Consider the following 136,983-nt stretch of genomic DNA (forward strand, 5'->3'; position numbering starts at 1 on the left):
TATACCTTGGTTTATATTTACACAATTAAAGTACTGATATTGGGTTAATATTGATACTTTAGTTCATTTTACAGAACGAAAATCAAAATCCTGGGTTCATATTGATACCTTCATTTATTTCTCACAATTAAAATACCGATCTTGGTTACGTAATTCATATTGGTACTGTTGTTTGTTTTACACAATGTAAATACTGATATTGGGTTAATCCAAGTACCTTACTTCATATTACAGAATTAATGTGATGATCTTGGGTGCATATTGGTATGTTTTTTTCATTTTACACAAATTACCATACCCTGTTTCGCATTGATACCTTATTTCATGTTACATAATGAAAGCACCGATCCTGCGTTGTATTGATACCTTCGTTCATTTCAAACAAAGTTCCAATGCTCAGTTCATATTGATAACTTCGTTAATTTTACGCAATTAAAAGTAGATCTTGGGTTTCTATTTATACCTTAGTTCATGTTACACAATGGAAGTACCGATCCTGGGTTCATATGGGTACCTTCGTTTATTTTCCACTATAAAAGTACCGATCTTGGGTTCAGATTGAAACCTTCATTCATTTACGTGATTAGAGAACCAAATTTGGGTTCATACTTATTAGTACCTTCGTTTATTTTACACAACTAGCAACGGTACCCGCCCTAGGGGCGGGGCTTCAATTGGGAGGCCCAAATGAAAAGGCAAAATATCAGAAATTGAAGGTTTTTTATTTTAAACGATTCATATAAACATCCGTTGAATCATATCACACGCAAATCAAAATCTAAACAGTATCTTTAGAATTTCAATAAAAGCCACATCACTGTTCATATCAGTAAATATTATTCCATCGTGTTTCAAATCGTGATCGATACACTATGATCGTGATGATCCTGATCGTGAATCGTGATCGATAATCGTGTTCACAATCGCTATGTCGTATGTACTCCCGAAACTTGTACCAAATTCCCGATACGTGTAACTGTACCAAATCAACAGTTAAAAGGATTTTGAGCCGATAGGTGTTACGGCCTTGGCAAGATCGAAGGAGACAGCGATCTGTTAGCGATCGATGGAGACATGTTGCTTTCCCGGGTGCCGCACAAACGCCTGCACCGATCGCGCAGCACCCGGGAAAGCAACATCGTCACAATGAGAACAATGAACGTCATGCGAATGCGAATGTTATGCGGGAGTCCAAACCTGAGAATACTTGAGACTAAAGCTGAAATTGGGAAAACTAAATAGCCTATTTTACTCCTAGAGATTTTTTTTTTTTTTTTGTATACAAGATCGAGGCTCGTGAAAGAGCGAACATTAATCACACAGAAAGACAAACAGACACATAAAACAAATAACATCGGGAGCAGTAGACAAGATGGGGAGAGAGGGGGAAGGACACAAACACAACATTTGAGAGCAGGGACCGAGAGACATGGAGACATCGAGAGATCTGTGGGAGGGAGAGGGCTTTGGGGGGGAGGCATGTGAAGGGGGGGGGGGGGGAATGGGAGAGGTATAAACATATGGACACTGCCAGCATTTCCAGGAAAGAAGTTGGAATTTCAAACAAGGTGGATCTGGGGTGAATAAGTGGGGGTAGAAAAGATCAAGGTTATGGATGGGGGAAGATAAGAGATGGTGGTGAACAGCTGTTTTAAAGACCTGGAGGGAGGAGAGGGATTGAAGGGAGTGTGGGAATTTGTTCCACAGGCGGGAGAAAAGAGGAATGAAAGAGTGAAGGTGAGCAGAGAGCCGAGATTTCGGCAGTTTAAACATCAGAGGGTTGCTGGCAGATCTTGTGCGACCTGTAGGAATATTTGGGGGACAGAGCACAGAGAGAGCTGGGGGAGCAAGGCCGGAGAGGAGTCGGTAGAAGACAGAAAGACCACCTACCTGCCTGCGGTGAGTGAGTGAAAGGCCCTCAGAGATAGCTTCATCGCGGGAGATTCCAATGATTTTGAAAGCTTTGGATTCAACAGCGTGAAGCCAAGCCAGGTGTGAGGCAGGAGCACCAGCCCATAGGGCAGAACAGTATTCCATTGAGCTGCGGATGAAAGCCTTGTATGTGGTGAGGAGCTCGGGTGTGCCGAGGAAGGACTTCGCACGACGGAGGATGCCCAGTCGGCGACTGGCTTTGGAGGCCAGCTTGGAAATGTGGTTTTCCCAAGAAAGATCATGGCAGATAGTGAGACCCAAAAGCTTGAGCGACAGAACTTCTTGGAGAGGATTGTTGAGAAAGTAGATGGGAGGGTTGCCCAGTCGATCTTTTCGGAGAGACATAGTAAGAGAGTGAGATTTGTCAGGATTGAAAGACATGTTCCACTTGTTTGACCAGTCTGTGATTTTGTCCAGGTCTTCAGAGAGTGGGGAGGCTGCAGATTGCCGATCTGAGGGAAGAGGCTTGGAGCGGCAGAGAGTGGAGTCATCAGCAAAGAGATAGAGAGGATTTTCCAGAGAGTCGGAGAGATCATTGATAAAGACCAGAAAAAGCACAGGGCCCAGCACACTTCCTTGGGGAACTCCAGCCAGAACAGGAAGGGGAGATGAGAGAAATCCATTCAGGGCCACACGTTGACTACGACCAGAGAGGAACCCAGGCAGCAGATCCCAGGATTATCCACCCAAAATATCTTTGCGATCGGTTCAGCAGTTTTTACGGTACATTCGAACAGACAGACAGACATTTGGTGAATTATAGTAAGATGTAAATACTGATCTTGGGTCACATAAGAACCGCACTTCATATTACAGAATGTACTGATCTTAGGTTAATATTGGTGCCTTAGTTCATTTTACACAATTAAAGTACCATATCTGGGTTCATCTTGATACCTTAGATCATTTTACATGAAGTACCGATCCTGTGTTCATATTGATACCGTCGTTCATTTTGCACAAAGTACCATTCCTGCGTTCATATAGACACCTTAGTTCATTTTCCATTATTAAAGTACCTATCCTGGGTTCATATTGATACCTTCATTCATTTTACACAATTAAAGTACCTATCCTGGGTTCATATTGATACCTTTGTTTATTTAACACAATGTAAATTCTGATCTTGGGTTCATACCAGCAGCTTACTTCATATGACAGAATTAATGTAATGATCTTGGGTACATATTGGTATCTTAGGTCATTTTACACAAAGTACATTCCTGCGTTCATATTGACACCTTAGTTCATTTTCCAAAATGAAAGTACCGACCCAGGGGTTCATATTGATACCTTGGTTTAATTTTTTACACAATTAAATACCGATCCTCAGGTCATCTTGATACCGTCGTTCATTCTACACAATTGAAGTGCCGATCTTGGTTTCATACTTCATATTTCTACCTTTGTTTGTTTAACACAATGTAAACACTCATCTTGGGTTCAGGTAAGTACCTTAGTTCATATTACTGAATGAATGTGATGATCTTGGTATCTTAGTTCATTTTATACAAAGCACCATTCCTGCATTCATATTGACACGTTAGTTCATTTTCCATTGTTAAAGTACCTATCCTGGGTTCATATTCATACCTTCGTTTATTTTACACTGTAAATACAGATCTTGGGTTCATACAAGTACCAAATTTCATATTACAGAATTAATGTAATTATCTTGGGTACATGTTGGTATCTTATTTCATTTTACACAAAGTACCATACCTGGGTTCATATTGATACCGTCGTTCATTTTGCACAATTAAAGTACCATACCTCGGTTCATCTTGGTACCTTAGTTCATTTTACATGAAGTACCGATCCTGTGTTCATATTGGTACCGTAGTTCATATTGCACAATTAAAGTACCATACCTGGGTTCATCTTGATACTTTTGTTCATTTTACAGGAAGTACCGATCCTGTGTTCATATTGATACCGAAGTTCTTTTTGCACAATTAAAGTACCATACCTGGGTTCATCTCGATACCTTCGTTCGTTTTACATGAAGTACCGATCCTGTGTTCATATTGATACCATCGTTCATTTTGCACAAAGTACCATACCTTGGTTCATATTGATACCTTAGCTCATGTTACACAATTAAAGTGCCGATCTTGGTTTCATACTTCATATTTCCACCTTTGTTTGTTTTACACAATGTAAATACTCATCTTGGACTCATATAAGTACCTCAGTTCATATTACAGAATTAATGTAATGATCTTGGTATCTTCGTTCATTTTGCACAAAGTACCATTCCTGCGTTCAGACACCTTAGTTCATTTTCCATTATTAAAGTACCTATCCTGGGTTCATATTGATACCTTCATTAATTTTACACTGTAAATACTGATCTTGGGTACATATAAGTACCATATTTCATATTACAGAATTAATGTAATTATCTTGGGTACATATTGGAATCTTAGTTCATTTTACACAAAGTACCATTCCTGCGTTCATATTGACACCTTTGTTAATTTTCCATTATAAAAGTACCGATCCAGGAGTTCATATTGATACCTTCGTTTATTTTACACAATGTCAATTCTGATCTTGTGTTCATACAAGTACCTTATTTCATATTACAGAATTAATGTAATTATCTTGGGTACATATTGGTATCTTAGTTCATTTTACACAAAGTACCATACTTTTGTTCATATTGATGCTGCAGTTAATTTTACACAATCAAAGTACCATGCCTTGGTTCATATTGATACCTTCATTCATTTTACACAATTAAAGTACCTATCCTGGGTTCATATTGATACCTTTGTTTATTTAGCACAATGCAAATTCTGATCTTGGGTTCATACCAGCAGCTTCCTTCATATTACAGAATTAATGTAATGATCTTGGGTACATATTGGTATCTTAGGTCATTTTACACAAAGTACATTCCTGCGTTCATATTGACGCCTTAGTTCATTTTCCAAAATGAAAGTACTGACCCAGGGGTTCATATTGATACCTTGGTTTATTTTTTTTACACAATTAAATACCGATCCTCAGGTCATATTAATACCTTCGTTCATTTGACACAATTAAAGTACCTATCCTGGGTTCATATTTCTACCTTTGTTTGTTTAACACAATGTAAACACTCATCTTGGGTTCACGCAAGTACTTTAGTTCATATTACAGAATTAATGTGATGATCTTGGTATCTTAGTTCATTTTATACAAAGTACCATTCCTGCATTCATATTGACACCTTAGTTCATTTTCCATTGTTAAAGTACCTATCCTGGGTTCATATTCATACCTTCGTTTATTTTACACTGTAAATACTGATCTTGGGTTCATACAAGTACCAAATTTCATATTACAGAATTAATGTAATTATCTTGGGTCCATGTTGGTATCGTATTTCATTTTACACAAAGTACCATACCTAGGTTCATATTGATACCGTCGTTCATTTTGCACAATTAAAGTACCATACCTCGGTTCATCTTGATACCTTAGTTCATTTTACATGAAGTACCGATCCTGTGTTAATATTGATACCGTCGTTCATTTTGCACAATTAAAGTACCATACCTGGGTTCATCTTGATACCTTAGTTCATTTTACATGAAGTACCGATCCTGTGTTAATATTGATACCGTCGTTCATTTTGCACAATTAAAGTACCATACCTCGGTTCATCTTGATACCTTAGTTCATTTTACATGAAGTACCGATCCTGTGTTAATATTGATACCGTCGTTCATTTTGCACAATTAAAGTACCATACCTCGGTTCATCTTGATACCTCAGTTCATTTTACATGAAGTACCGATCCTGTGTTCATAATGATACTGTAGTTCATTTTGCACAATTAAAGTACCATACCTGGGTTCATCTTGATACTTTCGTTCGTTTTAAATGAAGTACCGATCCTGTGTTCATATTGATACTGTCGTTCATTTTGCACAATGAAAGTGCCGATCTTGGTTTCATACTTCATATTGCTACCTTTGTTTGTTTTGCACAATGTAAATACTCACCTTGGGTTCATATACGTACCTTATTTCATCTTACAGAATTAATGTAATGATCTTGGGGTCATATTGGTACCTTCGTTTATTTTACACAATGTAAATGCTGATCTTGGGTTCATCTATGTATGTTACTTTATCTTACAGAATTAAAGTAATGACCTTGGTATCTTAGTTCATTTTACACAAAGTACCATTCCTGCGTTCATCTTGATACCAAAGTTTATTTTTTACACAATTAAATACCGATCCTCGGGTCATATTGCCACCTTCGTTTATTTTACACAATGTAAATACTGACATGGGGTTCATCTTGATCCCTTCGTTTATTTTACACAATGTAAATACCGATATTGGGTTCATATAAGTACCTTACTTCATATGACAGATTTAATGGAATGATATTGGGTGCATTTTGGTATCGTAGTTTATTTTACACAATGTAAATACTGATATTGGGTTCATATAAGTACCTTACTTCATATGACAGATTTAATGGAATGATATTGGGTGCATTTTGGTATCTTAGTTTATTTTACACAAAATACCATTCCTGCTTTCATATTGACACCTTATTTCATTTTCCATCATGAAAGTACCGACCCAGGGGTTTATATTGATACCTTGGTTTATTTTTTTACACAATTAAATACCGATCCTCCCTTCATATTGATACCTTCGTTCATTTTACACGATTGAAGTAAGATACACCTTGGTTCATATTGATACCTTCATTCATTTTACACAATTAAAGTACCTATCCTGGATTCATAGTGATACCTTTGTTTATTTTACACAATGTGAATACTGAGCTTGGGTTCACATAAGTACCTTACTTCATATTGCAGAATTAATGTAATGATCTTGGGTACATATTGGCATCTTAGTTTATTTTACACAATTAAAGTAACTATCCTGTGTTCATATTGATACCTTCGTTTGTTTTGCACAATGTAAATTCTGATCTTGGGTTCATACAAGTACCTTACTTAATATTACAGAATTAATGAAATGATCTTGGGTACATATTGGCATCTTAGTACATTTTACACAATGTACCATTTCTGCGTTCATATTGACACCTTAGTTCATTTTCCGTAATGAAAGTACCGACACAGGGGTTCATTATTGACACCTTATTTTATTTTTTACACAATTAAATACCGATCCTCGGTTCATATTAATACCTTCGTTCATTTTCCACAATCAAAGTACCATACCTTGGTTCATATTGATACCTTAGTTTGTTTGTTTTTAAACAATTAAATACCGATCCTCAGTTCATATTAATACCTTCGTTCATTTCACACAATTAAAGTGCCTGTCCTGGGTTCATATTGCTACCTTAGCTCATTTTACACAAAGTACCTATCCTGGGTTCATATTGCTACCTTAGTTTATTTTTTACACAATTAAACACCAATCCTTGGGTCATATTGATACCTATGTTCATTTCACACAATCAAAGTGCCAATCTTGGGTTCATACTTTATATTGTTACCTTTGTTTGTTTTACACAATGTAAATACTCATCTTGGGTTCATATGAGTACCTTACTTCATATGACAGAATTAATGTAATGATCTTGGGTACATGTTGGTATCTTAGTTCATTTTACACAAAGTACCATACCTGGGTTCATCGTGATACCTTAATTCATTTTACATGAAGTACAAATCCTGTGTTCATATTGATACCGTAGTTCATTTCACACAAAGAAAGTTCCAATCCTCGGTTCATATTGCTACCTTAGCTCATTTTACACAAAGTACCTATCCTGGGTTCATATTGCTACCTTAGTTTATTTTATTTTATTTTTTTTATTTTTTTTGTATACAAGATCGAGGCTCGTGAAAGAGCGAACATTAATCACACAGAAAGACAAACCGACACATAAAACATATAACATCGGGAGCGGTAGACAAGATGGGGAGAGAGGGGGAAGGACACAAACACAACATTTGAGAGCAGGGACCGAGAGACATGGAGACATCGAGAGATCTGAGAGAGGGCGAGGGCTTTGGGGGGGGGGGGCATGGGAAGGGGGCGGTGGGAGAGGTATAAAACATATGGACACTGCCAGGACTTCCAGGAAAGAAGTTGGAATTTCAAACAAGGTGGATCTGGGGTGAATTAGCGGGGGTAGAAAAGATCAAGGTTTTGGATGGGGGAAGATAAGAGATGGTGGTGAACAGCTGTTTTAAAGACCTGGAGGGAGGAGTGGGATTGAAGGGAGTGAGGGAGTTTGTTCCAGAGGCGGGAGAAAAGAGGAATGAAAGAGTGAAGGTGAGCAGAGAGCCGAGATTTCGGCAGTTTAACCATCAGAGGGTTGCTGGCAGATCTTGTGCGACCTGTAGGAATATTTGGGGGACAGAGCACAGAGAGAGCTGGGGGTGCAAGGCCGGAGAGGAGTCGGTAGAAGACAGAAAGACCACCTACCTGCCTGCGGTGAGTGAGTGAAAGGCCCTCAGAGATAGCTTCATCGCGGGAGATTCCAATAATTCTGAAAGCTTTGGTTTCAACAGCGTGAAGCCGAGCTAGGTGTGAGGCAGGAGCACCGGCCCATAGGGGAGAACAGTATTCCATTGAGCTGCGGATGAAAGCCTTGTATGTGGTGAGGAGCTCAGGTGTGCCGAGGAAGGACTTCGCACGACGGAGGATGCCCAGTCGGCGACTGGCTTTGGAGGCCAGCTTGGAAATGTGGTTTTCCCAAGAAAGATCATGGCAGATAGTGAGACCCAAAATCTTGAGCGACAGAACTTCTTGGAGAGGATTGTTGAGAAAGTAGATGGGAGGGTTGTCCAGTCGATCTTTTCGGAGAGACATAGTAAGATTTGTCAGGATTTTACACAATTAAACACCAATCCTTGGGTCATATTGATACCTATGTTCATTTCACACAATCAAAGTGCCAATCTTGGGTTCATACTTTATATTGTTACCTTTGTTTGTTTTACACAATGTAAATACTCATCTTGGGTTCATATGAGTACCTTACTTCATTTGACAGAATTAATGTAATGATCTTGGGTACATGTTGGTATCTTAGTTCATTTTACACAAAGTACCATACCTGGCTTCATCGTGATACCTTAATTCATTTTACATGAAGTACAAATCCTGTGTTCATATTGATACCGTAGTTCATTTCACACAAAGAAAGTTCCAATCTTCGGTTCATATTGATATCTTTGTTCATATTTACAAAATGAAAGTGGCGATCCTGGTTTCATATTGACACCTTAGTTCATTTTACACGATGAAAGTACGGATAATACGTCCATATTGATACCTGTGTTTATTGCGAACAATTAAAGTACCATACCTCTGTTCATTTTACACAATTAAAGTACCGATCCTGTGTTCATAAAATTTTATTCGTTCATTTTCACGATTAAAGTACCGATCTTGGGTTCATTCTTCATATTGGTACCATCATTTTTTTATTTTACACAATCAAAGGAACATACCTCACTTCATGTTGATACCTTGGCTCATTTTGCACAATTTAAGTACCGATCCTGGTTTCATATTAATACCTTAGTTTATATTTACACAATTAAACCACTGATATTGGGTTCATATGCAGTCACGTGAAAAAGTAAGTACACCCCATGTAAACTTTTGACTTTTTCAACATACAGCTATTTGATCTTCATTTCAACAATGTTGATAAATAAAGGTGAAATAATATAACAAATATCATGAAACATTTACATTTTGTAGTCCATTGTATAATTTAAATAAACATAAATGCAAATTTCGCATGTGGAAAAAGTAAGTACACCCCATGAAGTGTTTTTTTAAAAATCTTAACATATGTGGACATATCAATATTTGATCTTCATTTAAACAGTATCTAGAGATAAAGGTGATCTAATTGAACAAAAAACAATGAAAAATTGACTTTGCAATAATTTATTCAACAAAAAATTAAGAGAGATGCCATTTCCTTCTGTGGAAAAAGTAAGTACACCCTTGGCTCCAATAGGTGGTATTGCCCCATTTGGCAGAAACAACCTCAAGTAGGCGTTTCTTATGACTGTCTACCAGTCTCTGACATCAACTGGGAGAAATTTTTGCCCACTCCTCCATGCAGAATTCTTTCAGCTGTGCGATGTTTGAGGGGTTTCTTGCATGCACAGCCCGTTTCAAATCCCCCCACAACATCTCGATGGGATTTAGATCCGGGCTTTGACTTGGCCATTCCAGAACCCTCCATTTCTTTCTTTTCAGCCATTCCTTGGTGGATTCACTGGTATGTTTAGGGTCATTGTCATGTTGCAAGGTCCACCTTCAGTTGAGCTTCAACTTTCCGACAGATGGCCTCACATTATCCTCAGGCACCCTCTGGTGCAATGAAGAATTCATAGTGGATTCTATGATGGTGAGCTGCCCAGGCCCTGATGCAGCAAAGCTGCCCCAAACCATAATATTTCCACAACCATGCTTTACAGTTGGTATCAGGTTCTTGTGGTCAAATGCTGTCTTTGGTTTTCGCCAAACATGTCTTCTGGTGCTGTGACCAAATAGCTCCACCTTTGACTCATCTGTCCAGAGCACATTGTTCTAGAAGTGCTGGTCTTTGCCTCAGTGTTCATTGGCAAACTTTAGTCTTGCCCTGATGTTCTTTCTGGACAGCAAAGGTTTCCTCCTGGCACACCTCCCATGTAGATAAAATTTGTGCAGCCTCTTTCTAATGGTAGACTCGTGCACTTTGCCATCAACAGTGGCAAGAGCTACCTGTTGGTCCTGTGATCACATTCTGGGATTCTTAGAGACTTCTTTCAGCATCTTGCGGTCTGCTCTCGGGCTGAACTTGCTGGGGCGGCCTGGCCTGAACAAGTTGGCAGTTGTTTGGAATCTTCTCCACTTGTAGATGATCTTCCGGACAGTCAAATGATCGATTTCAAATTGTTTGGAGATCTTTTTAAATCCCTGCCCAGACTCGTCGGCATCTATAACCTTCTTTCTGAAGGCCTCAGAGAACTCTTTTGATCTCGGCATGGTGATGCCGCACACTTCAACAACAAAGAGCAAACCAAAGTAAATGTCTGAGGTTTAAATAAGACAGGTTCCTCCAAGATCCTCTCTGATGATGTTCTCATCATTTGCACCCGATTCTAATTTTAGGTATTTGAAGTAGTGATAAATGTAGGGGGTGTACTTACTTTTTCATGTGACTCAGTCCCTTAGTTCATTTTACACGAAGAAAATCAGAATCCTGGGTTCATATTGATACCTTTGTTGATTTCTCACAATTAAAGTACCGATGTTGGTTTCATTATCACAGCCACCAAAGGTGTATGGAGGTTATGTTTTCACCCCTGTCTGTTTGTATGTTTGTTTGTTTGTGAACAAAATATCTCAAAAGGTTGTGGACGGATTCGGACAAAATTTGGCAGAGATGTAGCGTATATGACGAGGACGAAATGATTAGATTTTGGTTAAGATCCGGATTCGGATCCGGCTGGTTGAATTTTAAAGTGATTCTTCACCATTGGGAGATACTGCCAAATACGATACAGAACAGGATATCTCAAAAATTTTGTGGACGGATTTGGACGAAACTTGTTGGAGAGGTTGTGTGTCTGACAAGGAAGAATGGATTCAATTTTGGTGAAGATTCGGATCCGGCTAGTGAAAAATTTAAAGTGATTCTTCGAAATTTGTGGACGGATTTGGACGAAATTGGTATCTGACCGGTTGGGTGTGTTACAAGGACAACGAGATTCGATTTTGGTGAAGATCTGAATGTCGATTCGGATATAAGAATTGTTTAATTTTTTTGATGATTCTTCACCATTGGGAGATGGGGCCAAAAACGATATATTGCAAGTTATCTCAAAACGTTATGGATGGATTTGGACGAAACTTGGTGGACAGGTTTTGTGTGTGCGACACGGAGAATAGATTAGATTTTGGTGAATATCTGAATATTGATTTGGATATGATAATTATTTAATTTTTTAAGCGATTCTTCCCCATTGAGTGATGTGGCCAACCAGGCGGAGATATGCTCTCTTCTGAGTGACGTTCTCGGACTTCATATTGCTACCTTCATTTATTTTACACTATTAAAGTACCGATCCCTGGTTTAATACTTCATATTGGTTTAGTCGTTTGTTTTACACAATGTAAATACTGATCTTGGGTTCATATAAGTACCTTAGTTCATTTTACATAATCAAAGGAGCATACCTCGCTTTATGTTGATTCCTTAGTTCAGATTACACAATCAAAGTACCGATCCTAGGTTCATATTGGTACCTTCGTTGATTTTACACCATAAAAGTACCGATCTTGGGTTCAGATGGAAACCTGAGTTCATTTACACAATTAAATGACTGATCTTGCGGTCATGTTGATAATTTTGTTCAATTCACACACTTAAAGTACCATACCTCAGTTCATATTACACAATCAAACTGCCAATACTAGGTTCATATTCATACATTCGTTAATTTACACAATTAAAGCAAAAATCTCAGGTTCACATTTCAACCTTAGTTCATTTCACACAAAGAAAGTTCCAATCCTCGGTTAGTTTCGATACCTTTGTTCATTCTACACAATTAAAGTACCAATCCTGGTTTCATATTTATACCTTAGTTCATTTTACACAAAGTACCATACCTCGGTTCATATTGATACACTTACTTCCTTTTCACAATGAAAGAGCCAATCTTGGGTTCATATTTATACATTAGTTCATTTTACACAATTAAAGTGACGATATTGGAGCCATATCGGTATCCTTGTTTATTTTAAACAATTAAAGTAACGATATTGGAGCCATATCTGTATCCTTGTTTATTTTACACAATTAAAGTGACGATATTGGAGCCATATCGGTATCCTTGTTTATTTTAAACAATTAAAGTGACGATATTGGAGCCATATCGGTATCCTTGTTTATTTTACACAATTAAAGTGACGATATTGGAGCCATATCGGTATCCTTGTTTATTTTAAACAATTAAAGTGACGATATTGGAGCCATATCGGTATCCTTGTTTATTTTAAACAATTAAAGTGACGATATTGGAGCCATATCTGTATCCTTGTTTATTTTACACAATTAAAGTGACGATATTGGAGCCATATCGGTATCCTTGTTTATTTTAAACTATTAAAGTGACGATATTGGAGCCATATCGGTATCCTTGTTTATTTTACACAATTAAAGTGATGATATTGGAGCCATATCGGTATCCTTGTTTATTTTAAACAATTAAAGTGACGATATTGGAGCCATATCGGTATCCTTGTTTATTTTAAACAATTAAAGTGACGATATTGGAGCCATATCGGTATCCTTGTTTATTTTAAACAATTAAAGTGACGATATTGGAGCCATATCGGTATCCTTGTTTATTTTAAACAATTAAAGTGACGATATTGGAGCCATATCTGTATCCTTGTTTATTTTACACAATTAAAGTGACGATATTGGAGCCATATCGGTATCCTTGTTTATTTTAAACAATTAAAGTGACGATATTGGAGCCATATCGGTATCCTTGTTTATTTTAAACAATTAAAGTGACGATATTGGAGCCATATCGGTATCCTTGTTTATTTTACACAATGAAAATACTCTGATCTTGGGTTCATATTAGTACCCTCGCTCATTTTACACATTTAAAGTACCTTCCTGGCTTGATATTGATAACCGAATTCATTTCACACAATTGTAGTTGTGATCCTTGGTTCCTTATGATACCTCTGTTCATTTTGCACAATTAAAGTTCCGATTCTGGGATCATATTGATACGTTAGTTCATTTTACACCGTTAAAGCAACGATCTTGGTTTCATACTTCATGTTGGTACCTTCGTTTGTTTTACACAATGTAAATACTGCTCTTGGGTTCATGGAGGTACCTTAGTTCATATGACAGAATTAATGTACTGATCTTGGGTTGATATTTAGAACCTTAGTTCATTTTACGCAATCAAAGTACCACACCTCAGTTCATATTGATACCTTAGTTCATTTTACACAATTATTAAAGCAACGATCTTGGTTTCATACTTCATGTTGGTACGTTCGTTTGTTTTACACAATGTAAATACTGCTCTTGGGTTCATGGAGGTACCTTAGTTCATATGACAGAATTAATGTACTGATCTTGGGTTGATATTTAGAACCTTATTTAATTTTACGCAATCAAAGTACCATACCTCAGTTCATATTGATACCTTAGTTCATTTTACACAATTAAAGTATCATCCCTCAGCTCATATTGGTTCCCTTGTTCACATCACATAATTAAACTTACTATCGTGACTCGGCGCATTTCGCACGCCTCACCACACGTCGTTTCAGAGGGATAGGCGTCGTTGACCATTTCTGTGTCTTTTGGGTCTTCATGGTGTTTTGCATCTTTGGGGTCTCCTGGTTCTTCGGTGTCTTTAGGGGCTTTTGAGTCTTAAGGGTCTTTTGTTTCCTTTGGGTCTTTAATGGTCTTGGTCTTTTTGGGTCTTTGGGATATTTCAAGGTATTTTGGGTCTAACGGGCCTTTCAGGGTCGTTGGGGTCTTCAGGGTGTTTTGGGTCTTGGGTCTTCAGGATCTTCAGTGTCTTTGGTGTCGTTTGGGTCTTCGGGATGTTAAGGGTCTTGTTGTTCCTCTGGGTATTTAAGTGTCTTTTGGGTATTCAGGATGTTTTGGGTCTTCAGGGTCTTTTTCACCTTGGGGTGTTTTGGGTCTTTGGTCGTCTTCAGGGTCTTGGGGGAATTAAAGGGTCGTCAAAGGTCTGATGGGTCTCAGCAGTCGAAACGTAAATAAGATTTCACGGACTGTGTTTTGGGTATTAATTGTATTTGAGGAAGAAGAATACGTTCGGGTCGCATATAAACACACAGACAAACCGACATAACCAGGTGCATTTGCTCTAATATAATAAGATGATCTTGGGGTCATATTGACACCTTTGTTCATTTTACTCCATTAAAGTACCGATGCTGGGTTCACACTTCATATTGGTACCATCATTTTTTTACACAATGCAAATACTGATCTTGGGTTCATATAAGTACCTTAGTTCATTTTGCACACTCAAAGGAACATACCTCGCTTCATGTTGATACCTTAGTGCATTTTACACAATTTAAGTACCGATCCTGGGTTCATATTGGTACTTTCGTTTACTTTACACCATAAAAGTACCAATTTTGGGTTCAGATTGAAACCTTCGTTCATTTACGTGATTATAGTACCGAACTTGGGTTCATACTTATAAGTACCTTCGTTTATTTTACATAATATAAATACTGATCTTGGATTCACATAAGTACCCCACTTCATATTACAGAATTAATATAATGATCTTGGGTACATATTGGTATCTGAGTTCATTTTACACAAAGTATCATACCTCGGTTCATATTGATACCTTAACTCATTTTCCATCATGAACGTACCGACCCAGGGGTTCATATTGATACCTTCGTATATTTTACATAATATAAATACTGATCTTGGGTTTACATAAGTACCTCACTTCATATTACAGAATTAATGTAATGATCTAGGGTACATATTGGTATCTTAGTTCATTTTACACAAAGTATCATACCTCGGTTCATATTGATACCTTAACTCATTTTCCATCATGAACGTACCGACCCAGGGGTTCATATTGATACCTTCGTATATTTTACATAATATAAATACTGATCTTGGGTTTACATAAGTACCTCACTTCATATTACAGAATTAATGTAATGATCTTGGGTACATATTGGTATCTTAGTTCATTTTACACAAAGTATCATACCTCGGTTCATATTGATACCTTAGCTCATTTTACACAATTAAAGTACCTATCTTGGGCTCATATTGCTGCCTTCGTTTATTTTACACAATTAAAGTGCAGATCTTGGTTTCATACTTCATATTACTACATTTGTTTGTTTTACACAATGAAAATACTGATATTGGGTTCCTTCAAGTACCTTAGTTCATGTTACAGAATGTGCTGATCTTGGGTTAAGATTGGTATCTAAGTTCATTTTACACAATTAAAGTACCGATCTTGGGATCATATTGCTGCCTTCGTTTATTTTACACAATTAAAGTACCGATCTTGGGATCATATTGCTGCCTTCGTTTATTTTACACAATTAAAGTACCGATCTTGGGATCATATTGCTGCCTTCGTTTATTTTACACAATTAAAGTACCGATCATGGTTTCATACTTCATATTGCTACATTTGTTTGTTTTACACAATGCAATTACTGAGCTTGGGTTCATATAAGTACCTTAGTTCATGTTACAGAATGTGCTGATCTTGGGTTGATATTGGTATCCAAGTTCATTTTACACAATTAAAGTACCGATCATAGGTTCAAATTCATACAATAGTTGATTTTACACAATTAAAGCACCAATCTTATGATCACATTTGTACCTTAGTTCATTTCACACAAATAAACTTCCAATCCTCGGTTCATATTGATATCTTTGTTCATATTTACATCATGGAAGTAGCGATCCTGTGTTCATAATGACACCTTAGTTAATTTTAGACGATGAAAGTACGGATCCGACATCCATATTGATACCTTTGTTTATTTTAAATAATTAAAGTACCATACCTTTGTTCATTTTGATACCTTAGTTCATTTAACATGAAGAAAGTTCCAATCCTCGGTTCATATTGATACATTTGTTAATTTTACATCATTAAAGTACCGATCATGGGTTCGTATTGATACGTTAGTTCATTTTACACAATTAAAGTACCGATCTTGGGTTTAAATTGATACCTTAGTTCATTTTACACAATGAAAGTACCGTTGATGTGCTAATAATAATTTCTTCATTCATTTTACATGATTGAAGTACCGATCTTGGGTTCATTCTTCATATTGGTACCATCATCTTTTTTTACACAATGTAAATACTGATCTTTGGTTCATGCAAGTACCTTAGTTCATTTTACACAATTCATTTAACATACCTCGCTTTATGTTGATACCTTATTTCATTTTACAAAATTTAAGTACCGATCCTGGGTTCATATTGATACCTTAGTTTATATATATGCAATTAAAGTACTGATCTTGGGTTAATATTGATACCTCAGTTCATTTTACACAACGAAAATGAATATCCTGGGTTCAAATTGACACTTTCATTTATTTCTCACAATTAAAGTACCAATCTTGGTTTCTTATTTCAGATTGGTACCATCGTTTAACACAATGTAAATACTGATCTTGGGTTCATAAAAGTAACTCAGTTCATATTACGGAATTAATGTAATTATCTTGGGTTCATATTGATGCCTTAGCTAATTTTACACAATAAAAGTACCGATCTTGGGTTCATACTATATATTGGCACCTTTGTTTATTTTACACAATAGAAATCCTGATATTGGGTTAATCCAAGTACCTTACTTCATATTACAGAATTAATGTAATGATCTTGGGTGCATATTGGTACGTTTTTTCATTTTACACAAATTACCAACGCTCGTTTCACATTGATACCTTAGTTCATTTTACATAATGAATGCACTGATCCTGGGTTCTATTGATACCTTCGTTCATTTCAAACAAAGTTCCAATCCTTAGTTCATATTGATAACTTCGTTAATTTTACACAATTAAAAGTACAGATCTTGGGTTTCTATTTATACCTTAGTTCATTTCATACAATGAAAGAACCGATCCTGGGTTCATGTCAATACCTGAGTTTACAATTACACAATTAAAGTACGGATCGTTTGTTCATATTGGTACCTTAGTTCATATCATACAATCAAAGTTCTGTACGTTGGTTCATATTGATACCTTATTTCATTTTACACAATCAATTTACCATACCTCGGTTCATATTGATGCCTTATTTCATTTTACACAAAGTACCATATCTTGGTTCATATTGATACCTTCGTTCATTTTCCATAATGAATACCAATCCAGGGGTTCATATTGAAATCTTAGTTTTTGTTTTTTTTGCACAATTAATGTACCTATCTTGGGTTCATATTGATACCTTCGTTCATTTGACAATGTAAATACTGATCTTGGGTTCATAAAAGTATCTTACTTCATATTACAGAATTTATGTAATGATGTTGGGTATATATTGGAATCTTAGTTCATTTTACACAAAGTACCATACCGGGGATCATCTTGATACCTTAATTCATTTATAATGAAGTACCGATCCTGTGTGCATATTGATACCATAGTTCATTTTACAAAACGAAGTACCATACCTTGGTTCATATTGATACCTCAGCTCATTTTACACCATTAAAGGACCTATCTTGGGTTCATATTGCCACCATCGTTTATTTTTCACAATGTAAATACTGATCTTGTATTCATATAAGTACCTTACTTCATGTTACAGAATTAATGTAATGATCTTGGTATCATAGTTCATTTTATACAAAGTACCATTCCTGCATTCATATTGACACCTTAGTTCATTTTCCATCATGAAAGTACCGACCCAGGAGTTCGTATTGCTACCTTAATCTATTTTTTTTCACACAAATAAACACAAATCCTTGGTTCATATTGATACCTTCGTTCATTTTACACAATGTAAATTCTGATCACGGGTTCATACAAGTACGTTACTTCATATTACAGAATTAATGAAATGATCTTGGGTACATATTGGTATCTTAGTTCATTTTACACAAAGTACCACTCCTGCGTTCATATTGACACCTTTGTTCATTTTCCATTATGAAAGTACCGATCCAGGGGTTCATATTGATACCTTAGTGTATTTTTTACAAAAGCAAATAACGATCCTCGGTTCATATTGATACCCCAGTTCATTTTACACAATTAAAGGACCTATCCTGGGTTCATATTGCCACCTTTGTATATTTTACACAATTAAAGTACCGATCTTGGCTTCATACTTCATATTGATACCTTTGTTTATTTTACTCCTGTGAATACTGATCTTGGGTTCCCACAAGTACCTTATTTCATATTACAGAATTAATGTAATGATCTTGGGGACATGTTGGTATTTTAGTTCATTTTACACAAAGTACCATACCTGGGTTCATATTGATACCTTCGTTCATTTTACATGATGTACCGATTCTGTGTTCATATTGATACCGCAGTTCATTTTACACAATTCAAGGACCTATCTTGGGTTCGTATTGCCACCTTCGTTTATTTTACACAATGTAAATACTGATCTTGGCTTCATAAAAGGACCTCACTTCATATCACAGAATTAATGTAATTATCTTGGGTACATATTGGTATCTACGTTCATTTTACACAAAGTACCATTCCTACGTTCATATTGACACCTTATTTCACTTTCCATAATGAAAGTATCGATCCTCGTTTCGTATTGCTACCTTCGTTCATTTTACACAATGTAAATTCTGATCTTGGGTTCATACCAGTACCTTACTTCATATTACAGAATTAATGTAATGTAATTATCTTGGGTACATATTGGTATTTTAGTTCATTTTACACAAAGTACCATTCCTGCATTCATATTGACACCTTGGTTCATTTTCCAAAATGAAAATACCGACCCAGGGGTTCATTTGGATACCTTGGTTTATTTTTTTTACACAATTCAATACCGATCCTCAGTTCATGTTGATACCTTCGTTCATTTTATACAATCCAAGTACCATGCCTTGGTTCATATTGACACCTTCGTTCATTTTACACAATTAAAGGACCTATCTTGGGTTCGTATTGCTACCTTAATTTATTTTTTACCCAATTAAACACAAATCCTTGGTTCATATTGATACCTGAGTTCATTTTATACAATTAAAGTACCGATCCTGGGTTCATATTGATACCTGAGTTCATTTTATACAATTAAAGTACCGATCTCGGGGTTCATATTGATTTCTTCGTTCATTTTACACAATTAAGTACCGATCCTCGGTTCTTATTAATACCTGAGTTCATTTTGTACAATTAAAGTACCGATCTAGGGGTTCATATTGATACCTTATTTCATTTTACACAATTAAGGAACCGATCCTGGGTTCATATTGACACCTTCGTATATTTTACACCATGTAAATACTCATCTTGGGTTCAAACAAGTACATTACTTCATATTACAGAATTAATGTAATGATCTTGGTATCTTAGTTCATTTTATACAAAGTACCATTCCTGCATTCATATTGACAACTTAGTTCATTTTCCATTATGAAAGTACCGACCCAGGGGTTCATATTGATACATTAGTTTATTTTTTTCCACAATTAAACACCGATCCTCAGTTCATATCGATACCTTCGTTCTTTTTACACAATCAAAGTACCATACCTGGGTTCATATTGATAACTTCGTTCATTTTACACAATTAGAGGACCTATCTTGGGTTCGTATTGCTATCTTAGTTTATTTTTTTACACAATTAAACACAAATCCTTGGTTCATATTGATACATTAGTTTATTTTTTTACACAATTAAACACAAATCCTTGGTTCATATTGATACATTAGTTAATTTTTTTACACAATTAAACACAAATCCTTGGTTCATATTGATACATTCGTTTATTTTTTTACACAATTAAACACCGATCCTCAGTTCATATTGATACTTTCGTTCATTTTACACAATCAAAGTACCATGCCTTGGTTCATATTGATACCTTCGTTCATTTTACACAAAGTACCATGCCTTGGTTCATATTGATACCTTCGTTCATTTTACACAATTAGAGGACCTATCTTGGGTTCGTATTGCCACCTTCGTTCATTTTACAGAATGTAAATACTGATCTTGGGTTCATAGAAGTACGTCATTTCATATTACAGAATTAATGTAATGATCTTGGGTACATGTTGGTATCTTCGTTCATTTTACACAAAGTACCATACCTGGGTTCATATCGATACCTTAATTCATTTTACATGAAGTACCTATCCTGTGTTCATATTGATACCTTAATTCATTTTACATGAAGTACCTATCTTGGTTCATTTTACACAAAGTACCATACCTGGGTTCATATTGATACATTAATTCATTTTACATGAAGTACCTATCCCGTGTTCATATTGATACCTTCGTTCATTTTACACAATTAAAGTACCATTCCTGGGTTCATATAGACACCTTCGTTCATTTTCCAAAATGAAAGTACCGACCCAGGAGTTCATTTTGATACCTTGGTTTATTTTTTTACACAATTAAATAACGATCCTCAGGTCATGTTGATACCTTCGTTCATTTTGCACAATTAAAGTGCCAATCTTGGTTTCATACTTCATATTTCTACCTTTGTTTGTTTTACACAATGTAAACACTCATCTTGGGTTCATATAAGTATCTTGGATCATATTACAGAATTAATGTAATGATCTTGGGTACATGTTGGTATCTTGGTTCATTTTACACAAAGTACCATACCTGGGTTGATATTGATACCGTAATTCATTTTACATGAAGTACCTATCCTGTGTTCATATTGATACCTTAATTCATTTTACATGAAGTACCCATCCTGTGTTCATATTGATACCTTAATTCATTTTACATGATGTACCTATCCTGTGTTCATATTGATACCTTAATTCATTTTACATGAAGTACCCATCCTGTGTTCATATTGATACATTAATTCATTTTACATGAAGTACCCATCCTGTGTTCATATTGATACCTTAATTCATTTTACATGAAGTACCTATCCTGTGTTCATATTGATACCTTAATTCATTTTACATGAAGTACCTATCCTGTGTTCATCTTGATACCTTAATTCATTTTACATGAAGTACCTATCTTGGTTCATTTTACACAAAGTACCATACCTGGGTTCATATTGATACCTTAATTCATTTTACATGAAGTACCTATCCTGTGTTCATATGGATACCTTCGTTCATTTTACACAATTAAAGTACCATTCCTGGGTTCATATGGACACCTTCGTTCATTTTACACAATTAAAGTACTTATCCTGGGTTCATATTGATACATTCGTTCATTTCACACTGTAAATACTGATCTTCGGTTCATACAAGTACCTTACTTCATATTACAGAATTAATGTAATGATCTTGGGTACATGTTGGTATCTTAGTTCATTTTACACAAAGTACCATACCTGGGTTCATCTTGATATCTTAGTTCATTTTACATAAAGTACCATACCTCGGTTCATATTGATACCTTAGTTCATTTCACATGAAGTACTGATCCTGTGTTCATATTGATACTGTAGTTCATTTTAAACAAATAAATTACCATACCTTTGTTCACATTGATACCTTAGTTCATTTTACACAAAGTACCATATCTTGGTTCATATTGATACCTTAGTTCATTTTACACAAAGTACCATATCTTGGTTCATATTGATACCTTAGTTCATTTTCTATAATGAAAGTACCAATCCAGGGGTTCATATTGAAACCTTAGTTTATTTTTTTTTACACAATTCATGTACCTATCTTGGGTTCATATTGATACCTCAGTTCATTTTCCATAATGAAAGTACCAATCCAGGGGTTCATATTGAAACCTTAGTTTATTTTTTTTTACACAATTAATGTACCTATCTTGGGTTCATATTGATACCTAAGTTCATTTTCCATAATGAAAGTACCAATCCAGGGGTTCATATTGAAACGTTTGTTTTTTGTTTTTTTTACACAATTAATGTACCTATCTTGGGTTCATATTGATACCTTCGTTCATTTGACAATGTAAATACTGATCTTGGGTTCATAAAAGTATCTTACTTCATATTACAGAATTTATGTAATGATCTTGGGTATATATTGGTATCTTAGTTCATTTTACACAAAGTACCATACCGGGGATCATCTTGATACCTTAATTCATTTATAATGAAGTACCGATCCTGTGTGCATATTGATATCATAGTTCATTTTACAAAACGAAGTACCATACCTTGGTTCATATTGATACCTCAGCTCATTTTACACCATTAAAGGACCTATCTTGGGTTCATATTGCCACCATCGTTTATTTTACACAATGTAAATACTGATCTTGTATTCATATAAGTACCTTACTTCATGTTGCAGAATTAATGTAATGATCTTGGTATCTTAGTTCATTTTATACAAAGTACCATTCCTGCATTCAGATTGAAACCTTCGTTCATTTACGTGATTATAGTACCAAACTTAGGTTCATACTTATAAGTACCTTCGTTTATTTTACATAATATAAATACTGATCTTGGGTTCACATAAGTACCCCACTTCATATTACAGAATTAATATAATGATCTTGGGTACATGTTGGTATCTTATTTCATTTTACACAAAGTACCATACGTGGGTTCATCTTGATACCTCAGCTCATTTTACACAATTGAAGTACCGATCTTGGGTTCATTCTTCATATTGGTACCATCATCTTTTTTTACACAATGTAAATACTGATCTTTGGTTCATGCAAGTACCTTAGTTCATTTTACACAATTCATTTAACATACCTCGCTTCATGTTGATACCTTATTTCATTTTACAAAATTTAAGTACCGATCCTGGGTTCATATTGATACCTTAGTTTATATATATGCAATTAAAGTACTGATCTTGGGTTAATATTGATACCTCAGTTCATTTTACACAACGAAAATGAATATCCTGGGTTCAAATTGACACTTTCATTTATTTCTCACAATTAAAGTACCAATCTTGGTTTCTTATTTCAGATTGGTACCATCGTTTAACACAATGTAAATACTGATCTTGGGTTCATAAAAGTAACTCAGTTCATATTACGGAATTAATGTAATTATCTTGGGTTCATATTGATGCCTTAGCTAATTTTACACAATAAAAGTACCGATCTTGGGTTCATACTATATATTGGCACCTTTGTTTATTTTACACAATAGAAATCCTGATATTGGGTTAATCCAAGTACCTTACTTCATATTACAGAATTAATGTAATGATCTTGGGTGCATATTGGTACGTTTTTTCATTTTACACAAATTACCAACGCTCGTTTCACATTGATACCTTAGTTCATTTTACATAATGAATGCACTGATCCTGGGTTCTATTGATACCTTCGTTAATTTTACACAATTAAAAGTACAGATCTTGGGTTTCTATTTATACCTTAGTTCATTTCATACAATGAAAGAACCGATCCTGGGTTCATGTCAATACCTGAGTTTACAATTACACAATTAAAGTACGGATCGTTTGTTCATATTGGTACCTTAGTTCATATCATACAACCAAAGTTCTGTACGTTGGTTCATATTGATACCTTATTTCATTTTACACAATCAATTTACCATACCTCGGTTCATATTGATGCCTTATTTCATTTTACACAAAGTACCATATCTTGGTTCATATTGATACCTTCGTTCATTTTCCATAATGAAAGTACCAATCCAGGGGTTCATATTGAAATCTTAGTTTTTGTTTTTTTTGCACAATTAATGTACCTATCTTGGGTTCATATTGATACCTTCGTTCATTTGACAATGTAAATACTGATCTTGGGTTCATAAAAGTATCTTACTTCATATTACAGAATTTATGTAATGATGTTGGGTATATATTGGAATCTTAGTTCATTTTACACAAAGTACCATACCGGGGATCATCTTGATACCTTAATTCATTTATAATGAAGTACCGATCCTGTGTGCATATTGATACCATAGTTCATTTTACAAAACGAAGTACCATACCTTGGTTCATATTGATACCTCAGCTCATTTTACACCATTAAAGGACCTATCTTGGGTTCATATTGCCACCATCGTTTATTTTTCACAATGTAAATACTGATCTTGTATTCATATAAGTACCTTACTTCATGTTACAGAATTAATGTAATGATCTTGGTATCATAGTTCATTTTATACAAAGTACCATTCCTGCATTCATATTGACACCTTAGTTCATTTTCCATCATGAAAGTACCGACCCAGGAGTTCGTATTGCTACCTTAATCTATTTTTTTTCACACAAATAAACACAAATCCTTGGTTCATATTGATACCTTCGTTCATTTTACACAATGTAAATTCTGATCACGGGTTCATACAAGTACGTTACTTCATATTACAGAATTAATGAAATGATCTTGGGTACATATTGGTATCTTAGTTCATTTTACACAAAGTACCACTCCTGCGTTCATATTGACACCTTTGTTCATTTTCCATTATGAAAGTACCGATCCAGGGGTTCATATTGATACCTTAGTGTATTTTTTACAAAAGCAAATAACGATCCTCGGTTCATATTGATACCCCAGTTCATTTTACACAATTAAAGGACCTATCCTGGGTTCATATTGCCACCTTTGTATATTTTACACAATTAAAGTACCGATCTTGGCTTCATACTTCATATTGATACCTTTGTTTATTTTACTCCTGTGAATACTGATCTTGGGTTCCCACAAGTACCTTATTTCATATTACAGAATTAATGTAATGATCTTGGGGACATGTTGGTATTTTAGTTCATTTTACACAAAGTACCATACCTGGGTTCATATTGATACCTTCGTTCATTTTACATGATGTACCGATTCTGTGTTCATATTGATACCGCAGTTCATTTTACACAATTCAAGGACCTATCTTGGGTTCGTATTGCCACCTTCGTTTATTTTACACAATGTAAATACTGATCTTGGCTTCATAAAAGGACCTCACTTCATATCACAGAATTAATGTAATTATCTTGGGTACATATTGGTATCTACGTTCATTTTACACAAAGTACCATTCCTACGTTCATATTGACACCTTATTTCACTTTCCATAATGAAAGTATCGATCCTCGTTTCGTATTGCTACCTTCGTTCATTTTACACAATGTAAATTCTGATCTTGGGTTCATACCAGTACCTTACTTCATATTACAGAATTAATGTAATGTAATTATCTTGGGTACATATTGGTATTTTAGTTCATTTTACACAAAGTACCATTCCTGCATTCATATTGACACCTTAGTTCATTTTCCAAAATGAAAATACCGACCCAGGGGTTCATTTGGATACCTTGGTTTATTTTTTTTACACAATTCAATACCGATCCTCAGTTCATGTTGATACCTTCGTTCATTTTATACAATCCAAGTACCATGCCTTGGTTCATATTGACACCTTCGTTCATTTTACACAATTAAAGGACCTATCTTGGGTTCGTATTGCTACCTTAATTTATTTTTTACCCAATTAAACACAAATCCTTGGTTCATATTGATACCTGAGTTCATTTTATACAATTAAAGTACCGATCTAGGGGTTCATATTGATTTCTTCGTTCATTTTACACAATTAAGTACCGATCCTCGGTTCTTATTAATACCTGAGTTCATTTTGTACAATTAAAGTACCGATCTAGGGGTTCATATTGATACCTTATTTCATTTTACACAATTAAGGAACCGATCCTGGGTTCATATTGACACCTTCGTATATTTTACACCATGTAAATACTCATCTTGGGTTCAAACAAGTACATTACTTCATATTACAGAATTAATGTAATGATCTTGGTATCTTAGTTCATTTTATACAAAGTACCATTCCTGCATTCATATTGACAACTTAGTTCATTTTCCATTATGAAAGTACCGACCCAGGGGTTCATATTGATACCTTAGTTCATTTTCCATTATGAAAGTACCGACCCAGGGGTTCATATTGATACATTAGTTTATTTTTTTCCACAATTAAACACCGATCCTCAGTTCATATCGATACCTTCGTTCTTTTTACACAATCAAAGTACCATACCTGGGTTCATATTGATAACTTCGTTCATTTTACACAATTAGAGGACCTATCTTGGGTTCGTATTGCTATCTTAGTTTATTTTTTTACACAATTAAACACAAATCCTTGGTTCATATTGATACATTAGTTTATTTTTTTACACAATTAAACACAAATCCTTGGTTCATATTGATACATTAGTTAATTTTTTTACACAATTAAACACAAATCCTTGGTTCATATTGATACATTAGTTTATTTTTTTACACAATTAAACACCGATCCTCAGTTCATATTGATACCTTCGTTCATTTTACACAATCAAAGTACCATGCCTTGGTTCATATTGATACCTTCGTTCATTTTACACAAAGTACCATGCCTTGGTTCATATTGATACCTTCGTTCATTTTACACAATTAGAGGACCTATCTTGGGTTCGTATTGCCACCTTCGTTCATTTTACAGAATGTAAATACTGATCTTGGGTTCATAGAAGTACGTCATTTCATATTACAGAATTAATGTAATGATCTTGGGTACATGTTGGTATCTTCGTTCATTTTACACAAAGTACCATACCTGGGTTCATATCGATACCTTAATTCATTTTACATGAAGTACCTATCCTGTGTTCATATTGATACCTTAATTCATTTTACATGAAGTACCTATCTTGGTTCATTTTACACAAAGTACCATACCTGGGTTCATATTGATACATTAATTCATTTTACATGAAGTACCTATCCCGTGTTCATATTGATACCTTCGTTCATTTTACACAATTAAAGTACCATTCCTGGGTTCATATAGACACCTTCGTTCATTTTCCAAAATGAAAGTACCGACCCAGGAGTTCATTTTGATACCTTGGTTTATTTTTTTACACAATTAAATAACGATCCTCAGTTCATGTTGATACCTTCGTTCATTTTGAACAATTAAAGTGCCAATCTTGGTTTCATACTTCATATTTCTACCTTTGTTTGTTTTACACAATGTAAACACTCATCTTGGGTTCATATAAGTATCTTGGATCATATTACAGAATTAATGTAATGATCTTGGGTACATGTTGGTATCTTGGTTCATTTTACACAAAGTACCATACCTGGGTTGATATTGATACCTTAATTCATTTTACATGAAGTACCTATCCTGTGTTCATATTGATACCTTAATTCATTTTACATGAAGTACCTATCCTGTGTTCATATTGATACCTTAATTCATTTTACATGAAGTACCCATCCTGTGTTCATATTGATACCTTAATTCATTTTACATGATGTACCTATCCTGTGTTCATATTGATACCTTAATTCATTTTACATGAAGTACCCATCCTGTGTTCATATTGATACATTAATTCATTTTACATGAAGTACCCATCCTGTGTTCATATTGATACCTTAATTCATTTTACATGAAGTACCTATCCTGTGTTCATATTGATACCTTAATTCATTTTACATGAAGTACCTATCCTGTGTTCATCTTGATACCTTAATTCATTTTACATGAAGTACCTATCTTGGTTCATTTTACACAAAGTACCATACCTGGGTTCATATTGATACCTTAATTCATATTACATGAAGTACCTATCCTGTGTTCATATTGATACCTTAATTCATTTTACATGAAGTACCTATCCTGTGTTCATCTTGATACCTTAATTCATTTTACATGAAGTACCTATCTTGGTTCATTTTACACAAAGTACCATACCTGGGTTCATATTGATACCTTAATTCATATTACATGAAGTACCATTCCTGGGTTCATATGGACACCTTCGTTCATTTTACACAATTAAAGTACTTATCCTGGGTTCATATTGATACATTCGTTCATTTCACACTGTAAATACTGATCTTCGGTTCATACAAGTACCTTACTTCATATTACAGAATTAATGTAATGATCTTGGGTACATGTTGGTATCTTAGTTCATTTTACACAAAGTACCATACCTGGGTTCATCTTGATATCTTAGTTCATTTTACATAAAGTACCATACCTCGGTTCATATTGATACCTTAGTTCATTTCACATGAAGTACTGATCCTGTGTTCATATTGATACTGTAGTTCATTTTAAACAAATAAATTACCATACCTTTGTTCACATTGATACCTTAGTTCATTTTACACAAAGTACCATATCTTGGTTCATATTGATACCTTAGTTCATTTTACACAAAGTACCATATCTTGGTTCATATTGATACCTTAGTTCATTTTCTATAATGAAAGTACCAATCCAGGGGTTCATATTGAAACCTTAGTTTATTTTTTTTTACACAATTCATGTACCTATCTTGGGTTCATATTGATACCTCAGTTCATTTTCCATAATGAAAGTACCAATCCAGGGGTTCATATTGAAACCTTAGTTTATTTTTTTTTACACAATTAATGTACCTATCTTGGGTTCATATTGATACCTAAGTTCATTTTCCATAATGAAAGTACCAATCCAGGGGTTCATATTGAAACGTTTGTTTTTTGTTTTTTTTACACAATTAATGTACCTATCTTGGGTTCATATTGATACCTTCGTTCATTTGACAATGTAAATACTGATCTTGGGTTCATAAAAGTATCTTACTTCATATTACAGAATTTATGTAATGATCTTGGGTATATATTGGTATCTTAGTTCATTTTACACAAAGTACCATACCGGGGATCATCTTGATACCTTAATTCATTTATAATGAAGTACCGATCCTGTGTGCATATTGATATCATAGTTCATTTTACAAAACGAAGTACCATACCTTGGTTCATATTGATACCTCAGCTCATTTTACACCATTAAAGGACCTATCTTGGGTTCATATTGCCACCATCGTTTATTTTACACAATGTAAATACTGATCTTGTATTCATATAAGTACCTTACTTCATGTTGCAGAATTAATGTAATGATCTTGGTATCTTAGTTCATTTTATACAAAGTACCATTCCTGCATTCAGATTGAAACCTTCGTTCATTTACGTGATTATAGTACCAAACTTAGGTTCATACTTATAAGTACCTTCGTTTATTTTACATAATATAAATACTGATCTTGGGTTCACATAAGTACCCCACTTCATATTACAGAATTAATATAATGATCTTGGGTACATGTTGGTATCTTATTTCATTTTACACAAAGTACCATACGTGGGTTCATCTTGATACCTCAGCTCATTTTACACAATTGAAGTACCGATCTTGGGTTCATTCTTCATATTGGTACCATCATCTTTTTTTACACAATGTAAATACTGATCTTTGGTTCATGCAAGTACCTTAGTTCATTTTACACAATTCATTTAACATACCTCGCTTCATGTTGATACCTTATTTCATTTTACAAAATTTAAGTACCGATCCTGGGTTCATATTGATACCTTAGTTTATATATATGCAATTAAAGTACTGATCTTGGGTTAATATTGATACCTCAGTTCATTTTACACAACGAAAATGAATATCCTGGGTTCAAATTGACACTTTCATTTATTTCTCACAATTAAAGTACCAATCTTGGTTTCTTATTTCAGATTGGTACCATCGTTTAACACAATGTAAATACTGATCTTGGGTTCATAAAAGTAACTCAGTTCATATTACGGAATTAATGTAATTATCTTGGGTTCATATTGATGCCTTAGCTAATTTTACACAATAAAAGTACCGATCTTGGGTTCATACTATATATTGGCACCTTTGTTTATTTTACACAATAGAAATCCTGATATTGGGTTAATCCAAGTACCTTACTTCATATTACAGAATTAATGTAATGATCTTGGGTGCATATTGGTACGTTTTTTCATTTTACACAAATTACCAACGCTCGTTTCACATTGATACCTTAGTTCATTTTACATAATGAATGCACTGATCCTGGGTTCTATTGATACCTTCGTTAATTTTACACAATTAAAAGTACAGATCTTGGGTTTCTATTTATACCTTAGTTCATTTCATACAATGAAAGAACCGATCCTGGGTTCATGTCAATACCTGAGTTTACAATTACACAATTAAAGTACGGATCGTTTGTTCATATTGGTACCTTAGTTCATATCATACAACCAAAGTTCTGTACGTTGGTTCATATTGATACCTTATTTCATTTTACACAATCAATTTACCATACCTCGGTTCATATTGATGCCTTATTTCATTTTACACAAAGTACCATATCTTGGTTCATATTGATACCTTCGTTCATTTTCCATAATGAAAGTACCAATCCAGGGGTTCATATTGAAATCTTAGTTTTTGTTTTTTTTGCACAATTAATGTACCTATCTTGGGTTCATATTGATACCTTCGTTCATTTGACAATGTAAATACTGATCTTGGGTTCATAAAAGTATCTTACTTCATATTACAGAATTTATGTAATGATGTTGGGTATATATTGGAATCTTAGTTCATTTTACACAAAGTACCATACCGGGGATCATCTTGATACCTTAATTCATTTATAATGAAGTACCGATCCTGTGTGCATATTGATACCATAGTTCATTTTACAAAACGAAGTACCATACCTTGGTTCATATTGATACCTCAGCTCATTTTACACCATTAAAGGACCTATCTTGGGTTCATATTGCCACCATCGTTTATTTTTCACAATGTAAATACTGATCTTGTATTCATATAAGTACCTTACTTCATGTTACAGAATTAATGTAATGATCTTGGTATCATAGTTCATTTTATACAAAGTACCATTCCTGCATTCATATTGACACCTTAGTTCATTTTCCATCATGAAAGTACCGACCCAGGAGTTCGTATTGCTACCTTAATCTATTTTTTTTCACACAAATAAACACAAATCCTTGGTTCATATTGATACCTTCGTTCATTTTACACAATGTAAATTCTGATCACGGGTTCATACAAGTACGTTACTTCATATTACAGAATTAATGAAATGATCTTGGGTACATATTGGTATCTTAGTTCATTTTACACAAAGTACCACTCCTGCGTTCATATTGACACCTTTGTTCATTTTCCATTATGAAAGTACCGATCCAGGGGTTCATATTGATACCTTAGTGTATTTTTTACAAAAGCAAATAACGATCCTCGGTTCATATTGATACCCCAGTTCATTTTACACAATTAAAGGACCTATCCTGGGTTCATATTGCCACCTTTGTATATTTTACACAATTAAAGTACCGATCTTGGCTTCATACTTCATATTGATACCTTTGTTTATTTTACTCCTGTGAATACTGATCTTGGGTTCCCACAAGTACCTTATTTCATATTACAGAATTAATGTAATGATCTTGGGGACATGTTGGTATTTTAGTTCATTTTACACAAAGTACCATACCTGGGTTCATATTGATACCTTCGTTCATTTTACATGATGTACCGATTCTGTGTTCATATTGATACCGCAGTTCATTTTACACAATTCAAGGACCTATCTTGGGTTCGTATTGCCACCTTCGTTTATTTTACACAATGTAAATACTGATCTTGGCTTCATAAAAGGACCTCACTTCATATCACAGAATTAATGTAATTATCTTGGGTACATATTGGTATCTACGTTCATTTTACACAAAGTACCATTCCTACGTTCATATTGACACCTTATTTCACTTTCCATAATGAAAGTATCGATCCTCGTTTCGTATTGCTACCTTCGTTCATTTTACACAATGTAAATTCTGATCTTGGGTTCATACCAGTACCTTACTTCATATTACAGAATTAATGTAATGTAATTATCTTGGGTACATATTGGTATTTTAGTTCATTTTACACAAAGTACCATTCCTGCATTCATATTGACACCTTAGTTCATTTTCCAAAATGAAAATACCGACCCAGGGGTTCATTTGGATACCTTGGTTTATTTTTTTTACACAATTCAATACCGATCCTCAGTTCATGTTGATACCTTCGTTCATTTTATACAATCCAAGTACCATGCCTTGGTTCATATTGACACCTTCGTTCATTTTACACAATTAAAGGACCTATCTTGGGTTCGTATTGCTACCTTAATTTATTTTTTACCCAATTAAACACAAATCCTTGGTTCATATTGATACCTGAGTTCATTTTATACAATTAAAGTACCGATCTAGGGGTTCATATTGATTTCTTCGTTCATTTTACACAATTAAGTACCGATCCTCGGTTCTTATTAATACCTGAGTTCATTTTGTACAATTAAAGTACCGATCTAGGGGTTCATATTGATACCTTATTTCATTTTACACAATTAAGGAACCGATCCTGGGTTCATATTGACACCTTCGTATATTTTACACCATGTAAATACTCATCTTGGGTTCAAACAAGTACATTACTTCATATTACAGAATTAATGTAATGATCTTGGTATCTTAGTTCATTTTATACAAAGTACCATTCCTGCATTCATATTGACAACTTAGTTCATTTTCCATTATGAAAGTACCGACCCAGGGGTTCATATTGATACCTTAGTTCATTTTCCATTATGAAAGTACCGACCCAGGGGTTCATATTGATACATTAGTTTATTTTTTTCCACAATTAAACACCGATCCTCAGTTCATATCGATACCTTCGTTCTTTTTACACAATCAAAGTACCATACCTGGGTTCATATTGATAACTTCGTTCATTTTACACAATTAGAGGACCTATCTTGGGTTCGTATTGCTATCTTAGTTTATTTTTTTACACAATTAAACACAAATCCTTGGTTCATATTGATACATTAGTTTATTTTTTTACACAATTAAACACAAATCCTTGGTTCATATTGATACATTAGTTAATTTTTTTACACAATTAAACACAAATCCTTGGTTCATATTGATACATTAGTTTATTTTTTTACACAATTAAACACCGATCCTCAGTTCATATTGATACCTTCGTTCATTTTACACAATCAAAGTACCATGCCTTGGTTCATATTGATACCTTCGTTCATTTTACACAAAGTACCATGCCTTGGTTCATATTGATACCTTCGTTCATTTTACACAATTAGAGGACCTATCTTGGGTTCGTATTGCCACCTTCGTTCATTTTACAGAATGTAAATACTGATCTTGGGTTCATAGAAGTACGTCATTTCATATTACAGAATTAATGTAATGATCTTGGGTACATGTTGGTATCTTCGTTCATTTTACACAAAGTACCATACCTGGGTTCATATCGATACCTTAATTCATTTTACATGAAGTACCTATCCTGTGTTCATATTGATACCTTAATTCATTTTACATGAAGTACCTATCTTGGTTCATTTTACACAAAGTACCATACCTGGGTTCATATTGATACATTAATTCATTTTACATGAAGTACCTATCCCGTGTTCATATTGATACCTTCGTTCATTTTACACAATTAAAGTACCATTCCTGGGTTCATATAGACACCTTCGTTCATTTTCCAAAATGAAAGTACCGACCCAGGAGTTCATTTTGATACCTTGGTTTATTTTTTTACACAATTAAATAACGATCCTCAGTTCATGTTGATACCTTCGTTCATTTTGAACAATTAAAGTGCCAATCTTGGTTTCATACTTCATATTTCTACCTTTGTTTGTTTTACACAATGTAAACACTCATCTTGGGTTCATATAAGTATCTTGGATCATATTACAGAATTAATGTAATGATCTTGGGTACATGTTGGTATCTTGGTTCATTTTACACAAAGTACCATACCTGGGTTGATATTGATACCTTAATTCATTTTACATGAAGTACCTATCCTGTGTTCATATTGATACCTTAATTCATTTTACATGAAGTACCTATCCTGTGTTCATATTGATACCTTAATTCATTTTACATGAAGTACCCATCCTGTGTTCATATTGATACCTTAATTCATTTTACATGATGTACCTATCCTGTGTTCATATTGATACCTTAATTCATTTTACATGAAGTACCCATCCTGTGTTCATATTGATACATTAATTCATTTTACATGAAGTACCCATCCTGTGTTCATATTGATACCTTAATTCATTTTACATGAAGTACCTATCCTGTGTTCATATTGATACCTTAATTCATTTTACATGAAGTACCTATCCTGTGTTCATCTTGATACCTTAATTCATTTTACATGAAGTACCTATCTTGGTTCATTTTACACAAAGTACCATACCTGGGTTCATATTGATACCTTAATTCATATTACATGAAGTACCTATCCTGTGTTCATATTGATACCTTAATTCATTTTACATGAAGTACCTATCCTGTGTTCATCTTGATACCTTAATTCATTTTACATGAAGTACCTATCTTGGTTCATTTTACACAAAGTACCATACCTGGGTTCATATTGATACCTTAATTCATATTACATGAAGTACCATTCCTGGGTTCATATGGACACCTTCGTTCATTTTACACAATTAAAGTACTTATCCTGGGTTCATATTGATACATTCGTTCATTTCACACTGTAAATACTGATCTTCGGTTCATACAAGTACCTTACTTCATATTACAGAATTAATGTAATGATCTTGGGTACATGTTGGTATCTTAGTTCATTTTACACAAAGTACCATACCTGGGTTCATCTTGATATCTTAGTTCATTTTACATAAAGTACCATACCTCGGTTCATATTGATACCTTAGTTCATTTCACATGAAGTACTGATCCTGTGTTCATATTGATACTGTAGTTCATTTTAAACAAATAAATTACCATACCTTTGTTCACATTGATACCTTAGTTCATTTTACACAAAGTACCATATCTTGGTTCATATTGATACCTTAGTTCATTTTACACAAAGTACCATATCTTGGTTCATATTGATACCTTAGTTCATTTTCTATAATGAAAGTACCAATCCAGGGGTTCATATTGAAACCTTAGTTTATTTTTTTTTACACAATTCATGTACCTATCTTGGGTTCATATTGATACCTCAGTTCATTTTCCATAATGAAAGTACCAATCCAGGGGTTCATATTGAAACCTTAGTTTATTTTTTTTTACACAATTAATGTACCTATCTTGGGTTCATATTGATACCTAAGTTCATTTTCCATAATGAAAGTACCAATCCAGGGGTTCATATTGAAACGTTTGTTTTTTGTTTTTTTTACACAATTAATGTACCTATCTTGGGTTCATATTGATACCTTCGTTCATTTGACAATGTAAATACTGATCTTGGGTTCATAAAAGTATCTTACTTCATATGTCAGAATTTATGTAATGATCTTGGGTATATATTGGTATCTTAGTTCATTTTACACAAAGTACCATACCGGGGATCATCTTGATACCTTAATTCATTTATAATGAAGTACCGATCCTGTGTGCATATTGATATCATAGTTCATTTTACAAAACGAAGTACCATACCTTGGTTCATATTGATACCTCAGCTCATTTTACACCATTAAAGGACCTATCTTGGGTTCATATTGCCACCATCGTTTATTTTACACAATGTAAATACTGATCTTGTATTCATATAAGTACCTTACTTCATGTTGCAGAATTAATGTAATGATCTTGGTATCTTAGTTCATTTTATACAAAGTACCATTCCTGCATTCAGATTGAAACCTTCGTTCATTTACGTGATTATAGTACCAAACTTAGGTTCATACTTATAAGTACCTTCGTTTATTTTACATAATATAAATACTGATCTTGGGTTCACATAAGTACCCCACTTCATATTACAGAATTAATATAATGATCTTGGGTACATGTTGGTATCTTATTTCATTTTACACAAAGTACCATACGTGGGTTCATCTTGATACCTTCGTTCATTTTACATGAAGTACCTATCCTGCATTGATATTGATACCATATTTCATTTTACACAAAGTACCATACCTTGGTTCATATTGATACCTCAGCTCATTTTACACAATTAAAGTGCCAATCTTGGTTTCATACTTCATATTGCTACTTTTGTTTGTTTTGCACAATGTAAATACTCACCTTGGGTTCATATACGTACCTTATTTCATCTTACAGAATTAAAGTAATGATCTTGGCATCTTAGTTCATTTTACACAAAGCACCATTCCTGCGTTCATCTTGACACCTTTGTTCATTTTCCATTATTCAAGTACCAATCCAGGGGTTCATGTTGATACGTTAGTCCATTTTACACAATTAAAGTACCTATCCTGGGTTCATATTGATACGTTAGTCCATTTTACACAATGTAAATACTGATATTCGGTTCATATAAGTACCATAGTTCATTTTACATAATCAAAGGAACATACCTCGCCTCATGTTGATTCATTAGTTCAGATTACACAATTAAAGTACGGATCGTTTGTTCATATTGGTACCTTAGTTCATATTATACAATCAAAGTTCTGTACGTTGGTTCATATTGATACCTTATTTCATTTTACACAATCAATTTACCATACCTCGGTTCATATTGATGCCTTACCTCCTTTTCACAATGAAAGTACCAATTTTGGGTTCAGATTGAAACCTAAGTTCATTTACACAATTCGTTCATATTACAGAATTAATGTAATGTTCTTGGTATCTTAGTTCATTTTATACAAAGTACCATTCCTGCATTCATATTGACAACTTAGTTAATTTTCCATTATGAAAGTACCAACCCAGGGGTTCATATTGATACATTAGTTTATTTTTTTACACAATTAAACACCGATCCTCAGTTCATATCGATACCTTCGTTCATTTTTACACAATCAAAGTACCATACCTGGGTTCATATTGATACCTTCGTTCATTTTACACAATTAGAGGACCTATCTTGGGTTCGTATTGCTACCTTAGTTTATTTTTTACACAATTAAACACAAATCCTTGGTTCATATTGATACATTAGTTTATTTTTTTACACAATTAAACACCGATCCTCAGTTCATATTGATACCTTCGTTCATTTTACACAATCAAAGTACCATGCCTTGGTTCATATTGATACCTTCGTTCATTTTACACAAAGTACCATGCCTTGGTTCATATTGATACCTTCGTTCATTTTACACAATTAGAGGACCTATCTTGGGTTCGTATTGCTACCTTCGTTCATTTTACAGAATGTAAATACTGATCTTGGGTTCATACAAGTACGTCATTTCATATTACAGAATTAATGTAATGATCTTGGGTACATGTTGGTATCTTCGTTCATTTTACACTAAGTACCATACCTGGGTTCATATCGATACCTTAATTCATTTTACATGAAGTACCTATCCTGTGTTCATATTGATACCTCAATTCATTTTACATGAAGTACCTATCTTGGTTCATTTTACACAAAGTACCATACCTGGGTTCATATTGATACATTGATTCATTTTACATGAAGTACCTATCCCGTATTCATATTGATACCTTCGTTCATTTTACACAATTAAAGTACCATTCCTGGGTTCATATAGACACCTTCGTTCATTTTACACAATTAAATACCATTCCTGGGTTCATATTGATACCTTCGTTCATTTCACACTGTAAATACTGATCTTGGGTTCATACAAGTACCATAATTCATATTACAGAATTAATGCAATGATCTTGGGTACATGTTGATATCTTAGTTCATTTTACACAAAGTACCATACCTCGATTCATATTGATACATTAGTTCATTTCACATGAAGTAATGATCCTGTGTTCATATTGATACTGTAGTTCATTTTACACAAATAAATGACCATACCTTTGTTCGTATTGATACCTTCGTTCATTTTACACAAAGTACCATACCTTGGTTCATATTGATACCTTAGTTAATTTTCCATAATCAAAGTACCAATCCAGGGGTTCATATTGATACCTTAGTTTATTTTTTACACAATTAAAGGACCTACCTTGGGTTCATATTGATACCTTAGTTTATTTTTTACACAATTAAAGGACCTACCTTTGGTTCATATTGATACCTTAGCTCATTTTCCACAATGTAAATACTGATCTTGGGTCAATCTAAGTACCTTACTTCATATTACAGAATTGATGTGATGATCTTGGGTACATATTGGTATCTCAGCTCATTTTACACAAAGTACATTCCTGCGTTCATATTGACACCTTAGTTCATTTTTCATCATGAAAGTACCGACCCAGGGGTTCAGATTGATACCTCAGTTTATTTTTTGACACAATTAAATACCGATCCTCGGCTCATATTGATACCTTCGTTTATTTTACACAATTGTACTACCTATCCTGGGTTCATATTGATACCTTCGTTTATTTTACACAATGTAAATTCTGATCTTGGGTTCATACCAGAACCTTACTTCATATTACAGAATTAATGTAATGATCTTGGGTACATGTTGGTATCTTCGTTCATTTTACACAAAGTACCATTCCTGCATTCATATTGACACCTTAGTTCATTTTCCAAAATGAAAGTACCGACCCAGGAGTTCATTTTGATACCTTAGTTCATTTAACATGAAGAAAGTTCCAATCCTCGGTTCATATTGATACATTTGTTAATTTTACATCATTAAAGTACCGATCATGGGTTCGTATTGATACGTTAGTTCATGTTACACAATTAAAGTACCGATCTTGGGTTTAAATTGATACCTTAGTTCATTTTACACAATGAAAGTACCGTTGATGTGCTAATAATAATTTCTTCATTCATTTACATGATTGAAGTACCGATCTTGGGTTCATTCTTCATATTGGTACCATCATCTTTTTTTACACAATGTAAATACTGATCTTTGGTTCATGCAAGTACCTTAGTTCATTTTACACAATTCATTTAACATACCTCGCTTTATGTTGATACCTTATTTCATTTTACACAATTTAAGTACCGATCCTGGGTTCATATTGATACCTTAGTTTATATATACGCAATTAAAGTACTGATCTTGGGTTAATATTGATACCTCAGTTCATTTTACACAACGAAAATGAATATCCTGGGTTCAAATTGACACTTTCATTTATTTCTCACAATTAAAGTACCAATCTTGGTTTCATATTTCATATTGTTACCGTCGTTTAACACAATGTAAATACTGATCTTGGGTTCATACAAGTAACTCAGTTCATATTACGGAATTAATGTAATTATCTTGGGTTCATATTGATGCCTTAGCTACTTTTACACAATTAAAGTACCGATCTTGGGTTCGTACTATATATTGGCACCTTTGTTTATTTTACACAATAGAAATACTGATATTGGGTTCATCCAAGTACCTTACTTCATATTACAGAATTAATGTAATGATCTTGGGTGCATATTGGTATGTTTTTTCATTTTACACAAATTACCAAAGCTCGTTTCACATCGATACCTTAGTTCATTTTACATAATGAATGCACTGATCCTGGGTTCTATTGATACCTTCATTCATTTCAAACAAAGTTCCAATCCTTAGTTCATATTGATAACTTCGTTAATTTTACACAATTAAAAGTACAGATCTTGGGTTTCTATTTATACCTTAGTTAATTTCATACAATGAAAGAACCGATCCTGGGTTCATGTCAATACCTGAGTTTACAATTACACAATTAAAGTACGGATCGTTTGTTCATATTGGTACCTTAGTTCATATTATACAATCAAAGTTCTGTACGTTGGTTCACATTGATACCTTATTTCATTTTACACAATCAAAGTAACATACCTCGGTTCATATTGATACCTTACTTCCTTTTCACAATGAAAGTACCAATTCTGGGTTCAGATTGAAACCTAAGTTCATTTACACAATGAAATGACTGATTTTGCGGTCATATTGATAACTTTATTCGATTCACACACTTAAAGTACCATACCTCAGTTTATATTACACAATAAAACTGCCAATACAAGGTTCATATTCATAAATTCGTTAATTTACACAATTAAAGCAAAAATCTCAGGTTCACATTTCAACCTTAGTTCATTTCATACAAAGAAAGTCCCAATCCTCGGTTCGTTTCGATACCTTTGTACATATTTACATCATGAAAGTAGCGATCCTGGGTTCATATTGATAACTTCGTTCATTTTATACAAGTACCGATCCGAAGTTCATATTGATAGCTTTGTTTGTTTTAAACAATTAAAATACCATACCTCGGTTCATGTTGATACCTTAGTTAATTTTACACAGTTAAATTACTGATCTTAGGGTCATATTGGGACCTTCGTTTATTTTGCACAATGAAAGTACCAATCCTGTGTTCATTTTACACGATTAAAGTACCGATCTTTGGTTCATTCTTCAACTTAGTACCATCGTTTATTTTACACAATGTAAATCCTGATCTTGGGTTCGTACAAGTACCTTAGTTCATTTTACACAATCAAAGGAACATATATCAGTTCATGTTGATACCTTGGTTCATTTTACACAATTCATTTAACATACCTCGCCTCATGTTGATACCCTGGTTCATTTTACACAATTTAAGTACCGATTCTGGGTTCATATTGATACCTTCGTTCATTTTCCACAATTAGAGGACCTCTCTTGGGTTCGTATTGCTACCTTAGTTTATTTGTTTTACACAAATAAACACAAATCCTTGGTTCATATTGATACATTGATACCTTCGGTTCATTTTACATGAAGTACCTATCCTGTGTTCATATTGATACCTTAATTCATTTTACATGAAGTACCCATCCTGCGTTCATATTGCCACCTTTATGTATTTTACACAATTAAAGTACCGATCTTGGTTTCGTATTGCCACCTTCGTTTATTTTACAGAATGTAAATACTGATCTTGGGTTCATACAAGTACCTCACTTCATATTACAGAATTAATGCAATGATCTTGGTAGTATAGTTCATTTTACACAAAGTACCATTCCTGCGTTCATTTCGACACCTTATTTCATTTTCCAAAACGAAAGTACCGATCCAGGGGTTCATATTGATACCTTAGTTTATTTTTTAAACAATTAAAGGACCTACCTTGGGTTCATATTGATACCTTAGTTTATTTTTTTACACAATTAAAGGACCTACCTTTGGTTCATATTGATACCTTAGCTCATTTTACACAATGTAAATACTGATCTTGGGTCAATCTAAGTACCTTACTTCATATTACAGAATTAATGTAATGATCTTGGGTACATATTGGTATCTTCGTTCATTTTACACAAAGTACCATTCCTGCATTCATATTGACACCTTAGTTCATTTTCCAAAATGAAAGTACCGACCCAGGGGTTCATTTGGATACCTTGGTTTATTTTTTTACACAATTCAATACCGATCCTCAGTTCATGTTGATACGTTCGTTCATTTTATACAATCCAAGTACCATGCCTTGGTTCATATTGACACCTTCGTTCATTTTACACAATTAAAGGACCTATCTTGGGTTCGTATTGCTACCTTCATTTATTTTTTACCCAATTAAACACAAATCCTTGGTTCATATTGATACCTAACTTCATTTTACAAAATTAAAGTACCGATCCTGGGTTCATATTGATTTCTTCGTTCATTTTACACAATTAAGTACCGATCCTCGGTTCTTATTAATACCTTAGTTCATTTTGTACAATTAAAGTACCGATCTAGGGGTTCATATTGATACCTTCGTATATTTTACACCATGTAAATACTCATCTTGGGTTCAAACAAGTACATTACTTCATATTACAGAATTAATGTAATGTTCTTGGTATCTTAGTTCATTTTATACAAAGTACCATTCCTGCATTCATATTGACAACTTAGTTAATTTTCCATTATGAAAGTACCGACCCAGGGGTTCATATTGATACATTAGTTTATTTTTTTCCACAATTAAACACCGATCCTCAGTTCATATCGATACCTTCGTTCATTTTACGCAATCAAAGTACCATACCTGGGTTCATATTGATACCTTCGTTCATTTTACACAATTAGAGGACCTATATTGGGTTCGTATTGCTACCTTAGTTTATTTTGTACATAATTAAACACAAATCCTTGGCTCATATTGATACATTAGTTTATTTTTTTACACAATTAAACACCGATCCTCAGTTCATATTGATACCTTCGTTCATTTTACACAAAGTACCATGCCTTGCTTCATATTGATACCTTCGTTCATTTTACACAATTAGAGGACCTATCTTGGGTTCGTATTGCTACCTTCGTTCATTTTACAGAATGTAAATACTGATCTTGGGTTCATAGAAGTACGTCATTTCATATTACAGAATTAATGTAATGATCTTGGGTACATGTTGGTATCTTGGTTCATTTTACACAAAGTACCATACCTGGGTTCATATCGATACCTTAATTCATTTTACATGAAGTACCTATCCTGTGTTCATATTGATACCTTAATTCATTTTACATGAAGTACCTATCTTGGTTCATTTTACACAAAGTACCATACCTGGGTTCATATTGATACATTGATTCATTTTACATGAAGTACCTATCCCGTATTCATATTGATACCTTCGTTCATTTTACACAATTAAATACCATTCCTGGGTTCATATTGATACCTTCGTTCATTTCACACTGTAAATACTGACCTTGGGTTCATACAAGTACCTTAATTCATATTACAGAATTAATGCAATGATCTTGGGTACATGTTGATATCTTAGTTCATTTTACACAAAGTACCATACCTCGGTTCATATTGATACATTAGTTCATTTCACATGAAGTAATGATCCTGTGTTCATATTGATACTGTAGTTCATTTTACACAAATAAATGACCATACCTTTGTTCGTATTGATACCTTCGTTCATTTTACACAAAGTACCATACCTTGGTTCATATTGATACCTTAGTTAATTTTCCATAATGAAAGTACCAATCCAGGGGTTCATATTGAAACCTTGGTTTCTTTTTATTTTTACACAATTAATGTACCTATCTTGGGTTCATATTGATACCTTCGTTCATTTTACACAATGTAAATACTGATCTTGGGTTCATAAAAGTATCTTACTTCATATTACAGAATTTATGTAATGATCTTGGGTATATATTGGTATCTTAGTTCATTTTACACAAAGTACCATACCGGGGTTCAGATTGATACCTTAATTCATTTTAAATGAAGTACCGATCCTGTGTACATATTGATACCGTAGTTCATTTTACAAAACGAAGTACCATACCTTGGTTCATATTGATACCTTAGCTCATTTTACACCATTAAAGGACCTATCTTGGGTTCATATTGACACCTTTGTTCATTTTCCATTATGAAAGTACCGATCCAGGGGTTCATAATGATAGCTTAATTTATTTTTTACAAAAGTAAATACCGATCCTCGGTTCGTATTGATACCTCAGTTCATGTTACACAATTAAAGGACCGATCCTGGGTTCATTTTGCCACCTTGATGTATTTTACACAATTAAAGTACCGATCTTGGTTTCATACTTCATATTGATACCTTTGTTTATTTTACTCATGTGAATACTGATCTTAGGTTCCCACAAGTACCTTATTGCATATTACAGAATTAATGCAATGATCTTGGGTACATGTTGGTATCTTAGTTAATTTTACACAAAGTACCATACCTGGGTTCATGTTGATACCTTAGTTCATTTAACATGAAGTACTGATCCTGTGTTCAGATCGATACCGCAGTTCATTTTACACAATGTAAATACTGCTCTTGGGTTAATCTAAGTAAGTTACTTCATTTTACATAATTGATGCAATGATCTTGGGTACATATTGGTATCTTAGTTCATTCTACACAAAGTACCATTCCTGCTTTCATATTGATACCTTAATTCATTGTACATAATGAAAGTGCCGACCCAGGGGTTCATTTTGATACCTTAGTTTATTTTTTCCACAATTAAATACCGATCGTCGGTTCATATTAATACCATCGTTCATTTTATACAATTAAAGTACTGATCCAGGGTTTCATATTAATACCATCGTTCATTTTATACAATTAAAGTACTGATCCAGGGTTTCATATTGATACTTTCATTCATTGTACACAATTAAAGTACTTATCCTGGGTTCATATCGATACCTTCGTTCATTTTACACAATTAAAGTACTGATCTTTGTTTCATACTTCATATTTCCACCTTTGTTTGTTTTACACAATGTAAATACTCATTTTGGGTTCATATATGTACCTTAGTTCATATTACAGAATTAATGTAATGATCTTGGTATCTTCGTTCATTTTACACAAAGTACCATTCCTGCATTCATATAGACACCTTAGTTCATTTTCCATTATTAAAGTACCTATCCTGGGTTCATATTGATACCTTCATTCATTTTACACTGTAAATACTGATCTTGGGTTCATACAAGTACCTTACTTCATATTACAGAAATAATGTAATTATCTTGGGTACATATTGGTATCTTAGTTCATTTTACACAAAGTACCATTCCTGCGTTCATATTGACACCTTTGTTCATTTTCCATTATAAAAGTACCGATCCAGGAGTTCATATTGATAACTCAGTTCATTTTACACAATTAAAGTACATATCCTGGGTTCATATTAATACCTTCATTTATTTTACACAAATGTAAATTCTGATCTTGGGTTCATACAAGTACCTTGCTTCATATTACAGAATTAATGAAATGATCTTGGTATCTTTGTTCATTTTGCACAAAGTACCATTCATGCATTCATATCGACACCTTAGTTCATTTTACCCAATTAAAGTACCGATCATGGGTTGATATTGACAATTTAGTTCATTTTACACGATTAAAGTACCGATCTTGGGTTTATTCTTCATATTGGTACCATCATTTATTTTACACAATGAAAATAATGATCTTGGGTTCATACAAGTACCTTAGTTCATTGTAAACAATGTAATTACTGATGTTGGGGTCATATTGATACCTTTGTTCATTTTACACGATTAAAGTTCCGATCTTTAGTTCGTTCTTCATAATGGTACCATCATTTATTTTACACAATGTAAATACTGATCTTGGGGTCATATTGATACCTTTGTTCATCTATCTATAATTCCAGTAATGTGTGTGTGTGTGTGTGTGTGTGTGTGTGTGTGTGTGTGTGTGTGTGTGTGTGTGTGTGTGTGTGTGTGTATGTCTGTGTGTTTGTCTGTGACCGCTGTTTCTCGACGACCACGGGTCCGATATACTTGAAACTTGCCAGGTATATTGCTGGGGACCTGAGGATGTGCCTTTTCAAGGTTTCATATTAATCGGACAAGTAGTTACCGAGCTATGTCCAAAAAACGATTCAACCAATCAGAGAGCAGCGAGCTATCACGTGTGCCTAACGTGGCGAACAGACTCTGCCTCGGACGGCACATTTGAGAGCGTATTCATTTATTTCACGTTGGCAAACTATGTTGGTGTTAAACTATGTTTTAAAACTAATTAAAACTAATTTGCGATTCATCGTAACTGCGATATGCGACCTTCCGGAGCTCCTGTGAGAGCGTGCGCCATTACGGATAGTAATTCAATTAAAAACATAAAAACATTGTCCCAATTCAGTCAGAGCGAAGGGCGTTGTTTTAAGCGAAGAGCGTTTTATTTTTCCCCTGAAATTCAGTCGCCGGACGGTGAAAGCTTTTTTTGGGGGGCAGCTACTGGCAGCCACGTACGGCCAATCACAGGACACGTTGTTGTGGCGACGTGCCGTGTTGTTTTCCCTCGCGGTTTGGAATGTTTTTCCTTTTCATTTTTTTTCCTCTTCTCTTTCTACTTTTCCTTGCGATTAAATTGCAAAAAGCCAAAATGCGTTGGCGCTAATTGAATATCTTGATTGAATTGGCGCTAATTGAATAATTGAACTTCCGGACAGTGAAGACTTCACTTCCGGCCTTACGAAAGTGCCGACTTACTGTCTCGATTGTATCTTCCCACTGTCTTATTGTTAGATCTATCTATTCTATCTATCTATAATTCCAGTAATCTCTGTGTGTGTGTCTGTGTGTGTGTCTGTATGCGACCGCTGTTTCTCGACAACCACGGGTCCGATATACTTGAAACTTGCCAGGTATATTGCTGGGGACCCGAGGATGTGCCTTTTCAAGGTTTCATATTAATCGGAGAAGTAGTTACCGAGCTATGGCGATTTCTTTACCAAACTCCGCAAGCCGTTCGCTTTGGACCAAACCATTTCATGTAAATAGAGGGGGGGGATTGTCACCGTACTCGCAAGCCGTTCGCTTTGGACCAAACCATTTCATGTAAATAGAGGGGGGGGATTGTCACCGTACTCGCAAGCCGTTCGCTTTGGACCAAACCATTTCATGTAAATAGAGGGGGGGGGGATTGTCACCGTACTCGCAAGCCGTTCGCTTTGGACCAAACCATTTCATGTAAATAGAGGGGGGGGGATTGTCACCGTACTCGCAAGCCGTCCGCTTTGGCTTTGCGAATGGACCAAACCATTTCATGTAAATAGAGGGGGTAGATATAATTTTGTACGGGCATGCCCTAGTTTCAAACAATTAAAGTACCAATCCTCAGTTCATATTGATACCTTTGTTCATTTTACATCAATAAAGTACCGATTTTGGGTTCATATTGAGACATTTTTTGCATTTCACATCATAAAAGTAACGATCCTGAATTCATATTAATACCGTCGTTAATTTTACACAATTAAAGTATCAGTCCTGGGTTCATATTGATACCTTAGCTCATTTTACACAATTCAAGGACCTATCTTGGGTTCGTATTGCCACCTTCGTTTATTTTACACAATGTAAATACTGATCTTGGGTTCACAAAAGTACCTTACTTCATATTACAGAATTAATGCAATTATCTTGGGTACATATTGGTATCTTAGTTCATTTTACACAAAGTATCATACCTCGGTTCATATTGATACCCGAGTTCATTTTACAGAACGAAAATCAAAATCCTGGATTCATATTCATACCTTAGTTTATTTCTCAAAATTAAAGTACCGATCTTCGTTTCGTCATTCATACTGGTCCTGTCGTTTGTTTTACACAATGTAAATACTGATCTTGGGTTCATACAAGTACCTTAGTTCATGTGACAGAATTAATGCACTGATCTTGGGTTCATACAAGTACCTTAGTTCATGTGACAGAATTAATGCACTGATCTTGGGTTGATATTTAGAACCTTAGTTCATTTTACACAATCAAAGCAACATACGTCGGTTCATTTTACACAATTAAAGTATCATACCTCGGTTCATATTGGTTCCTCAGTTCATAGTACGCAATTAAAGTTACTATCGTGACTTGGCGCATTCCACGCGCCTCACCACACGTCGTTTCAGAGGGATGGGCGTCTTTGACCATTTCGGTGTCTTTTGGGTTTTCATGGTGTTTTGGGTCTTTTGGATCTTCTGGTTCTTCGGTGTCTTCAGGGTCTTTTGAGTCTTACAGGTCTTTTGTTTCCTTTGGGTCTTTAATGGCCTTGCGTCTTTCTGGGTCTTCGGGGTATTTCAATGTATTTTGAGTCGAAAGGGCCTTTCAGGGTTTTTGGGGTCTTCAGGGTGTTTTGGGTCTTTGAGGTCTTTTGGGTCTTGGGTCTCCGGTGTATTTTGGATCTTCAGGATGTTTTGGGTCTTTGGGGTCTTCGGGGACATTTGGGTATTCAGGGTCTTTTTCAGCCTCGGGGTGTTTTGGGTCTTTGGGGGTGTTTTGGGTCTTTTGGGTATTGTGGGTGTTTCGGGTGTTCGGGGTCTTTTGGATCTATAAAAGGTAATATGGGTCTTCAGGGGTGTTGGTCATCTTCAGGGTCTTGGGGGACTTAAAGGGTCGTCAAAGGTCTGATGGGTGTCAGCAGTCTAAACGTAAATAAGAGTTCACAGACTGTTTTGGGTATTAATTATATTTGAGGAAGAAGAAAACGTTCTGGTCGCCTTTCAACATAGACAAACCGACATAACGACAGAACCATGTACATTTGCTCGAATATAAGAAGATGATCTTGGGGTCATATTGATACCTTTGTATATTCCACACAATTAAAGGACCATACCTTGGTTCATATTGATACATAATTTCATTTTACACAATGAAACTACCGATCCTGGGTTCATATTGACACCGTTGTTCATTTTACTCCATGAAAGTAAAGATTGGGTTCATATTGATACCTTAGTTCATTTTACACAATTTAAGTACCGATCCTGGGTTCATATGGGTACCTTCGTTTATTTTCCACTATAAAAGTACCGATCTTGGGTTCAGATTGAAACCTTCATTCATTTACCTGATTAGAGTACCAAATTTGGGTTCATACTTATTAGTACCTTCGTTTATTTGACATAACTCGCAACGGTACCCGCCCTATGGGCGGGGCTTCAATTGGGAGGCCCAAATGAAAAGGCAAAATATCAGAAATTGAAGGTTTTTTTATTTTAAACGATTCATATAAACAGCCGTTGAATCATATCACACGCAAATCATCAAAATCTAAACAGTATCTTTAGAATTTCAATAAAAGCCACATCACTGTTCATATCGGTAAATATTATGCCATCGTGTTTCAAATCGTGATCGATACACTATGATCGTGATGATCGTGATCGTGAATCGTGATCGATAATCGTGTTCACAATCGCTATGTCGTATGTACTCCCGATACGTGTACCAAATTCCCGATACGTGTAACTGTACCAAATCAACAGTTAAAAGGATTTTGAGCCGATAGGTGTTACGGCCTTGGCAAGATCGAAGGAGACAGCGATCTGTTGGCGATCGATGGAGACATGTTGCTTTCCCGGGTGCCGCACAAACGGCTGCACCGATCGCGCAGCACCCGGGAAAGCAACATCGTCACAATGAGAACAATGAACGTCATGCGAATGCGAATGTTATGCGGGAGTCCAAACCTGAGAATACTGGAGAATAAAGCTGAAATTGGGAAAACTAAATAGCCTATTTTACTCCTGGGGATTTTTTTTTTTTTTTTTTGTATACAAGATCGAGGCTCGTGAAAGAACGAACATTAATCACACAGAAAGACAAACAGACACATAAAACAAATAACATCGGGAGCGGTAGACAAGATGGGGAGAGAGGGGGAAGGACACAAACAACATTTGAGAGCAGGGACCGAGAGACATGGAGACATCGAGAGATCTGTGGGAGGGAGAGGGCTTTGGGGGGGAGGCATGTGAAGGGGGGGGGGTGGGAGAGGTATAAACATATGGACACTGCCAGGATTTCCAGGAAAGAAGTTGGAATTTCAAACAAGGTGGATCTGGGGTGAATTTGTGGGGGTAGAAAAGATCAAGGTTATGGGTGGGGGAAGATAAGAGATGGTGGTGAAGAGCTGTTTTAAAGACCTGGAGGGAGGAGTGGGATTGAAGGGAGTGTGGGAGTTTGTTCCACAGGCGGGAGAAAAGAGGAATGAAAGAGTGAAGGTGAGCAGAGAGCCGAGATTTCGGCAGTTTAACCATCAGAGGGTTGCTGGCAGATCTTGTGCGACCTGTAGGAATATTTGGGGGACAGAGCACAGAGAGAGCTGGGGGAGCAAGGCCAGAGAGGAGTCGGTAGAAGACGGAAAGACCACCTACCTGCCTGCGGTGAGTGAGTGAAAGGCCCTCAGAGATAGCTTCATCGCGGGAGATTCCAATGATTTTGAAAGCTTTGGATTCAACAGTGTGAAGCCGAGCCAGGTGTGAGGCAGGAGCACCAGCCCATAGGGGAGAACAGTATTCCATTGAGCTGCGGATGAAAGCCTTGTATGTGGTGAGGAGCTCAGGTGTGCCGAGGAAGGACTTCGCACGACGGAGGATGCCCAGTCGGCGACTGGCTTTGGAGGCCAGCTTGGAAATGTGGTTTTCCCAAGAAAGATCATGGCAGATAGTGAGACCCAAAAGCTTGAGCAACAGAACTTCTTGGAGAGGATTGTTGAGAAAGTAGATGGGAGGGTTGTCCAGTCGATCTTTTCGGAGAGACATAGTAAGAGAGTGAGATTTGTCAGGATTGAAAGACATGTTCCACTTGTTTGACCAGTCTGTGATTTTGTCCAGGTCTTCAGAGAGTGAGGAGGCTGCAGATTGCCGATCTGAGGGAAGAGGATTGGAGCGGCAGAGAGTGGAGTCATCAGCAAAGAGATAGAGAGGATTTTCCAGAGAGTCGGAGAGATCATTGATAAAGACCAGAAAAAGCACAGGGCCCAGCACACTTCCTTGGGGAACTCCAGCCAGAACAGGCAGGGGAGATGAGAGAAATCCATTCAGGGCCACAGGTTGACTACGACCAGAGAGGAACCCAGGCAGCAGATCCCAGGATTATCCACCCAAAATATCTTTGCGAACGGTTCAGCAGTTTTTACGGTACATTCGAACAGACAGACAGACATTTGGTGAATTATAGTAAGATGTAAATACTGATCTTGGGTCACATAAGAACCGCACTTCATATTACAGAATGTACTGATCTTAGGTTAATATTGGTGCCTTAGTTCATTTTACACAATTAAAGTACCATATCTGGGTTCATCTTGATACCTTAGATCATTTTACATGAAGTACCGATCCTGTGTTCATATTGATACCGTCGTTCATTTTGCACAAAGTACCATACCTTGGTTCATATGGATACCTTAGCTCATTTTACACAATTAAAGTGCCGATCTTGGTTTCATATAAGTACCTTAGCTCATATTACAGAATTAATGTAATGATCTTGGTATCTTCGTTCATTTTGCACAAAGTACCATTCCTGCGTTCTTTTCGACACCTTAGTTCATTTTCCATTGTTAAAGAACCTATCCTGGGTTCATATTCATAACTTCGTTTATTTTACACTGTAAATACTGATCTTGGGTTCATACAAGTACCAAATTTCATATTACAGAATTAATGTAATTATCTTGGGTACATGTTGGTATCTTATTTCATTTTACACAAAGTACCATTCCTGGGTTCATATTGATACCTTAGTTCATTTTACATGAAGTACCGATCCTGTGTTCATATTGATACCATCGTTCATTTTGCACAAAGTACCATACCTTGGTTCATATTGATACCTTAGCTCATGTTACACAATTAAAGAGCCGATCTTGGTTTCATACTTCATATTTCCACCTTTGTTTGTTTTACACAATGTAAATACTCATCTTGGGCTCATATAAGTACCTCAGTTCATATTACAGAATTAATGTAATGATCTTGGTATCTTCGTTCATTTTGCACAAAGTACCATTCCTGCGTTCATATAGACACCTTAGTTCATTTTCCATTATTAAAGTACCTATCCTGGGTTCATATTGATACCTTCATTCATTTTACACTGTAAATACTGATCTTGGGTACATATAAGTACCATATTTCATATTACAGAATTAATGTAATTATCTTGGGTACATATTGGAATCTTAGTTCATTTTACACAAAGTACCATTCCTGCGTTCATATTGACACCTTTGTTAATTTTCCATTATAAAAGTACTGATCCAGGGGTTCATATTGATACCTTAGTTTATTTATTACACAATTAAATACCGATCCTCGGTTCATATTGATACCTTAGTTTATTTATTACACAATTAAATACCGATCCTCGGTTCATATTGATACCTTCGTTTATTTTACACAATGTCAATTCTGATCTTGTGTTCATACAAGTACCTTATTTCATATTACAGAATTAATGTAATTATCTTGGTTACATATTAGTATCTTAGTTCATTTTACACAAAGTACCATACCTTGGTTCATATTGATGCTGCAGTTAATTTTACACAATCAAAGTACCATGCCTTGGTTCATATTGATACCTTCATTCATTTTACATGAAGTACCGATCCTGTGTTCATATTGATACCGAAGTTCTTTTTGCACAATTAAAGTACCATTGCTGGGTTCATCTTGATACCGTCGTTCATTTTGCACAAAGTACCATACCTTGGTTCATATGGATACCTTAGCTCATTTTACACAATTAAAGTGCCGATCTTGGTTTCATACTTCATATTTCCACCTTTGTTTGTTTCTCACAATGTAAATACTCATCTTGGGTTCATATAAGTACCTCAGTTCATATTACAGAATTAATGTAATGATCTTGGTATCTTCGTTCATTTTGCACAAAGTACCATTCCTGCGTTCATATAGACACCTTAGTTCATTTTCCATTATTAAAGTACCTATCCTGGGTTCACATTGATACCTTCATTAATTTTACACAGTAAATACTGATCTTGGGTACATATAAGTACCATATTTCATTTTACAGAATTAATGTAATTATCTTGGGTACATATTGGAATCTTAGTTCATTTTACACAAAGTACCATTCCTGCGTTCATATTGACACCTTTGTTAATTTTCCATTATAAAAGTACTGATCCAGGGGTTCATATTGATACCTTAGTTTATTTTTTACACAATTAAATACTGATCCTCGGTTCATATTGATACCTTCGTTTATTTTACACAATGTAAATTCTGATATTGGGTTCAAACAAGTACATTACTTCAAATTACAGAATTAATGTAATGATCTTGGTATCTTAGTTCATTTTACACGAAGTACCATTCCTGCGTTCATATTGATGCTGCAGTTAATTTTACACAATTAAAGTACCTATCCTGGGTTCATATTGATACCTTTGTTTATTTAACACAATGTAAATTCTGATCTTGGGTTCATACCAGCAGCTTCCTTCATATTACAGAATTAATGTAATGATCTTGGGTACATATTGGTATCTTAGGTCATTTTACACAAAGTACATTCCTGCGTTCATATTGACACCTTAGTTCATTTTCCAAAATGAAAGTCCCGACCCAGGGGTTCATATTGATACCTTGGTTTATTTTTTTTACACAATTAAATACCGATCCTCAGGTCATATTAATACCTTCGTTCATTTGACACAATTAAAGTACCGATTCTGGGTTCATATCGATACCTTCGTTAATTTTTTACACAATTAAATACCGATCCTCAGTTCATCTTGATACCGTCGTTCATTCTACACAATTGAAGTGCCGATCTTGGTTTCATACTTCATATTTCTACCTTTGTTTGTTTAACACAATGTAAACACTCATCTTGGGTTCACGCAAGTACCTTAGTTCATATTACAGAATTAATGTGATGATCTTGGTATCTTAGTTCATTTTATACAAAGTACCATTCCTGCATTCATATTGACACCTTAGTTCATTTTCCATTGTTAAAGTACCTATCCTGGGTTCATATTCATACCTTCGTTTATTTTACACTGTAAATACTGATCTTGGGTTCATACAAGTACCAAATTTCATATTACAGAATTAATGTAATTATCTTGGGTACATGTTGGTATCTTATTTCATTTTACACAAAGTACCATACCTAGGTTCATATTGATACCGTCGTTCATTTTGCACAATTAAAGTACCATACCTGGGTTCATCTTGATACCTCAGTTCATTTTACATGAAGTACCGATCCTGTGTTCATAATGATACTGTAGTTCATTTTGCACAATTAAAGTACCATACCTGGGTTCATCTTGATACTTTCGTTCGTTTTAAATGAAGTACCGATCCTGTGTTCATATTGATACCGTCGTTCATTTTGCACAAAGTACCATACCTTGGTTCATATTGATACCTTAGCTCATTTTACACAATGAAAGTGCCGATCTTGGTTTCATACTTCATATTGCTACCTTTGTTTGTTTTGCACAATGTAAATACTCACCTTGGGTTCATATACGTACCTTATTTCATCTTACAGAATTAATGTAATGATCTTGGGGTCATATTGGTACCTTCGTTTATTTTACACAATGTAAATGCTGATCTTGGGTTCATCTATGTATGTTACTTTATCTTACAGAATTAAAGTAATGACCTTGGTATCTTAGTTCATTTTACACAAAGTACCATTCCTGCGTTCATCTTGATACCAAAGTTTATTTTTTACACAATTAAATACCGATCCTCAGTTCATATTGCCACCTTCGTTTATTTTACACAATGTAAATACTGACATGGGGTTCATCTTGATCCCTTCGTTTATTTTACACAATGTAAATACTGATATTGGGTTCATATAAGTACCTTACTTCATATGACAGATTTAATGGAATGATATTGGGTGCATTTTGGTATCTTAGTTTATTTTACACAAAATACCATTCCTGCATTCATATTGACACCTTATTTCATTTTCCATCATTAAAGTCCCGACCCAGGGGTTCATATTGATACCTTGGTTTATTTTTTTACACAATTAAATACCGATCCTCCCTTCATATTGATACCTTCGTTCATTTTACACAATTGAAGTAAGATACACCTTGGTTCATATTGATACCTTCATTCATTTTACACAATTAAAGTACCTATCCTGGATTCATATTGATACCTTTGTTTATTTTACACAATGCAAATATTGATCTTGGGTTCATATAAGTACCTTAGTTCATTTTGCACACTCAAAGGAACATACCTCGCTTCATGTTGATACCTTCGTTCATTTTACACAATTGAAGTAAGATACACCTTGGTTCATATTGATACCTTCATTCATTTTACACAATTTAAGTACCGATCCTGGGTTCATATTGGTACTTTCGTTTATTTTACACCATAAAAGTACCAATTTTGGGTTCATATTGAAACCTTCGTTCATTTACGTGATTATAGTACCGAACTTGGGTTCACATAAGTACCCCACTTCATATTACAGAATTAATATAATGATCTTGGGTACATATTGGTATCTGAGTTCATTTTACACAAAGTATCATACCTCGGTTCATATTGATAGCTTAACTCATTTTCCATCATGAACGTACCGACCCAGGGGTTCATATTGATACCTTCGTATATTTTACATAATATAAATACTGATCTTGGGTTTACATAAGTACCTCACTTCATATTACAGAATTAATGTAATGATCTTGGGTACATATTGGTATCTTAGTTCATTTTACACAAAGTATCATACCTCGGTTCATATTGATACCTTAGCTCATTTTACACAATTAAAGTACCTATCTTGGGCTCATATTGCTGCCTTCGTTTATTTTACACAATTAAAGTGCCGATCTTGGTTTCATACTTCATATTGCTACATTTGTTTGTTTTACACAATGAAAATACTGATATTGGGTTCCTTCAAGTACCTTAGTTCATGTTACAGAATGTGCTGATCTTGGGTTAAGATTGGTATCTAAGTTCATTTTACACAATTAAAGTACCGATCTTGGGATCATATTGCTGCCTTCGTTTATTTTACACAATTAAAGTACCGATCTTGGGATCATATTGCTGCCTTCGTTTATTTTACACAATTAAAGTACCGATCTTGGGATCATATTGCTGCCTTCGTTTATTTTACACAATTAAAGTACCGATCTTGGGATCATATTGCTGCCTTCGTTTATTTTACACAATTAAAGTACCGATCATAGGTTCATATTGCTGCCTTCGTTTATTTTACACAATTAAAGTACCGATCTTGGGATCATATTGCTGCCTTCGTTTATTTTACACAATTAAAGTACCGATCTTGGGATCATATTGCTGCCTTCGTTTATTTTACACAATTAAAGTACCAATCATGGTTTCATACTTCATATTGCTACATTTGTTTGTTTTACACAATGCAATTACTGAGCTTGGGTTCATATAAGTACCTTAGTTCATGTTACAGAATGTGCTGATCTTGGGTTGATATTGGTATCGAAGTTCATTTTACACAATTAAAGTACCGATCATAGGTTCAAATTCATACAATAGTTTATTTTACACAATTAAAGTACCGATCATGGTTTCATACTTCATATTGCTACATTTGTTTGTTTTACACATTGCAATTACTGAGCTTGGGTTCATATAAGTACCTTAGTTCATGTTACAGAATGTGCTGATCTTGGGTTGATATTGGTATCCAAGTTCATTTTACACAATTAAAGTACCGATCATAGGTTCATATTCATACAATAGTTGATTTTACACAATTAAAGCACCAATCTTATGTTCACATTTGTACCTTAGTTCATTTCACACAAATAAACTTCCAATCCTCGGTTCATATTGATATCTTTGTTCATATTTACATCATGGAAGTAGCGATCCTGTGTTCATAATGACACCTTAGTTCATTTTACACGATGAAAGTACGGATCCGACATCCATATTGATACCTTTGTTTATTTTAAATAATTAAAGTACCATACCTTTGTTCATTTTGATACCTTAGTTCATTTAACATGAAGAAAGTTCCAATCCTCGGTTCATATTGATACATTTGTTAATTTTACATCATTAAAGTACCGATCATGGGTTCGTATTGATACGTTAGTTCATTTTACACAATTAAAGTACTGATCTTGGGTTTAAATTGATACCTTAGTTCATTTTACACAATGAAAGTACTGTTGATGTGCTAATAATAATTTCTTCATTCATTTTACATGATTGAAGTACCGATCTTGGGTTCATTCTTCATATTGGTACCATCATCTTTTTTTACACAATGTAAATACTGATCTTTGGTTCATGCAAATACCTTAGTTCATTTTACACCATTCATTTAACATACCTCGCTTCATGTTGATACCTTATTTCATTTTACACAATTTAAGTACCGATCCTGGGTTCATATTGATACCTTAGTTTACATATACCCAATTAAAGTACTGATCTTGGGTTAATATTGATACCTCAGTTCATTTTACACAACGAAAATGAATATCCTGGGTTCAAATTGACACTTTCATTTATTTCTCACAATTAAAGTACCAATCTTGGTTTCATATTTCATATTGTTACCGTCGTTTAACACAATGTAATTACTGATCTTGGGTTCATACAAGTAACTCAGTTCATATTACGGAATTAATGTAATTATCTTGGGTTCATATTGATGCCTTAGCTAATTTTACACAATAAAAGTACCGATCTTGGGTTCGTACTATATATTGGCACCTTTGTTTATTTTACACAATAGAAATACTGATATTGGGTTAATCCAAGTACCTTACTTCATATTACAGAATTAATGTAATGATCTTGGGTGCATATTGGTATGTTTTTTCATTTTACACAAATTACCAAAGTTCGTTTCACATTGATACCTTAGTTCATTTTACATAATGAATGCACTGATCCTGGGTTCTATTGATACCTTCATTCATTTCAAACAAAGTTCCAATCCTTAGTTCATATTGATAACTTCGTTAATTTTACACAATTAAAAGTACAGATCTTGGGTTTCTATTTATACCTTAGTTCATTTCATACAATGAAAGAACCGATCCTGGGTGCATGTCAATACCTGAGTTTACAATTACACAATTAAAGTACGGATCGTTTGTTCATATTGGTACCTTAGTTCATATTATACAATCAAAGTTCTGTACGTTGGTTCATATTGATACCTTATTTCATTTTACACAATCAAAGTAACATACCTCGGTTCATATTGATACCTTACTTCCTTTTCACAATGAAAGTACCAATTCTGGGTCAGATTGAAACCTAAGTTCATTTACACAATTAAATGACTGATTTTGCGGTCATATTGATAACTTTATTCGATTCACACACTTAAAGTACCATACCTCAGTTTATATTACACAATAAAACTGCCAATACAAGGTTCATATTCATAAATTCGTTAATTTACACAATTAAAGCAAAAATCTCAGGTTCACATTTCAACCTTAGTTCATTTCACACAAAGAAAGTCCCAATCCTCAGTTCGTTTCGATACCTTTGTACATATTTACATCATGAAAGTAGCGATCCTGGGTTCATATTGATAACTTCGTTCATTTTACACAAGTACCGATCCGAAGTTCATATTGATAGCTTTGTTTGTTTTAAACAATTAAAATACCATACCTCGGTTCATGTTGATACCTTAGTTAATTTTACATAGTTAAATTACTGATCTTAGGGTCATATTGGGACCTTCGTTTATTTTGCACAATGAAAGTACCAATCCTGTGTTCATTTTACACGATTAAAGTACCGATCTTTGGTTCATTCTTCAACTTAGTACCATCGTTTATTTTACACAATGTAAATCCTGATCTTGGGTTCATACAAGTACCTTAGTTCATTTTACACAATCAAAGGAACATATATCAGTTCATGTTGATACCTTGGTTCATTTTACACAATTCATTTAACATACCTCGCCTCATGTTGATACCTTGGTTCATTTTACACAATTTAAGTACCGATTCTGGGTTCATATTGATACCTCAGTTTATATTTACACAATTAGAGGACCTCTCTTGGGTTCGTATTGCTACCTTAGTTTATTTGTTTTACACAAAAAAACACAAATCCTTGGTTCATATTGATACATTGATACCTTCGGTTCATTTTACATGAAGTACCTATCCTGTGTTCATATTGATACCTTAATTCATTTTACATGAAGTACCCATCCTGCGTTCATATTGCCACCTTTATGTATTTTACACAATTAAAGTACCGATCTTGGTTTCGTATTGCCACCTTCGTTTATTTTACACAATGTAAATACTGATCTTGGGTTCATACAAGTACCTTACTTCATATTACAGAATTAATGCAATGATCTTGGTAGTATAGTTCATTTTACACAAAGTACCATTCCTGCGTTCATTTCGACACCTTATTTCATTTTCCAAAACGAAAGTACCGATCCAGGGGTTCATATTGATACCTTAGTTTATTTTTTACACAATTAAAGGACCTACCTTTGGTTCATATTGATACCTTAGCTCATTTTACACAATGTAAATACTGATCTTGGGTCAATCTAAGTACCTTACTTCATATTACAGAATTGATGTGATGATCTTGGGTACATATTGGTATCTCAGCTCATTTTACACAAAGTACCATTCCTGCATTCATATTGACACCTTAGTTCATTTTCCATCATGAAAGTACCGACCCAGGGGTTCAGATTGATACCTCAGTTTATTTTTTGACACAATTAAGTACCGATCCTCGGCTCATATTGATACCTTCGTTTATATTACACAATTATAGTACCTATCCTGGGTTCATATTGATACCTTCGTTTATTTTACACAATGTAAATTCTGATCTTGGGTTCATACCAGAACCTTACTTCATATTACAGAATTAATGTAATGATCTTGGGTACATATTGGTATCTTCGTTCATTTTACACAAAGTACCATTCCTGCATTCATATTGACACCTTAGTTCATTTTCCAAAATGAAAGTACTGACCCAGGAGTTCATTTTGATACCTTGGTTTATTTTTTCACACAATTAAATACCGATCCTCAGTTCATGTTGATACCTTCGTTCATTTTGCATAATTAAAGTGCCAATCTTGGTTTCATACTTCATATTTCTACCTTTGTTTGTTTTACACAATGTAAACACTCATCTTGGGTTCATATAAGTATCTTGGATCATATTACAGAATTAATGTAATGATCTTGGGTACATGTTGGTATCTTGGTTCATTTTACACAAAGTACCATACCTGGGTTGATATTGATACCTTAATTCATTTTACATGAAGTACCTATCCTGTGTTCATATTGATACCTCAATTCATTTTACATGAAGTACCTATCCTGTGTTCATATTGATACCTTAATTCATTTTACATGAAGTACCCATCCTGTGTTCATATTGATACCTTAATTCATTTTACATGAAGTACCCATCCTGTGTTCATATTGATACCTTAATTCATTTTACATGAAGTACCTATCCTGTGTTCATATTGATACCTTAATTCATTTTACATGATGTACCTATCCTGTGTTCATATTGATACCTTAATTCATTTTACATGAAGTACCTATCCTGTGTTCATATTGATACCTTAATTCATTTTACATGATGTACCCATCCTGTGTTCATATTGATACCTTAATTCATTTTACATGAAGTACCTATCCTGTGTTCATATTGATACCTTAATTCATTTCACATGAAGTACCTATCCTGTGTTCATATTGATACCTTAATTCATTTTACATGATGTACCTATCCTGTGTTCATATTGATACCTTAATTCATTTTACATGAAGTACCCATCCTGTGTTCATATTGATACCTTAATTCATTTTACATGAAGTACCCATCCTGTGTTCATATTGATACCTTAATTCATTTTACATGAAGTACCTATCCTGTGTTCATATTGATACCTTAATTCATTTTACATGAAGTACCTATCCTGTGTTCATCTTGATACCTTAATTCATTTTACATGAAGTACCTATCTTGGTTCATTTTACACAAAGTACCATACCTGGGTTCATATTGATACCTTATTTCATTTTACATGAAGTACCTATCCTGTGTTCATATGGATACCTTCGTTCATTTTACACAATTAAAGTACCATTCCTGGGTTCATATTGACACCTTCGTTCATTTTACACAATTAAAGTACTTATCCTGGGTTCATATTGATACATTCGTTCATTTCACACTGTAAATACTGATCTTCGGTTCATACAAGTACCTTACTTCATATTACAGAATTAATGTAATGATCTTGGGTACATGTTGGTATCTTAGTTCATTTTACACAAAGTACCATACCTGGGTTCATCTTGATATCTTAGTTCATTTTACATAAAGTACCATACCTCGGTTCATATTGATACCTTAGTTCATTTCACATGAAGTACTGATCCTGTGTTCATATTGATACTGTAGTTCATTTTAAACAAATAAATGACCATACCTTTGTTCACATTGATACCTTAGTTCATTTTACACAAAGTACCATATCTTGGTTCATATTGATACCTTAGTTCATTTTCTATAATGAAAGTACCAATCCAGGGGTTCATATTGAAACCTTAGTTTATTTTTTTTTACACAATTAATGTACCTATCTTGGGTTCATATTGATACCTCAGTTCATTTTCCATAATGAAAGTACCAATCCAGGGGTTCATATTGATACCTTAGTTCATTTTCTATAATGAAAGTACCAATCCAGGGGTTCATATTGAAACCTTAGTTTATTTTTTTTTACACAATTAATGTACCTATCTTAGGTTCATATTGATACCTCAGTTCATTTTCCATAATGAAAGTACCAATCCAGGGGTTCATATTGAAACCTTAGTTGTTTTGTTTTTTACACAATTAATGTACCTATCTTGGGTTCATATTGATACCTTCGTTCATTTGACAATGTAAATACTGATCTTGGGTTCATAAAAGTATCTTACTTCATATTACAGAATTTATGTAATGATCTTGGGTATATATTGGTATCGTAGTTCATTTTACACAAAGTACCATACCGGGGATCATCTTGATACCTTAATTCATTTATAATGAAGTACCGATCCTGTGTGCATATTGATACCATAGTTCATTTTACAAAACGAAGTACAATACCTTGGTTCATATTGATACCTCAGCTCATTTTACACCATTAAAGGACCTATCTTGGGTTCATATTGCCACCATCGTTTATTTTACACAATGTAAATACTGATCTTGTATTCATATAAGTACCTTACTTCATGTTGCAGAATTAATGTAATGATCTTGGTATTTTAGTTCATTTTATACAAAGTACCATTCCTGCATTCATATTGACACCTTAGTTCATTTTCCATCATGAAAGTACCGACCCAGGGGTTCGTATTGCTACCTTAATCTATTTTTTTTACACAAATAAACACAAATCCTTGGTTCATATTGACACCTTCGTTCATTTTATACAATCCAACTGCCATGCCTTGGTTCATATTGATACCTTCGTTCATTTTACACAATTAAAGTACCTATCCTGGGTTCATGTTGATACCTTCGTTCATTTTCCACAATGTAAATTCTGATCACGGGTTCATACAAGTACCTTATTTCATATTACAGAATTAATGAAATGATCTTGGGTACATATTGGTATCTTAGTTCATTTTACACAAAGTACCACTCCTGCGTTCATATTGACACCTTTGTTCATTTTCCATTATGAAAGTACCGATCCAGGGGTTCATATTGATACCTTAGTTTATTTTTTACAAAAGTAAATAACGATCCTCGGTTCATATTGATACCCCAGTTCATTTTACACAATTAAAGGACCTATCCTGGGTTCATATTGCCACCTTTGTATATTTTACACAATTAAAGTACCGATCTTGGTTTCATACTTCATATTGATACCTTTGTTTATTTTACTCCTGTGAATACTGATCGTGGGTTCCCACAAGTACCTTATTTTATATTACAGAATTAATGTAATGATCTTGGGGACATGTTGGTATTTTAGTTCATTTTACACAAAGTACCATTCCTGGGTTCATATTGATACCTTCGTTCATTTTACATGATGTACCGATTCTGTGTTCATATTGATACCGCAGTTCATTTTACACAATTGAAGGACCTATCTTGGGTTCGTATTGCCACCTTCGTTTATTTTACACAATGTAAATACTGATCTTGGGTTCACAAAAGTACCTTACTTCATATTACAGAATTAATGCAATTATCTTGGGTACATATTGGTATTTTAGTTCATTTTACACAAAGTACCACTCCTGCGTTCATATTGACACCTTATTTCACTTTCCATAATGAAAGTATCGATCCTCGGTTCGTATTGCTACCTTCGTTAATTTTACACAATGTAAATTCTGATCTTGGGTTCATACAAGTGCCTTACTTCATATTACAGAATTAATGTAATTATCTTGGGTACATATTGGTATCTTCGTTCATTTTACACAAAGTACCATTCCTGCATTCATATTGACACCTTAGTTCATTTTCCAAAATGAAAGTACCGACCCAGGGGTTCATTTGGATACCTTGGTTTATTTTTTTACACAATTCAATACCGATCCTCAGTTCATGTTGATACCTTCGTTCATTTTATACAATCCAAGTACCATACCTTGCTTCATATTGACACCTTCGTTCATTTTATACAATCCAAGTACCATGCCTTGGTTCATATTGATACCTTTGTTCATTTTACACAATTAAAGGACCTATCTTGGGTTCGTATTGCTACCTTAATTTATTTTTTACCCAATTAAACACAAATCCTTGGTTCATATTGATACCTAAGTTCATTTTACACAATTAAGGAACCGATCCTGGGTTCATATTGACACCTTCGTATATTTTACACCATGTAAATACTCATCTTGGGTTCAAACAAGTACATTACTTCATATTACAGAATTAATGTAATGATCTTGGTATCTTAGTTCATTTTATACAAAGTACCATTCCTGCATTCATATTGACAACTTAGTTAATTTTCCATTATGAAAGTACCGACCCAGGGGTTCATATTGATACATTAGTTTATTTTTTTCCACAATTAAACACCGATCCTCAGTTCATATCGATACCTTCGTTCATTTTACACAATTAGAGGACCTATCTTGGGTTCGTATTGCTACCTTAGTTTATTTTTTTACACAATTAAACACAAATCCTTGGTTCATATTGATACATTAGTTAATTTTTTTACACAATTAAACACAAATCCTTGGTTCATATTCATACATTAGTTTATTTTTTTACACAATTAAACACCGATCCTCAGTTCATATTGATACCTTCGTTCATTTTCCACAATCAAAGTACCATACCTTGGTTCATATTGATACCTTAGTTTGTTTGTTTTTAAACAATTAAATACCGATCCTCAGTTCATATTGATACCTTCGTTCATTTTACACAATCAAAGTACCATGCCTTGGTTCATATTGATACCTTCGTTCATTTTACACAAAGTACCATGCCTTGGTTCATATTGATACCTTCGTTCATTTTACACAATTAGAGGACCTATCTTGGGTTCGTATTGCCACCTTCGTTCATTTTACAGAATGTAAATACTGATCTTGGGTTCATACAAGTACGTCATTTCATATTACAGAATTAATGTAATGATCTTGGGTACATGTTGGTATCTTCGTTCATTTTACACAAAGTACCATACCTGGGTTCATATCGATACCTTAATTCATTTTACATGAAGTACCTATCCTGTGTTCATATTGATACCTTAATTCATTTTACATGAAGTACTTATCTTGGTTCATTTTACACAAAGTACCATACCTGGGTTCATATTGATACATTGATTCATTTTACATGAAGTACCTATCCCGTATTCATATTGATACCTTCGTTCATTTTACATGAAGTACTTATCCCGTGTTCATATTGATACCTTCGTTCATTTTACACAATTAAATACCATTCCTGGGTTCATATAGACACCTTCGTTCATTTCACACTGTAAATACTGATCTTGGGCTCATACAAGTACCTTAATTCATATTACAGAATTAATGCAATGATCTTGGGTACATGTTGATATCTTAGTTCATTTTACACAAAGTACCATACCTCGGTTCATATTGATACATTAGTTCATTTCACATGAAGTAATGATCCTGTGTTCATATTGATACTGTAGTTCATTTTACACAAATAAATGACCATACCTTTGTTCGTATTGATACCTTCGTTCATTTTACACAAAGTACCATACCTTGGTTCATATTGATACCTTAGTTAATTTTCCATAATGAAAGTACCAATCCAGGGGTTCATATTGAAACCTTGGTTTCTTTTTATTTTTACACAATTAATGTACCTATCTTGGGTTCATATTGATACCTTCGTTCATTTTACACAATGTAAATACTGATCTTGGGTTCATAAAAGTATCTTACTTCATATTACAGAATTTATGTAATGATCTTGGGTATATATTGGTATCTTAGTTCATTTTACACAAAGTACCATACCGGGGTTCAGATTGATACCTTAATTCATTTTAAATGAAGTACCGATCCTGTGTACATATTGATACCGTAGTTCATTTTACAAAACGAAGTACCATACCTTGGTTCATATTGATACCTTAGCTCATTTTACACCATTAAAGGACCTATCTTGGGTTCATATTGACACCTTTGTTCATTTTCCATTATGAAAGTACCGATCCAGGGGTTCATAATGATACCTTAATTTATTTTTACAAAAGTAAATACCGATCCTCGGTTCATATTGATACCTCAGTTCGTGTTACACAGTTAAAGGACCGATCCTGGGTTCATTTTGCCACCTTGATGTATTTTACACAATTAAAGTACCGATCTTGGTTTCATACTTCATATTGATACCTTTGTTTATTTTACTCATGTGAATACTGATCTTAGGTTCCCACAAGTACCTTATTGCATATTACAGAATTAATGCAATGATCTTGGGTACATGTTGGTATCTTAGTTAATTTTACACAAAGTACCATACCTGGGTTCATGTTGATACCTTAGTTCATTTTACATGAAGTACCGATCCTGTGTTCAGATCGATACCGCAGTTCATTTTACACAATGTAAATACTGCTCTTGGGTTAATCTAAGTAAGTTACTTCATTTTACATAATTGATGCAATGATCTTGGGTACATATTGGTATCTTAGTTCATTCTACACAAAGTACCATTCCTGCTTTCATATTGATACCTTAATTCATTGTACATAATGAAAGTGCCGACCCAGGGGTTCATTTTGATACCTTAGTTTATTTTTTCCACAATTAAATACCGATCTTCGGTTCATATTAATACCATCGTTCATTTTATACAATTAAAGTACTGATCCAGGGTTTCATATTGATACTTTCATTCATTGTACACAATTAAAGTACTTATCCTGGGTTCATATTGATACCTTTGTTCATTTTACACAATTAAAGTACCTTTCCTGGGTTCATATCGATACCTTCGTTCATTTTACACAATTAAAGTACTGATCTTTGTTTCATAGTTCATATTTCCACCTTTGTTTTACACAATGTAAATACTCATTTTGGGTTCATATAAGTACCTTAGTTCATATTACAGAATTAATGTAATGATCTTGGTATCTTCGTTCATTTTACACAAAGTACCATTCCTGCATTCATATAGACACCTTAGTTCATTTTCCATTATTAAAGTACCTATCCTGGGTTCATATTGATACCTTCATTCATTTTACACTGTAAATACTGATCTTGGGTTCATACAAGTACCTTACTTCATATTACAGAAATAATGTAATTATCTTGGGTACATATTGGTATCTTAGTTCATTTTACACAAAGTACCATTCCTGCGTTCATATTGACACCTTTGTTCATTTTCCATTATAAAAGTACCGATCCAGGAGTTCATATTGATACCTTCATTTATTTTACACAAATGTAAATTCTGATCTTGGGTTCATACAAGTACCTTGCTTCATATTACAGAATTAATGAAATGATCTTGGTATCTTTGTTCATTTTGCACAAAGTACCATTCATGCATTCATATCGACACCTTAGTTCATTTTACCCAATTAAAGTACCGATCATGGCTTGATATTGACAATTTAGTTCATTTTACACGATTAAAGTACCGATCTTGGGTTTATTCTTCATATTGGTACCATCATTTATTTTACACAATGAAAATAATGATCTTGGGTTCATACACGTACCTTAGTTCATTGTAAACAATGTAATTACTGATGTTGGGGTCATATTGATACCTTTGTTCATTTTACACGATTAAAGTACCGATCTTTAGTTCGTTCTTCATAATGGTACCATCATTTATTTTACACAATGTAAATACTGATCTTGGGGTCATATTGATACCTTTGTTCATTTCAAACAATTAAAGTACCAATCCTCAGTTCATATTGATACCTTTGTTCATTTTACATCAATAAAGTACCGATTTTGGGTTCATATTGAGACATTTTTTGCATTTCACATCATAAAAGTAATGATCCTGAATTCATATTAATACCTTCGTTAATTTTACACAATTAAAGTATCAGTCCTGGGTTCATATCGATACCTTAGCTCATTTTACACAATTCAAGGACCTATCTTGGGTTCGTATTGCCACCTTCGTTTATTTTACACAATATAAATACTGATCTTGGGTTCACAAAAGTACCTTACTTCATATTACAGAATTAATGCAATTATCTTGGGTACATATTGGTATCTTAGTTCATTTTACACAAAGTATCATACCTCGGTTCATATTGATACCTTAGCTCATTTTACACAATTAAAGTACCTATCCTGGGTTCATATTGCCACCATCGTTTATTTTACACAATGTAAATACTGATCTTGGGTTCATATAAGTACCTTACTTCATATTACAGAATTAATGTAATTATCTTGGGTACATATTGGTATCTTCGTTAATTTTACACAATTAATTTAACATACCTCACTTCATGTTGATACCTTGGTTCATTTTACATAATGTAAGTACTGATCCTGGGTTCATATTGATACCCGAGTTCATTTTACAGAACGAAAATCAAAATCCTGGATTCATATTCATACCTTAGTTTATTTCTCAAAATTCAAGTACCGATCTTCGTTTCGTCATTCATACTGGTCCTGTCGTTTGTTTAACACAATGTAAATACTGATATTTGGTTCATATTGATACCTTTGTTCATTTTACACAAATAAAAAACCGATCCTACGTTCATATTGAAACCTTTGTTTATTTCACACAATTAAAGGAACATACATACCTCTGTTCATGTTGATACCTTAGTTCATTGTACACAATTAAAGTACCGATCCTGGGTTCATATCGATACCTTGGTTTATATTTACACAATTAAAGTACTGATATTGGGTTAATATTGATACTTTAGTTCATTTTACAGAACGAAAATCAAAATCCTGGGTTCATATTGATACCTTCATTTATTTCTCACAATTAAAATACCGATCTTGGTTACGTAATTCATATTGGTACTGTTGTTTGTTTTACACAATGTAGATACTGATATTGGGTTAATCCAAGTACCTTACTTCATATTACAGAATTAATGTTATGATCTTGGGTGCATATTGGTATGTTTTTTTCATTTTACACAAATTACCATACCCTGTTTCGCATTGATACCTTATTTCATGTTACATAATGAAAGCACCGATCCTGCGTTATATTGACACCTTCGTTCATTTCAAACAAAGTTCCAATCCTCAGTTCATATTGATAACTTCGTTAATTTTACACAATTAAAAGTAGATCTTGGGTTTCTATTTATACCTTAGTTCATGTTATACAATGGAAGTACCAATCCTGGGTTCATATTGAAACCTGAGTTCATTTACACAATTAAATGACTGATCTTGCAGTCATGTTGATAATTTTGTTCAATTCACACACTTAAAGTACCATATGTCAGTTCATATTACACAATTAAACTGCCAATACTAGGTTCATATTCATACATTCGTTAATTTACACAATTAAAGCAAAAATCTCAGGTTCACATTTCAACCTTAATTCATTTCACACAAAGAAAGTTCCAATCCTCGGTTGGTTTTGATACCTTTGTTCATTCTACACAATTAAAGTACCAATCCTGGGATCATATTGATACGTTAGTTCATTTTACACAGTTAAAGCAACGATCTTTATTTCATACTCCATGTTGGTACCTTCGTTTGTTTTACACAATGTAAATACTGATCTTGGGTTCATACAAGTACCTTAGTTCATGTGACAGAATTAATGCACTGATCTTGGGTTGATATTTAGAACCTTAGTTCATTTTACACAATCAAAGCAACATACGTCGGTTCATTTTACACAATTAAAGTATCATACCTCGGTTCATATTGGTTCCTCAGTTCATAGTACGCAATTAAAGTTACTATCGTGACTTGGCGCATTCCACGCGCCTCACCACACGTCGTTTCAGAGGGATGGGCGTCTTTGACCATTTCGGTGTCTTTTGGGTTTTCATGGTGTTTTGGGTCTTTTGGATCTTCTGGTTCTTCGGTGTCTCCAGGGTCTTTTGAGTCTTACAGGTCTTTTGTTTCCTTTGGGTCTTTAATGGCCTTGCGTCTTTCTGGGTCTTCGGGGTATTTCAATGTATTTTGAGTCGAAAGGGCCTTTCAGGGTTTTTGGGGTCTTCAGGGTGTTTTGGGTCTTTGAGGTCTTTTGGGTCTTGGGTCTCCGGTGTATTTTGGATCTTCAGGATGTTTTGGGTCTTTGGGGTCTTCGGGGACATTTGGGTATTCAGGGTCTTTTTCAGCCTCGGGGTGTTTTGGGTCTTTGGGGGTGTTTTGGGTCTTTTGGGTATTGTGGGTGTTTCGGATCTTTAAAAGGTAATATGGGTCTTCAGGGGTGTTGGTCATCTTCAGGGTCTTGGGGGACTTAAAGGGTCATCAAAGGTCTGATGGGTGTCAGCAGTCTAAACGTAAATAAGAGTTCACAGACTGTGTTTTGGGTATTAATTATATTTGAGGAAGAAGAAAACGTTCTGGTCGCCTTTCAACATAGACAAACCGACATAACGACAGAACCATGTACATTTGCTCTAATATAAGAAGATGATCTTGGGGTCATATTGATACCTTTGTATATTCCACACAATTAAAGGACCATACCTTGGTTCATATTGATACATAATTTCATTTTACACAATGAAACTACCGATCCTGGGTTCATATTGACACCTTTGTTCATTTTACTCCATGAAAGTAAAGATTGGGTTCATATTGATACCTTAGTTCATTTTACACAATTTAAGTACCAATCCTGGGTTCATATGGGTACCTTCGTTTATTTTCCACTATAAAAGTACCGATCTTGGTTTCATACTTCATATTTCCACCTTTGTTTGTTTCACACAATGTAAATACTCATCTTGGGTTCATATAAGTACCTTAGCTCATATTACAGAATTAATGTAATGATCTTGGTATCTTCGTTCATTTTGCACAAAGTACCATTCCTGCATTCATATAGACACCTTAGTTCATTTTCCATTATTAAAGTACTGATCCAGGGGTTCATATTGATACCTTAGTTTATTTTTTACACAATTAAATACCGATCCTCGGTTCATATTGATACCTTAGTTTATTTTTTACACAATTAAATACCGATCCTCGGTTCATATTGATACCTTCGTTTATTTTACACAATGTCAATTCTGATCTTGTGTTCATACAAGTACCTTATTTCATATTACAGAATTAATGTAATTATCTTGGGTACATATTGGTATCTTAGTTCATTTTACACAAAGTACCATACCTTGGTTCATATTGATGCTGCAGTTAATTTTACACAATCAAAGTACCATGCCTTGGTTCATATTGATACCTTCATTCATTTTACACAATTAAAGTACCTATCCTGGGTTCATATTGATACCTTTGTTTATTGAACACAATGTAAATTCTGATCTTGGGTTCATACCAGCAGGTTACTTCATATTACAGAATTAATGTAATGATCTTGGGTACATATTGGTATCTGAGGTCATTTTACACAAAGTACATTCCTGCATTCATATTGACACCTTAGTTCATTTTCCATTGTTAAAGTACCTATCCTGGGTTCATATGCATACCTTCGTTTATTTTACACTGTAAATACTGATCTTGGGTTCATACAAGTACCAAATTTCATATTACAGAATTAATGTAATTATCTTGGGTACATGTTGGTATCTTATTTCATTTTACACAAAGTACCATACCTAGGTTCATATTGATACCGTCGTTCATTTTGCACAATTAAAGTACCATACCTCGGTTCATCTTGATACCTTAGTTCATTTTACATGAAGTACCGATCCTGTGTTAATATTGATACCGTCGTTCATTTTGCACAATTAAAGTACCATACCTGGGTTCATCTTGATACCTTAGTTCATTTTACATGAAGTACCGATCCTGTGTTAATATTGATACCGTCGTTCATTTTGCACAATTAAAGTACCATACCTGGGTTCATCTTGATACCTCAGTTCATTTTACATGAAGTACCGATCCTGTGTTCATAATGATACCGTCGTTCATTTTGCACAATTAAAGTACCATACCTGGGTTCATCTTGATACCTCAGTTCATTTTACATGAAGTACCGATCCTGTGTTAATATTGATACCGTCGTTCATTTTGCACAATTAAAGTACCATACCTGGGTTCATCTTGATACCTCAGTTCATTTTACATGAAGTACCGATCCTGTGTTAATATTGATACCGTCGTTCATTTTGCACAATTAAAGTACCATACCTCGGTTCATCTTGATACCTTAGTTCATTTTACATGAAGTACCGATCCTGTGTTAATATTGATACCGTCGTTCATTTTGCACAATTAAAGTACCATACCTCGGTTCATCTTGATACCTCAGTTCATTTTACATGAAGTACCGATCCTGTGTTCATAATGATACCGTCGTTCATTTTACACAATGAAAGTGCCGATCTTGGTTTCATACTTCATATTGCTACCTTTGTTTGTTTTGCACAATGTAAATACTCACCTTGGGTTCATATACGTACCTTATTTCATCTTACAGAATTAATGTAATGATCTTGGGGTCATATTGGTACCTTCGTTTATTTTACACAATGTAAATGCTGATCTTGGGTTCATATATGTATGTTACTTTATCTTACAGAATTAAAGTAATGACCTTGGTATCTTAGTTCATTTTACACAAAGTCCCATTCCTGCGTTCATCTTGATACCAAAGTTTATTTTTTACACAATTAAATACCGATCCTCGGGTCATATTGCCACCTTCGTTTATTTTACACAATGTAAATACTGAAATGGGGTTCATCTTGATCCCTTCGTTTATTTTACACAATGTAAATACTGACATGGGGTTCATCTTGATCCCTTCGTTTATTTTACACAATGTAAATACTGATATTGGGTTCATATAAGTACCTTACTTCATATGACAGATTTAATGGAATGATATTGGGTGCATTTTGGTATCGTAGTTTATTTTACACAAAATACCATTCCTGCATTCATATTGACACCTTATTTCATTTTCCATCATGAAAGTACCGACCCAGGGGTTCATATTGATACCTTGGTTTATTTTTTTACACAATTAAATACCGATCCTCCCTTCATATTGATACCTTCGTTCATTTTACACAATTGAAGTAAGATACACCTTGGTTCATATTGATACCTTCATTCATTTTACACAATTAAAGTACCTATCCTGGATTCATAGTGATACCTTTGTTTATTTTACACAATGTGAATACTGAGCTTGGGTTCACATAAGTACCTTACTTCATATTGCAGAATTAATGTAATGATCTTGGGTACATATTGGCATCTTAGTTTATTTTACACAATTAAAGTAACTATCCTGGGTTCATATTGATACCTCCGTTTGTTTTGCACAATGTAAATTCTGATCTTGGGTTCATACAAGTACCTTACTTAATATTACAGAATTAATGAAATGATCTTGGGTACATATTGGCATCTTAGTACATTTTACACAATGTACCATTTCTGCGTTCATATTGACACCTTAGTTCATTTTCCGTAATGAAAGTACCGACACAGGGGTTCATTGACACCTTATTTTATTTTTTACACAATTAAATACCGATCCTCGGTTCATATTAATACCTTCGTTCATTTTCCACAATCAAAGTACCATACCTTGGTTCATATTGATACCTTAGTTTGTTTGTTTTTAAACAATTAAATACCGATCCTCAGTTCATATTAATACCTTCGTTCATTTCACACAATTAAAGTGCCTGTCCTGGGTTCATATTGCTACCTTAGCTCATTTTACACAAAGTACCTATCCTGGGTTCATATTGCTACCTTAGTTTATTTTTTACACAATTAAACACCAATCCTTGGGTCATATTGATACCTACATTCATTTCACACAATCAAAGTGCTAATCTTGGGTTCATACTTTATATTGTTATCTTTGTTTGTTTTACACAATGTAAATACTCATCTTGGGTTCATATGAGTACCTTACTTCATATGACAGAATTAATGTAATGATCTTGGGTACGTGTTGGTATCTTAGTTCATTTTACACAAAGTACCATACCTGGGTTCATCGTGATACCTCAATTCATTTTACATGAAGTACAAATCCTGTGTTCATATTGATACCGTAGTTCATTTCACACAAAGAAAGATCAATATGAACCGAGGATTGGAAATCTTTGTTCATATTTACAAAATGAAAGTGGCGATCCTGGTTTCATATTGACACCTTAGTTCATTTTACACGATGAAAGTACGGATAATACGTCCATATTGATACCTGTGTTTATTGCGAACAATTAAAGTACCATACCTCTGTTCATTTTACACAATTAAAGTACCGATCCTGTGTTCATAAAATTTTATTCGTTCATTTTCACGATTAAAGTACCGATCTTGGGTTCATTCTTCATATTGGTACCATCATTTTTTTATTTTACACAATCAAAGGAACATACCTCACTTCATGTTGATACCTTGGCTCTTTTTGCACAATTTAAGTACCGATCCTGGTTTCATATTAATACCTTAGTTTATATTTACACAATTAAACCACTGATATTGGGTTCATATGCAGTCACGTGAAAAAGTACACCCCATGTAAACTTTTGACTTTTTCAACATACAGCTATTTGATCTTCATTTCAACAATGTTGATAAATAAAGGTGAAATAATATAACAAATATCATGAAACATTTACATTTTGTAGTCCACTGTATAATTTAAATAAACATAAATGCAAATTTCGCATGTCGAAAAAGTAAGTACACCCCATGAAATGTTTTTTTTTAAATCTTAACATATGTGGACATATCGATATTTGATCTTCATTTAAACTATCTATAGATAAAGGTGATCTAATTGAACAAAAAACAATGAAAAATTGACTTTGCAATAATTTATTCAACAAAAAATTAAGAGAGATGCCATTTCCTTCTGTGGAAAAAGTAAATACACCCTTGGCTCCAATAGGTGGTATTGCCCCATTTGGCAGAAACAACCTCAAGTAGGCGTTTCTTATAACTGTCTACCAGTCTCTGACATCGACTGGGAGAAATTTTTGCCCACTCCTCCATGCAGAATTCTTTCAGCTGTGCGATGATTGAGAGGTTTCTTGCATGCACAGTCCGTTTCAAATCCCCCCACAACATCTCGATGGGATTTAGATCCGGGCTTTGACTTGACCATTCCAGAACCCTCCATTTCTTTTTCAGCCATTCCTTGGTGGATTCACTGGTATGTTTAGGGTCATTGTCATGTTGCAAGGTCCACCCTCGGTTGAGCTTCAACTTTCCGACAGATGGCCTCACATTATCCTCAAGCACCCTCTGGTGCAATGAAGAATTCATAGTGGATTCTATGATGTTGAGCTGCCCAGGCCCTGATGCAGCAAAGCTGCCCCAAACCACAATATTTCCACCACCATGCTTTACAGTTGGTATCAGGTTCTTGTGGTCAAATGCTGTCTTTGGTTTTCGCCAAACATGTCTTCTGGTACTGTGGCCAAATAGCTCTACCTTTGAATCATCTGTCCAGAGCACATTGTTCCAGAAGTGCTGGTCTTTGCCGAGGTGTTCATTGGCAAAATTTAGTCTTGCCCTGATGTTCTTTCTGGACAGCAAAGGTTTCCTCCTGGCACACCTCCCATGTAGATCAAATTTGTGCAGCCTCTTTCTAATGGTAGACTCGTGCACTTTGACATCAACAGTGGCAAGAGCTACCTGTTGGTCCCGTGATCACATTCTGGGATTCTTAGAGACTTCTTTCAGCATCTTGCGGTCTGCTCTCGGGCTGAACTTGGTGGGGCGGCCTGGCCTGAACAAGTTGGCAGTTGTTTGGAATCTTCTCCACTTGTAGATTATCTTCGAGACAGTCAAATGATTGATTTCAAATTGTTTGGAGATCTTTTTAAATCCCTGCCCAGACTCGTCGGCATCTATAACCTTCTTTCTGAAGGCCTCAGAGAGCTCTTTTGATCTCGGCATGGTGACGCCGCACACTTCAACAACAAAGAGCAAACCAAACTAAATGTCTGAGGTTTAAATAAGACAGGTTCCTCCAAGATCCTCTCTGACGATGTTCTAATCATTTGCACCCGATTCTAATTTTAGGTATTTGAAGTAGTGATAAATGTAGGGGGTGTACTTACTTTTTCATGTGACTCAGTCCCTTAGTTCATTTTACACGAAGAAAATCAGAATCCTGGGTTCATATTGATACCTTTGTTGATTTCTCACAATTAAAGTACCGATGTTGGTTTCATTATCACAGCCACCAAAGGTGTATGGAGGTTATGTTTTCACCCCTGTCTGTTTGTATGTTTGTTTGTTTGTGAACAAAATATCTCAAAAGGTTGTGAACGGATTCGGACAAAATTTGGCAGAGATGTAGCGTATATGACGAGGACGAAATGATTAGATTTTGGTTAAGATCCGGATTCGGCTGGTATAATTTTTAAGTGATTCTTCACCATTGGGAGATACTGCCAAATACGATACAGAACAGGATATCTCAAAAATTTTGTGGACGGATTTGGACGAAACTTGTTGGAGAGGTTGTGTGTCTGACAAGGAAGAATGGATTCAATTTTGGTGAAGATTCGGATCCGGCTAGTGAAAATTTTTAAGTGATTCTTCGAAATTTGTGGACGGATTTGGACGAAATTGGTATCTGACCGGTTGGGTGTGTTACAAGGACAACGAGATTCGATTTTGGTGAAGATGTGAATGTCGATTCGGATATAAGAATTGTTTAATTTTTTTGATGATTCTTCACCATTGGGAGATGGGGCCAAAAACGATATATTGCAAGTTATCTCAAAACGTTATGGATGGATTTGGACGAAACTTGGTGGACAGGTTGTGGGTGCGACACGGAGAATAGATTAGATTTTGGTGAATATCTGAATATGGATTTGGATATGATAATTATTTAATTTTTTAAGCGATTCTTCACAATTGAGTGATGTGGCCAACCAGGCGGAGATATGCTCTCTTCTGAGTGACGTTCTCGGACTTCATATTGCTACCTTAATTTATTTTACACTATTAAAGTACCGATCCTGGTTTAATACTTCATATTGGTTTTGTCGTTTGTTTTACACAATGTAAATACTGATCTTGGGTTCATATAAGTACCTTAGTTCATTTTACATAATCAAAGGAGCATACCTCGCTTTATGTTGATTCCTTAGTTCAGATTACACAATCAAAGTACCGATCCTAGGTTCATATTGGTACCTTCGTTGATTTTACACCATAAAAGTACCGATCTTGGGTTCAGATGGAAACCTAAGTTTATTTACACAATTAAATGACTGATCTTGCGGTCATGTTGATAATTTTGTTCAATTCACACACTTAAAGTATCATACCTCAGTTCATATTACACAATCAAACTGCCAATACTAGGTTCATATTCATACATTCGTTAATTTACACAATTAAAGCAAAAATCTCAGGTTCACATTTCAACCTTAGTTCATTTCACACAAAGAAAGTTCCAATCCTCAGTTAGTTTCGATACCTTTGTTCATTCTACACAATTAAAGTACCAATCCTGGTTTCATATTTATACCTTAGTTCATTTTACACAAAGTACCATACCTCGGTTCATATTGATACACTTACTTCCTTTTCACAATGAAAGAGCCAATCTTGGGTTCATATTTATACATTAGTTCATTTTAAACAATTAAAGTGACGATATTGGAGCCATATCGGTATCCTTGTTTATTTTACACAATTAAAGTGACGATATTGGAGCCATATCGGTATCCTTGTTTATTTTACACAATGAAAATACTGATCTTGGGTTCATATTTGTACCCTCGCTCATTTTACACATTTAAAGTACCTTCCTGGCTTGATATTGATAACCGAATTCATTTCACACAATTGTAGTTGTGATCCTTGGTTCCTTATGATACCTCTGTTCATTTTGCACAATTAAAGTTCCGATTCTAGGATCATATTGATACCTTAGTTCATTTTACACAGTTAAAGCAACGATCTTGGTTTCATACTACATGTTGGTCCCTTCGTTTGTTTTGCACAATGTAAATACTGCTCTTGGGTTCATGGAGGTACCTTAGTTCATATGACAGAATTAATGTACTGATCTTGGGTTGATATTTAGAACCTTATTTAATTTTACGCAATCAAAGTACCACACCTCAGTTCATATTGATACCTTAGTTCATTTTACACAATTAAAGTATCATCCCTCAGCTCATATTGGTTCCCTTGTTCACATCACATAATTAAACTTACTATCGTGATTCGGCGCATTTCGCACGCCTCACCACACGTCGTTTTAGAGGGATAGGCGTCGTTGACCATTTCTGTGTCTTTTGGGTCTTCATGGTGTTTTGCATCTTTGGGGTCTCCTGGTTCTTCGGTGTCTTTAGGGGCTTTTGAGTCTTAAGGGTCTTTTGTTTCCTTTGGGTCTTTAATGGTCTTGGTCTTTTTGGGTCTTTGGGATATTTCAAGGTATTTTGGGTCTTACGGGCCTTTCAGGGTCGTTGGGGTCTTCAGGGTGTTTTGGGTCTTGGGTCTTCAGGATCTTCAGTGTCTTTGGTGTCGTTTGGGTCTTCGGGATGTTAAGGGTCTTGTTGTTCCTCTGGGTATTTAAGTGTCTTTTGGGTATTCAGGATGTTTTGGATCTTCAGGGACTTTTTCGCCTTGAGGTGTTTTGGGTCTTTGGTCGTCTTCAGGGTCTTGGGGGAATTAAAGGGTCGTCAAAGGTCTGATGGGTCTCAGCAGTCGAAACGTAAATAAGATTTCACGGACTGTGTTTTGGGTATTAATTGTATTTGAGGAAGAAGAATACGTTCTGGTCGCATATAAACACACAGACAAACCGACATAACCATGTGCATTTGCTCTAATATAATAAGATGATCTTGGGGTCATATTGACACCTTTGTTCATTTTACTCCATTAAAGTACCGATGCTGGGTTCACACTTCATATTGGTACCATCATTTTTTTACACAATGCAAATACTGATCTTGGGTTCATATAAGTACCTTAGTTCATTTTGCACACTCAAAGGAACATACCTCGCTTCATGTTGATACCTTAGTGCATTTTACACAATTTAAGTACCGATCCTGGGTTCATATTGGTACTTTTGTTTATTTTACACCATAAAAGTACCAATTTTGGGTTCAGATTGAAACCTTCGTTCATTTACGTGATTATAGTACCGAACTTGGGTTCATACTTATAAGTACCTTCGTTTATTTAACATAATATAAATACTGATCTTGGGTTCACATAAGTACCCCACTTCATATTACAGAATTAATATAATGATCTTGGGTACATATTGGTATCTTAGTTCATTTTACACAAAGTACCATACCTGGGTTCATGTTGATACCTTAACTCATTTTCCATCATGAACGTACCGACCCAGGGGTTCATATTGATATCTTCGTATATTTACATAATATAAATACTGATCTTGGGTTTACATAAGTACCTCACTTCATATTACAGAATTAATATAATGATCTTGGGTACATATTGGTATCTTAGTTCATTTTACACAAAGTATCATACCTCGGTTCATATTGATACCTTAGCTCATTTTACACAATTAAAGTACCTATCTTGGGCTCATATTGCTGCCTTCGTTTATTTTACACAATTAAAGTGCCGATCTTGGTTTCAGACTTCATATTGCTACATTTGTTTGTTTTACACAATGAAAATACTGATATTGGGTTCCTTCAAGTACCTTAGTTCATGTTACAGAATGTGCTGATCTTGGGTTAAGATTGGTATCCAGGTTCATTTTACACAATTAAAGTACCGATCTTGGGATCATATTGCTGCCTTCGTTTATTTTACACAATTAAAGTACCGATCTTGGGATCATATTGCTGCCTTCGTTTATTTTACACAATTAAAGTACCGATCATGGTTTCATACTTCATATTGCTACATTTGTTTGTTTTACACAATGCAATTACTGAGCTTGGGTTCATATAAGTACCTTAGTTCATGTTACAGAATGTGCTGATCTTGGGTTGATATTGGTATCCAAGTTCATTTTACACAATTAAAGTACCGATCATAGGTTCATATTCATACAATAGTTGATTTTACACAATTAAAGCACCAATCTTATGTTCACATTTGTACCTTAGTTCATTTCACACAAAGAAACTTCCAATCCTCGGTTCATATTGATATCTTTGTTCATATTTACATCATGAAAGTAGCGATCCTGTGTTCATAATGACACCTTCGTTCATTTTACATGATGAAAGTACGGATCCGACATCCATATCGATACCTTTGTTTATTTTAAATAATTAAAGTCCCATACCTTTGTTCATTTTGATACCTTAGTTCATTTAACATGAAGAAAGTTCCAATCCTCGGTTCATATTGATACATTTGTTAATTTTACATCATTAAAGTACCGATCATGGGTTCGTATTGATACGTTAGTTCATTTTACACAATTAAAGTACCGATCTTGGGTTTAAATTGATACCTTAGTTCATTTTACACAATGAAAGTACCGTTGATGTGCTAATAATATTTTCTTCATTCATTTTACATGATTGAAGTACCGATCTTGGGTTCATTCTTCATATTGGTACCATCATCTTTTTTTACACAATGTAAATACTGATCTTTGGTTCATGCAAGTACCTTAGTTCATTTTACACAATTAATTTAACATACCTCCCTTCATGTTGATACCTTATTTCATTTTACACAATTAAAGTACCGATCCTGGGTTCATATTGATACCTTAGTTTATATACACGCAATTAAAGTACTGATCTTGGGTTAATATTGATACCTCAGTTCATTTTACACAATGAAAATGAATATCCTGGGTTCAAATTGACACTTTCATTTATTTCTCACAACTAAAGTACCAATCTTGGTTTCATATTTCATATTGTTACCGTCGTTTAACACAATGTAAATACTGATCTTGGGTTCATACAAGTAACTCAGTTCATATTACGCAATTAATGTAATTATCTTGGGTTCATATTGATGCCTTAGCTACTTTTACACAATAAAAGTACCGATGTGGGGTTCATACTAATCCCCTAGTTCATGTTACACAATTAAAGTACCGATCTTGGGTTCGTACTATATATTTGCACCTTTGTTTATTTTACACAATAGAAATCCTGATATTGGGTTAATCCAAGTACCTTACTTCATATTACAGAATTAATGTAATGATCTTGGGTGCATATTGGTATGTTTTTTCATTTTACACAAATTACCAAAGCTCGTTTCACATCGATACCTTAGTTCATTTTACATAACTAGGGCATTGCCCGTACTATATCTATATCTAAAATTATATCCCCCCCCCCTCTATTTACATGAAATGGTTTGGTCCAAAGCGAACGGCTTGCGAGTACGGTGACAATCCCCCCCCTCTATTTACATGCAATGGTTTGGTCCAAAGCGAACGGCTTCCGGAGTTTGGTAAAGAAATCGCCATCGCGTGCACAAACGCGCAGGAAAGCGAACGAATCGCAAATTCGGTTTTATTAGTTTTAAAACATAGTTTAACGCCAACATAGTTTGCAAACGTGAAATAAATGAATACGCTCTCAAATGTGCCATCCGAGGCAGAGTGTGTCCTCCACGTTCGGCACACGCGATCGTTCGCTGCTCTCTGATTGGTTGAATCGTTTTTTGGACATAGCTCGGTAAGTAATTGTCCGATTAATATGAAACCTTGAAAAGGCACATCCTCGGGTCCCCAGCAATATACCTGGCAAGTTAAAAGTATATCGGACCCGTGGTTGTCGAGAAACAGCGGTCACAGACAAACAGACGTACAAACGTACAGAGATTACTGGAATTATAGATAGATGAATGCACTGATCCTGGGTTCTATTGATACCTTCGTTCATTTCACACAAAGTTCCAATCCTCAGTTCATCTATCTATAATTCCAGTAATCTCTGTGTGTTTGTCTGTGACCGCTGTTTCTCGACAACCACGGGTCCGATATACTTGAAACTTGCCAGGTATATTTCTGGGGACCCGAACATGTGCCTTTTCAAGGTTTCATATTAATCGGAGAAGTAGTTACCGAGCTATGGCGATTTCTTTACCAAACTCCGCAAGCTGTTCGCTTTGGACCAAACCATTTCATGTAAATAGAGGGGGGGGGGGGGGGGGGATTGTCACCGTACTCGCAAGCCGTTTGCTTTGGCTTTGCGAATGGACCAAACCATTTCATGTAAATAGAGGGGGGGGGTTGTCACCGTACTCGCAAGCCGTTCGCTTTGGCTTTGCGAATGGACCAAACCATTTCATGTAAATAGAGGGGGGGGATATAATTTTAGATATATATATAGTACGGGCATGCCCTAGTATTGACAACTTCGTTAATTTTACACAATTAGAAGTACAGATCTTGGGTTTCTATTTATACCTTAGTTCATTTCATACAATGAAAGAACCGATCCTGGGTTCATGTCAATACCTGAGTTTACAATTACACAATTAAAGTACGGATCGTTTGTTCATATTGGTACCTTAGTTCATATCATACAATCAAAGTTCTGTACGTTGGTTCATATTGATACCTTATTTCATTTTACACAATCAATTTACCATACCTCGGTTCATATTGATACCTTACTTCCTTTTCACAATGAAAGTACCAATTTTGGGTTCAGATTTAAGCCTAAGTTCATTTACACAATTAAATGACTGATTTTGCGGTCATGTTGATAACTTTATTCGATTCACACACTTAAAGTACCATACCTCAGTTCATATTACACATTTAAACTGCCAATACAAGGTTCATATTCATACATTCGTTAATTTACACAATAAGGCATCAATCTCAGGTTCACATTTCAACCTTAGTTCATTTCACACAAAGAAAGTTCCATTCCTCAGTTCATATTGATATCTTTGTTCATATTTACATCATGAAAGTAGCGATCCTGGGTTCATATCAATACGTTAGTTCATTTTACACAATTAAAATACCTATCTTGGGTTCATATTGCTGCCTTCATTTATTTTATAAATTAAAGTACCGATCTTGGCTTCATACTTGAAAAGGCTACATTTGTTTGTTTTACACAACGGAAACTGATCTTGGGTTCATATAAGTTCCTTAGTGCATCTTGCAGAATTAATGTACTTATCTTGGGTTGATATTGGTACCTTAGTTCATTTTACACAATCAAAGTAACATACCTCGGTTCATATTGATAGCTTAGTTCATTTTCCACAATGAAAATCCTGATCATTGGTTCATTTCACATCATGAAAGTACTGAGCTTGGATTCATATTGCTGCCTTCGTTTATTTTACACAACTAAAGTATCGATCTTCATTTCATACTTCAAATTGCTACATTTGTTTGTTTTACACAATGTAAATACTGATCTTGGGTTCCGACAAGTACCTCAGTTCAGATTACAGAATGTACTGATCAAGGGTTGATAGTGGTACCCCAGTTCATTTTGCACAATTAAAGTACCATTCCTCGGTTCATATTGATATCTTAGTTCATATCGATACCTTTGTTCATTTTCCAAAATGAAAGTACTGATCCTGGGTTCATATTGATAGCTTTGTTTATTTGAAACAATTAAAGTGCCATACTTCAGTTCATATTTATACCTTCGTTCATTTTATACAATTAAATTACTGATCTTGGGGTCATATCGGTACCTTCGTTTATTTTTTTCAATGAAAGTACTGATCTTGGGTTCATATTGGTACATTGGTTCATTTTACACAATTAAAGTAACATTCCTCGGTTCATTTTACACAATTAATTTGACAAACCTTTGTTCATTTTACACAATCAACGTACCATATATTGGTTCATATTGATGCCATTGTTCATTTTCCATCATGTAAGTACCGATCCTGGGTTCACATTGATAGCTTTGTTTGTTTCAAACAATTAAAATACCATACCTTGGTTCATGTTGATGCCTTAGTTAATTTTACACAGTTAAATTACTGATCTTGGGGGTCATATTGGTACCTTCGTTTATTTTGCACAATGAAAGTACCAATCCTGTGTTCATTTTACACGATTAAAGTACCGATCTTTGGTTCATTCTTCATATTGGTACCATCATATATTTTACACAATGTAAATACTGATCGTGGGTTCATACAAGTACCTTTGTTCATTTTACACGATTAAAGTACCGATCTTTGGTTCATTCTTCAAATTAGTACCATCGTTTATTTTACACAATGTAAATCCTGATTTTGGGTTCATACAAGTACCTTAGTTCATTTTACATAATCAAAGGAACATATACCAGTTCATGGTGATACCTTAGTTTATATTTACACAATTAAAGTACCGATATTGGGTTCATATTTATACCTTCGTTCATTTTACACAAAGTACCATATCTCTGTTCATGTTGATACCTTTGTTCATTTTCATCATGAAAAAAACGATCCTGGGTTAATATTGATAACTGTTTATTTCAAACAATTAAAGTACCATACCTCGGTTCATGTTAATACATTAGTTCATTTTACACAGTTAAGTTACTGATCTTGGAGTCATATTGGAACCTTCGTTTATTTTGCACAATGAAAGTATCGATCCTGTGTTCATTTTACAGGATTAAAGTACTGATCTTTGGTTCATACTTCATATTGGTTCCATCATTTATTTTACACAATGTAAATACCGATCTTGGGTTCATACAAGTACCTTAGTTCATTTTACATAAAGAAAATCAGAATCCTGGGTTTATATTGATACCTTCGTTGATTTCTCACAATTAAAGTACCGATCTTGGTTTCATTACCAAAGCCACCAAACGTGGATGGAGGATATGTTTTCACCCCTGTCCGTTTGTTTGTTTGTGAACAAAATATCTCAAAAGGTTGTGGACGGATTCGGACGAAATTTCGCAGAGATGTAGCGTGTCACAAGGACGAAATGATTAGATTTTGGTTAAGAACCGGATACTAGAATTTTTAAAAGTGATTCTTCACCATTGGGAGATGCTGCCAAAAACGATACATAGCAGGATATGTCAAAAAATTGTGGACGGATTTGGACGAAACTTGGTTGAGTTTCTGACAAGGACAAATAGATTCGATTTTGGTGAAGATCTGACTATGGATTCGGATATGAGAATTATTTAATTTTTTCGTGATTCTTCATCATTGACTGATATGGCTGAGATATGTGCAACCTTGGCACCTTTGTTTATTTTACACAATGTAAATACTTATCTTGGGTTCATACAAGTACCTTATTTCCAATAATAGAATGTGCTGATCTTGGGTTCATATTGCTACCTTTGATTATTTTACACAATGTATTTACCGATCTTGGGTTCATACAAGTACCGCAGTTCATATTACAGAATGCACTGTTCTTGGGTAGATAATTTGTACCTCAGTTCATTTTACACAAAGTACCATTCCGCAGTTAATATTGATATCTTAGTTCATTTTACACAATTAAAGTATCGGTTCATACAAGTACCTTCGTTCATGTTACACAATTAAAGTACTTATCCTGGGATCCTTATCCTTTTTGAGATATCCTGCTATGTATCGTTTTTGGCCCTAACTCTCAATGGTGAAGAATCACTCACAAATTGAATAATTGGCGTGTCCAAATCCATATTCAGATCATTACCAAAATCGAATCTATTTGTCCTTAGACCACACAAACTGTCCAAGCTTTGTCCAAATACGTCGATAGCTTTTTGAGATATCCTGCTACATATATCGTTTTTGGCCCTATCTCCCAATGGTGAAGAATCACTTAAAAATTATACAAGCTGGATCCGAATCCGGATAGTCACCAAAATCTAATAATTTTGTCCTTGTCACATACACTACCCTCTGCCAGATTTCGTCCGAATCCATCCACAACTTTGAGATATCTTGTTCACAAACAGCCAGGGGTGAAAACAACCTCCATCCACCTTCGGTGGCGAAGGTAATAAATAAATAAGGATTCAATGAAAATAGACAATACCTTGTTGGATGATTTTTGGCTGTCCATTTGAAATAAATTACATTATGTTGTTTAACTACTGTCCAAAACTGATGATCTAGCCTTAATTGCCATAGCGATACTGTTCGCCCAAGTAACACTGTCCACCAGAATTTTCTTGGTCATCTTCCATCTGTTTTAGTCAGCCATCATCTTTGACAAGCATTCTTGCTGTGAACCATCCTTCCACTTCGCTGCTAAGCTGTGTTGGGTGCTTTGGTTACACCTCCATTTAAAGTGAGTGAAATGAAGCATTTTGAATTATTCCCACTCAGATTTCAACATCAACGTAATGCATATTGTTAAGTTATTTAAACTTTTTTTTTTTATATACAACAAGACTAGCAGATAACATGGTGACACTGGGCTGTTCTCAAGGAAGTAATTCTCAAAAGAGTGTAATATTTAAGGAGTTTTCTCAGAAACAGCATAATCACAGGGATCCAATTGAAATTCCATTTATTTATTGTAAAATTTACATTTAATATAAAATGTGACCAAGTACTGAACACTTTTCTCCTTTCAAGTCAAGGGAAGTGAAACTGAGAAAAAAGGGAAAAAGGGAAACTTTCCAGAAAGTGGATCGGCCGCCGCGGTCCAATCGAGTGGCCGGCACGCTCCCCAGACCTTACACCTCCAGATTTTTTTTCTTTGAGGGCTCATGAAATATTGTTTATCGTGAAAAGCCTTGTACCATTCAGGAATTGAAGGCTCAAATCACTGCAAAGTTTGAGGAAATTGATATTGAGCTCTGCAAGCGTGTGTGCCACTCTGTGCCTGCTCGGCTGCAATTGTGCATCGATCACGAGGGAGGGCACTTTGAAAATTGCAAGTAAAACAGCTTGGAATATATATTAATTTAAAAAAGGGAAGTGTGTGTCCTCCATAATTCCAAAACCATGAAACCTAGCAGTGCTAAAATATGCATACATACTTGGGGAAATCCAAAGAGTGCATGAATGAAAACTGGGTATTTTGGTAAAGTTAAACACCTTTTGAAGATAATTTTAAGGGTGCTCATCATTGAAAAAAAGCCTTACCAAGATGCCATTCTGGTCAGCCCGCTGTCACCTCGTAGAAAGTCAGTCAAATTGGACAATACTATTTTTGAGAAACTTCTCAAAGTAGAGTTTAAAATAATTTCACTGTTTAATGAACAGCAATTGAAACCAAAAAAGATACTTTTGAAGCTCGAGTGTTATCAATAAGTACATTTTTATTTTCTTTTACAGGTTTATAAAGTAAAGCAACATTTATATTATGGTTCAAAAAAATTATCAAGATTTTAAAATGAGTCTTGCATTAAAATAAAAAGTATACATTGCAAAGAAAATGCATAATCACACTCGTGCGATATATTTTTAATAATTAAATGTCGAATTTGAGAAAATTTTTTAAAATGTTTCCCATTATTCCAGACCACAGGCTATGTGAGACTTTGCAGTAAATAAAATTTCGGATAATACAATGCTTTTTGACAACTTGAAATCAAGATTACAAGTCAAAAAGAGGATTTAAATTTATACTCTAAAGACTTCTTTAACAACTTAAAAAACATGGTCAGTGCTATAATTGACAATACGAACGTTTTTGGGGTTTTTTAAAATAAGCATTCTCTAAAATATGATCAAGTGTTGATCCAATGATAGCCAAATGGTCTGACATTTGTTTTAGCAAAGTCTACATTTTTTTTTAAAGACCTTTGAGGTTAATTGCTTTTAAAATGAAATTTGATGGAATTAAATATATGTTACATCAGCATATGCATTTAACTACAATGCAAAATATTAAAATAAAATGAATCTTTCAATGTCATTCAACTAATATTCCAATTACAGAAATTAAGGAAGCATCTAATTTTGAACACCTCAGAAAAGCATAATTACAAGTAAAGTACTAAAAGTAGGTATATACAAATGCATTGCATTAGAGATTTAAAATATTTGTGAACAATTTGCTTTCTATATCCACCAAGACGTTTTGTATGATTAGCAAGCCAAACAAAAAAATGAGTTGGTGACACTGGATATTGAAGTATGGCATTGCAAAGTTATTCACATTAAGTTTTACAACCTACTGCAAGAGGGGAAAAAAAAAATAAAAAAAAGAATACCTCCCATGTCAATAATATGTCGTTACACAGATTAAATATGGAAATCCCTTCACAAAGCAATACTTAATTAGATATTCCTTATGTTCATAGTTAAAAAAAAAAAAAAAAAAAAAAAGGATCAAAACATTGTGTACAATACTTTTATTGAAATAAAGGTCCACTCAGGGAGATAAAGATTAAGAATCAGTTCATGTAAAATACAAAGACATTACTTGATAATGACTCGATCAACATGAGATTTGAGCGTACAAGGGAAACAGTGCGTTAAGGCAATGTCTCAGATGGAGAAACAAACTTGATACTTTAAACAAAAGTGCAGTTTATCAGTTGATATATTGCTAGAATTGAACCTTGAAACATTAAATCACTGCAACAAACCATCATAAAAATCTTTAAATCATTCATGCGACAGGTGACCATAAACAAAGTTCCAATGAGGCAAATTATCTCACATTAAATACTTGTGCTGTGTTTTATAAAGTTAAACTGCACCTTTAATTCTGCTCGATTTTAAAGGTTTGCAATGCAAATGCTTTTGCCACATCCTATCCACCCCCAAAAATTAAAAACGAAGCAAAGGAAGATTTAATACATAGTTAGATATTTCTAAAAACTTTACTTAATATGCAACTTTAGAATTTAAATTAATCCATACCACTATCCTATGCCTCATACAAAATAAATTGTGTTAAAGGGTAAAATTAAGTCCAGCAAATGTACAAATACCAGCAAACCAAAAGGGAAGAGTAAAATGAATATTTTTGGGTGGAAAAGGAATCTGTCAGCAATTCAGAAATCAATACTAAATTCTTATGACAAGCTTGATATAAAACAGCAAATTGCAACATATGAAGAACTAGAACGGCACTCAGTAGAGAGCATACCTCCGCCTGGTTGGCCATAATCACTCCATGGTGAAGAATCACTTAATAAATTCTAATAGCTGGATCCAAATCCAGATCTTTACCAAAATCTAATCATTTCGTTCTTGTCACATTTCATCCGAATCCATCCACAACTTTGAGATATTTTGTTCACAAACACAGGTGAAAACATAACCTCCATCCACATTTGGTGGCAGAGGTAATAAGCTTTATGTATTTGATTAAAGTAATGATAAAAGCTTTTTTCATTTTCAGGAAGAAATATTTTTATTTCGACAAACATTTTTACGAAAAATAAAATGTCACCATCATAGCCTCAGTATTTGTACAGTTTCCATTTCTTGAACATTGGAGGAAGGGCAAGAAGGGGTGAAAAAAAAATACAGGATTCTGCATTAAAATCCATTGCATTATTTCTTAAACCAAAGTCATAGCTCTGACCTTGCGATGAAATGAAGATCTAAATTGATTGCATTACACTGTATATGCTACAGAAAATGACATTTATAATGGAATCAAATAACAAAAATACATAATATTGAGCATTTTTGTTGAACTATTTAAAATAAAGGTATTTTAGATTTGTAATGAAACTATAAGTACAGATTGCTATTACTACTGCAATACATTATGCAAGCAAAAGCCATTCAAGTAATACAAAAATGTGTACAACTCTTGAACCACTCACGTATTATAATCTACAATGTAAAACAAAGTACTTTATGGAGGTACCCTGTTGCAAATAAACAGACAACTGCAACAATGTTGAATATATAAAACCTTTCAAAAATAGTAATTACCGTGATAAAAAAAAAAAAGGGTAAAAAACACAATTATAGTTATTAAGTAATTAGAAGATGATATTTATTGATAAAAGAGAAACTTGTCTAGGTTGTAAAGCAAAATAATGCAAATATTAAAAACGACAATAAGGGAATATGTGAGAGTGAATAGAAAGAGTAATTAATTGCAACCAAGTTAATTAAAAAAAAAAAAAAAAATTTAAGAACATTTACTGGAAAAAAACTGAAACCCTCCTTTTTGATAAAGAGCAGCTAAGTTATTAGGATACGATACAACATGGGCGTGATGGGAAGAACAGCTTCTTCCCGTTTCTAACATTTCCTTGCATTTCCTAGCAACTCCTGAAAAACAAAGGATTATAAAATATTAGTGAAAAACAAACAATTGTAAAATTCATAGATATTTCAAGTTTTTATTATTATTTTGTATGCAGTACACAGCTGTGGGTTAACACATTTGGCTGAGGGCGAGGCTGTGCCCCTGATGCAATGCCCTCGAAGTCAGGGTAGGAATTTGGCCACAGCGCTAGTGATACCTCATCTGCTATTCACAAAGGACACCATGGGATCTTTAACATCCACCAACCAATTCCGGCAGACGAGACACCCAGTTTAACGTCCATCCGAGGGATGGCACAAACATTCATGAATCATCCTGCCTTTGAAATACCCGGATGACAGTTTATAGCTGGGTCGTGATTCTAACCCAGGCTGGACAGCTTAGTGGTGAGTGTGCACACCTCTATGCCATCCTGACAGCCCCTGAAGTGAAGTTTTATGGTGTGAAAGGACAATGAGAGCGATTTGAGAGTTAAACAGATGGAGAAGAAAGGGAGAAGAGGCAGACGCGGGGGCTGCCAAGACATACAATCCTGCTAATTGCTCATTAGGGTTACAAACACTTATGTTAACACTCAGAGGTAAATGATGAATGTATAATTAACCATCAAGTCATTTTCACAACACTTACATTTTGCAATTACCTCTTGATTTACATTTTGCTGCCAAGTCTTTAATTGCCAGCTGAGAAATTAAGTTTTCATCCACTTAGTACAATTTATTTTAACCTAGCTGTTTATCACATCCTTGTTACTTATCCATAAAATAAATTGAAAAGACCTCCTTCGTGCTTTTGTAACAAGCCACTTAAATCGTCTTATAAAAGTGGACAGTACCTCAAAACTTTGTAGTTAAGTGCTATTGACAACCCTCAACTTCAGAGAATGATATTTATAAATAAATAATAAAATAAAAAAAACCTTTGAATACTATGCAATAAAGCACAACTCATTTATAGGGCAAGGCTGATGAATCTCACACAACTCATTTATAGGGTAAGGCTGATGAATCTCACACAACTCATTTATAGGGTAAGGCTGATGAATCTCACACAACTCATTTATAGGGCAAGGCTGATGAATCTCACACAACCCATTTATAGGGTAAGGCTGATGAATCTCACACAACTCATTTATAGGGCAAGGCTGATGAATCTCACACAACCCATTTATAGGGTAAGGCTGATGAATCTCACACAACTCATTTATAGGGCAAGGCTGATGAATCTCACACAACCCATTTATAGGGCAAGGCTGATGAATCTCACACAACTCATTTATAGGGTAAGGCTGATGAATCTCACACAACTCATTTATAGGGTAAGGCTGATGAATCTCACACAACTCATTTATAGGGCAAGGCTGATGAATCTCACACAACTCATTTATAGGGTAAGGCTGATGAATCTCACACAACTCATTTATAGGGTAAGGCTGATGAATCTCACACAACTCATTTATAGGACAAGGTTCTTGTTTCACTTTGTATTCCCCAGACTAAAAAGTTATTAAAAGAAAAACAACTCTTGAAAAACAAAACATTCCAATCTTGTTTTGAAAATTTTAAAACTATTAGTACTTCACCGCGTGTTAGCTACCTAAAAATGATAGCTTTTTCTTAAGCACCTTAAACCTATTTTTTTTTTTTTTTTTTAGATATTCCCACAGGATTTTGTTTAATTGTCACAATAAAAGTTACTGAAACATTACCAAGATAAATACCTTAACCAATCAAGGGGTGTACAGACATACGTTTATAACAGTGCATAAAGTATTGACTTATCAAATCTCCCAATCACCTATATATTTGGATTAAATGAATTCTGACACACCTTCTCCAAGATAATTTACAATTTATAGGATATTGTGATTAACTTTATAAAAATCTTACAACTTGGTGTTTCAGGTTTCCTTGGATAAATGGTCCTAATTGTTTATAGAGTTAAAGAACTTGTTAAAAATAAATAAAAATAAATAATTCATGGAAAATAACCTCTTTTTGGATCTAAAGTGGTATTGAGCTCCACAAAAAGTCTTATAACCCTGTAAATGATTTAAGAAAAATCCATAAAGGATCTTGTGAATTTGGACAAAATAATAAAGAATAAAAAAGTTAAATTTTTACATGGACATCATGGAGACAATGGAGACCGGGCACATTATAAACAAACAAAAAAATAATATCCAGACCACAACATCGAGGTGAGTATGCAGACCAGAACACCAAAGTAGATTCTCATGCAAGTCACATGCCATCCAAATTTTTGTTTACTTTACCATGCTTTACGCGTTTCATCACAATGATTGCAAATCAGATGTATTTCCCCTTATTATTTTCCTTCGTTGCAACAAGTGCAAAACAAAAATGCTCGTTCTCATTTACATCAACACAACATAACAAAGGACCAAACTTTGATGAGCAAATAAATTATGGGGAAAAATAAAATCAATAGGGCCTAAATAGGAGATTGTACTTCAAATCTTAATTTGTCAAATGAAAAATTAAGATGTAGACCATAATAATTAACCTTTGTTTCCATAACTCCAATATTTGTCTGCAGAAAAAAAAGCAAAGGCCTGTGTGTCAAAAATAAGTGCACTTGGAAATTAAGTGGTAAATATATATATATATCCCCCCCCCCCCCCCCCCACAGATCTACAAATAAAGCTGTAAATGCCAAATCTAAATATTTCCATTATATTAATGCTGCTACAGATTAAGCAATGTTGGTATTTTCACCTGCCTCATCTGTCAAGAATGCATCTCACGACCTCCTGAGCATGCTCGGTGAGCTCAACTTGTTCAGTGGGCTGAAATTGGAGCACTACACCCCATGCTTCAAAATCTGTCTCCCATCATGGAGAAACAGGTTACCACCTGCAGGTGCACCTTTCTTGGCAGCTTCATCGCCTCACCAGATGAAATCAGAAAAATCATTGCAGATGCAGCACCTGTGGGAACGGCAGCCAAATTGCTCGTTTTGATCATTGCGATAATCAGCCAGCATCTGAGCAAATCACCAAAGTATAACCAATCAAGGTCACATATGATGTCACATGGTCACAAACACTCACATACTTCTCAAAAGTTTCTACAAATTTCACAGCTTTTATAGACAACACCTGGCTGCTTTAAAAATATGAAATGCAGAGTTCCATGACATCATAATGTCAACATGTCAACATTCCAGGCCTTTTGCAAAAACAAACAAAAAACCAATAAAGAGCAGAGATTGCAGACCCTCGCCAGAATGTATTTTCAGTGTTTTTTTTTAAGGCTTTTGCGTTGAAACAAATATGGCAGCCGAACATGACCAATGACTTTTTTTTTCTAAACTAATTTATTCCAAGATTATACTCAAAAAATTTCATCCTGATCGGATGAAGTTTTGTACTTGTCGAATTATGACGTCATAATGGAGGCACCTATGACATTAACATATTTTATTCCCCATGGAGAGTTCTTTACAATGAGCCATGTCTCAATTTTATCTGTTCAGCACTTTGAGATATAGTGGTGCAAAGTTTTGCTGTTTTTCCAAGATGGCGGCCGAACCATGTGACCGATGACGTCATAATCATAAAACATTACACAGGTCTAGTTGCACCTATGGTGAAAATTTCATGTCGATCGGACCAACAGTTGCAGAGAAAAATCATATTTATTCTGTGCGGACAAAGACAAAACAAGCAGTCATGCGGAGCACGATACTTGCAAAATAGCCCCCCCCCCCCCAAGAAAATTCCATTGATACAGCAAATTGTCCATTTCATCAAGATTAAAATTGACAATCTTGATCAAAGCTCAGGTGAATAGGAAGAAAATTGACAATTCTTCAAATGAAAAATGATTTTGGAAGGTTGACCTTGAGTTGACCTTTGGACCTCAAAAATAGTACGTTTCCCAATTTAGTGAATCGATATACAAATGCTATTCAATTTTCAAGTCAATCGGATTTAAAATGACGATTTTAGAAATTTGACCTCCAGATGACCTTTGACCTCAAAATCAATAGGCTTCTCAATTGGGGCTTATACAACTTGAAGTTTCGTGACGATCGGTTTAGAATTGTGACCTGTAGGCCGGTGACAGACACAGAAGCACAAACGGAACCGACCAATATACTTGAAAAATCTTCGATTTTGCAAGTAACAAACTCAAATGCAATACCCTCTCTGGCGAGGGTAAAAATGGTAAACTATTAAATTAAATTGTCATCTTCATTTAAAGTATTCAATATGAAAGTAGCATTTTCTACTCTAAAGAAAAGTTTGTTCATCAATGCTTCAATCACACCAAATAACGATACAAGGAACATGGTAAAAGTCACCATAGCCAGGTATAAAAAGATTCATTACAAACCATTTCATCGGTAAATGCAACAAACAAACAATGCTGCATCAAATGCAATAATAAAATGATTCAAACCATCAGGATTATGAGAATAATTGCTGAAGCAAGTTTCAAGGTAAATCTTTCTACATCTAAAGCTAAAGGCATCATTTATATAGCCACACCCAACCAAATGCGTTTAACTGTTCATCGCAGGTTTGTAAAGCACCATCAGCATACCCAGTGTTTTGCAACACGTCATATTCAGAGTACCAACGCACTGAAACGACTCACCAGTAAACAGCAGCACATGGAAAATTCCAGACGCTCGACAAACTCTCACCCTCCCCTTTGAGGGTTTAGCCCCACCCACCAACCTGAACCACGCCCACAATGCAAATTCGCTACTTCACCAGTAAACAGCAACACATGGAAAATTCCAGACGCTCGACAAACTCTCACCCTCCCCTTTGAGGGTTTAGCCCCACCCACCAACCTGAACCACGCCCACAATGCAAATTCCCTACTTCACCAGTAAACAGCAACACATGGAAAATTCCAGACGCTCGACAAACTCTCACCCTCCCCTTTGAGGGTTTAGCCCCACCCACCAACCTGAACCACGCCCACAATGCAAATTCGCTACTTCACCAGTAAACAGCAGCACACGGAAAATTCCAGACACCCAACAAACCCTCACCCTCCCCTTTGAGGGTTTAGCCCCACCCACCAACCTGAACCACACCCACAATGCAAATTATCGACTTCTCCAGTAAACAGCAGCACATGGAAAATTCCAGACACCCGACAAACTCTCACCCTCCCCTTTGAGGGTTTAGCCCCACCCATCAACCTGAACCACGCCCACAATGAAACATTTTCTTTTCCAGTAAACGGCAACACAATGAAAGCGCATCAGTCACTTCGAAATCTCACCTATTACCTTCACCAGAGGAGGGTATTTAATCGGGGTCTGCTAGTTTGTTTTTTCACACAACACAAATTTTACATGTTTTTTTTTGACCGAGTACCTCCATAACTATGTAAACTCGAGTACGTCTATAAAATAGGTACACACAAACAGGACACAAAACAAGTCCTGGCGAGGGGCGATGGTTTCAAAATGAAAATACCGACACAAGCGCTAAAAACGACAACTCCGTGACGTCACCTGCATATTTTTGTCGAATTTCCTGATGGAAGCTCACCTGATTCATTTGGACTCGAGGTCTGCATTCGCCTTGTAGCTACCTCGGGTCTTCGTCAAGGCTGCGCTCAAAGCACACGCGGCTGTTCTCCGAGGGCACGACCGTGCGCGGCACCATCTCCAGACCTCTCCCACCACAGTTGCTTCGTAGTGACTCAACAATGAATTGAGCGAGTGGTATTTATACCACCACGGATGACCCCTCCCTGCCTTATACGCACTGCGAACTTGATGGAAAATTCCACAATGCGTCACCCACCAGGTCCCTCCCACTCATCGCCTCCCACCAGGTCCCTCCCACTCATCGCCCCCCACCAGCTTGTTTCTCATGCACTGTCCCTCCCACACTGTCCCTCACTGAGAAAAGGAGGCCAAGTGATGCTCCCATTTGAAACTCTGGCTTTATGATGTGAGGAAACAAGGTTCAAATACCGGTTACCATGTGTTTTAAATGTCCCAACAATACACAAGGAACTTTGACGCAAGAGGAGACCATTTGACCCACCGAGTCTGTTTGACATCAACATCGCATTGCTTCAATCGATCGGTTTGTCGATTTCAATCTGGGAAGGGAGGATGAGAACAGAGGGACATGTATATGGTTCAACAACATTATGCAAGCTAGAGTTAAATATCACATGAATTTAATGTCGAGCTGTGTTCCCCATAGATGTTGCTTGGTTGAATCAACCCCTCTCCCAACCCCAAATCCTCAACCCCCACCCCTAACACAAAACCTCCCCCTTCCCATGCCTCAAACGCAAGGCCTCAACCCCTCTCCCTCCACACCTCCTACAGCCTCAACCCCCACTCTCCCAACTCTCTGTCCTCTACTCCTCTACTCCCCTACTCCTCTACTCCTCCCACAGCCTCAACCCCCCACCCCTCACCCAGCACCTCCCCCATGCCCCAAACTCGTTCTCAACTCCTCTCCCTCCACCTCCTTCTCCCCCACAGGCTCGACTCCTCCTCTGCCAACTCTGTCTTCTTGTTGTCCTCCACCCCACCCACAACCTCAACCCCCACCCCTCACCCAGTACCTCCCCCATGCCCCAAACGCAAGTTCTCAACTCCTCTCCCTCCACCCCACCCACAGCCTCAACCCCCACTCTCCCAACTCTCTGTCCTCCACCCCTCCCACAGCCTCAACCCCCACCCCTCACCCAGTACCTCCCCCATGCCCCAAACGCAAGTCCTCAACACCTCTCCCTCCACCCCTCCCACATCCTCAACCCCCACCTCTCACCCAGCACCTCCCCCATGCCCTAAACGCAAGTCCTCAACCACTCTCCCTCCACCCCTCCCACATCCTCAACCCCCACCTCTCACCCAGTACCTCCCCCATGCCCCAAACGCAAGTCCTCAACCCCTCTCCCACCACCCCTCCCACATCCTCAACCCCCACCCCTCACCCAGCACCGCCCCCATGCCCTAAACGCAAGTCCTCAACTCCTCTCCCTCCACCCCACGCACAGCCTCAACCCCCACTCCTCACCCAGCAGCTCCCCCATGCCCCATATGCAAGTCTTCAACCCCTCCACCTCCACCCCTCCCGCAGTCTCAACTCCTCCTCTCCCAAGACTCTACTTCTCTCTGCCCACCATCCTCCTCCCCCACACCACTCCAACCCTGTCAATGTCAACCCTCCCCCTTTTCCCCCACTTCTTCAAAGCAAGACAACATTCTTAAATCATTACATATTATTTCTTCATGACCTCATTAAAATGGTGGAATAATTAACTCTCTTTCCCCTCCCCTATCCACCTAAATATTATTCCTTCAGGAACTTCACCAACTCCTTCCTTCTCACAACCAACTTTTCCTTTCACCCATCTGGCCTCTCCAAGCCCCCATTCACAATCTCGTGAGACATGTGCTGCACCTGTGAGTATCCCAATTGTGTTCATAAATGATTCTACACTTTCTACACTTTCTGATGCATAAATACAACGTTGAGATTAAATAATCGTTCCACGAATGACGAACAGACATGACAAACGTGCACATATACTGTATATTATACCGTATATAATAAACTATATAAATATACGAGTCAGGCACCCATGGGAAAACCACGGCCATATATGTGTGACATTTGGACATCTTGAGTTAGATGCTGCATGAAGAGTTTCCAAAATGGTTACCGGCAACTTGTCAGATCCACATGTGATGTAATCAACTTTTTTTTTTTGTTGTATACAAGGTCGAGGCTCGTGAAAGAGCTAACATTAATCACACAAAAAGTCAAACCGACACATAAAACACAAAATAAGGGGAGCGGTAGACAAGATGGGGAGAGAGGGGGAAGGACACAAACACAACATTTGAGAGCAGGGACATCGGGAGATCTGTGGGAGGGAGAGGGCTTGGGTGGGGGGGGGGGGGTGGGAGAGGTATAAAACACAAGGACACCAAGGACTTCCAGGAAAGAAGTTTGAATTTCAAAAAAGTATATCTGGGGTGAATTAGCGGGGGTAGAAAAGATCAAGGTTTTGGATGGGGGAAGACAAGAGATGGCGGTGAACAGCTGTTTTAAAGACCTGGAGGGAGGAGTGGGATTGAAGAGAGTGAGGGAGTTTGTTCCAGAGGCGGGGAAAAGGGGAATGAAAGAGTGAAGGTGAGCAGAAAGTCTTGATTTTGGCAGTTTAACCATCAGAGGGTGGCTGGCAGATCTTGTGCGACCTGTAGGAATATTTGGGGGACAGAGCCCAGAGAGAGCTGGGGGAGCAAGGCCGGAGAGGAGTCGGTAGAAGACAGAAAGACCACCAACCTGCCTGCGGTGAGTGAGTGAAACGCCCTCGGAGTTAGCTTCATCGCGGGAGGTTTCAATGATTCTGAACGCTTTGGTTTCAACAGCGTGAAGACGAGCTAGGTGTGAGGCAGGAGCACCAGCCCATAGGGGGGAACAGTATTCCATTGAGCTGCGAATGAAAGCCTTGTATGTGGTGAGGAGCTCAGGTGTGCCAAGGAAGGACTTCGCACGACGGAGGATGCCCAGTCGGCGATTGGCTTTGGAGGCCAGATTTGAAATGTGGTTTTCCCAAGAAAGATCATGGCAGATAGTGAGACCCAAAAATTAATTTATTTACTTCACATTATATCTGAATAAGGGAAATACAGTGTGGAAATCCACATAATGTAAAATGTGACTTCAAGACCTCAAATTCCCACCCATCCTCCCCCCTTCATCTCCCTCCTCATCGGGCACACTGTACAGGGGAGAGGAGAGAGGGTATGGGTGAGAGGAGGGGTGACACTTCTACCTTGACTTGATCAACTTAGATAGACTTTACTTGAGAGGGTGGGAGGAGAACCTGCCTTGACTGGCCTACTTCTGTTGTTCATTCTTAGGTTATTTCTCCGAAATAAGCTCATCAAGTGAGTCCCAGTGTCCAGCCGTCTTTCCGTTAACATTTAGATGTTTAGATAAAGCAATGAGGGAGTCAGACAGCGCGAGCCTTCGAAAGAGGCTTCTGAGGCTATGCGGAGTGAACAAAACAGTAGCGATTTGATTTTGAAGCCCATATCTGAAAGGTTGAAGCTCCTCCATGAAAGGTTGAAGCCCCTCCATGAAAGGTTGAAGCTCCTCCATGAAAGGTTGAAGCCCCTCCATGAAAGGTTGAAGCCCATCCATGAAATGTTGAAGCCCCTCCCTGAAATGTTGAAGCCCCTCCATGAAAGGTTGAAGCCCCTCCATGAAAGGTTGAAGCCCCTCCATGAAAGGTTGAAGCCCCTCCATGAAAGGTTGAAGCCCCTCCATGAAAGGTTGAAGCCCCTCCATGAAAGGTTGAAGCCCCTCCATGAAAGGTTGAAGCCCCTCCATGAAAGGTTGAAGCTCCTCCATGAAAGGTTGAAGCCCCTCTCTGAAAGGTTGAAGCCCCTCTCTGAAAGGTTGAAGCCCCTCTCTGAAAGGTTGAAGCCCCTCTCTGAAAGGTTGAAGGCCATCCACGAAAGGTTGAAGCTCCTCCATGAAAGGTTGAAGCCCCTCTCTGAAAGGTTGAAGCCCCTATCTGAAAGGTTGAAGCCCCTCTCTGAAAGGTTGAAGGGCATCCACGAAAGGTTGAAGCCCCTCTCTGAAAGGTTAAGCACCTACCTGAACAGTAAAGCACCAACCTGAACAGACGGACAGACATAATAGAGGAGAGTATTATAGTGTAGATATAACTACCTGCACTACAGACTTGAATCACAAACAAACTTTGTCGCTCTCAACTCCCTACGAAGTAAAGCAATCAATTCAAAGTGTGATATATATATGCATGTGATTTATTTACATTAATCGCACAGCGGCATTTATATGCAAGCTCCTCCAAGAACCTCCAACGACGAAAATAAATAAATAAAATGGAACATCATGCTTAAGAAATCATTTATTGAACACAAGCACATCGTTTGTAACAGTGAAATGAATGGGAACAAGGCTCAAATTTCAGGGCAACAACAAAATAAGCATCTGCCAAATAAATGCAATGTCTGGTTCCACTCGATTTCAGGTTAAGGTGCATAAAACTCCTCTGGGAGAAGCCTCGTTAACTCGGAATGCGACCATGGATTCCTCACACTTCTTGGTTTCCCCGGGGGCACCCTCCACCGATTTTGATGTCCCCCGCACACGCTCAATGGGCACGACCGGCTCTGGGGCAGCAGGTCGAACACTGCGTGGAGCCTCGATCCTCATCTTCCCTTCCGGGGTCAAGCGGCAGCTCACCGCAGCGGGGTCCGCGTCTCTCGGGAGTTTTATCTCCTCGCGAAACTCAAGGCACCTGTAGCTGGAGCCACCTTGCGAGTCTTCGTCGTGCACTTCGTGGCGGCCCATCACCTGCAGCCGGTGTCCGACCACTTTGACCTTCAGATGTTCGGCCTGGAATTGCCTGATGTCCAAAGAAACCACGTAGCAGGACGGATCGGCCTGGTTTTCCCAAAGACAAGAGGTCCTGGCCGTTTCCACTTCGCGTTCGTGTCCTGGACAATGCAGCAGGTTCTGGGCATCACTTCCTCGGATCCGGTTCTGGGCCTGCTCGTACAGTCGCTCCATGTTGCGCTCTGATCGTCGCAACTCATCGTGGAGCTCATCCAGAGCACCACAATATCCTCGCTGCTCAGTGGGGATCGCTCGACTGTACCTCATGGGCACGGGAATGCCGAGAGGAGGCAGTGACGTCACAGAACGAGAGATTTCTTGTGCCATTCAGCTTCAAAAAGGTCTCTGTCTCTGTTCTCATCGCTCATCGAACCAGATAAACAAACTGTTGTTGTTTGCGAGGGACTGAGGGAGCTCTATTTATAGCATCCCCCGGTGCCCCAACAGAACTCCCAGTAAATGCAAGTAGTTTCTGGACAAATCCACAAATGACGTCACGCAACACATGTCTGTCTCGATACCCTCCGGAATGTTTACTCCATACATGACTGTAGTAAACACAGGGATTACAACAATGCGTAATTCAATAACTTCACTAAAAATCTGATTGGGGATTAATTATATGTTGTGTTAAAGTGATCGAAGTATGAATGATGCATTTTACAGCTTCACTTACTTCAGCACGTACTTGTTGAGATTGCAAAGACCATAAGGACAAATCGTACTCACCACTTAGCAGGTGCATTGAAGAACAGTTGCAACTAGAACGGCACTTGGTAGAACACGTACCTTCACCAGGCTGAACAGTTTACGTGACAACTATCGGGGACGCCTCTTCGTGGTGGTTGTACTTGTACCCCCCAAATCAAGTCGGGGATCCAAATATTCCCCATTCTTCCCTACTGCCCAGATTCGTCAGGGCCGCGTGGTCACTGTCAGAGTGCCGATCGGTCCCCATGGACCGGCCCTTTCCCTCATTTCTCTCTCTGTCTCTTTCTTTCTCTTGCTCTCTCACTCTCTCTTTCTCTCACTCTCTCTGTCTCTTGCTCTTTCTTTCTCTCGCTCTCTGTCTCTCGCTCTCTCTGTCTCTTGCTCTCTCGCTCTTTCTTTCTCTCGCTCTATCTGTCTCTTTCTTTCTCTAGCTCTCTCGCTCTCTCTGTCTCTTTCTTTCTCTAGCTCTCTCACTCTCGCTGTCTCTTGCTCTTTCTTTCTCTCGCGCTCTCACTCTCTCTGTCTCTTTCTTTCTCTCGCTCTCTCACTCTCTCTGTCTCTTGCTCTCTCGCTCTTTCTTTCTCTCGCTCTCTCTGTCTCTTTCTTTCTCTAGCTCTCTCACTCTCTCTGTCTCTTGCTCTTTCTTTCTCTCGCGCTCTCACTCTCTCTGTCTCTTGCTCTTTCTTTCTCTCGCTCTCTCACTCTCTCTGTCTCATGCTCTCTCTCGCTCTCTGTTTCTTGCTCTCTCTCTCTCGCTCCCTTTCTCTCACTCTCCCTGTCTCTTGCTCTCTCACTCTCCCTGTCTCTTGCTCTCTCACTCTCCCTGTCTCTTGCTCTCTCACTCTCTCTGTCTCTTGCTCTCTCACTCTCCCTGTCTCTTGCTCACTCTCTCTCTGTCTCTTGCTCTTTCTCTCGCTTTCTCTATCTCTTGCTTTCTCTCGCTCTTTCTTTCTCTTTCTTTCTCGAGCTCTCTCTTTCTCTCTCGCTCTTTATTTCTCTCTCTCGTTCTTTCTTTCTCTCGCTCGCTCTTTCTTTCACTCGCTCTTGCCCTCTCTCTCTCGCTTGCTCTTTCACTCGCCCTTGCTCTTTCTTTCACTCGCTCTCTCTTTCTCTCGCCATTTTTCTTTCGCGCGCTCTCTCTCTCTCTCTCTCTCTCTCTCTCTCTTTCTCTCGCCATTTTTCTTTCGCGCTCTCTCTCTCTCTCTCTCTTTCTAACTCTGTCATGGCCCTGACTTCATGAAGGCGGGGGTACGCGATCTTGGATGTGGGGGATCTATAGGTGGCTCCTGCGAGATCGATCGGCTGTCTCCGTACCACGGGCTTGTTCTGCAGAACTGTCCGGGGCTGAACAACAACAACACCAACAACAACTCACAGTTTGTATACCACTGATAGGCCGGATCTGGATCCAGTCCTGAACCAAAATCTAATCGACTTGTTTTTGTCGCCAAACCAACTCATCCACCGAGTTTTGTCATAAGTCATCCACAACCTTTTGAAATATCATGCTACATCTCGTTTTAGGCCCGATTACTCAATGGTGAAGTATCACTTAGTAATGTAAAAAAATCTCTGATCCGGATTCATATCTTCACTAAAATTGAATCAACTCTTCCTTGTCACACACACAACCTGTCCACCAAGTTTCGGCTGAATCCTGCACAACTTTTTGAAATATCGTGACATACAGTGTGTTCCAAGAAGGCCGAGACAACTTTGGTTGTTAATATATTCAGTACCACCAATGATACAACGATACTCTTTGCTTTAAATGATACAGAAAGTCATAAAGTTTTCTTTTTTTTTCAGGTCTGGTGGTTTCATCCAAAAGCAAATGGCGACTCCACAGGAGAAAGCTCAGTGTGTTCAATGGTTCATCGAGACGAGATCATATCCGACACACAAGTTCACAACACTCTTTTGTCCTTCACTTCTACCAGATGTGGATCTGCCTTCATGAGGATGTTCTGCCCCCATTAAACCTTCCCAACTCAACTTTCCTACTTGCAAACTACTTTGCTTCATCCACTCTCCTGTTTTCCTGCTCATTCATTTCGTTTATGTAATGTGACCAACTTGTAGCCCCATTGTAGACCACGAAGTTTGTAGCCCCATTGAGTAAGTACCCTAAATCATCTCACTCTTCAATGAGCCTCGATGTCATGTAGAAAAAAGAAAACAATTATTTTGGTTGGATATTTCATGATCCAGGACTCGATAAACCGACAAGAGATGTTAATGAAATCGAATATTTTAAATTTTCTACCTGAAGAAGTCCCAAAAGGAGACTTGGTCCAAGACCAATGCCCTCCTGCAGGTGAAACCACAAGTTAAACTCAAAAATAAACGCCTCACATGACCCTGAAATATTGACAGGGTAATGTACCAAAAATACATAAAAAGAGAAACAAGTATATTGATTTGAAAAGTATTTATTTAACAAGAAAAAAGACATTTCTCCCTCTCTTGTAATATTCAAAAATGTATTTCTATGATTGATAAATGATGCAATTGTCGAAAGTCAGTTAACGACACCTCCAGGGTGTACAACCACCCATAAAGCATTTGAATCAATACTGTATCCCAAACTGTTGTAGATCCTCCTTAAATCCCTGCCCCAGGGGCACCCTCCACTGGTTTTGATGCTTCTTGAGCGCGCTCAATGGGCACGATCCGTTCGAGGGATGCAGTTGAAACATCGCGTGGAGCCTCGATCCTCAACCTCCCATCGGACATGAAGCAGCAGGTCACTTTCTGAGGGTCCACGCCTTTCGGGAGCTTCACCTCTTCTTGGAATTCCTGGAAGCTGTAGCTTGAGCCTCCTCGTCCATCTTCATTGCGCACTTCGTGGCGACCCGACACCTGCAGCAGATCTCCGACCACCTTCACGCTCATCTTTTCTGGATCAAACCTCCTGGTGTCCAAGGAAATCATGTAGCGGGACGCGTCGCTCTGGTTCATTGACAGACAAGTCCCAGCCATTTCCACTTCACGTCCGTGTCCGGGCGACTGCAGCAGGTTCAAGGCAACTCCTCCCCGGATCCGGTTCTGGGCCTGCTGGAACAGCAGCTCCATGATGCGCTCTGATCGTCGTAATTCATCCTGAAGCTCATCCAGAGCACCACCAAAGCCGCGCTCAGAGGGGATCGCTCCGCTGTACCTGATGGGCAGGAACATGCTCAGAGGCGTCAAAGACATTGTTGAACTCGTGAAGCAAACGCTGTTCCGTCACCCACAAAACTTCCCTGCTCTGTGATCGTCGTTGCAATTCGACTGTGCTGGTGGAACGGACCGAGCCGCATTTATAGCCCCAGCTGGTGTCGTCCGGGCCAAAACTGGCAAATCTGAGAACCTTCTAGAGAAATCTGAGGGTGACAGCACAGCATATAAATGGGGTCATTGACGCATAGTTTACAATTGATGCTTACATTTATAGGTCCCCCTCCAACTCCCTGCCCCCATCCCTCCAACACAACACAACACTGTGATTCTGATTAAGTCATTGCTCATGAATACATACGCCTGGTTTACTTGCTCACTTATTGTTTGGTTAAATGGCGATGCTTATTACTTTTCGACCCACAACTACCATGGACGCATTTTTGTGGTGGTTGTACCCCCTAACGCAAGTCTTGAGCCAAGTCTTCCCTGCTGCCCGGAAGCGTCAGAGCAGCACGGTCATGATCAGAGTGCAGATCGGTCCACATGGACCAGCCTTTTTCTGTCTTTCTGTCTGTCTGTCTGTCTGTCTGTCTCTCTCTCTCTCTCTCTCTCTCTCTCTCTCTCTCTCTCTCTCTCTCTCTCTCTCTCTCTCTCTCTCTCTCTCTCTCTCTCTCGTGAAGGTACACCATACTGGATGTGGGGGATCTCTGGGTCGCTCCTGCAAGATTGACCAGCTGTCTCCATGCGGTGGGCTTGTTCGAGAGAACTGTTTGGGGGCTCAACAACAACAACTTTTCGACCTACCTCTCTTCTCTAAGAAAAGAGGTTTAACAACAAACAAAAGCATAACTCATCTGTTATTTTGTCAAATCAGCAAATATAACGTTCTGTTGCTCTGTGGATAATAATCAACATGCTCATTTTACTTTTGTAAAGGATAAAACAGTAAGGATAAAATGTCTATTGTGTAGCACTTTGTGACATTGGGCTGCATGACGTAATCTGTGGCTTTCTCGAGTCCAGAACATGCTCGCGTTTGCTCGTTGGAGGCTGAGGTGGCACCAAGTGAAGCTGTAAATACAGCTCCATCAAACAAAAAACAGTCTTTGTGGTTCGAAGAACAATGAGGACAGAGATAGAGAGCTTTTTGAAGCCAAATCGCACAATAAATCTAATGTTTGGAGAGGTCTCTGACTGGTAAGTATTTTCCTGCCCAGCAGGTACAGTCGAGCAAGCATACCCATTGAGTGCGGCTTTGGTGGCTCTCTGGATGAGTTACGAGGATGGGAGCGCATCATGGAGCTGCTGTACAAGCCCCAGCCGGTAGAGAGGAGTAAATACGTGCAGGTGAGCAGTGTTTTAGGATTTGGCCAGTTCCACCAGGAGGGGGTTGCTGGTGGACCGCATGCATCCTGCAGATACTGGGAGCGACAGAGCACGGAGAGGGTAGAGGATACAAGACCAGAAATTAGGCCAAAGACAGAGACCAGCGACCTGTCGGCGATGGCGAAGTTATTGGCCCATAGACCCAGCTTCATGGCGAGAGATTCCAATGATCTTGAAAGTCTTGGTTTCCACGGCATCAAGCTGAGCAGGATGTGAGGCACGGAAGCAAGCCCAGAGGGGTAGAGCAGTACTCCATCAAGCTGCGGATGAAGGCCTTGTTGGTGGATAGGAGCTCAGGTGTGTCAAGGAAGGACTTTCCTTGACGGAGGATGCCCAGTCGGTGATTGGCTTTGAGGGAAACTTTGAAATGTGGCTTGCCCAAGAGAGATCATGGCCAAGAGTGAGACCCAAGAGTTTGAGTGACTGAACCTCTGAGAGGGTTGTTGAGAAAGTAGATTGGGGGGGGGGGGGGGGTCTGTGGAATGGTCCTTTCAAAGAGAGAGAGAGAGAGAGTGTGTGTGTGTGTGTGTGTGTGGGATTTATCAGGATTGAAAGACATGTCCCAGGTGTTTAACCAGTTTGTGATTTTGTTGAGGACTGAGGAGAGGGAAGAAGTTGCTACCTGTCTGTGAGATGGAAGAGGGATGTCACGGCAGAAAATGGAGTCATCAGCAAAGAGATAAAGATGATTTTCTAGAGTTGGAGAGATAATTTATGAACAGAAATAAAAACAGAAATAAGATGGGCCGAGAAAAATGCATTGGGGCGACTTCAGCCTTGACGGAGAGAATTGAAAGAGTTCCGTTGAGACACACACATTGGATAAGAGAGTGGAGGAAGTCAGTATACAAAGAGTGGAGTTTGCATTGGATTCCATAGGCAGACAGTTTGGAGAGCAAGCCAGGTTGCCAGACTGTATGAAAACTTAAGTCTGACATTGAGGACACCCATCAATTGTTGGGAGTGACAAGGTCTGAAACTAAATTAGTGATCTGAGATGAGGTTGTTGGAGAAAAGGAAGGATTTCATATCAACTGTGATGATGGATTCCATGACCTTGCTGATGATCGGAAGCAAGCTGATAGGTCTGGTGTTAGAGATTTTTTTTTGTATACTTGGTCGAGGCTCGTATAAGAGCCAACACATAACATATTGTTACGGTTTTCACGCGACCCTCCTGCCCTTACCAAGGGGAGATTAAGCCCCTTGTTATTTTTGGGTCGTCGCAACCGAGAGACTTGAATCGCCACTTCCGGTCGGCCGCGAGACAGGGTTTCGGGACGATGTTCGCACGTACCTAAGTACTCACGTCGTCGTGGAAGCGGGGATCAAGCCTCGCACGAACCACGCGTAATTTGGGTACGTCTGAGTGGATGACGTACCACGTGGTCCGTGCAGATCTCTGGTATTGGAACCCGATTCGAGCGGTTTTATTCGTACCACGCTTAGTCAATAGATGGAAGGGACGAGACGGTCGAATAAAAGGAAGAACACAGGTTTAATAATTATTTACACTATTATGTACAAGGATCGGTAGAAAGCAGAGACACAGAGCAGCTTTACACAGTCTTAATTTATACCCTGACATGGGCCCGATCACTCACAGGGGGGAAATGAAGGGAGGATGATGTTCACGTGCTGAACGCGCCGTCTTGGTCGTCCAGTAACGGCTTCGCCCGGCGTGGCTCTCCCCGGTCACAGCATGTCCCTCGATGAAGGCAAGCAGGCGGCGGGAGGGATCCTTGCAGCGCGTCTCTCGAACAAAGGGCAGAGCAGGCAGGCGGGAAAATGTATGTGTCTCTCGCCAGGCTTGGCGGTTTCTCACAGCGCGATTAATTAACGGCGCGCTCTCACTCACGTAACTCAAAAGAGAGGATTCGCCTCTAGCTCAACTAAGCGTTCAAACTTGTTCAAGCGCCTCTCTCATAACTTGTTCACTCTCAAGCGCCTCTCCCTTCTCATAACTCTTCACTTGTCAAGCACCCCTTCCATAACTTAGGTCAGGGGCTTCGCACATCGGGTTATATTGCCAACCCCCTGAGCTCGCTCGAATGTTCTAACCACGCCTTTTGACGCAGTGCTAAGCCACTCCCTTCGAGCCCTGATTGGCGGCTCGCTCTTACCGTCGGCTTCTCCTCCGCCTTCCTTCGGTCTTGCCTCGACTTGTCAGGCCTGCCTCGTGCTAAATTGCGCCAAAAACCACAGTATCGAGGCGGCATAAACAATGAAAGGGACCTAACTCTCATTATTCTACTCAACGCAAAACTAACACAGGAAAAGGACTATGCTTATATTTACTAAGACATAACTGAACTATCGCAAGGCTACGTGTTGTAGTGTGGCTAAACTACGAGGGGAAAAATTAACCTTTATTGGTAAAACACAAACCCGCAACAATATAATAAAGGGAGCGGGAGACAAGAGGAGGAGATGGAGGGAAGCACACCAACAGTAGAGAACAGGGACATCAGGAGATTTGTGGAAAAGAGAGGGCTGGGGTGGGGTACACGGGATAAACAAGCTGGACACTATAAGGACTTTCTGGAAAGAAAACAGGGAATTTGAAGGTGGGTTTGCGGTGGATTAACGGGTGTAGAAAACATCAAGGTTTTCGATGGGGGAATATAAGAGATGGTGGTGAACAGCTGTTTTCAAGACCTGGAGGGAGGAGTGGGATTGAAGAGAGTGTGGGAGTTTGTTCCAGACGTCGGGGGAAGGCGAGGGGGAAGAGGAAAAAAAAGAAGGGCTTGGCACATAATATGTGTTGCCTGTTGCAAAGAGTTCATGCTCCCAATGCAGAAGTGTCTTTTTAGAGGGAGCTTCTTGGCGGAATCATTGCTGGAAGTCGACGCGCACCTCTTCCATCGTTTTCCCAGTTTGTGGAAATTCGTGAGCCCAGGTAATGACAACAACCTGTTGTTCAATAGTGTAGTTGTTTGTGTCACCCATGATTACATTCACTCAATCTGAAAAAGGGGAAAACGGAAACGAACACTCTGCACTCACTCAATGTGACAACTTTTACAAGGAGGTGATAAGACATTGTGGCCTCCCTCTAAAATGGCTGAACTTGCACCACAGGGCCAGGCAGGTCGTTGGCCGTGTTAGACTCCCGAGTTAATTTATTTCTGAACCCGAGGTAATGTCTTTACTACACCTTCACTCCTTTACACCCCCCTTAGAAACGGTTGACCCTTTACACCCCCCTTAGATCCTTTACACCCCTTAGAACATCTTTAGACCCCTTTACATCCCTTAGACCTCTTTAGACCCTTTACACCTCTTCGACCCTTTAAACCCCTTAGACTCTGTTCGACACTTTACAAACCTTAGACCCCTTTAGACCATTTACACCCATAGACACCTTTAACCATTTACACCCCTTTAATCATTTACACTCCTTAGTTAGAGTTTAGACCCTTTACACCCCTTATACCCATATCTTGACCCTTTACACCCCTTAGACCTTTACACCCTTTCATACCCATTTGAGACATATACACCTTTTGACACTTTTCAGACCTATTGACTTTTTAAGACACGTTGGCCAATTTAAGACCATCTGGACACTTTTGACCCCTTTTGCTCTTTTGTCCTTGGACACCTTTAGACCCCATTTGGCCCTTTTAAAATCCTTGACTCTTTAAACACTTTAGACCTCTTTATGACCAGAAAAAAAACTTTAGACCCCTGAGATAATTCGAAAAAATTTCCTCCCAAAATAGATTTTGACGACCTTTTCTGTGCACTATTCGCAGTTGCGATGATGAATCTAAACTGATATCTCAAAGTGAAATTGATGATGAAACGTGAAACTACTGATCTATGGATCATCGAATGAGAAACCAGAATGAAACGCTGTGGGAAATTTCTGAAAGCAAAGCTATGGGGAGTATAGAGAGAGGGGGAAGGTTGGAGCTGAAGAAACGGTGTGGAGAGGGAGAGGTGCCTGGAGGTGGTCGGTTGGTATGGAAATAACTTTGGTGATCTTCCATCAGGCTGTAGGCCCAAAACAAGCCGAAACCCGTTTCCCAGCTGAGCTTTCACAATATCACCCTCACTCTTGAGCACTTCGGAGGTACAACAAGCATGGATTGGAAATCTTAGCTGACAGAATGGAATGAGGTTGTCGAGGTTACCACCTGCACCTATTGCGACATTTTCTCACTGAATATTTACACTGAATTCCCATTTCTATCAATACACACTCCAAAGGAAATTGCTCATTTCAGGTGAGACATGTCACGTTTAGTCGAGATTGGATAAGTAACGACCGAATGTATCGGTCAAAAATCGTGACAGACACCAAATTGCGTATTTTATTATGATTCTTTTTTCAATTTTCAAATATTTAATTTTTTTCAATTGCTGTATTTAATTACCATTTATTTCCTTTTTTCCAAATTTTCAATTACAGGTATTTCATTTTTCAATTATTTAATTTTTATATTATTTAATGTTTCAATTATTTAGATTTTCAATTTTTAAAAAATATATTTTTTTTTGAGCATTTCATTATTTCTTTATTTTCAATTATTTCATTTTGCCATCATTAATTTTTTTAATTATGGTTTACAGAGGGAGGCATAAATTGTCTTTGTGGCCCTCCGAAAACACACATACACACACGGTTTAATTAAAGTAAATTGTTTTTTCAGCGCCATCCCTACATTGAGAATACGAGGATACTCTGATATATATTCATTCAATTCCTTACTTCCATTCCTCATGCATACTCATGCTGGTTTCTGCTCCAAAAACATCTGAAATCCTTTCTGACGATGATGGCAATGATGACATTGGTAGATAAATTGATTTATTCAACCGATCATAAAGATTCAAACATAAAAGACAGAAAAATAGTACCTTGTAATATAATTAAATGGCACACGAGATACCATGCTGAATGACTGGGGATTAGTGCGGTGCTTTTCAAACGTTCCCCCATAATTTTCTTCAACCCCCTAAATTTTTAAATAGGGGGTTACAAATGCTGCCTGTTTGCATGTGCTTTATTTGGGCTAAAATTGTACATCGAGGGCTTTTTTGCAAATTCAATAAAGCTACTGTTACAACAAAAAAACATGGTCTTGAAAATTCATTTTACAGACAACCTCAAGAGAGTGGAGGATCTGCTGTCACCCTGTCATGTGCCCAGATCTTCAGCTCTGATTGGTGGACGTTTGTGAAGGACATAAATACATAGACCGGACTGACAAACAAGCGCTGTTGCAGAGGGAATTGACCTACGGGATTCCCCGTAAAAAAAGCCAGCCAAGCATTTGATTTGTTTTGTTTTATTTATTGGACTGTTGAATTATTATGTCTGGTTTTTAGCACAACAACAAACTTTGGCAACAAGAAAAAGCTCAAACTTAAAAGCTCCCCCTTATATTACTTAAATTATTTCAAAGAATCATGGAAAAGGCGGTCGGATTAAATGCTCAGAATGCGGCACAGCAAAGAGGGTCTAGAATCAAGAACTTGCAGAGGCGACACTTGCCTGGTCTTCATTATTTGTGCACTTGCAATGCCCCCCTAACCCACACTTTTAAGTAGCGATTAACGCCAATAGGCTGTTGTCGTGCAGTTCTCAATCTGACTACGGCGGCCATATTTACTAACATAACAACAACTATTGGGGATGCCTCTTCGTGGTGGTTGTACCCCCAAATGCAAGTCGGGGACAAAATCTTCCCTATTCTTCCCTGCTGCCTGGATTTGTCCGGAAAGTGTGGTCACGATCTGAGTGCCGATATGTCCCCATAGTTCAGCCCTTTCCCTCTAGTCTCTACCTCTGTCGTGGGCCCGACTACATGAAGGCGGGGTACACCATGCGGGATGTGGGGAATCTCTGGGTCGCTCCTGGGAGATCGATCGGCTGTCTCCATACCGCGGGCCAAGACTCGTGAAACAGACAAGAGATGGTAATGAAATCGAATATTTTAAATTTTCTACCTGAAGAAGTCCCAGAGGAGACTTGGTACAACAACAATGCCCTCCTGCAGGTGAAACCACAAGTTAACTCAAATAGAAACACCTCACATGACCCTGAAATATTGACAGGATAATGTACCAAAAGAGAAACAGGTATATTGATTTGAAAAGAATTTATTTAACAGGTAAAAAGACATTTCTCTCTCTCTTATAATATTGAAATGTATATTTCTATGATTGATAAATGATGCAACTGTTGAAAGTCAGTTAACAACACCTCCAGGGTGTACAACCACCCATAAAGCATTTGAATCAATACTGTATCCCAAACTGTTGCAGGAGATCCTCCTTAAATCCCTGCCCCAGGTGCACCCTCCACTGGTTTTGATGCTTCTTGAGCGCGCTCAATGGGCACGATCCGTTCGAGGGATGCAGTTGAAACATCGCGTGGAGCCTCGATCCTCAACCTCCCATCGGACATGAAGCAGCAGGTCACTTTCTGAGGGTCCACGTCTCTCGGGAGCTTCATTTCTTCTCTAAATTCTTGGAAGCTGTAGCTTGAGCCTCCTTGTCCATCTTCATTGCGCACTTCGTGGCGACCCGACACCTGCAGCAGATCTCCGACCACCTTCACGCTCATCTTTTCTGGATCAAATTGCCTGGTGTCCAAGGAAATCATGTAGCGGGACACGTCGCTCTGGTTCATTGACAGACAAGTCCCAGCCATTGCCACTTCACGTCCGTGTCCGGGCGACTGCAGCAGGTTCAAGGCAACTCCTCCCCGGATCCGGCTCTGGGCCTGCTGGAACAGCAGCTCCATGATGCGCTCTGATCGTCGTAACTCATCCTGAAGCTCATCCAGAGCACCACCAAAGCCGCGCTCAGAGGGGATCGCTCCGGTGTACCTGATGGGCACAAGCATGCTCAAAGGAGTCAGAGACATTGTTGAACTCGTGAAGCAAACGCTGTTCCGTCACCTGCAAAACTTCCCTGCTCTGTGGACTGTGCTGGTGAAACCGACGGAGCCGCATATATAGCCCGGGTCGGCGTCGCTCGGGCTCAAACTGGCAAACCTGAGAACCTTCCAGAGTAATCCGAGGGTGATGTCACAACCTAAATAACGTGACCTTGACGCATAGTTTCCCACATGATTGGGATACAGTATTTATAGTTTCCCCTCAACCTTCCCACCCATCCCTCCTTCACATACAATTCCGAGACAGTATCAAGTTGGTAAATCCATAAATAACGTTAATGTGCTCTGCAGTTAATAATAAACATGCTCCTTTTATTTATATAAACAATAAAAGTGTGAGGATAAAGTGAAGCACATACTGCAGTTTGAAATACGGATCTGGTATATTTTGTTACTCGAGGTTGCGTGATGTAATTTGTGGATTTATCCAGAACGTGCACAAATGATTTGCCGTAAGGGCATGGTGCTGTTATAAATACTAGGGCATGCCCGTACTATATATATATCTAAAAGTATATCCCCCCCCCTCTATTTACATGCAATGGTTTGGTCCAAAGCTAACGGCTTGCGAGTACGGTGACAATCCCCCCCCCTCTATTTACATGAAATGGTTTGGTCCAAAGCTAACGGCTAGCGGAGTTTGGTAAAGAAATCGCCATAGCGTGCACAAATGCGCAGGAAAGCGAAAGAATCGCAAATTAGTTTTAATTAGTTTTAAAACATAGTTTAACGCCAACATAGCGGCAACATAGTTTGCCAACGTGAAATAAATGAATACGCTCTCAAATGTGCCAAAAAAAAAAAAAAACGCTACCCGTACGCTCTACCCCGCCCGTACGCCCGTAAACAAAAAAAACAACGCTCTTCGCTTCCGCCCTTCGCTCTGACTGAATTGGGAGAAATAATGCGCATAAGAAATCGAGAAATTATTATTTTCTCCGGAAGAAATCGAATTACGTACCGTAATGGCGCACGCGCTGGGCTCAGCATCAGCTCGCTCTCACATCGGCCACGCCTACGCAATAACGCGTTCTGTGATTGGATGCCGGAAGTGCAGTCCTCACTGTCCGGAAGGTCGCAAATCGCTCAATGAAAAAAATGAAAAGGAAAAACACGCAACAACAACGCAACAACGCGTTCTGTGATTGGATGCCGGAAGTGCAGTCCTCACTGTCCGGAAGTTCGCAAATCGCAGTTACGATGAATCGCAAATTAGTTTTAATTAGTTTTATAATTAGTTTTAAAACATAGTTTAACGGCAACATAGTTTGCCGACGGGAAATAAATGAATACGCTCTCAAATGTGCCATCCGAGGCAGAGTGTGTTCGCCACGTTCGGCACACGTGATAGCTCGCTGCTCTCTGATTGGTTGAATCGTTTTTTGGACATAGCTCGGTAACTACTTCTGCGATTAATTTAAAACCTTGAAAAGGCACATCCTCGGGTCCCCAGCAATATACCTGGCAAGTTTCAAGTATATCGGACCGGTAGTTGTCGAGAAACAGCGGTCACAGACATACAAACAAACAAACAAACGTACAAACAAACATACACACAGAGATTAGTGGAATTATAGATAGATGACTGCGTCGAGCACAGGATTCGACGAGCCATGAGGGGAGTGGGAGAGAGGGAGATAGGGAGATAGAGAGATAGGGAGATAGAGAGATAGGGAGATAGAGAGATAGGGAGATAGAGAGATAGGGAGATAGAGAGATAGGGAGATAGGGAGATAGAGAGATAGGGAGATAGAGAGATAGGGAGATAGAGAGATAGGGAGATAGAGAGATAGGGTGATAGAGAGATAGGGAGACAGAGAGATAGGGAGACAGAGAGATAGGGAGATAGAGAGATAGGGAGATAGAGAGATAGGGAGATAGAGAGATAGAGAGATAGGGAGATAGGGAGATAGAGAGATAGGGAGATAGAGAGATAGGGAGATAGAGAGATAGGGAGATAGAGAGATAGGGAGATAGAGAGATAGAGAGATAGAGAGATAGGGAGATAGAGAGATAGAGAGATAGAGAGATAGGGAGATAGAGAGATAGGGAGATAGGGAGATAGAGAGATAGGGAGATAGGGAGATAGAGAGATAGGGAGATAGGGAGATAGGGAGATAGAGAGATATGGAGATATGGAGATAGGGAGATAGGGAGATAGGGAGATAGAGAGATAGAGAGATAGAGAGATAGAGAGACAGAGAGAGAGAGAGAGAGAGAGAGAGAGAGAGAGAGAGAGAGAGAGAGAGAGAGAGAGAGAAAGATAGATTCTTTTGTGTTCTTTTATTATCTATATATATTGTTATGGACGCGGCTAGGATGTTACTGGATTTGCCGAGCGGATGGCCGCCGCGCCCGAACAGTTACCCCGACTAACCCGATTCCTGAACGTTGGCCAAAATCGCGCCACAGATATTCAATAGGGAAAAGACAAAGGCGACACGGATGTGAATAAGAAGAAGGAGACAAAAAGGTTTGAAATACGATTATTATTTATTACTATTTACAGGATTGAAAGAAACCAAGGAAGAAGGAAAGATAAGAAAATAAAGCAGAAAGAGGGATGGACCAGAAAGACACAGTGAAAATACTAGCTTAACTAAACAGGCTTAACTTATTACCCAGGACAGAACAAACAAAACAAACTCACGTACGCAAAAGGATCGAAGGGCAGGAATCGTTTGGAGGGATGAGCAGGTGGAATCACAGGGCACAGCGAGCAGGTCCACTCCGGGCGGGAAGCGAGGAGCCGGCAGCTCCTTGTATTCGGCTTTACACCGCACACCGGCAGAGTCACTCGCTGCCCCGTCAGGGCTTCACGCGGCTGGTTGAAACGGGGCTCGTTGAAGCGGCTCTTTGTCAAAGGCTTTTCGTATCTCTCACGCAACAACCACCCAAAGGCTTTCCGTATCTCTCACGCAACTCAACATATCTCACGTATCTCACGTTTCCGTATCTCACGTATCTCAACGCAACATCGCGCTGTCCCCCAAATATTCCTACAGGTCGCACAAGATCTGCCTGCAACCCTCTTATGGTTAAACTGCCAAAATCAAAACTCTCTGCTCACCTTCACTCTTTCATTCCCCTTTTTTCCCGCCTCTGGAACAAACTCCCTCACTCTCTTCAATCCCACTCCTCCCTCCAGGTCTTTAAAACAGCTGTTCACCACCATCTCTTATCTTCCCCCATCCAAAACCTTGATTTTTTTCTACCCCCGCTAATTTCACCCCAGATACACTTTTTTGAAATTCAGACTTCTTTCCTGGAAGTCCTAGCAGTGTCCTTGTGTTTTATACCTCTCCCACCGCCCCCCCCCCTTCCCGTGCCTCCTCCCCCCAAGCCCTCTCCCTTCCACAGATCTCCCGATGTCCCTGGTCTCTACTGTTGTGCTTGTGTGCTTCCCTCTCTCTCCCCATCTTGTCTCCCGATCCCTTTATTAAATGTTTTATGTGTCGGCTTGTTTTTTTTGTGATGAATGTTAGCTCTTACACGAGCCTCGATGTTGTATACAAAAAAAAAAAAAAAAACAAACTCCGGTGCAACTCTCAACTCTCTCCCGGTGGACTGCCGACCCTCTTACGCACCTGGACTCATCTGCCGTATCTCTGGTGTATCTTCCTTTTGCGATCGTCGCACCCTTCTCTCATACTTTCAGCGCGGGTGTGACACGCCCTCGTCGGTTTCGGTACCGCCCTCCCCCCCCCCCCCCCCGTGATCTGTTTCGTGACCTTGTATGGCAATCCCACGGGCTTGTCTCCTTATTTGGGCATGGCGCCGACGGCACGCCCCTCGTGGCGAACCACGGGCTTGTTTCCTTATTTGGGCATGGGGCTGAACAGCCCCGCCCTTCGTGGCGCGCCCTGGGCTTGCCTCTCCCTGGCGACCCCGCCCCTCCTGTTCAAACAGAGCACGGAGCACATATTCACTATAGCAGCGAAATGAGAGGGCGCGCACCCCACGCTTGTGAACTGCTTTTCCCAGAGATGGAGAGTTTGGCTGGGAAATGGAATTATTGAAGGGGAGCTATTCTTAATTGATTTGGTGCAATGGAGTATTAATTAATGGAAGACAAAGCCTTAGCCTAATACACAGAATAAGGAAATAAACTACCAACAAGGGGGAAATATATTATTGGCTAACGTGAGTGCTTATGAACTAATTACAGGACGCACTTTGACCTTTATACATAACTGGAGTAAGGAGGGCGATATTTTTACAACAATTTACACAACAACAACAAAAAAAACCATTCTCATATCCACAACACTGCACCCTCCTCCTCTTAGGCACGTCCCAGGCCTCTTACCTTGACCTTTAGTGTGGCACGTAGGTGTAGTTCCCTCTACATTTAACCTGACCCTGAGTGCGACAGTTTTAAAACATAAATAAATATGTCCCGCTGCTCCATTGCACCCTGCCTAACAGATTCACGCCCACAGCTAACCGAATTGCGGAATGGTCTTCAAACTATACATTTACGGTGGGGGCGCATTATTTACAATGGCTCTGCTTTTATTTACAATACTAACCCAGGACCTGTGATCGTTCTTTTTTGGGGGGGGGAGACAGTCTGCCCTGCATCGATGCACCATGAAAGCACCCAAAAACACACCAAAGCACCCTCAAGCACCAATCGGTGCACAGTCATCACTGTTCAATAATAAAAATAAACCGACAAACCCTGCTGGTGGTCTCTTGCTCTTCGGCTCCCTCTGCTGGCTATTTGTTCTTCCAGATGTTGTCTTTCTTTCATTTTCTTACTGGCGGCCTATTTGCAATAAAATTTGCACAAAACGTGTCCATTTTCATTTTATTTATTTATGGCCCACAGGGCCGACTATGTATGGTTCACCTGTGCGGCATAGGTGCCCTGTGACCAAGGTCCGCCAGCAAGATCTCGGGCCCTCATGGCCGGTTCCAGCAGAGGGGCCATGCCGCAACCCATGGGGTCCATCAGTGGTGCTCAGCCACAGACATGTGGTCCAAAGGTGGTGCATCGATGCAGACAGCTGTGGTTGCGAGAGGTTCGGGCGCCCAATGGCGGACTCTCGCACGCTCCCCTCGGTGCCCAGTGGCGCACAGTCCTCATGTGGGAGACAAAAGGGGGGCAAGACAGATGAGCGAGGGGTAAGGTCACAAGGGTACACATCAAACAAGGCAATGCAAGGCGAGGTGCGTATGGAGACGGAGCAGAGAAAAGCTCGTCCCTACCGTACGTCACCCCCCCCCCCCCCCCGTCACCTACTCTACCCTTGCCCTTACCCCATATTTACAACAATCTACACCTTTACAAATTCGTCACCACTGTCACGTCTCCCCCATATTTCTTCTACACCAAATTCGTCTTCACTCCCTCTACTTCAAAATTTGCCATCACCCAATTCATCATCAATCATCATAAGGAGGAAGAGATGGAACACAAAGCACAATGTCACACCCACGTCATGATGCGTCTCACATTCCAAACATTTGCATCAAAATAATAAAACAACCTGGCATGGTGCGGAGGTACGTCATCTCAGGTGAGTGGATGTAGATGGTGCAAGGAGATTTTCATGCTAACTATCCTCTAAATGACATTAACACTCTTTACACTACCCGGGGTCTTTCCCTGCCAAACCATTGGCCAACTTACTCTATGGGTTCTAAAAACCAAATTCCCATTGACCAAACTGTGGTGCTTCTCAATTTGGGGTCTCACTCCCCCGATTCATCTCCCTGTGCCCTTGCACAATTTCAGGACTGGGGCGTGTAGCTCTCCCAGCAGGCCTACCCACCTGCACACCTCCACCACTGTAGTTGCCTCCGAGCTTACCTGCTCCTCACCTAACCTATCTAACTGGGGAAGGCCCCTCCTGGCTCTGTCACCCCTTGGTGCCCTCTGGCACTGGGCTACCCGGGTCCGTCCTCCAGATCCTCGGGCCCCATCCACAACAACTACCGGCTCCCAGGGCCCACCTGCGGCCTCACCTGGCCGACATCCTAACAGTGGCGGAGTGTCAACCAACTACACACACTAACAGGCTACACGCCCAGCCATTTCCACAACACTAATGCACCCATCACAACACTCCTGTGCAACTACCCGCACCACAGATGCCAATATCCAACCACAATTTACCTATACCCTCGACCTAACTCTTACACTACCCTCCCCGGGTATTCGTGATGGGGTCCATCCTCCTTTCCCCCATCCACACCTTCGCACCATCCACTCCACTCCACAGTTTCCACCATACTCACTCCACGACCATCCATTCCAATACTCCATATACTCCAGACCATTTATTCCATACACCTGTTCTCCATTCACCTGTTGTTGCACACCTGTGCAATCACACCTTTTAACCACACACACGGCATCATCTAATCTACCTGTTGCCCTGCTAACTTAGTGCTCCCTGTCTTCCCTTTAAACTAAGCACATACCACGTCATTATCATCCAATCTAATCTACCTGCATCCCCACTACAGGTATCATTGTCACGACCTAATCTTACCGTTACCTAAGGTCATCTTCTCTAGATCCCTATCATTATCCTAACCCTCCCGGGCTAGTTTTCACTGCCAAACCCCATAAAACTAGTGCTCCTTTGCCCCCGCTTGTGAGGGATGACGGAGTTGCCATCCCAGCACATCGGGTATCTCTCACTACCAATTTAGCACATCAAATTCCAGCCAATTAAAAATTTGCCAATCACTACCAATCACTCTACCAATCATTTGCCAATCATCAAATTTTGTTTTTCTTTCAATTTCGGGTCCAAAACACAATCCTCGTCACACGTCTACTCACTTGAGCCTCTCGGTGTGCCAATTCATCTCTAAAGCTCGGCTTCGTAAAGCCGAGCAATGAATGCGGGTTGCTTGGTGCCAGTGGCTGGATGCGTCCGGTACTTGGTGCAGGGAAGGACGCTTACCCGGGCCGAGAGCCCACGCACCACCTCGGCACGGAGCCGTCCAATGGCCCGATCTCGACCTGCCGGAACGCCTCAATAAAAAGGGGTCGCCATGACGACCCTTCCTATCGGGCTGCCCGCTCCGCCTAGTGGAGCACGGACGCGGCCGTTCAAAGTGCGGCCCGGCGTGGATCCCGCACGGCGGTTCTTCCGAAACCGCCGCGGATCCCCGCGGCACGCAAAGCTGCCCGGCGCGCACCGAGGGCCCGATTTGGCTATACGTCGCTCTAACCGCTAACCCGGTTACCGTCGATGCTTCACCTGCATGCTCACACGCATACGCGACCCCTTTCACCCGCACCGAGCTCGGTGCTCCAACGCCGCCCGTACACCCCGCGTACTTCGTTATTGCACTCGTTCTTTCGCTCACAGACTTCGTCACACACCTGACCACCGCACACCTTTGCACACACTCGTCATTCGCACACCTCACCAACACACCTCTTCGCGCCCCCTCCTCGGTCACCTCCTCTGTGACAACCACAGGTGTGCTCTCACTTGCACACCCAACCGCGTGCCTCACTACCAATTCCAGTGTGCATTCCCACACACGCTCTACCATTCCAGGTGTGCATCCTTCCATTCCAGGTGTACATCCTCTCTCACCTGCCACAACCAACTCACGCTCCGTGTCACTCTCACTACTCTCACCTCCACACTCGGTCGCGCACTCACCCTTACTTTTGACAGCGCACTCTTTCCTCATGCACCCGTCCGTTACACACCTTTCTCGTGCATCCTCTTGCGCACACTCTCCCGTTACACCCTCCGTAACACTCACCACAGGTGTGCAGTGCATTCTCCCTTACTCTTGACAGCGCACTCTTTCCTCATGCACCCGTCCGTTACACACCTTTCTCGCACATCCTCTTGCGCACACTCTCCCGTTACACCCTCCGTAACACTCACCACAGGTGTGCACTCTCTCGTTACATCCTCTGTAACACTCCCCATCCCGCGCTTCCATGTGCCCCCTCGCACACGCGCTACGACCAACTCACTCTCGACAGCACACTCACTCCTTGGCGCGCACTTTTTCCTCACACACCCCAGAGTTGGACATTCTCGCACACCTCCTCCTTCGCACTCCGTACCTGTCGCACACTTCACCAACGGCCTCTCACGAACACCCGGATCCAAATCAACCCCCAAGCCGACTGAAGCTTCCCTCACACCATATACATTTCCGCGTATATTGCCACTCACCTTGGTACCTCGTCTCCGTACCTCCTCTGCCACCTGCAAACTCTTTATTTGGTTAGCAAGCACACCATCACGATTTGAGCACCGACCTTGCACATATTCCATCACCTCCTCCTTTATCTCCCTCTTAGTTTCCCTCCGTCTCTTCTTAATTTCACTCACCCCCTCTTCCACTTCCTCTAGCTTTTGCTTCACCTCTTTTATTTCCTGGTGCGTCTCCTCAATTTCGTCCTCTAAGGCCACCTTGACCGTTTCTATGTGCGTCCTCACCTCCCGGTCCTTTGTCTCCATTACTTCTGTCACCTCGTCCAACCTCGTTGTCAGTCCCTCACGTACCATCTGACATTCCCTCTTCGTCGCTGTCAAGTCGTCTTTTAGTTCTTTTTGTGTCGCCTTTAACCCTCCTAGTACCGCAGTGTTCCTTTGTACCTGCTCCACTAACTCCGTCTGTCCCAACGTCAGCTGTTCCACCTCCTGCGTCAGGTCCTCTATGCCCCCCTGTAACCTAGCCGTATTATTCCTCACCTCTTTCTCCATACGCTTCTCACCTCGCTTTACCTCCTCGCGTACCCCCGAGACCTCCTCGCTTACACCTCGTCGTATTTCATCCTTCATCTCCTCCATCTCTTTAGTAGATGCCGCCCTCATCTGTCCCAATTCGTTCCTCTGAGCATCCAATTTATCTTCTAACCCGATTTTCACCTCCTCTATCTGGTTCCCCATTTGTTTGATTTCCCGGGCGGATTGCTCCCCTATCTCCCGCAATTTGCCTTCCATCTTATCTTCTAGCCCCGTTAACCCATTCTTCACCTCTTTTATCCCGTTGTCTAACCCCTCAAATTTATTGTCTAACCCCTCAAATTTATTGTCTAACTTCCCAATTTGGGCATTGGTACCCCTCACTTCGTCCCTCATTGCCCCCATCATTCTGTTTTCCATTTTTTCACTATCAGCCCTCGCTTCGTCCCTCATTTCTTTCATTTCCCTGCTTCTTTTTTCGTTGTCGCACTTCGACTCCACCATATATTCACCGAACCGTGCCATGAACTGCTGCATGTCAAACGGCTGCATGTTAAAGCCCGCTGGTACAGCGGGCTCGGCTACCGCGCGCTCGTACGAGGCACCATTTTGCGCCTCCCCAACCACGTGCGCGAGGGCGCCATGTTGTGCGCCTGATACTCCCTCAACCACCTCACCATTGCTCTCCTCCACCATTTCTTCCCTTTGGTCCTGGGTTACCCCTAACCCCTCTTCTAGCTCACCCACCTGCATCCGATCGCCTTGACTAGCCATGGCGCGATTTCAAAGTTTGGGTTTTTCTAAAACAAAACAAATTTCGGCAGCTCCAAATTTTGACCAGATTTTTTCTAGATGTTTTTAAAATTTGGTTCGGGCCTCGTATCCCACTCCCAGACACCAATTGTTACGGACGCGGCTAGGATGTTACTGGATTTGCCGAGCGGATGGCCGCCGCGCCCGAACAGTTACCCCGACTAACCAGATTCCTGAACGTTGGCCAAAATCGCGCCACAGATATTCAATAGGGAAAAGACAAAGGCAACACGGATGTGAAGAAGAAGAAGGAGACAAAAAGGTTTGAAATACGATTATTATTTATTACTATTTACAGGATTGAAAGAAACCAAGGAAGAAGGAAAGATAAGAAAATAAAGCAGAAAGAAGGACGGACCAGAAAGACACAGTGAAAATACTAGCTTAACTAAACAGGCTTAACTTATTACCCAGGACAGAACAAACAAAACAAACTCACGTATGCAAAAGGATCGAAGGGCAGGAATCGTTTGAAGGGATGAGCAGGTGGAATCACAGGGCACAGCGAGCAGGTCCACTCCGGGCGGGAAGCGAGGAGCCGGCAGCTCCTTGTATTCGGCTTTACACCGCACACCGGCAGGGTCACTCGCTGCCCTGTCAGGGCTTCACGCGGCTGGTTGAAACGGGGCTGGTTGAAGCGGCTCTTTGTCAAAGGCTTTTCGTATCTCTCACGCAACAACCACCCAAAGGCTTTCCGTATCTCTCACGCAACTCCGGTGCAACTCTCAACTCTCTCCCGGTGGACTGCCAACCCTCTTACGCACCTGGACTCATCTGCCGTATCTCTGGTGTATCTTCCTTTTGCGATCGTCGCACCCTTCTCTCATACCTTCAGCGCGGGTGTGACACGCCCTCGTCGGTTTCGGTACCGCCCTCCCCCCGTGCTCTGTTTCGTGACCTTGTATGGCAATCCCACGGGCTTGTCTCCTTATTTGGGCATGGCGCCGACGGCACGCCCCTCGTGGCGGGCCACGGGCTTGTTTCCTTATTTGGGCATGGGGCTGAACAGCCCCGCCCTTCGTGGTGCGCCCTGGGCTTGCCTCTCCCTGGCGACCCCGCCCCTCCTGTTCAAACAGAGCACGGAGCACATATTCACTATAGCGGCGAAATGAGAGGGCGCGCACCCCACGCTTGTGAACTGCTTTACCCAGAGATGGAGAGTTTGGCTGGGAAATGGAATTATTGAAGGGGAGCTATTCTTAATTGATTCGGTGCAATGGAGTATTAATTAATGGAAGACAAAGCCTTACTCTAAAACACATAATAAGGAAATAAACTACCAACAAGGGGGAAATCTATTATTGGCTAACGTGAGTGCTTATGAACTAATTACGGGACGCACTTTGACCTTTATACATAACTGGAGTAAGGACGGCGATATTTTTACAACAATTTACACAACAACAAAAAAAACCATTCTCATATCCACAACAATATAAAACACAGTTTGTGTGTGTGTGTGTGTGTGTGTGTAATGTTACCGATAGACTCCTAAACGGAGAGGCTTACGTGCATTTGGCATAGACATGGCCATTGAGCCTGGGACGAACATGGCCGAACTCAAAATATTTGACGATCCATATTTTTTATTCATATTTACCTCAGCGCATTTCAGCGCACGGAATCAATGGAATCAGAGCAGGTGGGCGCTAATTCGCTCAGAGCGATCACGTGATGACGCTATGAAAAAAAAAATCCCTATGACGCTATGAACGCTGTGAACGATATGACGCTATGAAAAAAAAAAATCGCTATGACGCTATGAAACGCTCTGAACGCGATGACGCTATGAACGATATGACGGTATGACGCTATGAAAAAAAAAAATCGCTATGACGCTATGAACGATATGACGCTATGAACGCTATGAAAAAAAAAATCGCTATGACGCTATGAAACGCTCTGAACGCGATGACGCTATGAACGATATGACGGTATGACGCTATGAAAAAAAAAAATCGCTATGACGCTATGAACGATATGACGCTATGAACGCTATGAAAAAAAAAATCGCTATGAAACGCTATGAAAAAAAAAAAATCGCTCGCTTTACCAAGGGGCTCGCTCTCCCCCCGTTCCCCTCCCCTCCCCTTCCCCCTTCCCTCCCCCGCCCGGCAATGCCGGGTACTTCTGCTCGTAAAAGTATAAAAAAACCTTTCACAAAGTAGTTGTAAACAGAGCAACCAGTTTAAAGAAACATTTGCATAAGGATCATAAATACACAAAAAAGGAGCAAAGGATATTTAAAAGAAACCAGCAAGTACAAAAATGTTTTACAAACCAAATGTGAAAAAACACAAACAATTTTAAAGGAAATGCTCACGCGAGAGCTATGAATACATCAAAAAGCAAAATTAAGCGTTTCGTTCCTCACAGAACAAATAACATTTTTAACACACCATCTATCATAAAATTCTTGTTCTTTTCCGTACTTGCTGCAATACAGGTATCTTGAGCTGCAATACAGGTACTCAAGCTGTATCCGAGAACTAATCAGGACTTTCAAGGTCAACAAAATATTACAAAAAGAAAATTCACCACCTTCCACCTGCTTTCTCCTTGTTTTGTAAATTGCCATTTTTCCTTCAGCAACCAAAAAGTTCGCTAAAGCAGTTTCAGACTTATGCACAGCAGAAATAGGATAACCACAAATAAATTCAACAAAAGAAAAAGAAAACCCCATTTTCAAAATATTGGCATGCAAAAACTTAAACAAAGGAACAAGTCTTCTGCACCCAACATACGCATGATAAAGCGTTTCACGACTTGCACAAAAGGGGCACAATTCAGAAATGTCATTTGAAAATTTGTGCAACAAAATGTTATGAGGAAGAATCCAATGCGCAAGTCTCCAATGCAGGTCGCCCGTACGCTTGGAGATTGGGGGTGCATATAGACTGCGCCACACAGGAGTAATAGGTGAAGGAGTTGACAGGTGCTCTCTCCACTGAACTCCAAAAGGGCCTTTTACAAAATCGGCAAAAATAAAGCGCACACAACATTCATGCACAGAAAGGGAACCATGACAATTACAACTACATATGGGCAGGGTACAGCCCGAAGTGGAGATCGGTTTCTGAGGTTTGGGACATGGAATGTAGGGACAATGACAGGGAGATCAGGAGAAGTGGTGGAAGTATTGGTCAGAAGAAGAGTGGACATATGTTGTGTATGATAAAGCGAAGAGTGGCCCCTTTCTCAATGGAGCTAAGGGGTACAAATTTTCCATTAAAATTCAAAAGCAAAACAGGGAAAGCATATTGGTCAAACAAACCCGCAGACTCAAACAGGCTCCTGAACTCTACTCCAAGATTATTTGCTGCTCTTGAGATAGCAAAAAAAAATCTGGCCAATAATCCTAATGGACCTGAAACCATAGCTGGCAGAAATTTCGTGAGCAGACTTCCATCTTTCTCTTTGAAAGTCCAACAAGTTATGGACAGAGAGAAGATCTGACCCCACAAAGTACTGGACAAAAGTCCTGGAAGAAGGAATGGCTGAAAAAAGGTGGTTGTAGAAGATTGGTTCGTTGAGGAACGTCGAGGTGGTAATGGAACCGGTCTCACGACGCAACGACAAGGCTTGCCAGGCGTTGATGACACTCTGCATGTACAGCGGGAGTGATGAGACATCGATCTTCGGGAGATCAAGCAAAAACAGTTCGCGACCATATCCCAGCCGACCTGCTTGCTTTAGCAAACACAAGGTTAAACTCTCCCAATGCATGGGGCTGTAAAGAAACTTCTTCACAAAAAGAAGGCGGAAAGTCATGAGCCTGCTGTTGACATCAACGAGCCCTTGACCCCCCTCATTACGTGGAAGGCTGAGCACGCCTGGTCGGAGCCAGTGTTTACCACCCCAGAAAAAATCAATTAAATGTTTCTGGATGGTTTTGATGAGCCATTTTGGAGGCTGTAAGACCATAAACCTGTGCCACAGGGTAGAAGTGACCAAGTTATTGATCACCAATGCTCTTCCATGGTAGGATAGGTTGCAAAGAAGCCCTTTCCATTTTTGTAGCTTGGAATGCACTTTCTCAATTAATCCATCCCAGTTTTTTTGAATGCGTCGGGAATCACCGAGGTGCACGCCCAAATGGTAAACGCCATCATTCTTCCAGGACAAATTTCCTGGCAGTGGTGGGAAAGAAAAACCTGAAGGTAGTCCAAAGAAGGTGGCACAACTCTTTGACCAGTTCACCTTGGCCGAACAAGCAAGACTAAAATTATTGAGAGCTCTGATTAACTCGGATACGTCGTCTTGAGACTGTATTGCAATGCAGATGTCGTCTGCATCTGCTACAACTTTTATAGGGGGAGCATTAGGGGAAACGGAGAAACCCAAAAATTTCTCGCGAAACCGAACTAAAAGAGGCTCAATGGCAAGAATATAAAGGAGACCAGACAAGGGACATCCCTGCCTTATACCCCTTGAAACAGAAAAAGGAGAAATCAGTTCATTATTAACTTTCACCAAACTATAAATATTATGATACTAGCAGAAGTACCCGGCATTGCCGGGCGGGGGAGGGGAGGGGGGAAAGGGAGGGGAGGAGAGGGGGGGGAGGGGAGGAGAGGGGGGGGGAGGGGAGAAGAGGGAGGAGGGGAGAGGGGGGAGGGGGGGAGGGATGGGAGGAGAGGGGTGGGAGGGAGGAGGGGAGGGGTGGTGGGGAGGGGGAGGGGGGGAGGGAGGAGGGGGAGGGGGGAGGGGGAGGGAGGAGGGGGGCTGGGGAGGGGGGAGGGGGGAGGGGGAGGGGGAGGGGAGGGGGGAGGGGGAGGGGGAGGGGAGGACGGAGGGGGGGGGGGGAAGGGGAGGGCCAGTCAACAATGACGTTGCAGTTCTCATGGTCGGAGAGCAGCACAACAATCGCGACATCGTCCTGCATCTTCGCAACAGCACGAAGCGGCTTTTGGAGACTCACCGATCCTGTGACGCCCTCCAGTACCGGCGTTGCCGGGCGGGGGAAGGGAGACCCGTACATTCCAACCCGTACATCGCCCTCGTCGACTCAAGCTCACTCGGACAAAAGCCTCGCACAAATTACACCGTGAAGGCCCAATGGCCATGTCTATGCCACAAATTAAGTACGTGAGCGAGTCGGGCGCACTGAATTGAAAATATATAGAACGCTCATACTCCGTGAAAAGTGAAGCCGCCGTGTCGCCATCTTAGTTAGCACGACTCGACCAACTCACTTCGCGGATCTCGTTTGTTTTGAACGTGTGAATTACGTGTGAACGCATAACTGTGAGTTTATGGCGGTAAGGAGCATCACGTGATCACTCTGAGCGAATCAGCGCGCTGCTCTGCCACCTGATCAGATTCCGTGTATAATATTCCTCGCTGAAGTAAATATGAATAAAAAATATGGATCTCGTAAAGATGAAAGAAAAAAAAACCTATGTGGTGTGAATGGCAATGTTCCTCGCTGAAATGTGAAAAAACGCAATCGCTTTTCGCTCTGAAATACGTGCGAACGCGTAACTGAGTTAATGGCGGCAAGGAACATCACGTGATCGCTCTGAGCGAATCAGCGCGCTGCTCTGCCACCGGTCAGATTCCGTGCATAATATTCCTCGCTGAAATGCGCTGAAGTAAAAATATGGTAAAAAAATATTATGAAATTTTTTTTTTTAGGTCGGCCATGTTCTTCCCAGGCTCAATGGCCATGTCTATGCCAAATATCAAGCACGTGAGCCTCTCCGTTTAGGAGTCTATCGGTAACATTACACACACACAAACTGTGTTTTATATATATATATATATAATAACTGGATGCATGATATAAAGGTGGGACCAAAACCAAAACCCTTCAGAACAGCAAATAAATATTTGTGGTCTACACTATCAAAGGCGTGTTCTTGGTCTATAAAGACGAGGCCTGTGCTCTTGCGTAGGCAGTCACACACGTCAGAAATGTCACGAACAGCACCAAGATTGTCATATATCGATTGTCCAGGCACGCAACAAGTTTGATCGGGGTGGACAAGCGAGTGGACGACGGATTTTAAGCGTGAGGCAAGGACTTTGGAGAATATTTTGTAGTCAGTGCACAGTAGGGAGACTGGACGCCAATTCCGAAGTAGCTGAGTGTCCCCTTTCTTTGATAGCAAGGACACAACTGCTCATCTGCAACTTAGGGGAAGCTCCCCAACTTGTAAACTTTCTTGGAGCACTTCCAAAAGCTCAGTTCCAATAATGTCCCAAAAAGCTTCATAGAATTCACAAGGAATGCCATCTAGTCCAGGAGATTTACCAGTTGGTACACCGAAAAGCGCGCGCCTCAATTCCCCCAGGGTAATAGTGCTCTCCAGCGAGACTCGCTGCGATTCACACAACTTGGGCAATGGTTCAACAAAGGTATGTGCAACATCTAAATCAACTTCTTTAGCACACAAAAGAGGAAAAATAATCACTTACTAACCTTCTGATAGTTTTAGGTTGACTTATAATCACACCATCTGGTGATTGCAATGATAGCATATGCTGTTGTGCTTTATTCTTATTCTCCAAGGAGAAGAAATACTTAGGAGAGTCAAGAAGTTTTAAGTTTTTCATTCTTAGCCGAACTAAAGCCTCTTGTGCCCGTTCTTCAACAAGGCGATGAAGCAGCTCCTTCTTGCTTACAAAATCTTTGTATTATTTTGTGCTGCTACTCAACTTGGTAGGATTTGCTTGCAGTTCTAGAATCTCTTTTTCAAGTTTAGAAATCAAAAAAAAATTATCCCTCGAGTGATAGAGATTATATTGTTATGGATATGAGAATTGTGTTTAATTGTAAAATATCACCCTCCTTCCTCCATTTGTTGTGTATAAAGGTCAAAGGTCGTGCCCGTAGTTATTCCATATACCACACGTAGCCAATCATAGATTTCCTCCTTGTTCAGTAGTTATCTCCTTATTATGTGTATTAGATTAAGGCTGTGTCTTCCATTAATTAACACTCCATTGCACCGAATTCAAATAAGGTAGATTCCCTTCACATTCCCCTTTCGTCAATTGCCAACTGCATTCTGCTGTGGGGTTGTGGTTTTTCGCTGCAAGTCTCCATTAGCCACGAGGTCATCTCGGAGCAGACGGTGGGAGGAGTCGGCCCAGCGCCGGGAACAAGGTGTGGCCTTGCCAATGCCTCCTCTAAGGGCGGGATCGGTGAGCCCTCGCGACCAATCAGGGCCGAGGCGAGCTCACCGATGGGCGTGTCCTGGAGGCCGGCGGCTTGATCGCCCGAGGCGTTATATAAGCGCGCGCAAAAGCTTTCAGAAAAAAAAGGAGAACAAGTTGAATACCCAGAGTCCTGAGAGTTGCGTCAGAGAAACGGCAGAGAGACAGCAAGCCTTTGTGAGAGAGAGAGAGAGAGAGAGAGAGAGAGAGAGAGAGAGAGAGAGAGAGAGAGAGAGAGAGAGAGAGAGAGAGAGAGAACCCATCACGCAAGGCCCCCATGGCAGATGCGGCACACCACAGCAGCTTGAACCGACGGAGCTTGGGAACCACCGCAGTTTTGGACCACGGCACCTTTGAGCGGTGACGGCAGTTGCAGCTTCAAAGGAATCGCCGTACGAGAGACGGTTGAGGAGAGCCGGCGGCTGCCCAACTCGAGCCGCGATCATCCCAACCACCCGGACCCTTCCCGCCATTCGTTCCTGCCATCATCCCCCGTGTAAGTGTGATTGTTCGTCCGTCTTCTGTGTTGTCCTGGGGTTTAAGTAAGACTGTTAATAGGTAAGCTAGAGTTTCACTGTGTCCTTCTGGTCCGTCCCTCTTTCTGTCTTTATTTTCTTATTCTTCCTTGGTTTCTTTCATTGTGTAAATAGTAGTAATAAATAACAGTCGTATTTCCAACCTTTTGCCTTCGTCTTCCTCTTCTTCAAATCCGTCGTCTTTTGTCTTTTCCCCATTGAAAACCTGTGGCACGATTTGGCCAATGTTCAAGGATCGAGTCTAGTTTCTGTTAATAGTTCGTGCCGCGGTTACTAAAACCGCTCAGCAATTAACATCTGTCCGCGGTACGAACGGGGCTGTGCACCTACCTTTCCGGGGGTAGCTGTGCAGTGTCAGGGACCACGTCGGTCAGTTATAGAAGAGGGGATTAATCCCCCCTCTAAGGGGGAACAGAGGCCGACGTTGGGTTCCGTAACAATATTGTTTACAAAAAATTTTGATATGGGTTTTTGCAATATCCCACCATTGCCTCCTGCTCTGGAAAGTGTTTTTCCTAGCATGGAGAGACTCCCAAAAATCTCTGAATGCATTACAAACATGCGGTTCTTCTAGCAGTTCCACATTGAGGGCCCAATCGGCACTCATACGAGGGGCGGAGGGAAAAATCAATTTTAGAGAAACCAAATGATGATCCGAAAAACCAGAGGGAAAAATCGCCGTTGACAAAATCAAATTCCGAAACCCATTATCGATATAAAATTTATCTAACCGAGCAAAGGGGGACACAGGGATTTTGGGAACGGATTGAGGGATTTTCGAAGCTCCACACGGTCTCCACGTTTTTCGAAGTTGTCTGTTCACAATTATATTTTGTCGAAACTGTATTTATCTTTCGGTGTGTGAAGTTATTGTGTGCAACTTTGGTTGTTTCTCGGTGTTTATCTTTCATAAATTGATCGTCTGTTTGCCGTGTCGCGAGCAAGGCCTTAGCCGCGTCGCGAACGATTTGAAATCGAAGTTAAGTGATTGTTCCCATTTGTATTTTCGTTAAAACTGTATTTATTTATGGTGTTGTACGTATATTGTGTCCCGACGAAGATTTTTTGGTGCAAATCTTTCATACCTGTATAGAAAATCGTGTTAATTCGTGTCGTGTCTTGAGGCCTTGTACAGTGTGCACTGTACAACCTTGAGGCTTTGTTTTTCTCTCAGCGGTCCATCGTTTTGTGATCCAATAACTTTCGTTCTCTGTATTCCCAGTCTTTTCACCCATAGCCTACTTCCTTGTGTAAATCTCAACTCAATTCCTTCTCTGTTCTCATTCGTTTATTCATTCTTATTCGTTCGTTCGTTCTTCGACCACGTGTTTCTCCCCCATTTCCCCATAGTTTTCACTCATTAACCTTCAATGTTTACACTTTCCCCTCAAGTTATGTATTCCGTCATATTTTATAACACCTTTTTCTTCTTCTTCTTTAAAAGGCTGCTTTCGATTTGCTCACCAAATCAATTCATCCCAAAAAAAATATCCATCTCCTATAGTGCCTTTTTTCTACATTCCCTAAACTCTCCTGCACTCCATCCTCCATCCAGCGTCCTTAAACGTATTTTTAACTCGAAGGTCACAAGAAACTCATTTTGCAATAAATGTTCGTTTCCCATAAATCGTACACTTTCAAAAATCCAATCTCACCCCTCCCCTCCAAATCTTCCCCATAACCCCTCCCCTCCAAATCTTCCCCATCACCCCTCCCCTCCAAATCTTCCCCATCACCCCTCCCCTCCAAATCTTCCCCATTACCCATCCCTTTCAAATCTCCCCCCTTGCCCCCTCCCTCCTAAACTACCCCCTCACCCCTCCCCGCCAAGACGCCCCCTCGCTTCTCCCCTCCTAGACTCCTGCCTCACCCCTCCCCTCCAAATCTCCCCCATATCCCATCCCTTTCAAATCCCTCCCCTTGTCCCTTCCCTCCCAAACTCCCCCCTCACCCCTCCCCTTCAAATCTCCCCACCCTCATTGCTTCTCAATTTCCCCCCTCTCACTCCCCCTCCTCAAAGCGTCCTCCCCGCTTCTTCCCCCTTCAAACTCTCACCTCCATCTCCCCCAACCTTCTGCCTCGCTCTTCCCCCTCCTCAAATAACACCTCATTGTGGCTCACCCAATCACCATCAAACCTTTTGTCCGCCCCATCCTTCCCTTTCTCCGAGCTATTCTGAAATCTCTGACACACCTTCAACAGCTCTCCCTACCTCTTCCACCTCTTCCACATCTTACCCTACCCCTCCTCCCCCCTGTTCTGTATCTGATGCTCCCCCTTCCTCTTCATTAACGGTATGGACCTCAAACATCCGGGGCCTTCGTTCAAACTTAACTGATCTCTCCATACAGGTTGCTTCTGTCAAACCAGACGAGATCTGCTTAACAGAAACTTTCCTCCTTTATGATGTCTCTGATTCCATAGTATCTCTCCCGGGCTACTCCCTCCTCCGGTATGATAGATCTGAGCCTCGTCCTGGAGGCGGGGTTGCTATCTTTATCAAAAACTCTCTTCCTCACTCGCCCTGCACTGCACTCTCTCCACCTCACCCCCAGGAATACCTCTGGCTACGGCTTCCCCTTCGCTCCCACCTCTTGTTCATATGTGTGTTGTATCGTCCACCAAACAGTGATGACTCCATCTACATCTCGCTGTCTGATGATATGGACCAACTTCTATCTACTCATCCCAACTCTCTCTTCCTCATATGTGGTGATTTCAACTGTCATCATGCCAGTTGGCTGGGTGTGGGTACCTCTCTCACCAGCCATGGCTCCTCAGTAAAGGACTTCTGCGACTCACTGGGACTGACACAATCTGTCAATTTCCTGACCCGGATCTCAGTCAACGGAACATCTTCTCTTCTGGACTTGGTTATGACTAACTTCCCTGAAAATGTCTGCTGCTCTTCTTCTGCTCCGATCGGATCATCTGATCATGTCCTTGTTAAAGTGGACATCTCTCTGACCATCCTCAGGGAGCCTGCTCAGCGTCGACGAGTCTGGCATTTCACTCAGGCCAACTGGCACGGTCTTCAAGCAGCCATCAATCATCTGGACTGGTCTCCCATCTCTACTACCTCTGACATCAACTCATCCTGGGAATTCTTCCAAAGTAAATTGCTCTCTCTCATGCACAGATTTATCCCATCTCGTCTTCAGTTGTCATACCCTTCCTCCCGTCCATGGTACACGGAATCTTGTGGTGAGGCTGTTGCCCAGAAACAACTTGCCTTCGTCTCCTGGAAAGCAAATCCAACGGAAGGAAATCTCATTTCCTTTCACAAAGCCCGAAACAAGTGTGTGTCCACCCTCAGGAGAGCCAGGAAACAATATCTCTCCGTTCTCAAGACCGAACTCTCTTATCTGTCTCCCTCTTCCAAATCCTGGTGGCGTCTGGTCAAATCTGTTTCTGGTGTTTGTTCCCCCTCCATCCCCTCCCTTACCTCAAACGGCTACACAGCTGACTCCGCACGTGAAAAAGCTGAATGCCTCAACTCTGTGTTTGCCTCTAAATCTTGTGTCCCAAACCCATCCCTCTCTGTACCCACCATACCCAGTCGTACCCTGCTGCTCCTGGACTCCGTGTCCTTTCCTCCTGACAAGGTGGAAAAGTTTCTGTCAACCCTCGACTCCGATTCTGCAACTGGACCCGACGGCATCAGCCCACGGGTCCTAAAATCCTGCTCTGCCGCTCTATCTCACCCTCTCTCTGTTCTCTTCACCCTCTCTTTTGCTCAAGGTCAACTGCCATCTGCTTGGAAATCAGCCAACATCACCGCTTTGCACAAAAAAGGTGCAAAAACAGATCCTAGCAACTACAGACCAATCAGCCTTCTCCCAATTATCAGCAAAGTCATGGAATCCATCATTGCTTCGGATATGAAATCTTTCCTCTTCTCCAATGGCTTGATCTCTGATCATCAATTTGGTTTCAGACCAGGTCACTCTACTCTGGACATGCTGCTTCTGCTGTCTCAACAATGGATGGAGGTCCTCAATGCCAAACAGGAAATTAGAGCTGTCTCCCTCGACATATCACGTGCCTTCGACACGGTCTGGCACCCCGCTCTGCTCACCAAACTCTCCTCCTTTGGTATCCATGGAAATCTCCACGCATGGCTGGCGGACTTCCTCTCTAGTCGTCGTCAACGTGTGGCCCTGAACGGGTTTCTCTCATCTCCTCTTCCTGTTCAGGCTGGAGTTCCCCAAGGCAGTGTTCTGGGCCCCGTGCTTTTTCTGGTCGTCATCAATGATCTCTCTGACTCTCTCGAAAATCCTCTCTATCTCTTTGCTGATGACTCCACTCTCTGCCGCTCCATTCCTCTTCCCTCAGATCGGCAGTCTGCTGCCTCCTCACTCTCTGAAGACCTGGACAAAATCACAGACTGGTCAAACAAGTGGAACATGTCTTTCAATCCTGACAAATCTCACACTCTTACTATGTCTCTCCGAAAAGATCGACTGGACAACCCTCCCATCTACTTTCTCAACAATCCTCTCCAAGAAGTTCTGTCGCTCAAGATTTTGGGTCTCACTATCTGCCATGATCTTTCTTGGGAAAACCACATTTCCAAGCTGGCCTCCAAAGCCAGTCGCCGACTGGGCATCCTCCGTCGTGCGAAGTCCTTCCTCGGCACACCTGAGCTCCTCACCACATACAAGGCTTTCATCCGCAGCTCAATGGAATACTGTTCTCCCCTATGGGCCGGTGCTCCTGCCTCACACCTAGCTCGGCTTCACGCTGTTGAAACCAAAGCTTTCAGAATTATTGGAATCTCCCGCGATGAAGCTATCTCTGAGGGCCTTTCACTCACTCACCGCAGGCAGGTAGGTGGTCTTTCTGTCTTCTACCGACTCCTCTCCGGCCTTGCACCCCCAGCTCTCTCTGTGCTCTGTCCCCCAAATATTCCTACAGGTCGCACAAGATCTGCCAGCAACCCTCTGATGGTTAAACTGCCGAAATCTCGGCTCTCTGCTCACCTTCACTCTTTCATTCCTCTTTTCTCCCGCCTCTGGAACAAACTCCCTCACTCCCTTCAATCCCACTCCTCCCTCCAGGTCTTTAAAACAGCTGTTCACCACCATCTCTTATCTTCCCCCATCCAAAACCTTGATCTTTTCTACCCCCACTAATTCACCCCAGATCCACCTTGTTTGAAATTCCAACTTCTTTCCTGGAAGTCCTGGCAGTGTCCATATGTTTTATACCTCTCCCACCGCCCCCTTCCCATGCCCCCCCCCCCAAAGCCCTCGCCCTCTCTCAGATCTCTCGATGTCTCCATGTCTCTCGGTCCCTGCTCTCAAATGTTGTGTTTGTGTCCTTCCCCCTCTCTCCCCATCTTGTCTACCGCTCCCGATGTTATATGTTTTATGTGTCGGTTTGTCTTTCTGTGTGATTAATGTTCGCTCTTTCACGAGCCTCGATCTTGTATAAAAAAAAAAAAAAAAAAAAAAAAGGAAACTGTTATTAGAGGCTTGGCACCATGAAAATTGCTTAACCCCAGGGGTGCTGCAATCTCCACCTATCAACCAGGTGATATTTTACTAGTAGAGCCACCAAATGTTTTGCACTCTCAGGGTGAGGTTCTATACCATTACGGTCCAAAGATGGCTCTAAGGTACAATTGAAATCACCAGCTAGGCAGACAAGACCACCAAAATCAATTTGGGCTAAACAATTATCAAGAAGGGAAAAATATTCTTTTCTTTGAGAAGGGTCACTTGGGACATAGGCATTCAACAATGTGATCTTATTGGCCTCCATAAGAAAAAACAACAAAGGCCAAATGACCTCGCCTGACTTCATGAAATGCTATTTGCCGATGAGATTCCTGATCTAAACCAGAAAGCGACTCCAGCTCTAGGACAATCAAATGAACTGAAAAACCAGAACCTCTTCTTGTATTCTGCCATTCGGCTTGAACAGGTATCCCCACAACGTACATCTTGCAGAAAGGCAATGTCTACATGCCTTTGCTCCAATAATACCCGTAAATGTGTCTTCCGTATAGGGGCACGGCCCCCGTTTATGTTTATACTCGCAATAGATAAAACCATAACGAGTTTTAAGACTTTATCAAGTGGCAGATCATCGAAGTTCTTTCCTTGCTATGGAAACAAATTTTTTCAGTCTGTACACCTGAGACTCGTTAGCACCATCGGCTGTCGGATCGCTTATGATGCGAGATGCAGTGACTTGGAACTTGTCCAATTGTGGGAAAAATCAACAAGTTTTATCTTTTTCCGAAAAGTATTATGAAGGAATTTAATTACTTCGGTAGGAGGGGGCATCTAAGTCCTCGCAGTCCTGCGAATCCCCAGCTGCACCCCCCTATCTCATTAGGATCCAAACTCGAACACGTGTCGTCCGAATCGCACGACTCCTGCTCAATAACGCGGTCTTTTCCCTGTACAGGTGCATCGGACACTGGCATTGGCTTAATGAAAATCAATTCGTCAGGTAACGGATCATTCTCCGCAACCTTAGTTACCTCTTCAGAGGTTTCTGGAGTACCACGTACACCTATTGTTTGACTGCCATGCCTAAGCTCATCATTTACTGATGTACAGTCTGCAGAAGGTTACCTCCACTTGGAGCATCACCTGACAAGACGTGTTGCTGCTCCATAGCCTCCTCCTCACCCAGGAGGAGGATAGGACTCAGCACCGAGGAGGTTCGGACTACCCTCATTCCTATTGAGTGAGACCCTCTTCACAGCGACTGCTTCAGCGTATGAAACAGGCTCGACTGTACTTGAACCTTGGTGCCTTCGTTTTCCTCGGGTAGCAACACAAAAGCCGCTCGTATCCTCGGTTTGATTTTCAGTAGTTTCACCTGGCTTTGTGGGAGCCTCGTTACCTGGCTCTGTGGGAGCCTCGTTACCTGGCATAGGTTCACTTTCCTTTTCAGACTCCCCCCTTGGCTGTTCGGACACGCTACTGGGACATTCGTTTTTAACATGTCCGTGCTGACCACATTTAAAATATACCAAGGTCTGTGACGTAGCAAACACCCGGTATGTATAGTCGTCGTGTTTAATTTTCAACATCACCTCCAAATTGCGAATTCCCAGCTTTAAAATAATAAATTGACGCCGGAAGGACAGAACATGTTTTACCTGCTGATCCTTAAATCGAACAGGAATGAAAGTTATTTTTGACAGGACGTTACCATACTGCTCCAAAGCAGTCTTAATCTGCTCGTGTCGGATGAAAGGCGGAATATTGCATACGATTACTTTCACCGAAGGTGCATCCAACGGTGAAACAAACACAAAGATATCCGGCTCGACAGACGAAGATGACGACGCGCTGATTCACCCTCGATGCAGCAATTACATTGTGCATACCGATACATTTACCGACACACAAAACGATCTGCTCCACCGTCACCTCAGAAAGGTGGTGTGCACGACAAACCATTTTTCCGACTCAACTTTTCCAAACGGAAAAATCCTCGATGTTCGCCATGGCCACGGGCGTGGGGAAATACTCGATACCTTGAAGCAAACAAGCAACGCGGGATCGAGTGCACTCTCTCACTCTCAATAAGTGAAACGTGTAGATTAAAGAGAGTAAAGAACAGAGTGGGAGAAAAGGCAGCGCTACCACACGACGTGCACCACGAGAAACGCCGCGCAGCAATGGAGA

At 38.7% G+C, this 136,983-nt stretch overlaps 4 protein-coding genes and 11 long non-coding RNA genes across 15 annotated transcripts; 6 read left to right on the top strand and 9 right to left on the bottom strand.

Annotated features, from left to right (window-relative positions):
* Positions 1 to 3,348: 3,348 nt before the first annotated feature.
* LOC144889039 (uncharacterized) lies at positions 3,349 to 7,116 on the top strand. Its single transcript, XR_013621545.1, has 5 exons — positions 3,349 to 3,743; positions 3,839 to 4,291; positions 4,440 to 4,679; positions 5,175 to 6,242; positions 6,346 to 7,116. It is a non-coding gene; the product is annotated as an uncharacterized LOC144889039 (long non-coding RNA).
* A 7,266-nt stretch (positions 7,117 to 14,382) lies between these two features.
* LOC144889040 (uncharacterized) lies at positions 14,383 to 16,038 on the top strand. The gene is made up of 2 exons (XR_013621546.1): positions 14,383 to 15,949; positions 16,002 to 16,038. It is a non-coding gene; the product is annotated as an uncharacterized LOC144889040 (long non-coding RNA).
* Positions 16,039 to 31,143: 15,105 nt separating this feature from the next.
* LOC144889043 (uncharacterized) lies at positions 31,144 to 31,872 on the bottom strand. The gene is made up of 2 exons (XR_013621549.1): positions 31,785 to 31,872; positions 31,144 to 31,235 (listed from the first exon to the last, which is right to left on the bottom strand). It is a non-coding gene; the product is annotated as an uncharacterized LOC144889043 (long non-coding RNA).
* An 11,323-nt stretch (positions 31,873 to 43,195) lies between these two features.
* LOC144889041 (uncharacterized) lies at positions 43,196 to 43,520 on the bottom strand. The gene is made up of 2 exons (XR_013621547.1): positions 43,424 to 43,520; positions 43,196 to 43,376 (listed from the first exon to the last, which is right to left on the bottom strand). It is a non-coding gene; the product is annotated as an uncharacterized LOC144889041 (long non-coding RNA).
* Positions 43,521 to 45,649: 2,129 nt separating this feature from the next.
* Positions 45,650 to 69,514, bottom strand: LOC144889035 (uncharacterized). Its single transcript, XR_013621541.1, has 4 exons — positions 68,994 to 69,514; positions 68,019 to 68,147; positions 47,337 to 47,672; positions 45,650 to 47,285 (listed from the first exon to the last, which is right to left on the bottom strand). It is a non-coding gene; the product is annotated as an uncharacterized LOC144889035 (long non-coding RNA).
* LOC144889034 (uncharacterized) lies at positions 53,311 to 60,276 on the top strand. Its single transcript, XR_013621540.1, has 4 exons — positions 53,311 to 55,217; positions 55,362 to 55,793; positions 55,948 to 57,959; positions 58,007 to 60,276. It is a non-coding gene; the product is annotated as an uncharacterized LOC144889034 (long non-coding RNA).
* LOC144889045 (uncharacterized) lies at positions 60,284 to 62,999 on the top strand. Its single transcript, XR_013621551.1, has 2 exons — positions 60,284 to 61,334; positions 61,493 to 62,999. It is a non-coding gene; the product is annotated as an uncharacterized LOC144889045 (long non-coding RNA).
* On the bottom strand, positions 67,465 to 67,991 carry LOC144889042 (uncharacterized). Its single transcript, XR_013621548.1, has 2 exons — positions 67,882 to 67,991; positions 67,465 to 67,626 (listed from the first exon to the last, which is right to left on the bottom strand). It is a non-coding gene; the product is annotated as an uncharacterized LOC144889042 (long non-coding RNA).
* A 960-nt stretch (positions 69,515 to 70,474) lies between the features above and the next one.
* Positions 70,475 to 72,787, bottom strand: LOC144889033 (uncharacterized). Its single transcript, XR_013621539.1, has 3 exons — positions 72,290 to 72,787; positions 71,353 to 72,237; positions 70,475 to 70,958 (listed from the first exon to the last, which is right to left on the bottom strand). It is a non-coding gene; the product is annotated as an uncharacterized LOC144889033 (long non-coding RNA).
* A 3,211-nt stretch (positions 72,788 to 75,998) lies between these two features.
* On the top strand, positions 75,999 to 78,014 carry LOC144889038 (uncharacterized). The gene is made up of 2 exons (XR_013621544.1): positions 75,999 to 77,106; positions 77,159 to 78,014. It is a non-coding gene; the product is annotated as an uncharacterized LOC144889038 (long non-coding RNA).
* On the bottom strand, positions 77,762 to 80,472 carry LOC144889037 (uncharacterized). The gene is made up of 3 exons (XR_013621543.1): positions 79,919 to 80,472; positions 79,300 to 79,714; positions 77,762 to 79,247 (listed from the first exon to the last, which is right to left on the bottom strand). It is a non-coding gene; the product is annotated as an uncharacterized LOC144889037 (long non-coding RNA).
* A 14,951-nt stretch (positions 80,473 to 95,423) lies between these two features.
* Positions 95,424 to 103,248, top strand: LOC144889032 (uncharacterized). The gene is made up of 3 exons (XM_078768853.1): positions 95,424 to 95,651; positions 96,888 to 96,988; positions 102,486 to 103,248. Exons 1-3 carry the CDS (start codon positions 95,556 to 95,558, stop codon positions 102,634 to 102,636), a joined length of 348 nt encoding a protein of 115 aa, XP_078624979.1. The 5' UTR covers positions 95,424 to 95,555; the 3' UTR covers positions 102,637 to 103,248.
* On the bottom strand, positions 99,463 to 100,412 carry LOC137431072 (heat shock protein 30). The gene has a single exon (XM_068121961.2). The coding sequence runs from the start codon at positions 100,290 to 100,292 to the stop codon at positions 99,594 to 99,596; it is 699 nt and encodes a 232-aa protein (XP_067978062.1). The 5' UTR covers positions 100,293 to 100,412; the 3' UTR covers positions 99,463 to 99,593.
* Positions 103,093 to 104,076, bottom strand: LOC137431073 (heat shock protein 30). Its single transcript, XM_068121962.2, has one exon. It carries the CDS (start codon positions 103,872 to 103,874, stop codon positions 103,281 to 103,283), a length of 594 nt encoding a protein of 197 aa, XP_067978063.2. The 5' UTR covers positions 103,875 to 104,076; the 3' UTR covers positions 103,093 to 103,280.
* Positions 104,077 to 111,319: 7,243 nt separating this feature from the next.
* Positions 111,320 to 112,258, bottom strand: LOC137431074 (heat shock protein 30-like). The gene has a single exon (XM_068121964.2). The coding sequence runs from the start codon at positions 112,102 to 112,104 to the stop codon at positions 111,511 to 111,513; it is 594 nt and encodes a 197-aa protein (XP_067978065.1). The 5' UTR covers positions 112,105 to 112,258; the 3' UTR covers positions 111,320 to 111,510.
* Positions 112,259 to 136,983: the final 24,725 nt, after the last annotated feature.

Source organism: Myxine glutinosa, unplaced genomic scaffold (genome assembly GCF_964187855.1).
Source record: "Myxine glutinosa unplaced genomic scaffold, kmMyxGlut1.1 SCAFFOLD_601, whole genome shotgun sequence".
Lineage (NCBI taxonomy): Eukaryota > Metazoa > Chordata > Myxini > Myxiniformes > Myxinidae > Myxine > Myxine glutinosa.

Coding starts and splice junctions, on each gene's coding strand:
- LOC137431072 (XM_068121961.2), bottom strand. CDS start 100,292: ATGGCACAAGAAATCTCTCGTTCTGTGACGTCACTGCCTCCTCTCGGC.
- LOC137431073 (XM_068121962.2), bottom strand. CDS start 103,874: ATGTCTTTGACGCCTCTGAGCATGTTCCTGCCCATCAGGTACAGCGGA.
- LOC144889032 (XM_078768853.1), top strand. CDS start 95,556: ATGTCCCAACAATACACAAGGAACTTTGACGCAAGAGGAGACCATTTG. Junction 95,652..96,887: donor CGCATTGCTTCAATCGATCG/GTTTGTCGATTT, acceptor TTATTCCTTCAG/GAACTTCACCAACTCCTTCC. Junction 96,989..102,485: donor GTGAGACATGTGCTGCACCT/GTGAGTATCCCA, acceptor TTTTTTTTTCAG/GTCTGGTGGTTTCATCCAAA.
- LOC137431074 (XM_068121964.2), bottom strand. CDS start 112,104: ATGTCTCTGACTCCTTTGAGCATGCTTGTGCCCATCAGGTACACCGGA.